This window comes from Protomyctophum parallelum (assembly GCF_964188405.1).
Source record: "Protomyctophum parallelum genome assembly, chromosome: 10".
Taxonomy (NCBI): Eukaryota; Metazoa; Chordata; class Actinopteri; order Myctophiformes; family Myctophidae; genus Protomyctophum; species Protomyctophum parallelum.
The window spans coordinates 21143239-21283343 of record NC_139704.1 but is presented as its reverse complement, the minus strand read 5'-3'; the positions used below and the strand labels follow the sequence as shown (position 1 = coordinate 21283343).

At 43.0% G+C, this 140105-nt stretch overlaps 5 protein-coding genes across 7 annotated transcripts in view; 3 read left to right on the top strand and 2 right to left on the bottom strand.

The window, feature by feature from the left end:
- mcu (mitochondrial calcium uniporter) overlaps window positions 1-39293 on the bottom strand; it is a 92851-nt gene extending 53558 nt beyond the window's left edge. Inside the window, exon 1 of the mRNA XM_083775356.1 lies at window positions 39083-39293. Within this exon, the coding sequence (XP_083631482.1) occupies window positions 39083-39208 (126 nt within the window). The 5' untranslated portion in view covers window positions 39209-39293. The remainder of the gene's footprint in view (window positions 1-39082) is intronic.
- Window positions 39294-53833: 14540 nt separating this feature from the next.
- Window positions 53834-108625, top strand: micu1 (mitochondrial calcium uptake 1). Its single transcript, XM_083774272.1, has 12 exons — window positions 53834-53966; window positions 57822-57986; window positions 63435-63627; window positions 70094-70256; window positions 75834-75877; window positions 92577-92691; window positions 94206-94288; window positions 95365-95565; window positions 98418-98555; window positions 102099-102207; window positions 106516-106605; window positions 106797-108625. Exons 2-12 carry the CDS (start codon window positions 57823-57825, stop codon window positions 106958-106960), a joined length of 1464 nt encoding a protein of 487 aa, XP_083630398.1. The 5' UTR covers window positions 53834-53966; window position 57822; the 3' UTR covers window positions 106961-108625.
- Window positions 108626-110440: 1815 nt separating this feature from the next.
- nolc1 (nucleolar and coiled-body phosphoprotein 1) lies at window positions 110441-119387 on the bottom strand. Of its 3 annotated transcripts, none has more exons than XM_083774269.1 (13): window positions 119263-119387; window positions 118827-118882; window positions 118113-118264; window positions 117878-117993; window positions 117657-117768; window positions 117277-117371; window positions 116229-116340; window positions 115596-115694; window positions 115254-115487; window positions 112633-114489; window positions 112306-112415; window positions 112087-112167; window positions 110441-111958 (listed from the first exon to the last, which is right to left on the bottom strand). In XM_083774269.1, exons 1-13 carry the CDS (start codon window positions 119371-119373, stop codon window positions 111800-111802), a joined length of 3294 nt encoding a protein of 1097 aa, XP_083630395.1. In that variant the 5' UTR covers window positions 119374-119387; the 3' UTR covers window positions 110441-111799. The 3 variants fall into 3 exon arrangements, with proteins under 3 accessions (XP_083630395.1, XP_083630396.1, XP_083630397.1); XM_083774270.1 differs by having other exon boundaries at window positions 117878-117990; XM_083774271.1 differs by having other exon boundaries at window positions 111824-111958; window positions 112087-112147.
- A 535-nt stretch (window positions 119388-119922) lies between these two features.
- On the top strand, window positions 119923-122274 carry mrps6 (mitochondrial ribosomal protein S6). The gene is made up of 2 exons (XM_083774783.1): window positions 119923-120405; window positions 122165-122274. Exon 1 carries the CDS (start codon window positions 120043-120045, stop codon window positions 120397-120399), a length of 357 nt encoding a protein of 118 aa, XP_083630909.1. The 5' UTR covers window positions 119923-120042; the 3' UTR covers window positions 120400-120405; window positions 122165-122274.
- A 3972-nt stretch (window positions 122275-126246) lies between these two features.
- On the top strand, window positions 126247-138090 carry psap (prosaposin). Its single transcript, XM_083774159.1, has 14 exons — window positions 126247-126402; window positions 129855-129988; window positions 130146-130220; window positions 131539-131664; window positions 132660-132869; window positions 133453-133596; window positions 133727-133783; window positions 134683-134850; window positions 134978-135070; window positions 135207-135390; window positions 135476-135639; window positions 136801-136881; window positions 137035-137142; window positions 137275-138090. The coding sequence occupies exons 1-14, from the start codon at window positions 126369-126371 to the stop codon at window positions 137308-137310; spliced, it is 1614 nt and encodes a 537-aa protein (XP_083630285.1). The 5' UTR covers window positions 126247-126368; the 3' UTR covers window positions 137311-138090.
- The last annotated feature ends 2015 nt before the right edge of the window (window positions 138091-140105 follow it).

Here is a 140105-nt window from a genome sequence, read left to right as displayed (position 1 = left end):
GTTAATTCATACAAAAATAAGTTCCAATATGGAGATATTGTACTAGGAGGCAACGCTATAGATAATAAAGTCTTTCCTGCAGAGGGCCCTGAGTGCAAATCCCACACGAGGCTCTTTGCGGCAGGTCTTCCCTTTTCCCTCCTGAATCTCTGTGTCTCATGCACTATGCAAAAAGTGAACGTGGAAAAACGTCACTTTGAGTGGGTTTTTGCATTGGTTTTAAATGCAATGTCCTCTGCATTCATCACACTACTAGACCTGTACGTGCCCGTCGGCCACCGGACTACTTGAGAACGATGGAACTTGGGAACCTAATAATACCCGTTGTCAACTTGTGATAGCACTGTCTGTCTGTGTCCCATTTGTGCTCGTACTATATATTATGGAGATCTCTGTAGTATTGTCATAGCACCCATTTTAACTGTCTGTCAGTGAAGATTTTCAAAAATATCCGGATCAGTGGAGCTTGTGTAGTCATGCGAAACGGAGCTTTTGAGAAACGATGATGTCACCGCTTATTAGCGCATATAATTTTTACTATAATTAGGTGAGAAATGCAGCTTGTGCCTGCATGGAAACTACACGGATATCTATCCAATTGTTCATGTTAATGTTAATTATAAATTTATATTATAATAAAGAACTTTAAAACTTATCATATGTTGCATCAACTGCAGCGAGCAAAGGCTCTGCTCTGCTGCATGCAATAATAAATATATTAGCCTACTAGTCCAGTGCGGACTGGTTATTTAATTTGTATTGGTGCCGAGTGTGAAGCTTGAACAATATGTTAATTGCGGACCGCTACAGATAAACTGTAGTCTGGGTGGAGGGGGTGAGAGAGAGAGAGAGAGAGAGAGAGAGAGAGAGAGAGAGAGAGAGAGAGAGAGAGAGAGAGATAGTGGGTCACCGTGCACTGCTGCACATATGGATCTCTCCTGTTTAGGTAATAAAGGGCGCACCCTTGACTGCATTTGTCACTGTGCCTGCATGCCGACAATGCGCGCGTGTGAACTTTTATTAGCCTACATTATAACGTGACATTTATTATACACCTCGAAAATATAGCCACTCTACTTCTATAGGTCTGTCTGACTCTGCTACTATTTTCTGTGCAGGACTTGCCAAGTCGCCAGAGCAATGGTGAAGTGTCTATCATTTTTAAATGATATGGAGAAAATTCGGGATTCTGAGATTTACGCACATACTGTACATGTGACATGCTGACAGACAATGAAAGAATGTTCCACTTCCACTCACAATTTAGGTGGCTTTTAAAATGCGGTACTTATTCCTTCATTAAAAAATATGATTGGCACCTCATAAGTGTAAATATAAAATCAAATATATAGCCCACAATTGAAACCGGCTACTGCAGTGATTTTATCCTGTGTTCAATGCGTTTCTGCGTTTGTGTGTGTACTCAGATATCTCTGTCGTATGGGCAGGGATTTTTTCTAAAACGGAGGACAGAAATATAAGTCTTGCAGAAGATCCAGAGTAGTGTGGCCTGGGCCCAAGTAATCAATAGGTGTGGGGTTGCCATGGCAATCAATTGGCTGAGGCAGATTCTGGAAATTGCACAGGTGAGAGTACTTGGGCTAATTAGGCCCACTGGCAGAGCCTGACCAGAGCCTTTTGTGGTGTTTGTGGACAACCGTGGGTCCGACCGACTCGATGCCGGGAACTGCACTCCCTGTGGGGGTGTGGAACGTGTCGAATTTGAAGTCGGTGGGGCAAACGGTTCTCGAGTTGCGTGGATTACAACCGTACACACACACGCACACATGCACACACGCACGCATGCAGACAGAGACTGGGCAGTTTGATGCCCAATCAATTGATCAATTGACCTTAGAACATGGAGCGGGAATGCAGGATCATTGCTATTCCTTTTTATCAGAGCAGTCAGAGCTAACACCAAACCTGCCTCGGATATGCACAGGATGCTGCTTAAGTGGGGTTCAAGGTCTGATGAAACAGTGCCTTGCTGCCGTTGCCAACACAGCAAGGGTCTAAAAGTAGGCAATTAACTTTACACATTTGCATGGGCATCATTAGCATCTTGGTTTGGTGAAAAAGCATGACTGAGAATCCTCAGCGTTCCATCCAAACGAAGTGTGTTTTGAAGAGCAGTTGCTCTGAACTACTCTGTGCCAGTGAGAGACACAAGGCAGTCTATTTCTGTTGATTAGTCTCTACGGAGGACATAAACAGATCAACTTGCACAGCAGCACAAATCATTGTATACACAGACACATACGTTGGTATTACTATATTACTACATCAGCATGTTTAATCCTAACCCAAAACCTGAGTTATACTCACTCAGTTGCATTCAGAAAAGTCCAGATTAACAAGCTCACAATAATCAGTGAGTTGTGAGCTTGTAGATCAGACATTTTCAGCCTATCTCTCCAAATCAATCATCACAATCACAATAATTTATCTTGTGAGGACCAGGGATATTGTCCTCAGAATGTCTATTTGTCCAATTCTACTCATGATTCTACTATTTTGGCATTTGGCACAAAGCACACAGAAAGTACACACATGCACATAACCCAATAATAACCAATAATACCCAATAACCAATACCGCAAGGATAGTCTAATAATAATAAACTATTCCATCAATCAAATTATAGTCTACTACTGAGTACTGACTGACAAGCGCTCTTGCTTTGGTTTGGAGGCAAAAGGCAAATAAGGGCCAGCGCGGTTTGTGTTCATAGTGAGACTGCAGTCAATGGTGTCACATTAAAAAGGCACACCCACAAACATGCTCGAAACTCTTTGTCACAGAAAATAAGCCGCCACCGGCTTGCCACATATTGATTTACTGATCGACATAACACGGCACGTAATTGAGCAATGGCTAACTGCTGCGGCAGGCCAGGGCCAATCTCATTTGATCACACGCGCGTTGCTGCTAAAGCACCGGTGACGCCTCGGCCAGTGGGCCCTCTCAGGTTTCCCTCAATCGCGCCAACACTTTAGCCCTCGTCTCTTCACATGTTGTCCACCGATTTGCTGCGCTTGACACCTGCAGGGTATAACGTGATCCGCCGCAATGAGGTTCCAGCGTGTTCTTGAGCCGTGGCCAGGTGCTCTAGCATTCTGCCGTCTCTGCACATGTCACCGTCACGTTATGAACTGACACGGCCTTCACCAGCCACTCGTTATTGGAACACCATCAACAGCAAGCAACCAGAGAACGCACATGACCCCCCCGTGTAAGATCTGTGTCATTCTGTAGCTCGTACTGGCCAGTAGTGGTTGACTACATATTTCATAGGAACCACGTTTAAGGATGAGGCTAGGGTCATATTTTTTCTTATTGTTGACATTAGTATGAAAGGTCCAAGACCGAAAAGTTGCATTTCTACTTGGTAGAAGTAGATCTTTCTTGTCAAAACAAATAGTTTTTATCGGGAAAGTCAATGGTAGGACATTATAAAACAAGTCGTAAAACAAGATAAGCTGTACTGTACTGTGGTTTTGGTACTAGTATGTACTGTCATTCTTTTATTTTGTTTCTCGGACAGCAGTGGTGTTATATAACTTCCAGGATAAAGTTAATTTAATACGTTTATAAGTTGCATGTGATAGTCATTCAATAGCCTGCTGTGAAAAAGGTGCTGTCAGTCACAGACCATTGAGCCTGAAAACCTGAAACAATGTCCAAGGGGTTGCTCTTTTTTTCAGCATCGATGTCTGCAAGGGACAGGTTGTGTCTCCTGTTACTCTGAGAGTGTGCATGTAACCAAATGGACCCTTACAGATCCATTTAACTCTGAGAGTTTTGAGACAATTGTTGTATCATGGACTGGTGTGCATCCCGGCAGCATTCATTAATCCCTCGATAGTGTATTGCCAAGGTTGTATTGCGCGTAACACTTACTTTGAAGAGCCAAATATCCGTAACCGCATGTTACTATGACAAAATGCTGTGTGTTGACCAGTTGTTGTTGTCTCGGTTCGGTGGTGAAAAATCCAGACCGCGAGTATTACAGCGCCTGCTACAGGCCGTTGAAAAACCTTGACTTCCCCAGAAATGGCGCAATGAATGTCGTTTGAGATACAGGGCTTTGAATGCAGCCCATACAATGCAATGCCCATACAAGTGGATGCACGCGCATCTTCAAAATGGCCGCGGCCACTTCGACTGTTGTGCTAACGAACGGTAGCTAACGATTCGAGCGGATAAAAACATGGATTAAAGAATATAAACCCTGGAAAACGTAGGTTCCGGGTCTGGCAGGCTAGGGTACTAATTTAACCCTACGGTTTCTAGGGTTCTGGTGGGTCTCGGATCTTTACAAGTCTCGGGGTTACAAACGAAACGTAACTGCACAGAACTTGCAGAACTTGAAGATGCTGACATGTGATTTTATGTGTACAACAAATGCTCTTCTTCGGCACCTTAGGGCTAAGAAACGGAGATCAAACACATGCCTATAAATAACAAGAGACAGCCACAGCAGATTTGTCACTGCTAAGTAAACCCCAGAGGACTTCCTGGATCCATTATCTTCAGAGAAAGTGAGCATCAGATGAGTGCTGGGTCAGCAGCGTGCTACTGGTGACCCGTGACATCAGAATGACTCCATAATAGGTTCATCTTCCCAGGGCGAGTGTGACAATTAACCAGGACTACAACAGTGCACCACACTGTAGCTTCCCCACACAGTCAACTACACCCAACACAGGGGTATAGAGGGTACGCGCATGCACAAATCGAGTGGCAAAGTGAGTTTAACATTGTTTAACGTCGTTTAATGCAATCGGATAGGACTTTTCTGTTTGTATGCATGGGCTGTCAAAGCCAGAAAGTATTACTTTTCCAAGTAGCATAACTTCCGGGTTTGATGATGATGTCACGCGCATACAGTACCCTCTATTGTTGGCCCTCAACGCAGGCTTATTCCAGTGGCTTTTCAAGTTCACTGGCCCCACCATTGTAACCACAGTCCCAGGGACATTTTGTCAGGAATCGACCCCTATGATGAATAATGTGAATGAATTTGATGCAATAAAACGGTGTTATAATTCAATGGATGAACTCATCCTCCTCGGTTGGTTGGTTTTGACGTCCTCCTGATGCTCAGGCTGTGAATCTTGGCCTTCTGGAGGCGATGGGGTATAAATTACACTTGACATGTCATTATCCTATACTGCTGTGACTTAACCAGAGCGAGTGTACCTTAAACTTTTCTCCACTTCACTTACTTGTCCGCACTGTTCGCATCAAGGTTATTATAGGTTATTTAATTAGTTTTTGATTTTATTTAATTTGGACTTTTTTTTTTCAAATGTAGCGTAGTTTTAATTTGTTGGGTTTGCTAGTTTTATTGTTAGTTTTGAGGTTATTTGTCCCCCATAGGTTAATTGCACCCTCCTGGGGTTAGTTTTGTAAATAAAATACACTATACAGTTTCGGTAGTTATCGTCTTAAAGTCTTTATTTTTATTTCAGATAAGGAAAATGTTTTTTCCAGTTTTAGAGTGAACTATAATAATAACTCTGCATATGTTGGCACTGATCTGAAGATCAAAGACTTCAATTCAAGCAAACTCCAGCTGGTGGCTGAAATTACAACCTGTCACTCTCCCTCTTATCTTGACTTAAACCTCCAGTTACTTTATTTTTTTTGGCCCAGCGTTTGCATGCAGGTTACTGGTGGTTTAAAAACATCTTCAATGAATATGAAAGGAACACTGCCGCTGCGAGACTGCAGTGAATGCGTAAGTGAACTGCAGGTGCACTCTGCTTTGTAGCAGACAGCAGACGGTCGTACGAAATTATGTTGTGGCAGTAATATTTAACGAGACAATTTCACAAAAATATTCACAAAACACCAGTACCAGAGGAAAATATGGAATATGGAATTAAGTGGTAATATTTTTAGGCATGATTTGACAGGGCGAGTCAGGCAAGTGGAAGGTATATAATATGCCGCTGGCCAGGAGTGTTTTAGTTAAATAGTACTTCCAGGAGAGCGGGCCATTTATAATCCTATACCCTCACACTATCCAACTCCATGACAAATTAGGGCAGTAACACTCACTGGTAAACACTCGCTATGAAATACAACCTGACAAAGGGTTGCAGCATATGTCAGAAGAACTGGGCGGTGCTTGGGTGACGCAGGGTTAGAGTTCCTGCCCACCACAGTGCAAACACTAGGGGTTTGAACCCTCTAATGGTGCATTTATATTGCATAGATTGTGCATTACATTCACACACACATTCATACACCGATGGCAGCGGAAACCATGCAAGGCACCAAACAGCACATCAGGGGCAATTAGGGGTTCAGTGTCTTGCTCAAGGACACTTTGACAGTTGACACTATCTCTATCTCACAAGCACATACAAGTACTTAGTAAATGTATACTTAGTTACTGTCCACCAGTGTGTACGACGATGGCACACCACCAACTTGGGAGATGGATGGCGTTACGGCAACCTTTTATTTAGATGAAGCCTACACTGTTTGCCCAGGAACAGTACTATAGTACTGTGCAGTTACTTAGTTTGAAATAGAACCTGTCAGGTTACCCGACAAAAGGTTCCATCATAGAACAACAGGTGTGTGTGTGTGTGTGTGTGTGTGTGTGTGTGTGTGTGTGTGTGTGTGTGTGTGTGTGTGTGTGTGTGTGTGTGTGTGTGCGTGCTCATCTTAGGCTTCGTACAGACATATCAGTCTCATATGCTCTGTGCTGTCAGTGTTTCATGGCCGCCTCAATGCTTTTCCAATGGAAGTCACGTGGTTTGACCAAACAGTTGTGTGTGATGGGGGGAGAGGGGCAATCAAACACAAGTGTGTGGTCAAACCACGTGACTTCCATTGGAAAAGCATTGGGGCGGCCATGAAACACAGGCAGAGCACAGCACAGTTGTTCTTTATGTGTGTACGAAGCCTCACAACTACAGCTGGGAGATGGCTGCAGAGAAATCAAGGAGAGACCATCGTCCATCAGTAGTTCAAGTGAATTAAATGACTCAACCCATGAAGCCTTGAATTCAAAGATTTTTTTCTTGCATTACTGATCCAATACTCCAGTGCTTGATGAATTTATGTAAATAGTAGGCCAAGGCAAAACTATAATAAAATAGTTTATAAACTCCATAACAACTCTCAGTGTAATCCAAGGAGGACTACTACTTTATTGCAGAGGTTATAAACAAATGTTTTAAATATAGTTATACTCTCGTTAAGATTGGCCTCCTATTTACTTCAAGGGGGCAGCATATTACTGATCGCTCCCACTAAATGGAAAGAAAATCTACATAATGTTAATCCTATTGGGTCCTGTGGCCTAATGCATAATATGAAACTGGGGGTCCTTGAAATTAAAATGGTTTAGAATCACGGTTTCAGAGTGCTGTGGGCTTCACCTATGATTTATTTTCTCCGCTCATTCCTTTCAATGCCAGGGCATTAATTGAAAAGAGAGATTTGTGGAGTGGGAAGAGACCCCAGACATGGTGTAATGGAGCCAGGTGAAATGGAGCTTTACCAGCAAGCTAATTTCACTGTCAATGAGCGCCGGCACTGCCCGGCAGGACCTTGTCTTTTAGGAATCATCATTACACATCCCCTCTGCCCCTCCATGCTGGCTGGAGCATTGCTGCTGTGAATACCAGGTATGCTCTCAGTTTCAGCTCAGCTGGCCGTGCTCTAAAAGCATGTTGAAATTGTGGATTCCATTCTATTTCTGCACAGTGCAGCCAAACATTTTCATTTACTCGAGTCGAACCTCTGTGAACGACCAGTTACTGTACTGTACAGTATTAAATCATTGTTATCAGATGGACTGTTTTTCTTCCAGATTAGCCATGAAAAACATGAACCTTGCTAGTTTTCCATTTCCATCAAGAAGCAAGTGTTTTTAGTACAATGTGACTGTGACTGGCCCTATTTGCCTTAGCTATCCGCTGCATCACTATTCACTATTTCACTATGTGTACATTGCAATGGTAAAGCTGAAACAATATATTCAGCAGCCCTAAAGCAGAAGCAGACTTACAGAATGTATGTACATTTACATTATGATGAAATCTGATGGCCCACCCTAATTGTACATCCAACACATCTCCATATTCCTTTGATTTGACCGATAGGGTAAATATGACCTTGATGGCCCCCTTTTATCTCGAACATTTTTTACCCTAAAGTGAATTATCTCCTCATGGCAGCCTATATACTAATTCATGAGTTATTTGGTACACAGTCACACAGATAGGGGTGATAATACCATGCCACACATCTCTGTGGGCAGGTTAACAACTATGGCAGATGGTAAAATGTCAGACAGGATGACTGTGTCCTCCCTCCAATAGCACAACTCTCTCCAGTGCTATTAGCGTACATTGAAATGAGGTAATATGCATACTTTTTCCCAGAATCGTCCCTTTTTTATGCAAATGAGCCTCATTGCAAAAAGGAAAGTCAATTCACAAACACCAGTGCTAATAGCCTCAGGCAGTTAGAGCAAAGGTCATTAAGCATCTTCGGAGATTTGGTGGGTAACTCAAATGCATTTAGAAGCGGCGTCACGGCACACCGAGACATTCCAGCGGGCAGCAGTTATTGTAATCAGGCAAAGGTGTTTTCATGCCAGGTGTGCTAATGACATTTTTGACATACGGGACGGTTTATTTTTTGTCTGTGGCCCAGGCTGTGTGCATTCACGTGTGCAAGGAAAGCTCCCATCACTGAAAAGCACAAATGCTGTCATAGTATTTGGTCACAACACGCTAAACTGGGTACATATTTACTAGGTTATTGATTTCAACATCCTTTAAGTTCAGGAATGATTTCAAGGTCAAGGTTATCTTTATTTGTCTCCCTTGGGAGAAATTTGTCTTGGAGACAGAGTCACAGCTGCATACAAATAACAGACATGTTCACATACGAAAAAGAAAAAACACCATAAAGCACCCACATACACAAAACAGAGATATTGCACACATTCCCTTGATAAAGTGCAACTATAGTCATTAAAGTGCATTCGGCAATCCCTGATTGAGCATTTTAGTTGACAGGGGAACAAAAGAGTGTTTAAATCTATTATATACACATCGTGGAGTTCTATACCTCCTACCGGATGGCATCAGCTCGTACTCTCGGTACAGTACATGCAAGGGGTCAGATACAATATTCCGAGCCTGTCTCACCACTGCTTGTTCAAAGATGGCCTGGGGAGTGATGGGTGCACAAACTTAACCTCATCTCCCACAACTTGCAAGAAATCCCAGTGTTATTACATTTGCTGATTAGAGTGATCTAAACTCTTAATCCATCTATCCCATTCACTTTTGCCATGTCCCTCCCCTCCCTTCATCTCAGTGTATCATTCTCTTTACATTTACCTCACCAGTCAGACAGAGGCAATGAGCCCCAGGGAGATGGATTGGGGGGGTGGTTTGCAATGCAATCACCCTCTCCCAAGAGGCCACAGAGAAGAGAGATGAGAGAGGAGAGAGACCAGGATGGAGACAAGGGGAGGGGAGTTAAACGAAATTTCCACCACATTAAGCAGACCATGTCACCCAGTGCCTGCACGTGTGTGGGTGGAGGAGGAGGAGGAGGAGGAGGAGGTGGTGAGTGACTGAATGACCGCTGGCCAGCCGAGGGCTTTTCCTGCCATGTCGCCAGAGCACAACAAGGGCTCCCTGGATGTCTATCTAAGACGGTGATTCTCAACAGTCTTCATTTCAAGGACCCCCAGTTTGATATGCATTGGTCTTCACGGACCCCCACTGGGTACAAATGTTTCGGTAGCTACGGTCAAATCCTCAGTGTAGTTTAACTCTGACAGCGTACAAATGGAACCAAATGGGACGCTTACACGTGTCCATTTATTTGGTCCCATTTTCTTACAGACCCGTAACACGTCCATTTGGACGCCAGGTGGTCCCCGGACCCGACGTTGAGAAAAGGTAGTCTACACAACAGCATACGGACGGATGGAGAGAGAATGTTGGGAGGTGGACACGGGCACGTGCCACGGTAAAAGCCCAAAGCAAATGTGATGGACGCTGCTGCTGCTACACTCACACAATTCACAGCCATGCATGTTCCCCATTTCCACACCCTTTTTTCTATGGGCTCTCAACTCGCCGTGACCTTCTCCCAAGGACACAAGGGATGTATTGTGCATTTGTGTTGTGTGTCTGAGTGGTGGGCTTTGCGTGCTGCAGGGCTGGCGAGAGACGAGAGAGAGAGAGCCGCGCTGGAGGTTCCTGCCAAGTAACACAGCAGAGAGAAGTGGGTGCAGGCTGGAGGAAGGTGGTGCACTCTTCAATCGCTCGTCTTCTCTGCTCATGGCACACACACACACACACATGCACACACGCACGCACGCACACACACACACACGCACACTGCAAACTGCATGTACGATTCCCTCTGTCACTTAGCATTGTTCCATGTGAGACACACAGACACACATAAAAACGGGGTCATGGAGATGGAGGCATTGTGTGCAGACAGCTTGTGTGTGGCAGAGATGAATGAGTGGGCTGAAAAACTGCCTTCATTCATAATGGTACACAGTACCAGACCAGTTCGCCACTAACAGCGCCTGCATGACAGAAGGTGAGGGCTGACGAATTTGCAGAGCATGGGACAAACGCTGCAAAAGCAACACACACACACACACACACAGACTCACACCTGTTCACTCCAAAAATGACCTGCAGTATTTAAATTAATACCCTCATATTCCTAAATTACTGTCCCAACTTAACAAAATAAAGCTTAGCAGGGCGGAAAGAGCAACCATGCCGTAGCCTCCGAATAAAAGCATGCTGCCTCGGTATCCCGATAAACTTTGCCAGGGTTTTAGCAGCCTTTTATGAGATGAGATGACATAACAGGCAGCAAAGCTGGTTAAAAGGAGGGGCAAACCGGGAAAGTGATCTCTGGGAATTACCGTTTTTACACATAAACACAACATATACTGTATCTGTCTATAGAATAGAGGTACACATTGATGATTAACAGCACAGGGACGTGTGGGCGAGAGGGGGAGGAAGCATGAGGGAAAACAGAGAGAGAGCGCTCCAGCTATTCCACTAGTTTTTCCCTGTATCAGCAGGCCCAGACTCCCAGTACAGTAGCCCCATATAGCACACACAAATTAAATGACACCTACTACGTGCTTGTACCGAATGGCTGAATTGCATTAACAGAATCAGATCATATAATATCACATTTGATTCGATTCACCCCAAGTTAGAGCCTAGGTGTGCATAATTGCACGAGTCCCATGACAGGTCCCGGGGTAGGCTTTAACCAGGTATTTTTTGTTGCAGCAGCCGCATGATAAAATGCCATGCCGTTTAATGCATACTAATTAAACGGTCATTTAAATGCTGTTGTGTGCTGTGTGCAATCAATGGCCACTCAAGTAAACCGGAACATCACTCATGCTCTCCACTGTCTCCAGCCAATACATCCAATTCCATCCTGACTAGTGACTGACCTGACCACACTACCATGCATGGATACTGTATTTAATTGTACCAGCACTCACACACATCTAGGGGTGCAACAGTTAAACAAACTAATCCATTACTTTGTGATTGTCAGTGTAGTGCTATTTCTGCGTGAAGTCGTTGTACGACAAAGTATAAAATACCTAGGCCCCTCTCCTTTCGTGAGAGGGGCCTAGCAGTAAACAGGTCGTGTGTGTCACACGTGTGGTGTTGCGTTACAACTTATGACGATGATCTTGTAGATCTGCTATTTTTGTTAAAAAAATATATTAAAAAAACATCTATTAGAATGTTTCGTGTTGATTCGTAGTTGTATAAAAAAAATACAAAATATGCTTCTCCATTTAGTCCATTATTTGATTAATCGAAAAAGCAATCAATTGAATAATCACTAAGAATATAATCGATACTTGCAGCCATAAAAACATCCCCTAATATTATAAACTGTTTGAGAATGTGGCCATTGGATGTTGTAAAAAAACGGACTGCGTTGCTAGACCCAGGCTGAACATACTGTAGCAACAAGCCAGTACAAATCACACAAAACAGGCGGCATAGGTCCTAGTAGCTCAGCATTATACAGCTATTGTCTGACCTGAAACCAACTAGTCTGAAGAACCATAAAATATCAGCGAAAAGGTCTGAAAGAATGGCTTTTACTTTGAGGGGATGAGGGCACAGGTTTGTGCATCAAGGGTATAGTCTCACAATAGTCCTTTTGCACAGCTCAGTGATCTGATGTTTGTCACTCATGTTCATTCATGCAATAAAACATCCTACAAGCCGTCAAAATGTGCATCCTTTTTACAGGACATAAGCCAATGAAAGTGAGTGCTAAAGAGTGAAAAGTTGACACTGAATGTTTAAATAGTAATGGAATTCCAAGTATTTTTTCTCTCCCTGGTGGAATTTGACTTTGTCTTAGCCCACTCATATATAGGCAGGTAAGCTGGGTATCCACGGTCAAGGGGTGCCAAAATAGTTGGGACGGAGGCACATTTTGTTCCCACACTTTTAGGCGGCATAACATAAATATTGTTGACAGTGTGTGCCTGCTACGTGTACGATCTCTGCTTTGTCCCTGCCAGCCCTGGGCCTGTGGCATATTGGTGTACTTAGATAATAGATGGCAACCACCCACTCACTTTGCATAACAATTACAAGTTTGGCATTTAGCAAATGCTCTGAGTAATACGGAACCTAGTCAACAAACAACAGGGTCATGGAAAAAGTTCAAGAGGTGCTACAAAGTAACAAGAAATAAGAATAGCAGGGAAATCCCTGCATCAGCTGGGATTTGGGATATTTTAAGAGTTGTGTACTATCAACACCATATTCTTGTAACAGTGCAGAATGCTGGAAAACCAGAGAGAGAGCAACATACATTAACTATCCACTTTCCACACATCATGCCAGCCTGCACAAAATCCTGACCTGCATATATTCTGTCCCTCAAACAATAAACTTCTCAGGATCACCCAACAAGATGGCATGCACTGCAATGAATCAATAGACGCAGGTGGACCTGGATTGGCCATGTCCTCAGAATGGACATCAACGGCATCCCATTACACTGGACCTCAGAAGGCAGAAGAAAGAAAACAAGGCCTAAAATGACATGGGTGTAGGACTGTAGTTGTAGGACCATAGAGAAGGTCCTCCAGCAACACCATCAGAGCTGGGGGACCATAGAGAGAAGATGGCCAAAAAGACAGACGGAAGGGGACAGACTTTGGTGCTGCCATACAGGCCAACCAGCATAATGGGCATAAGTAAGTAAGTTCAAGAAGCTGCATGACTGTTGGCTGAATAGATCGTCGTCATACATGTTCCGAGCTACACAAAGTCTTTAGAAGGTAACTGAATGTAGGTACGTAGGTAGTGACTTTGCCATGGCATTTTATTCTTTATTTAACTAGGCAGAAGACATTTGTATAATTTACTATTTACAGTAACAGACTGGCAAGCGGCACCGACCTTTAGGGGTGGGGGATTATGGTTAAGAGCACCATAACAGACCGGACATAAACAGATCAACAAGCAGCAGCCATTGACAGACACACAGTTCAAAGGTTTGGCAGCATCCAGCTTTTCCGGTTTGGAGTTTCTGAAACGTTTCAAAACTCAACCAAGAAGGACAGCAAAAGTAAGACTACGTTTGTAGCTTGTTGGCTGCTGCATACTGGAATGACGACTGTCTTATGAATAATGGGCCGTATACAATGAGCTCTATAACGATAAGATAACTATAACTATTGTTCACCATTGTATTTGTTTTATAGTCGGTGTGAACTCTCAACTCTGCCATACACTTGACTTAATCATCAATAAATGTTGGATATTGTCAATAAATATTGAATTTCATATTATTTAGCAATAGAATGGCTTCCAGATCATTGTAAATAGAGCTGGATTTCAATGCTGGTCACTAGACAGTTACAATGTGCATGTACAAATAGGCAAATATTTTACAGTCAATAAAGTGCAATACTGTACTAGCAATTTTCTCCACTTGTGATTGTCGTGATTATTAAATCAATACCATCGAACTACCTGTACAGCAGCCCTTTCAGAACCTTTCATATTAAGTAATTTCCAATCATCATTATATAAAAAGCAACGTATGTTGTCTACATATATGGACTAGTATGTAAATATCTGAAGTTGTTGCTTACAGTATATTCTGCTGCCCTACCTTTAACAATATACTGTAAATAGAACAGACAGATCAAGTGTTATAGGTAAGTAATGTAGAAAGGCCCACTGTGGAGTCTGGACTAGAGAAAGGTGCTTTTGTGTGCACCCTTTGTGTGTGTGTGTGTGTGTGTGTGTGTGTGTGTGTGTGTGTGTGTGTGTGTGTGTGTGTGTGTGTGTGTGTGTGTGTGTGTGTGTGTGTGTGTGTGTGCGTGCATATGCAGTGCCAGTGCACACGTGCGCGACTGCGCGTGTGTGTGTATGGGCTGCTTAAAACAGCCAGCTGCCCCATGAGGGAGTAGAATGACAGGCGGCACAGTGTGAGCACAGTCTCTCCCTGCAGGTGTTTGCATAACTGGAGCATAGAGAAGCTTTATTCTAATCACGTTGAAAAGGGCCTTTTTCCTGCTCCTGTGACACCAGAGTTTAACACCATCTATGTATAGTATATATATCTACAGTATGTATAGTGTGTGTATGTAAGTATGTATTTTATATATATATATATATATATATATATATATATATATGTATATATGTGTGTGTGTGTGTGTGTGTGTGTGTGTGTGTGTGTGTGTGTGTGTGTGTGTGTGTGTGTGTGTGTATTTAACCCATTCAGACCTGACGTCGAAATGGAAAAAAGGTTTTCTGAAAGAATATATATTCAAAGATTTGTGCCGCATTTTCGCGATTAAAAAAAAATAGCAGACCTACAAGCTCGTAGTGCACCACTCGGTGGCGCGCTATGAGCTTGTAGATCTGCAATAGCTAAAGCATAACATAACCAGTCCAGCCCTGAAGCTATGAGCACTATAGAGCTGGTCAATACATACAATCGTGATATAAGACTAGATGTCGCCTGGAATTTGGGATATCGTAATATCTTGATATGATTTAAGTTGCCTTTTCCTGGTTTCATCACTTAAGCTGTATTTTGTTTGAGCATTATAAAACGCTCAAACATTTAGTGAAAATAGCAGATCTACAAGCTCACAACATAGATCTGCACTTCTTTCGCAATTTGTGAAAGTATTTTAATATACTTTATACTTTAATATACTCTGTCCTGTCCAAATAAACCAATAAAGTTAAGTAAAGTAAATTAAAGTAGACAAACAGACCAAGCTGGGCATAAGGAGGGGCTAGCTCCCCCCCAAAAAAAGGATATCATTGTCATAATACGATAGTATCATCGCAATATCAATATTGCGATATTCTGTGAAATATATTGTGATATTTCATGTAGTCTATATATCCCCGGCCGCCCTAATGAGCACACATCCTTTTCTCCATTAGCACCTCCCAACTTAGCCATCTTCTTGATGGAAGACTCTTGGGCCTGGCATCATAACATGACGGCTCACATTACACTAGCATGTCGAGCCTGCACTGTAAACTTAGTCGAGGCATACCGTCTGGAACTCATGCTTTTATGGAGCGGTCCTTGTAACTGCTGGCGTCAGTTTTCTCTCAGGTGACTCTGATGACCTAGTGTGCCTAGGATAGAGCTGGCTGGGTTCACTCAGGTCAGCAGCCTTCTTTCTATACAACATTACCAGAACCAGAGTCTCAGTCTTCTGATGTGTCTATAGCTAGCAAACACATATGGCGAGTGGGCATGATAGAGACACTGGAAATCTCCATTTAGCCTGAACTTGTCATTTTTAAATAGCGACGTTTGTTTTTATTTTGTTTGAATTTGCACCAATAGAGTGGCACTACTCATGTTGTTTTATGCAGAGCTGACAAAATAAATCACACCTGTGTGAAGTGAGCTGTGCAACTATACATTTATTGTGATAGTTACTGTATTGTACTGTGGTCTGTAACTATAACTAAAAATACATCGCATGGATGCACCTGGGACGTATCCTCAGTGATGTATCCTGAGGTCAACGGGGTTTCGTTGGAACTACTCTGCCAGGGCTGGGAGGTACACTTCTGGTGCATGGAAGGACTAGGCTCTGTGGGTTGTCTCCTGTCCGGGCCCATCCTACGTCTCACTAGGTCCACTCCTGCTCTCACCAGGCCCAGGACCTGTGAGCAGTAGGCTTAGGCTATACAAACTGTTTTTATTACCCCTAAAGAACTGGAGAGCTCATTTGAGTCATTTATTTCATTCTGTCTCCTCTGGTCCCTCTCCTCGCTTCTGTAAACATGGCCTTGCTAGCAGCATCAGCATAGGCTGAATTTGGTAAACAGTAGCCATTGTTCTGAACAATCAATACTGCTCTGTTTGCATAAGGCTATGTGAGCTGTGTCTTGCCTACTGCCACACACACACACACACACACACACACACACACACACACACACACACACACACACACACACGCTTGGCCTAGCTGCAGCAAAGACACACTGATTAAAAAAAAATCCATTAAATCTTACATTGCTCATGTATGACATTATACCACATATACAGCCACAATCGTGGACATAACACATTATGGACACTCATTCCTAAGGTCTCAGAACAACATATTGAATTGGAGAATAGGCCTAAAAATAATAGACCCACTCATGCACATCCAAACTCCAGAGTACAGGTGGTGCTAGTCAAGGCAAGAACGTATGCAAAAATATAAAAGCGTAAAACCATCCTTGACTTAATCCATTTTGGGCGGGAACCCCTTTTGATGATTGAGCATTATGTTGTTAAAAAATGTTGTTGAAAAATAGCAGATCTACAAGCTCATAGGTCTGCTATTTTTGAAAAATCGTGAAAATGTGGCACAAATCTTTGAATATATATTCTTTCAGAGTGAACGTTTTTAACTCAAAACTTTGCGTTTGAAGTGTCCGTGGAACTACATATTTTCAGATGGGGTTCGGCGGCCAAATACATATAATTCTGGCGGTCCTTGATTAAATAGTTTGAGAACCACTGACATAGAAACATGTGGTTTTTCAGAAAACTGTCGTGATTTAGAAGACAAAGGTCAAAATGGGTTAATGTGCAGGAGCCGCACACTCCTTTGTCAGAACGTACACAATGGATGACGTAAGACAAAGGAGCGAGCAGCCCCTTCCTATGAAGTCAAGGAAGGTTTTACTCTTTATATTTTAAACCTCAGAAGACATGCTCATAATGTACGGTACCGTATCACAGTGACATCATTATAGGGAAAGATAACTTCATATATGGAAACTTGAGCTACCATAAAAATCATAGCCAGGGTCCTCTTCTCTAGACTGCAATACAATGCTGGCCTATTAGCCCGGAGGGCTACAAACAAACAAACAATAGATTTTATTTTTCATTATGCTTTATGTACTGATTTTACTGTACTCAGTAAAGTATTTACTGTACTCAGTAAATACTTTGATTCAACTAATTTATACTTTGTACTAAGAAAGAATATGAGGCAAAGTCTGAGGGGTGGGGGTTTATGGTTAACTAACCTGTACTGTATGGTGAGTATGCCATCATATTTTGAGGGGCGCTAGCCCCTCCTATGCCTTCCGGGTTTGTGACGTGTAAACAAAACATTGGCTTGTGATTGGCTGATCACCCCATAGCGATGGTTTGGTGGTTCCAGCCTGATGACTGACCAGTACAAACATGACGTAAGTTATTTTCCACTCCAGAACGGATCAGAAACTCACAAATCACACAAGTGTGAACTGTGAAATGAGGGGCACTCTTGTCATTGTACATCATTATGACGTAAACTATGACATCATCAGACAATATGTAAAATTGTCCATTCATTATCAATGGGAATGTAATGTTTGTGTAGGACAAAGTTTGTGGACATACACCAGAAGCTGGATGTAGGAGGGCCTAGTGCCCGTCAAAAAGCACACTTGTGTAAAGTGTCGTACATCATCACAATCCGGCCAATCATCCGGCGTCCTTACTTTTTATCCTCACATTCCGTGCCCATTGCTATGGGGTACACACTACACACTGGGCATAGGAGGGGCTGGCGCCCCTATAGGTACACCCAGGCTAGACCAAAATAGGAGGATGCCCAATGAGAACGCATTGGGTTATGCAATACCCACTGCAACCGTTGTGAGAGAATTTAGTGCAGTACCTGTTAATCCCTTCTTAAGGTATTTGGAGGCCAGTGTCATACTAATCATCATGGCATTATGGATTTACATATGGGCATAATGCTTAGTACTACCTACCAGTAAAATGCGAGAAGCATATGTGTGTGTATGTGTGTGTGTGTGTGTGTGTGTGTGTGTGTGTGTGTGTGTGTGTGTGTGTGTGTGTAGAGAATGGAATGTGATGATTTGATTGGCTGAACACGGAATGTGATGAATGATGATGTATGATAAGAGCGCCCCTCACTTCACACAATGTGTGATTTTAATTAAAAAGGTCTTCAACTGTGTCAACATACTGTACAGTATATGGATGTAGCCTGCACTTATGGAGCCAGATATGAACAAAAAGTGGTCCCTGTATGTAGGTTGGAGAAAGCTGATGCTATAATATGATAAGAAGATGGATTACTTTCAAGTCTCTATTGAAAGAAAATAATATTTCCCACATGCAGCAGCAGGCTGCGTTACCCGGGCAACACCACGACCCGTTCAGCTCTTGAGAGTACGTGAAAAAGGTCGGGGTAAGTGTCCCTCCATTTTATGCGCCCCTGCTGCCAAACAGCACAACACACAACATCTGTGATTCTTCACATCTAGCTACAGTGATGTGCTGCCAACCACAACTTAAGTCCCACCAGGCAGCGCCATCATATTAACATCAGAAATGTTGCCCGACGGCCAGACAACACCAAAGAGGGCCAGTACAAAGGTCTTTAAAGATTACCGTATGTTTGCCATTTTGTTGTTTACCCATTTCACCGTATGCTCCCACACTTCCGCTGCCAGTCATCTCTCCAGCCATCCCTCTCTTCCCTCCCCAGCATCCAGCAATGCACTCATCATTAGAGCCCGACCGATGCCATATTTTGGGTCCAATGCCGATTTTGGAGAGACCTACACCACCGATGCAGATACAATGCCAAAGTTTTGGACCGATGTTTAGTAATCAATTAAAATAACAGAAAATACAAAACTTCTAAACTTCAAAATACCTTTTTTTTATTCAAGTTAACAATAGAATACATTGAATACATTTAAATAAAATGTTTTGGCACATAAGGCATTTTTTTCAAAATGAAATGCACCCCTATATATGCCCTCCTATATTCAGCTATTAGTGTAGATTTCCATCCTCCAAAAATCTCATTGACAATTTTGTCATAGTGTCTGAGCAGACATGTTACATCATAATCACCATTAAAATGATATCGGCCCAAAATGACTGATACATCGGTGCGACCGACGGACCGGTCGGGCTCTACTCATCATCCCCTTCAGGTCAGGGCCAAGCAGGGATCACCCTGCAGTTACCCCTAGTTTCAGTCTGACAGTTAAAAACATCTGCCCCCCATCACTGACCCCCCTCCCTGATCCTTAACTTTTTACAAATATACTCGCACCCCCCAGCTATGGGACGTTATCTGCCAGCTACGTACATGTTCGTACCCCCTCGGTATACTCCGTGTATGTAATGGTTGAGCCCCACAGCAGCTTTTGGCATTGATCCGGTTGCTGTGGCAACGCCCATCACTTCCAGCTATGGGACGTAAAAATCTGACCAGCGTTTACCTCGGTAAACAGGATTTTCAAACCTCCATAAATCGGAATCTATGAAAGCTGTCCTTGGTGGATCTTCTGACATCCAAAGTTTGGATCTAATTTGTACCGTGTTAAGTGTGTGTGTGTGGGCTGTCCACGTTCAACTTATCTTCATAAATGCTAATGTTAGCTGGCACAGAAAGTCATGTGATTTATTTTCCACACCCTTAGCCTTTTCTCAAGGAACGCCTGCCTGGCTGCCTGTTTACATGGCTGACTGGCTGGCTGGCTGGTTGGCAAGCTAGCTGACTGGCTAGCTGTTTGGTTGGCTGACTGGGTCAGTGGTTTGCTGGCTGGCTGGCTGACATACTGTAAGTGCAAGGACATGCACTTGTATTCCATGCTGGGGGTTGCATCATGGATCTGGTGAACTGCTCTGACAAGTTACAACCAAATAATTACATGGTCCCCTCCTCCTGCTGCATGCAACAGAGACACCATGGAGTCTCACTCCAGACAGGCTATGCAGCAAGCACTGCTGAACAGAGAACTCAAACAGGGGGGCCAGAGAGCAGGGCAGAGTTATTCCATAGGTGGGAGAGGGTCTCTGTAACAGGGGAAAACACAGCACTCTTTCATTCTGATGCGGGACAACCCCACCCCCAGACTCAAATCAATACCCCAGAGATGGAGGGCACACTCAAAGGAGAGCAGTGCATGCCTGAAACTAAAGTCAAGCATTCAAATGACTGTAAAAAATAGCTGTAAAAAGTCCAGACATGTGATCCCAGTTCAGTCCAGAAGAGAGCAACTTCATGGTGGCCGGTTGGTTTACAGTACATGAACTCGACAACACTGCCGGCTGCCAAGGTGTCACAAGCTTCCAGTTTTAGATAATGGCTTCAGAGAGTCATGCATCTCTGGCCCCTTGCCGTCAAGCTTCTCTCATGAAAATAAGAGTCAAATATGTCTCTGTGTTGTTCACAAAGGTTTTTGCATACATGCAGATTGTTTGGCTTGTATACTGCGCATGTATGTCTGTGTGTTTGTGTGGAGGATGGGTGATGTTCTCATCTACAAGAGCAAAGTGGGGTTTGTGTGGTCGACTGTGGTCATGTTTTTTCCACAGTGATTTGAGACGATCCAAGTGCCAACGTTGAATATGGCCGAATCAGATTTCACAGGATTGTAAAATCCTTTGACAGCTTCGCCTGACAATACAAAGCGTGCTCCAATTTTGAATTTCCAGATTGTAGAGATACGTTGCCCAGAAAGCTAAATTTGCATCATAGCACACAGGCAGGTACATCACTAAACCAACCAACGACTTAGCTTTCACCTCCACTGCCCCAGAATCTCTGATCTCTCTCAGTTACAGCCGGAAAGACCTAAACACCAAACAGTCTCTAAGGAGATGCGTGTTCTGTTCTGACGAAGACTCCACTATCAATGCCATACTATTTTTAGCCTTGTCGGAGCGTTAGCTACCGAAGCTGGCGATGGAGGAGCAACACTATATTCAGAGAATGGTACGTCAAACTTCTCAGACATTTCTCTCTACAGACACACTGCCCACCCCCACCCACCCACCCACAAACACTGAAGCACGGACCTGCATATCTGTATCACGCACCCCCAGTGGCTATCCAGGCCTCAGCATGTTAAGTGAGCGAGAATAACGACCTCCACCGCAGTGCCTCTGCTGCCACAACACGCACGGTCTGAATAGACGCCAGAGCTCAGAGGAGCAGTCCTCCTAATCACGCGTCCATGGATGTGATAGCGCTAATTAGCATCAGACCTACATGAATAATACCACAGAGGCATCACATCAGCATCCATAAAGATAAGTTCCTATACAAAACGGTGCATGGCCCCTAGCTCGACTACTCATTGACCGGGAACAACAATTATGGCTGTCAGGTTTCATTAACAAATACACCTCCTCCTAACAACCACTAACGAGACCACAGGTCCTCGTCGTTTTAATTGAACACGTCGGCCATATACAGTATGTGTGCGTGGTCCTCTTGAGAGCTGCCTGCCATATACTCTCCAAGGAACTAAACAAAAAACACAAAGTCCAAAATGTTCTGAGCCTGGCCTTCATGTCTATATCAGGGATATTTACATAAATAATTTGCATAGCCAATAATCTTCCCAGAGGTGCCTTTGAGAATGACACAAGATTGTATCTCTGATAGATTGCATCTATTGCACATCAATCCCCTTCAGCCCTTTTTGACTCTCAAATAGAGTACAGTACAGTACAGTGTAATGTGTGATTTATACTGGATCGTAGTGTCCCACACCAAATATAGCTAATCTACAACTTCATAACGCATTGCGTTGTGAGCGTGTAAATCGGCTATTTTCAGCTAGCTTTAAAAACCAGACCCGTCTGAACTGAGTGGTGCTGTACTGATGATAGGCAGCCAGCTCACTTCTCTGCATTGAAGGAAGCATGAGCTCAGTTCGTGGCTCTCCCCAGGTTGGCAGAGGGAGAGTAGCACCCAGGAGGTTTAGGCAATTGGCACCGGGTAAAAAATGGGTTACAAAATTGTGTCATCACTATCAATTTCACTTGTTTATCCTGTATCCTGTATGAGTTCTCTAGCCTGGTTGGGCAAAATTGGTATCTCTGCCTGAACATTTTCTGTTTATTTATTTAAGAGCTGAAGAGACAGGGAGCCCTATCTTACTGAACAAACACTCTATAGCAATGATTACGATCAGAAGGTATATAAAAAGATATAGTGCGCTTTTTAAATGTTTTCTTTTGTGGCTTTCGCCTTTATTTTATATATTTTATGGAGGGACAGACAGTAGGCTGACAGGAAATGGGGAGAAAAATGGGGGGGAAGACATGCAGTAAAGGCCGTCGGGATCGGGAGTCGAACCCGCGGCACACTGCCAGACTGGATCACCAGCCAAGGTGCCTAGACCACTGAGCCACGGCCCATAGTGCGCTTTCTAATGTTGTGTTCACATGGGCAGATGCAAAGATACAGTCTACCATTCATTGTCAATGGAAGCTAGTGACATGAAGATACAAAGATTCATCCAACGTTTGTAGCTGGCAGCTGCTGCAAAAGCTACAAATTGAAGCTTAGCTGGGTTCAACTTCCAGCTGCAATGACACACGTCACTATGGACGCATGCTTGACGACGTCACGACCGTGTGTGCAACAGATTCTACAAAGCGACAACGCAACAAATAATGCTGTGATCTTTGCATCTACCCATGTGAACGCAGTATACTGTAAGCAGTACAGTGTTTTTATACCCTATGAATAATTGAATATAAAAAACATTCTAAAAATGGACGACAACAGATCACTGAAAGTTGAACAGAAATTTCAATACAATAACCTCCTTATAGGACAGGGGGTTAAATCCATTGAACTGTCCATGCAGGAATTCTGCTAGCATATCATTAAAATGACTTTACACTGTGATGGTTGGATTGGTGCTCAAAAACTGCTGAGGTAAGCTACAGCTGGTTGAGCATTAACCCCCACTTTCCCTCCCCACCTTCCCCATACACACACACGCGCACACACACACACATAAGCCTTATTCCATGTGTGCCACTGCTCATTGATCTGTGCTGCCTGCTGATATATATAAGTTAATTAAAAGACCTCAAAGCAAACCTCAAAGCAAAGCCCCCCCCCCCTTGGCCTTGCTTCATTTAAGACCAGTACTTAAAACCAGTCAGAGAAGAGATTTCTTACACACCAGGGGTATTTTTCTTTCATTTAGTTCCGAAAATATATATATTTTCAAACTGCTGCCGTTTTTCTGAGATTCAGCATTGAAGGCATCAACCTCTACGAATGAGGAATTTTGGATATGAAATATTCACCGGCAAGTATTTCACATGTTGGTATTGTTTATTCATGACACCCTTGGTGTGTAAAGTACAAGTAAGACGCGCAAACGTGGGAAGCGAACGCAGCTCGTGTGTGTGTGTGGTTGTTTGTGTGTGTGTGTGTGTGTGTGTGTGTGTGTGTGTGTGTGTGTGTGTGTGTGTGTGTGTGTGTGCGTGTGTGTGTGTGTGTGTGTGCTACAGCTGCGCCCTGTGTGTGTGTGTGTGTGCTACAGCTGCGCCCTCTGGTGGCGGGCGGGTGGTGTCACAGCGGGACAGACACACACACACACAGACACACAGACACACAGACATGATCAGCAGGGTCTCATAGTTAGTGCTCACTGCGTTCGCAATGAACTGTTTGAACACCTAAATATCCATGTTCGCGCATGTTCGTGCATGTGCACATGCGCACACACGCACGCATGCACACGCGCACACAGGGTTTGTGTTCCACAAGCCCACAAGTAATACAAATCTTGATTGTGTCTATCTGCTGGTCCAAGCAGTCATTACAATAGAGGGTTGAGTAGGTAAGGGTAGAACATTGTCACAAGCTGGGTTCAAGGGTTGTTTCCCTGCTGCATTGGTGAATCCCCTGTGTGAGTGTCTTTAGCATGGCAATCCTTGAGTCTGTGCAATTACGGTGCAAACAGACCAGGTGCTGCGGTGCCAGGCTGAACACAGAGTTGCACTCTGGGATTCCCTCTGGGTCAACCCTGGATGTGCTGCCGTCTGATAAAACTCTGTTTAACCTTAAGACCTGAGGCCGATTCTACAAATGTGCTCTAAATAAGTGGTTCTCAAACTTCTTTGTGCCTGCAAGTCAAGGACGCTCAAAAGAATATGTATTTGGCCCATCGGAAAATGTTTTGTGAAGATTTGTGTTAAAAATTCAAAAATGATTCAACGTTTTACAAAAAACATTCAAGATTTTTCAAAGTAGCAAAATAGCAAAATAGCACATGTACCAAGCTTGCAGCGTGGCACAAAGTGATGCGCTGTGAGCTTGTACATCTGCTGGTCAAACAATTTCCAATAATTGTTGTAAATTGTGACAATGCCAGATCTACAACCTCACCTAATTTCTCATTTTATTCACCCTGCATCACTCAGACAATGCAGATAGCTTATTTGACAGGTTATAAAGGGGGTCGTGAGGAGAGGCTCTCAAGATTTCAAATTATGTCCATTGATCAGTTAAGAAATGAAATTACACTTCCACATTTTCTTCATGACTTCATTGATCCAAGACCCCACCACTAACCCACTTAGAAATTGCACCTCAAGACAAACCTGAGCCAAGAAAACATAATAAAAGGATACTAAAGAAAATTTTCGTCAATGCAGGGAGATCATATCAATCTCAATTTAATAGGCAGTCGTTTATTTAGACTTTTCTACACCCTGCATCGAAGATTAATGTATGGACATTGTGGGTGTCTCTACCTTTAGCTAGGATATTTTTTAGTAGGATGGATGGCAATATTTGTCCAAAGTTCCAAACACTTTGGTTCCAACCACAACATATCTAGAAAACCCTCATGTGAAAACATGACCTTCTCTAGCCTCTACCGCTATCCTTAGGCCAGATTTTCCACTTGCACACAAGATATCTCAATTTTCAACATCGAATGGACGCATTGCCATGAAACCTGGAGACAATGTGTGTGTGTGTGTGTGTGTGTGTGTGTGTGTGTGTGTGTGTGTGTGTGAATACCATTTGGGAGCTCAAGAATGATGCGCACACACACACTGCTGCTATGTTATTATCACAACATAAAGTTATATCATGATGTCGACCTAAATGGCGTTATATATGAACAAGGATAGGATGATAAAAACTAGTCTCGGAGTGTGTAGATGTTTTGAGTGTTCATGCCGTTCAGATGATGGGTTGTTGCTTGCTGCAATGCTGTCCCATTGGCTTAGAGGTAGGCTAGAGCCAGAGTGTATGGTAGCCTAGCGACAAGGCAGCCAATCAGGACTAGGTCGCTAGTACTACGGCAGCCATTCAGGACTAGGTCGTCCAAGCCAACCATATAGAAAATATACCAGCTTCGCAGCTGGTAACAATGTTGCACATTAAGATAATAATCTGGAATCATTGTGGAACCCCAGTTTGGGAACGAACCACTACTTTAGAGGACGATAGAACTGTTTTTGGACTTTTTTTCTCTGTTGTTTCCAAAGTTCTGAGCACCCAAATACTATTTCACAGCATAATTTAACTGCATTTTCAGGGGAGAGCATCTGTCAAAACATATTTTTGTAATTCTAGGTTCTTAAAATACATTATGGAAAAATTACTGCCCGTTACATTTTCTTCCAGCCATCACTGAATGGAACGGCAATTGGACGACATTGGAGTTCTCTCAATCCACAAAAGACACATCACTATTCTAGGTCTTACATCAACAGAATTCCCCTTCCTATAGTTCCCCCAGGCTGTACCGGCTGCATTTCAGTCATGCTGCTCTGTAGAAACCCCATCCCCGGCCTTCTGTTCAGGACCCAATTCCATTGGGAATAAATATGTTTTATGTTGAAGGCTGTAACTAAAGCTAGTCAGCCACGAGGCTAAAAAGGAGTGATTGGAGTGGATGCTTCGAATGTACAACAAACGGCACCAAGAACCTTGGCTTCACACACTAGACTAAGCCACCGTGGAAAGATAAATCCGCCTAAATGCAACACGCTCCCTTTGGCCACCATGACCTCAACGAGAAAGTGATGTCAATACATCCTGTTATAACCGTGACCATCAACAAAGCCCTCATCTCCCTGGAAACCGACGCCGTACACTCATGTCTCTCTTGCACAGCCACACACAGACACACACACACCTGCAGTGTAATCAGTCCTCAAAGATCACAGCCTTCCCGAGGTTTTATCCGAGGTGACAGTGCGCTGGACAAAACTGGTGTAACAAGCTTGAAAATGTCAAGACCTCCTGCCATTAACCCCGGGCCGTGCATCGATCCCACACTGACGGAGATACTACTTATAGGAAGGGCAGGAGGCATCTTGAGTCATTAGGGTTCAACTGTAGCCGCAGTAGATGATGTAGGTCTGTCTAACTTGTGTGCTAGCAAGCAGTGTTACGTCTGGTTAATCATCTGTAGCCCTTTCCATCAGTTTGTGATGATGAAGGCCTTAGTAATAAATTATCTATTCTTTCAACCACCTTTCAAAGTGTATTGTAACAAAGAAAACACTGTTTAATGCTGTTCCAAAGCAATTAGCAGCTAAATTAGTTAACTTGTAAGAGGTCTAAAGTTCCACTATCATGGTGGTGTCCACTGGGTGTCCATTAGCTAGCCTATTATGTTAATTAAAAAAGTATTCCTTAAAAGTTATATTTTCCTCAATAATAATAGCACTCGTAATGCATTGATATTGAAGCACCTGTTCCACAAAAGGAAACATTCATTTTAAATCCCTCTTGGGCAGTTCGCTGCTACCGTAGCTCATTTAAATAACAGCCTCATCACAAGAGTAAAATCCCGCTCTTGAAGCAATAGACGTGCTGTCTAGCAGCCATAGCAATAACTCTCTCCATTCTGCCGTCTGGGGGGGGAGGACAATAACAAGCGGAAAACTCTCCTCTCCTGTTTTCCTTTTCAAAGACAGAGGTTAGGGCCAAGGCCGCGGGAATCCTATCCCCCACCGTTATTTCACAGAATGCCAATATCCCTCAGCCTCAGATTTGACACCATAGCCCTGACCCCTAAAATGGGATTCCTCCAAGGAAGTGATGCATCAATTAAAGCCAGATTTGTGATTAGTTGCACACCGGCGATGTACACCGAAAATGGCCGATCTACAAGCTCACAACGCGTATCTCTGTGCAACAATACACGCAACTAAGTATATCGAGGCCTAGAGAGCAGGCAACCTCCTCGCTGCGCAAAACCAATTTTGTCTTCTCCTTCAGCGTCTATCTTCATACTCTCGTCTGACATGCGCCTCTATTTTGCTAGAAATCTAGTTGTCGAAACAATTGCATATCCAACGCTGCCAGCTTTGATATACTGTGTTGTTTCCAATTAGATATGGCAAAGCAATGACGATAAGCCGGAGCGCAGCGGGAGTAAAGGTAGCGAGGAAGAAGATTGCAATTTATTGCCTTACTATGGAGGACACAGTGGCATGGTTAATAGGTTATATATACATATACTGTATATTCATATCATTATGAGACGATATGCATAGTAATAACAATGAATTTGTCTATATTCAAATTTTCATGCCAAACTGCATACGGTATTTATTTATTGAATACATCTCCTATAATCTGTAAGGGAGATCAGTCATTTCTCACCGTTCACAAACTACCAAATACAGTGTGCAGTCCCATTACTCCCAGTCTTATCCCCTGTGATGTTCTTGCTGCAGTTTATTTATATGGCTTGACTTAAGAGGGATTTATGTAACTAAAGATAGCAGCTATTATATAGGCTATACATGTTGAGCAAGTGTCAAAGGCAACACAAGAAACCTCAATAAAATCCAGTATGCAAATAGACTTGTAAATTATAATCTTGTTAATGATCATATTATCATACGACTGATAAATGAAGCGCAGTATGTTCACCTAATGTGCATCAGCGATTCTCACCTCATTGCCATGCAAACGTTTACAACTGGTTGGGGCCTACAGAGCGACACCGATATCACACTCTTGATAACCACACATTAGGGACAGCATTTACATAATATCACAGAGTGTGTGTCAGATTTGGGCACGGGTGACCTTCATGTAAACTGTAAAGCAAAACCACCTTGCCTAATTTACAGTGCCGATAGTGACCCGTCCCCAGCGCTGCCAGATTCGTTTTGCTGTCACAACAACGAGCTCATTCCCATATGTAATTGCATTAAAGGTGGCATCACTGATGACCTTCAGGGGGGGGGGTCTCACCTGGCCTCCTGGCAGAGCACGCCACCAACCAGCCGTCCTGCAGATGAAGAGGGGGGTATCCAAGCATCACCCCATCCATCATCCCATTAATACACGTTGGACCGGCTCAGCGTCCTTTACAGAGGTGAGTGGAGAGATACACCCGGCCACACGGCATCAACATGGGAAGCAGCTAATTAATCTGTGCTGACGGGAAGAGGATCATATCCATTCGCCGTTTCAAGCGTGAAATCCCCTACACTGTACTACTCACCATGGCTTCAAAGTGGGGACCGTCATGGCCCAGAGTATGGCCACTATTTTGGGCATGTCAAAACTATTCAACATTTTTACAACATTTTCTAAAGTTGCTGACATAGCAGATCTACGAGCTCGCAAGGCAACCTTTTGTGAGCTTGTAGATCGGCTACTTTCATGGTTTTTTATTCTTGATTTTTAAGCACTTTTGCAATATGGTGTCTACAGACAGATGCCATGGGGGGGGGGGTCCTTATAATGGAAAGGTTTGGTAAACCCTGGTCTGGTCCAACTCACCATCCCATCGTGATACAGCATCTATGTCATCTAATTAATGCTAGAAAACAGCATGTGGCCCTGTGCTGACAATGCCTCTGTTTGGCTTGCCTTCCACCAACTTCAGAAGCAGAGAAGCGTTAAGATAACAGCCGTAAGCGGAACACAAGGAAGCAGATGAGATGAGAGAGGGTGTATTGGCAGCAGCCATGCATACTAAATACATAACACTTGCTCCAGTAAAGCCCGAATTTACACGTCGTCAGGCGACTCTATCGCTTGCTGAAGAACAACTGGTTTTCAACCGCTAAAACATGATGTAATATGTCTTCTATGAAGCCTCATTTATACTTGGTTGCACGGCGGAAGTGGAACCTGCAAAAATAGCAAATCTACAAGCTGACAACGCATCACTCTGCGACGTCGTGCTGTCAGCTTGTAAATCAGCTATTTTCGGTGCATGACAGCCGCGTGACTCATAACTGTCCCGAGACTGCAAAAGCCTTTAACCTTCCAGGATGTTTTGTTCTACCCATGGAGAAAACAGCTGGTGAGCGTGAGAAGGAAAGTAGGCTTGCGTTGTGCACGAAGCACTATCCCTAACCCTAACCCAATGGTGCGATGGCCTCAGTGGGTACTAAGTGCCAGTGGATGGGGCAGAGAGAGGCACAGGAGGCATATGGCTGGGGGAAATAAGCATAGCAGAGGCTGGAAGAGTTTATTAAAAAAAGGCATAATGAGCTTTTGACACACGCCATGTGAATTAGGTCAAAAACATGTCTAACAAACTGAACACGCTCTAAGGCATATGTAAGAAGAACGCATCTGTGCTCTCAGAGAATTCGCCCTGAATTTTTACTATTGTACAGTATGTTGTCGTAACGCTAACAGTATTACACTGCTTGCAAATTAGGGTTATACAGCAAAGAATTTAACAGTCAACCAGAAAACCATCTGATATTGTCACATGAATATCACGACAGACAGACAGACAGAGACGATAAGTAAAGCAACAACATAACGTTTTGTAAATCCACAACTGGGCTCGGAGAATCGACCCCAGGACACACTGTCAGGCATCAGAGCCTATGTGGTGTGTGCGTTAACTATCAGCGCCCCATTAAAGTGAAGACTTTGATATGGCTCATGGCCTCAGGCCCATCTACATTAGCTAGGCTAGATAGCACAGCTCGCATTGCAAGCTATGGCCACACAATTGATGAAAAGTAAGTGAACCACTGGTCTTCATTATGTTCCCATCTACTGCACAACTGCTAGTTTAAAAAAAAAACGTTTTACTTTTATACAGCAGCCCATTTCTGTCAAGTGGTGTCGACTTGAGTGTGTACACCTAATCCATGCCACCCTGGGCAAGACCTACGCTGTAAATTGTAAAGAGTCAAGACTATCATTTGTTTGGGCGGAAGTTGCGGGATTTTAGCGGAAGTATCGCCCATGGAAATGACGTTGATGCTTTACAAATCAGTTTACATTCACCGCGAATGAAACAATTACGTGTTGTGATTGGTCGGGAAAATATCGTATCCGGGGGAAATGCATCTGACCGATGTTCCGGAGTATACATCCGCCGATAGCTTCTCTGCCTTACGTTGTGACCAGGCTTTTCTTTTCGCAGATAAGTAAGCCTGGGACCGAGGCTAAGTCCATGCACTATTCACAGCACAGTGCGCTTCTGGTTGGCTGCTGCTCTGTCCATCTATGACTGCAGTGGCAAAGTTAAACTTCTCTACATGTCTCAACATTGTGCAAGTCTGTTCTTAAAATATAATGTCTAACTGCAATTTTGGCACAGTCAAACTCTAATATTTACCTGTTAACAAATTAAAAGAACTGAACCAACACTTTTGGTAGTGAGACGTGATAAACCTCTGTCCTTTTGGTAGTGAGACGTGATAAACCTCAATAAAACAACAAATTGAACTCCAAAAATGTCAGCATGTTCCCCTTTTCTGGCTTTAGTCCGAGAATGGGGCGCCGGTGGCTCCGGGGTAGAGTTGCCTGATGGGAACCGCAAGGTTGCCAGTTCGAACCCGGGCTCCCCCAAAGTTGGTGTCGAAGTGTCCTTGAGCAAGACTCTGAACCCCTAATTGATCCGGATGTGCTGGTTGGTGCCTTGCATGGTTTCTGCCGACATCAGTGTATGAATGGGTGAATGTAATGCACAATCTATGTAAAGCGCCTTGGATAAAGGCGCTATATAAATGCACCATTTACAGTACCATTTAATGTGGCCCTCTTGCACTAAACACTCTCTGAAGGAACACCGATACATTTAGTGAGCTAGAGTGCTAGACGGCTAATTAGACTCAATGAATTATCTTGAGTGTTTTAATTGTGATTAAAACACTCCCCTCTCTAGTCCAGACCTTTAAAATCAGCATCCACTCTAATGAATTGACTGATTCTGGTCTGAAACTGCGGTTTCTCGGTTGAAAACTATCCAACCGAGATTATCCTATTATCCAATTATTGCCAATGGGGTATAGTAACTAACTATTAGCCAATCAGCACCATGGGTTGCTGTGAAGCATTGTCATTGTCAAGCTGTGCACCGGAACCAATAATAACAACAGTGGCAACCACTACAGGCAAGATAGATAATGCTATATCAAGGCTGTTCTAAAATCGATGAAAAGTACCACTTTCCAAACAGCATTCATTATGTTCAATGGCATTTAGCATCAACTAAAATAACTGATATCCCCATCCCCACGTAAATCTGTAACAATGTCAGAATGGAGATGGAAGTGACAATTTTGTCATCAGGCAAGGACATCGTACAACCAATTTCCCCATCTATCAGACTAGTACAATAATCATGATGATCCTTTTCACCATCATTGTGCAGCCATTGAAAGCACCAGTTTTCCCTCACTTTGTGACTATTCTCTGTGTATGCCAAACTTGCCAAGGTCAAATGTGAAAAGAAAGAATGACATGGAAGACAATGCAACAAATATAACAGTTGCATTGTATTTATTCTAAATGTTCAATGCTTTATGAAGACATTTTACCTGATGTACAGAAATAACAATGATAAATTTGCTCTTGGGCTACTCGGTTTTTCACTGTCATCACTTTAGAGGCACATTTTTCACACTGTGGTTAGATTGAATATTTAGACAGAAATTGTATATTTCTCAGCGTCCACTGTGGATTGACTATTCATATTTACCCACACTACAGGAGACAGATTAAATATGTACACTCTGACTATACTTACACCTGTTAACCACTGTTACTACTCTATTAATATACTGTACACTTTGGACTGCATTTATATTTATACCTGTTAATAGCTCACACACACCCAGGCAGTCCAAGTGCAGAAGGCCAAGCAAGGGTACTACTGTAGGATAGTTAAATCTCTTTATTTGTCTCTGATACTTTATCCATAAGTGCCCAGGTATTATTATTTTCTCTGATGCAAGTTGTCCCTGTTGAGCATCGACAAGCCCTTCTACTGGCTGAAGCGTGCAGGACTTCCCTTTACTTTATCCCTAATCCCTGTGCATACTTCTGTTACTACTACAGTACCCGTATTTACTCTTTTTTTTCTCCTGGCTGTGTCTCTGTATCTCTGCTGTGTTTCCTATCTGCTATGACAATAGAATTTCTCCGGTGGGATCAACAAAAAGGTCTAAGTAGCTATCTAATAGTTTCAGGGGAAACATACTGTTACACTACAGAGAAGAACAATGGACCTCAAACTATCGTAACATGGCGTCACTCTTCTCTAGGCAACCAAATGGAATGCAAACATTTGATAACGAGGCACGCCGTCGCCCTTGACAAATTCCACAGTTCACTAGCCATTGTAGTGCATCAGTGGAGCAAGCGCGTCAATGAAATTGTAGAAATGTACTGTCCAATATAAAAGGAAAACTACTCTGCCCTGCATTGTATTGTACACAATTCCACATCCTACGAAGGTGCTGGCTCCCACACACGTTCTCCATTGCAGATGCTGTGCTTTTGGTAATAGACCTTCTTCAGAGCATGAAAGCTGTGTACTCCCTTTCCCTTTAGGAGAGAGGACAAATAATTCCAAAGAACAGTGTGCACACCTGTGCCATGCTGACTTAACAGACCTTGGTATTAATACCAATACAGGACACAGAAGAAATGTACATGAATTCACATGGGAAATACCACTGCCATTTCCAGGATTGACATTTTAGAGGAGGCAAAATGTGTCCTGTATCACCGCAGACCCCCACCCCCCTGTGGGCAAAAACAACTACACTACAAAACTAAAAAACGTTAATAAAGAGAATATGCAAGTATAATCAATGAATTTTATCAAATTAGTGACCCATTTCAACATTGCGATTACAACAGCAACATCAAACAACAAAATCGTGTTCAAGCATAGTGATGTCTCAAAACATGAGGGGACGGGGCTTGTACTTGAACAGATCTATAAATGAATCTAGTTCAGACCTTCAGGTAGCGCAAATCAGTCACAATTGACTATTGTTCGCTTTCGTATCTCGCGCGCCGCCTTATCCCTACATTTATATATTTTACCATTTTGAAAAACATATTGAAATAGTTCAACTTGCTGATCTACATCAACATGTTGTGAGCTTATTTTAACTATTTTAAAATGTTTTTCAAAATAGTAAAACATGGCAAAAGAGTTTAGGGATACAAGGTAAAGCCGCTCGCAAGATGAATGAAATGAAAGACATAACACAGAGCCATTACAAATACCAGGACAATCCAATGTCAAAATTGATCTGTAGACATTATGTCAACAACATATTTTCTAATATTTAAGTTATCATTAAGATACACTCAGTGTCCAGAAATAGATCTAGGATGATACACTACTGTCGCAGAAGGACATGCTTGCCTGGATATACCCGATTGGTTGATATGACATGGCCTGTCTCCTCATTTAGTGTCTTTCTCCTAACAGTCTGCTGTTAGTGTAAGACATTGCAACTGCAAGGTTATGGCAATGTCTTACACCCCCGCCACCAACTCCTACTACAGTAGCTTGTATATGCGATATTTTCTTCCCCATTCCCTTAAAACGGCAAACAGGCTTGGACTAAAAGTTAAACACAGTACCAGACTGCAAATGAAAGGCAATGAGCCATGCAGCTCAACTACCACCTCAAGGTTGCCTTGTTTGTTAAATGATAGTGTGACATTACTACATGCCATCTGCTTCTCTAAATAGGTGATCATCGGCTGATGTTCTCAATAAAAATGTATAGTGAAATCCTCATCAGAAGAATACAATATTCAGATCAATTTTCTCACACACACTGAATAAATGCCTTCCTAGTACCTAATTCATACCAATTAGTGATTGGTTAGTGCTTCTGTGAAGAATCCTACAGAAATTAAACAAGACTGAACAACCAGGCTGTATTGATCAGATTATCATGCTTCATCAATCAGGTACTACTAAATTTTGTATAATTGGAATGTAGACTACTGTATAGCCTGTCCCTGGCATAAATTGAGCTGATGCCATGAACAAATAAAATGCCAATGAAATTACAATGAAATGCCATAAATCATCTATGTTGTCAACTAATACGAAAGGGAGGTCCACAGCTGTCAATCAGCAGACTCTAAAGTAAACAGCCCTTTGTAGCTTTAATGACCATTAATGTGCCATTCCATACATCATGTAACGTCAAAAACATTTTGTCCTGGATACAATTTTCTCTTCTCAGCCAGATTTGTCAAGCAGGCAAGATTTGTCAATAAATCCAGCAGCTCCCATCAATTGAACGATAGTCACAGTAGTTTAGCACGGTAGCAGTTTAGGCCATCATGATACAAAACTGAATGGAGGAGCTTCTGTGGACATGATTATCCATCACTGTACCATCTTATCACCTATCTAAGGGGTGACATGAGTCACACTGTCTGACAACCTTGCAGACAGTGACTCTTTTATCACACTAATCCGGACTAAACTTCAGCCGATACGATGATGATGGCAGCAGGGGTAAATTAGTTTACACTTTAACACACGCTGACTGGATTAAAAGCAGAGATGGAGTCTCCATCCCTACAATAGACTGTAGAAACTACGTACGCATCTACTGTAGTGTTACATTTCAATGTATATTTCAATGTCACTGGAGATAAAGTATGTCCATACTTTTTCTAAAGTATGGACTAAAACCTTGTCTAAAACCATGCTAGCAGCCCCTAGAGGACATGCTGCTTCTTAATGTAAACGAAGTCCACACCCACAACACCAGAGGGAGTGCAACAAACCATGTACAACCCAGATTCGGCACAAACAAGGGACTAAATTATTTTCGCTCCTATGCCACCAAAATGTGGAACGCCCTACCAACAGTCATTAAGACATGTGAATCCCTTGACTCCTTCAAAACCGCTCTCAAAGGGCACCTACGGATGGCTGCAATTCGAAACTGGCCTCTGTAAATCTGATAAATATTTCAATCAATCAATCAAAAACACCCAGCTGGAGATTTGGCCGAAGGGTGGCGTTAGACTAGAGGAAATGGAGTCGATGGAGTCAACAAAATCAATAGGGGCCATCCTCCGGGTAACATAAATGCACAAGTTTCATGGCAATCGATCCATTTGATGTAGCGCAGATTGGGATTTGGGGTGTTAAGATATTAACAAACCTATCATAATGACATAATTCTATGATCACAAATTGGATAACAAAGTGATCCAAATCCTGTTTTGTTTTGTTTTGAACAAACAATTTGCTTATAGCCCAGCCCAGAGAGAAACTCTCTTCAATCTGTGATTTATAGCTGCTTTCACATGGGCTGTTTATTCGCAATGACTCTTCTCTCCCCTACCACACTTCAAGAGGGGAGCCTTTTATAGGACAGCTGGGTCAATAGTAAGCCAGTGCAGGTTAAGTGTGTGCCCCTCTAGAGTACACAATCCCTGCATCCCTAGAGGGTTGACCCATCATAACCATGCTCAGCCAGTAAGACCTATACAGACCGTGTGCTCCTGTCCTGTCCTCTTCCTCAAATAAAGATTCTATTCATACGATCCAGACATTACACTATGGTATACAATATTCAATAGACATTTATTGCCCAATACTATGTCTAATGAGTCTATTTAGAAAGACCAAGTCAAGCGACATAATTCATTCACATTTCAATTATATTTCTTACCTACTGCTGCACCAAGACCTACCACTGTCTGTGATGCATTTTCAAAAACAGTTATCATCATACGGTTTACATTTGTATGTTATCTGTTGGGGGTGGTTATTCTACAATGTGACCACCCCTCCACGATTATGGGATCTATTCTAGACTATCAACGAGCCAATTGGTGTAACCATCTCGCTATCGGCTCATCATATTGATCATGGATGGCATCTCAGGAAATACAGTACACTTAATATCTGCCCATGCGGAAATTCACTGGGGAAATCCCTAATAACCTCAAACTGCTGCTTACTTGGCCAGTCACATTAACTTACTACTTAACCAATTAAACCGCAGCATCTGAATTGTGGGGAAAGCTTTCGCTGAAAATAGCCGACCGACAAGCTCACAACACGTTGCAAGCTTGTCAGTCACCACAATAACTGAAAATACACTAGTATACAGCCCTGAGGGACTCAACCATGTGGGTTTTACTGTAGTGAAAATTATACTGCCGGGATTTCAAAATACTGGGGTAGGATATATTACCTAATATTAACCACCTATTTTATACTTTGTTGTACAATGGAGTCACCCAGCAACAATAGCCAATCTACAGACTCACAAAGCATCGCATCGTGAAGCATTTTCAGAAAACAATTGCCTATTTAAAAAGTGGTTAAGGAAATACCGGCTAAACCTATTACGCTAGACAGTTCAATAATCACAATACAGGTTAAAAAGCATTTGTCCACTGCAGATTTATAGATATGAGGTTGAAGGAGAACGTGTCCAATGTCCATTGTGCAGTGTGGCACAAATGAACACACACGTGGCAGTCACAGGCCTGTCAGAAAGCTGTCAAACACCGACAGGTTTAATAATGTTGGGCGTTACGGCAGTTGACTTGGAAAAGACACCGTTTATGCCAGTCAAATGAAAAACAGAAAAGAGAAATACAATCTGCAGTCTAAAATAAAAAATGGAAACTTATTAAAGGACACTTATTAAGGGCAGTTCGGCCATAAAAAAGAAAACACTGAGCAGTCACCTCATTAAATCAGTTACCGTTTTTGGATAGGCCTACTTGTTTTAGAAGAGGGGAGAACATTATCTCTCCACGGGAGGTAAAGACACAACTCCGATGGAATGGTACAGGCAGCAGGGGGGCAGAGCCATGGGCACATCCCAGCAAGTCTGTTCTGACAGCCACTTAACCTGCAGGGCCACCCTGGCAGTAAGGGGGTCCTCATTTAATTTCACAAAGCCTAAGGCACTGACACTTGGCAGTTGTGTGTGTGTGTGTGTGTGTGTGTGTGTGTGTGTGTGTGTGTGTGTGTGTGTGTGTGTGTGTGTGTGTGTGTGTGTGTGTGTGTGTGTGTGTGTGTGTGTGTGTGTGTGTGTGTGTATTAAATACAGTAATGTGTCAACAGGACAGTATCACAGACTGTTACAGGCCTGCTTAATTGAGCTGCTTCACTTCCCCATTCTTTCATTCCACTGTGTATAATCTGCCTTCACCACCGTCATCAGGCAGTTTGGTGAAATGGCTCATCATAGTTCTCAGACACGCCGGTCGCTGAGGCGGGGTATAATTATTGTGCTAGCTGTGGAGAAGAACAATACACAGCAAATGATCACAATTACACAGACCAGGTACTAGGTAGCATATGGTCTCTGCATCAGCTTGCAGGAAACCCAGGACCTCCCAACTGTACAGACGGGGAAACACCCGCAGGGAGGGAGGAAGGGAGGGAGAAATAGCAGGCTGGCTGGAGAGTCTGACATCATCAAAGTGCGGGGTTCCATTCCATGTTTATGCGAGTCTGTCTGTCTGTCTGTCTGTCTGTCTGTCTGTCTGTCTGTACAACGCGTCTCCCACGAGTACCACCATCTAACAATTCCACTTTCTATCTTTAGGAAGACATGTAAAATCTGAGCTCATAAACCAGAGTTGCTGCTGCCGCACCAACACTCACAGCACAGACACACACACTGCGGTTTACACACGATCCAAGCGGACAAGAGAACAATCCATCGGAGATAGTCAACAAAAAAACAAGAGCTATACTATACAGTGGAAACAAGAAAGGGGAAAAAGGGAACTGCTGCCTAGGAAACATTAAAAGCAGCGGAAACGTGAATACTGACGTCTGACGACCCGCTCGAGAATACCATTCCTCCCCTCCTACGTCCTACCCATTCCATTCCCGTCCGGGACCAACCCCAACACAACATGTACTGCAGCTGTAGATTCACAGACAACGCTGCTGGAAACTGTTTAACACTGAAGGTGTAAGATCTTCAAGGTGAGACCATTCTTTCACGCACACAAGTCTAAACAACAAGCGGTGACTGAAAAACACGGCTTCGTTCAAAGTTGAAGGACTCATACACAATATAGTCAGAGTATAGACACTTAACATTACGCATAATGTGAAAGAAGAGGGGTGGCACCGTGGCAGACTGGAGGAGTTGTACAGTAAACGGCGGGGCAGCAGTGAGCTGTGGTGGGACTGCCTGGGGCTTCCTTCCAGCAAGGCGCTCCTAAAAAGCTGCATTGCCTCTGTCACATATTTAGCAAATCTCTAGAGACTGTGACGTTAAATAAAGACAAACGTGAATAAATAATACTACGCATATAGCGAGACAGAAAGCGCAACCCCTGCATGACGGGAATTGGAAATCTTCAGGCTAGTTAGCCACACTTCCTTAGCCAGCCAGCCAGCCCAACACCGACGCCTCTTGCTGCCGCCCGTCCTGCTCGCTCCTACAGCCGCGGTGTGGTGGTGGTCCCCCGGCTGAACGACGCGGGACTTACCGGTCTTATGTGCTGACGGTGTCGCTGTGAAGAGACAACAAGTGCGGGGAGGCTACACGCCACCGCCCCGCAACTGCTGCTGCTCCGGGACAACAGGAGCACCGATCTACACACTTTCGCAGCCATCTCTCTCTGTACAGTGAAAGCTCGCAGGGAAGCAGAATGCTGCGGGCGGACCCCGTCCTCCAAGACACACACATACACACACACACACACGAACACACGGAAAACGCACACACGCGCGCGCGCACACACACACACAGGCGGAGAGGAGAGCAGAACGGAGAGGAGAGGGAGGGCGGTAGGCGGGTTGCGGGGTTGGACTACTGGCTTCTCACACGCCCAGTCACTGTTGCACCAATATTCAATATCAAGACGCTCCATACCATACAAGGCGCATTGACTTTACAGTTTACAGTGTAAAATGAAATTACATTTTAAATGTACACTTTACTGTGTGCAAAATTATACACACACACACACACACGTGCATTTCGTTTGTGGCAATTAAGGAGCTTAAGGCTTTTATTTATTTATTTATTTATTTATTCATTCATTCATTCATTCATTCATCCATTCATCCATTCATTATATCAACATATTGTTTAAAACTTAAAAGTATTAACAGGGGTCATCGCCATGTTGGCTTGCGGTGGACATTTTTGTCAACATTCAATTTTTTGAAGTATTTATTAACAGTACACTTCAAGCACAACTCAATACATCCATCCATCTTCAACCACTTATCCGTAGTCGAGTCGAGGGGGCAACAGCTCCTCCAGAGTGTTCCAGACGTCCCTCTCCAGAGAAACATTAGGTCACATTCTCACCTAATACTTCTGTAGACTCGATGCGAATGGGCGGAGAAGTTACGATTCTTGCATATTTCATTTGCTGCGGTTTGCCTTCACATGAAGTCAAACCGCAGCAGGAAACGAAGCAGGGAATTTTATCAATGTGTTCAATTCATAAAATACACAGTGGAAGCTATGGTGTTAAAAAATATACTTCGAGTAATAGGACGTTTGACGTAAAGTGAGACAGACAGACAGAATATTCTGTACACTGCAGTGTTTTTTATGTTTCCTTAAGCAATAGATTAATGTGCTCGTCCTCATATTTCGATGAGGGCTTCGGTCTCCTTATTTGACCATGTCACATGGTAACCTAACGGGACATCTTTTGTACTGCATAAAATTAAACATTGCTTCATTTCCTTTATTTGCTACGGATTGCATTCCCACCTGCACCAAATCGAAATCAAGCGAAAGCGAAACCCCCGTTTTTTGGCGGAGTAGAATGCGGTTCTTTGATGTACATTAGGATTCGAATGAGCCTTCACACCTGCCAAAACGAAGCGCATTTTCTGACAATACGCAGCAGGATTCGTTTTAATCGCAGTAAAGCTTTCTAGTGTGAATGTCACCTTAGTGACTTCATCATAACATTTAGAGATGTACACATATACACTTCTATATAGCCAAAAACAGGAAATCATCATAAAGGAGGTAAAAAAAACATATAGGCCTACAGTGAGGGGAAAAGGTTGAGTGGGGGATTCAGATTTTACAGGGGCCAGTTTAGAATTGCAGCCGTCCGTAGGTGCCCTTTGTAACAGGTCTGGACCATTTGGTTCCATTTGAACACTCTCAGAGTTAATTAAGGGGGTCTTTGCAAATAAGTTCAGTGAAGAAGTGGTCCGCATACAGGCTTTGCTCCAACAGTGTTTATTTGTGTTAAAACACCATTCAATTAGGCCGTGAACGGCCTTCATCAGGTGATCTTTGCAATTAAAACATTTGAGAACCACTAGTACTAGTTGGACTCCTAATGTGCCATAGAATCGTTGTAAATAATTGTCATACATATTCTGAAGAAAACCTGGAAACTTGACATTCAGTAAGTGGGTGTTATGATCAAAATAAGAACATTATAATGGTGTGTAAAAAATTGTCACAGACAAGAGCAAGTCTTTGCCACAGACACATTTGTCCGTGTACGGACATGTTGGTGACCACTGAAAAAAACACTTAACACAAAAGGATGACACAAGAAAACTCCAAGCATATTGTGGTCCCAATAGAAATAATTATGGTAGGCCTATATGTTTGAATTTTAAACATGTCAATGAAAAATATTAGCATGACAATTAACGGAATTAGTCCATGACACCATGCATTATTGTGGTGAAAGAACTATAGAGACACTGACACGACTCAATTGATAACGATGCCCGTGGATCGAGTCATGCTTCTCTGGTTATGCACCACCCATTGTAACTATCAGAGTACCTGTCTGTCTGTGTGCCATGGCCCATGTCTGTGTGCCCTTATGCGTTTCGGCACTCAGCCTTCTTCAAAGCACACAAAACACAAAATAAAGTGGTATATTTGGTGGGTGGCTGCAAATTTAACTGCATCTTCAATCCAGAGATTCTTCTGAAAGAATGTTGAGCCCAGGGTGAAAGGCAGTTAGTGTTGCATCATAGTGGGAGATCAGATCGTATCGTCCTCTTTGGAGGATACAAAAACCTAACCTTTTCCAGTGGATGACCTGTACATTTTAGACTTATAAATCCTAGTCTGAAGACGTTATGCAAGCTAGCAGTTACTCAGTAGTTCAATTTGGATCCCCACACATCGGGTGGGAAATGTCTGCAATGAGCCCACAAAGCCCACCTAAAAAACAATATAGGATCTAATAACGGCATAGATCTTGACCTTCATGTTGCCAGTCTGTGATGTCAGTCATCTATGACGCATCTACAGTATATGTATGACTCCAGATTTTGGCAAGGTTTACATAACATATTATGAGAAAACAATGTGTGGAGTGGACTGGAGGTATTTCTTTGGCAAATGTTTGTGGGATTAGCTCCACACACACAAACACACACGCACGCGTGCAGTACACCACACCACACTACACCACACCACACCACACCACACCACACCACACCACACCACACCACACCACACCACACCACACCACACCACACCACACCACACACACACACACACACACACACACACACACACACACACACACACACACACACACACACACACTCTTTCTCTCTCTCTCTCTCTCTCTCTCTCTCTCTCTCTCTCTCTCTCATAAACAGCTAGCCTATAATATAGAGACACGCTGTAAAAGGAAGAACTAGAAATGCCACATCATGGTTGTGTCTATCACCTTCACAAGAATGGGACAGATATGAGATCACAGTGAACTTAACCTTTGACCTTTGACCACCTTTTACTAGCAATTGCTACCTTTGTAACAATTGCATACAGGAATACAGGAAACCTGATCCTGTACCTTTGTGTTGGTACAAAACTGGTTTACTTCAAGTCTATGCTGCCACGTGACCAACCCAGTGATCATTGGTCACAATGAAAACCATTTCTAATCATTTCTTCCCTGAGTCCAAGTGAGGCTTCCTTAAAGCATTCCTGATCTTGTTCACATCACAATCTTGCGACCGATGGACTGACAACCCGTAAACATACTGTGTAATGCTACGCTGGTATAGGGCATTAAAAAAACTAGAAGTGCTGCATTGCAGTCGTATGCCTCCGCCAACCAGTCGCAATTTACATCTGTATCTGTCCAGTATATCTAGTGCATGAAGACTATAAAAAGGAACTTACTGATCTTGTTTTGTGAGATCACAGTGAGTGACCTTTACCCTTGATCACCTATTTTTGAATCAGTTCAAGCTTCGTCCAAGTGGACGTTTTTATCAAATGTCATGAAATTCCCCCGAAGCGTTCCTGGAATATCACATTCATGATGTTGAGATTGAGACAGACGCGGTGAGGTCACAGTGTCCTTGACCTTTGACCGCATCATTATAATCAGTTCATCTTTGAGTCCATCTGGACGTTTTTTTGCCAAATGTCATGAAATTCCCTCAAGGGATTCCTGAGATGTCACGTTCACAATGTTGGGACGGTCGGGCAGACGGCTGGATGGACCAATGGACAGACGGATGGACAGATGAATGGACAGCCGGACAGAGGGATGGACATCAAGGACAAACAACCTGGAAACATAATGTCTCTGACCATGGCTGTCAACGGGGGGAGCTGCCTCTGAGCCACTGAAAATGTAGGGCATGGCTTTTCACAAAAAGGCAAATAACTCACAAATGCTTCATGTAATAGCACAAAACAGAGGCCAATCATCATTATTATTATCATAGAAATCCCATATTTGATAATGAATAAAAGATGGGGCCTATGAAAACAAAAGTACAGTTAGTTAAGTCACACCAACATTGTTCTGGTGAAATAGTTTTGTTATTTCCATTTAAGTTTAAGTCTTTACTATAGACTGCCCACTTCCTTCACACATCACAACATGACACAGTAAGCTTGCATATTTGCTATTTTCTCTGTGCAACACCTTTGTACGACAAAGTAGCTATGAAATAGTACTTATGTGGTAACCACTATGGCACCACAGAATGTAGGCTAGGGCAAACTTTTACATTGAAGATTTATGCTAGATTAAAAACTCAGGGGCATATTAATCTCATCTGAATGTTGCTGTACTATGGTGCATCTTGGCAGTGCTGCTGTTGAATGCATACCATTATGTTATTATTAGTTTGTCCTCCACTCACCAGGCTATGTCACAGAGGAATACAGGTTCATGGGCATGGGCAATACAGGTTCAAATCTAATTCCACTGATCTACCATGACCATGACTTTGAAAAAGGTGCTGGCCAGGCTACTTCTTGACAAATGCCAGCATTTTCAAGGATAATAATAGGAGTGGTAACATGATAACCATAACTCACCTTTAGTCATGGAGTGTTGAGGAGCCGTCACCATCTTTATGATAGGCCAAGCCCTTTATTTGACTGTTGTTGCCACACCTGCAGTGGTCGAGGCGTTAAAGATATGTGATTGTGATTGTGATTGTGAATGTGAATGTGTTACAATGCCATGAAATTGGTGACTTCTCTCTGCCTTAGCCTTAGGGAAAAAGATACACACCATTCTAAATCCAACACCACAGATTCAGACCGTGTACATACTGCACTCATATATGTCATTAACAGTGCAGGATAGCATTACATATTATACAACAACAATGTGCAGTGCATATAGGTGTGTCAGCTGTTTGTGGTAAGAAAGTTGTTGAGACTGGTGGTGTGAGATTTGATGCTCCACTCCGGTATTGGGTTTTAGATGGATTCCCAGTCATGGACGAGGATGTGTTCAAGGCCTTGTGTACATTGATTTACACAGTGAAAACTGATGTGTCGTCTGATTCATATTTTGTCGTACAGCGGCATCGCGTACAGAAAGCTCACAACTCTTCATGAAGCAATGCGTTGTGAGCTTGTAGATTGACTTAAATGTAAATACATACAAATATATTTACATTTAATATATGTAAATATATTTGACTAGTCTGCTAACTGAGATAACTGATCATATTAAGTTTGTAAATACTGTTAGACTGTAAATTCTGTCGACTTTTTGGCTTTTAGCCTTTATTTTTATTTAGCTACACCTAAATTATACAAGAGAGAGAACATTGCATAAATGCAGTCAAGTATTTGTACTTGAGGTGTGTATCCATGTGTGCGCATGTCTGAGACTGATAACAAAGCCCTACACACTGAAGTGTCTGTCAGCACCTAATGGATTATCCTCTCCCAGAGAACATGTCACACCCAAAGTGCATACACTGTACAGTTCAGTAAGAGATGGCTGAATAGTCCATTTTATATTTAAGTTTTATTGAAAATAAAGTATCTATATAAATATTAATTCCTACAATAGAACACAGAGAATCAGACAGACCAGCTAACCTCTCACTCTGTCTCAAACGTGTGTGCATGATGACACCCACACCCATACACTGAAACGTGAACCTGGGTGGTTTGTCTATAAAGTAAACACACTTTCTCACTCACCAATTCAATGAGGGTCCACCTGAGCCATCTGTTATCATCAGGCATATACCACAGGTCACATTTCACAATACTGTAGTTTTTATTCAGATGTGTATACTTGTCACACTCCACGTGCTGTAAAACCAGCAGTGCAGCACATCCTTCATACATTTCCAATTGTATTCTTAAGGGCTTTTCTAGGTAATGGTGGAAATAGAGGCCCTGTAATGAATCACTCAGAAGGGAAACACCCTCTTGAATCTAACACAAGCTAGATAATCCCCATCGTCACAGCACAGTGGTTACTTCAATGTCGAGCTGAGTTAAGAGGTCCTTCCACAGACCCGTCTTATCTCTTGTTCCACCTTTGCACTCTCTCTCACAAAAGCTGGAAGGTAGCAAAGCGTGCTGTGCCATACTGTAGACAGCACAGCCCTAGCCTAGCCAATGGTAGAAAAATCCTCATTTGAGTCTGACTAATGACCAGTGCATGAGCCATGAGCAGTTGAAACCTGACAAGATCAAACCAAGGTCTGTCCCTTCCTTGGCTCCCTTCCTATGAATGACACCCTGGCCAGCGCTCCGTGTCCTAGACTCTTCTCCAGAACCTGGCACCCAAGCTATGGAATGATCTCTCAGTCAGGAGTCTCAGGACTGAGCAGATTCACTCACCATTTTCTGAAAGCTCAACTTTTCAGACTCTACCTCACCACCCGCCTAGTTAGCGCTCCTCATTTCTTGTATCAACTTGTCATAGTGTTTGCCAATAGCTAAGTATAGGTTATTTAGATGCTAGGTTTTATGTTTACCTGGTATCCTAGTTTGCACTCCATTTATGGTCTATTCCTGACATGTATTCCTATATTGCATTTTGCAACTCTAAATGCTCAACTAAACCACTAGCAGATATATATATATTTTTTTTTTTCCCCATATAAAAACATTCCTAATTCATCACAGTTTTTCATAGTCTGGAAGAAAAAGTTATAGAGTCAAACTGAAGCCTAAGCTTATTATGTCTATCCCCTAGATGTTGTGTTTACTACATTGCTTTGTCATTAGATGCCATTTCACTGGATGTTTGATACGACCCATTTCTGTACTCTCAAAGCCTCAGCCATGTATAAATCAGGCTCAGCTTGTCTGTACATGTTAACTGATACTTGGAGTTCCGAGGTCTCATGAGGACAGAGTAGACTGTACAGTGCAGTATACACCATAACTTTCAGGGAGATGGTGACAGTGCTAACATATATTCTTTAGCAGCTTCCTTTCCACTGATTTACAACACAATACTAACACACAAACTTTGCAATATATCCACAAAGAAAACTATTACTATACAGATAGTGCTCAGAATTGTCCTTTCAGTAGGATACAAGTGGTGCGATTAATCTAAAAATAAAACTGAAATATGGGTCTAATTAATAATATGAAATAGTCCTGTGCCACTGCCCAAGCACTTTCCCGATCAGGGTTGGCCATTAAGTCTTTACTCACCAGGCAGATGGCTTCCGGGACAAACGTTACTTTATGCCAGTTAGAGGGGCACCTGGGAGCATAGGCGGTGCCCGGCAGGGAGCTTGATTTGACTCAGGGTATGAGTGACCTGGTCCATATAGGTTCATGTTTGTTACAGGCTTTGACATTGTTGTACTAAGTTAGAGCCTCTTCAACAGTGTGTGAAAAAACATAATAATAAGGATCATGATAGTCATAATGAAGCAAAATAGCAAAAAGCATTTAGCACACTAAATGACCTGACCGATATGTCCATACACGGAGATCCCTGATGTCATCAATATATGCCTATATATGGGCACATATTGGCAATATTATTGCCCCCTTTTGTTCCCAGCTGACTGATTTGTGTGTGCGTGCGTGTGTGTGTGCGTGTGTGTGTGTGTGTGTGAGTCAGTGAAATAACACATTACAGTTATGTAGTAGTATCAGTTAAATGAAGTACAGTACAATGCAAACTGGTGGTGTGTCAGTATAGTAGAGCATAAGGAGTCAAATATAATCCATGTCACTTGAGATCAGGACTCAGGAGTCGTATGGCCTGTGAATAGAAATTATCCCAGAGTCTGCTACTCTACATTGATTCTACATTTTGCCAGATGGTAACAGAATGATACTGTGCTGACACTCCTTTGGTGCAGATAAGAGGTCTAGCATGGCTGGCAGCTCAGTTCTGGTGATGTGACTTGTGTTCATATAATGTGTTTATTGGGTCAGGTGCATTTTGTGTTAATATTTTAGAATGTATTGCGAATATAGTATACTACATTGTATGTTTTTGTGTGTGCATGGAATCATAACAGATCTGGACATGGGGGAACTCCCTTTTGTGAATTATAGTAGGCTACTATGTGTTGTAGTACTGTATAACAGTGCTTAGTTTATTGTATATTTAAACTGGATAACCTTTCAAACGGACTTCAATTTCCTAATTGCTTGGCATCTGGTCCAGGCAATAATGCATTCCATTATAGTATATGGCTATGTGAGAGCGACAGAGTTTAGTGAATTAGATAAATGGCTTTCACTTGGAGCAATATGCACACAGTATACCATTGTGGACAGCTACTGTAGCTTGTGGGAAGCGTGCTATTTTAGGGAAGCTATTCAAGTGGTACGTTTTCCAAAGAGTGGACAGTAACATACGTACTAACAGAGTTCTTGTGACAAATTGTTCACATTAATGAGCCATTCACTGGAGGACTTCAGGCACTGTTAAGTAGCCTCCCTCATTAAAATGAACAGAGACACAAAGAGAGAGAGAGAGTGAGTGAAAGAGAGAAAGTAAATTGGTTTGAAAATAGGATTGCTTGAGATAGATACTGTTTTTGTGATTTAAAGTACACGGAGACAATATTATGCTCTTATGTCCAGGTAATTGCAATACCTGGACATAAAGAGACTTTATCGAAAACAATACACTGTGACTTGCATCAGCATTGCAATAACAACATCAGAGGGCATGAAGTAGATCAAATTAAGCCCATAGAAAATAACAACAATAAACCGTTAATGTAATTTGAGTATTTGACCTTAGTGTCCAAGCGATTCATTTGTTATTGTAATAGTCCAATTGATTAGGATCGGCATTTTGTTTTGATTGCTCAAGTTCTGGCCATATACAGTACCTTCCTTTTAGGTCAATAAAGGCTTGGCAAATGCATTACATAATACATACTGTACACTCCTTATCTAGCTGAGTGGGTAGAGAGTACAGACTAGATTAGGCTGTCTGGAAGAAGGTTAGAAGGTTCCAAGTTCGCACCTCGGTCTACAGTACAGTATGTGTGTCCTTGAGAAAGACAATTAAGTGTCTTATTAATGGCACTCAATGCTCCTAATTAGTTAGAATGGGTAAATGTAGAAGAAACATTTCATGTACATATACTGTGACAAAAAATACCTCAACGGAGTACCATGATTGTATTATCTACTATATGAATCCCCAGGGAAGAAACAAGGAAAACAATGTCCATTAGTCTATGAATCAATCTAAGACCATTAACCATATGAACCTTAGCATCCCTATTCTGAGCATGTCAGAAGCATGAGCAGAAAGTAGTTCACAACGCGAGCTTGTAGATCGGCTATTTCCAGCAGTGTAGATTTAGACTAGAGAGGGAAAAAAGGAGGGCACCAATTGTAAAACCAAAGCTTGATGCTACTTTCATAGCCACCAAACATTGCTTCACTAGTAGTAATATATTGATGCCTTCTTTGAGCATTGAGTATTCTGGTGTTAAATAGACAGGCTTTACATACAATAACACTTTCCATAACCTAAGGGCTGTTAATAAACAATGCAAATTGCATGTCTATATGTACTGTATATTCAAACTGGCAAAAAGGAGGACTGGCCGGAGGATGGACAGACCATGGCCTGCCCCGAGCTCACAGTTGTGAGTTAGGGTCGTACAGCACAAACTGAACTCAGATGTGAGGGTCACGTAGCGGCCCAAACCTCTATAGTATATGACTATACTGTAAGTGCTATAAGTGTGCTATTTTCGACACTTCTCATGCCGTATAGCAGGGTTCCCCAATTAATTTTCCTCAAGGGCCATATTTTGACTAGCGGGCCGAGTCTGCACGCGCGAGGTCGAGGTCTTGCCCTGAAAATTCATTTTCAGGGCAAGACCCCATTTGAAAAGGATGCCCAGTTTGACATGCATAGGCTACTGAACCCCATTTAATGCCATTTATATCTGGGACCCTTTTTTTTGGGAAATTCTTTCATGGGCCACAAGGGGGCGCTCTGTGGGCCGCAAATGGCCCGCGGGCCGCCTATTGGGGAACCCTGCGCCGTATAGACTCCAGAAATGTGAAAGCACTGATCCACTTGTATTTTGTCACCTTATGTAGCTCTGCTATTGAATGTGCCACCAATATTTTATTAACCAGTAATTGTATGACCAGTCCACACATGAGGAAATGTACTACACTGGCGATTATTGTCTCTCTTGTTAGCATAATCAGAATGGAGAAGCTGAAAGATCCCACGCGTAGGCCCTACTTCTGTTAAAATAAACATATTAACAAGACCTTCCCTTTTCCCCCCACCCATTGTAGCATTGTATTCTGTCTCTGCTATGTCCATAACCTCATTAACATTGATATACTGATCAAACGGAAATTTGATCTGTATGTTCATGACACACCACCTCACCTCAGGAGCTCAGTAGTTCTGTTCATTGCCTGTCACATCATTTATTCAGCCTGGGAAATCATGTGTGTTAGGCATTACTGGCATACTGCACAGAATACATTTGGATTAAAGGTCAAAGCTTTGTCAAGCCCGAACAAGACATGTTGGCCAGTATAAAGGCAGGCACCTTTTATGTGTTTGTGCCTGTATTGATTGATTGATTGCTAGAAATATTTATTAACAGTTTGCAGAATTACAGTACATTTCAAGCACAAACTCAATACAAAGACTGTTAACTGTGAGTGGACAACCCAATTAAGCATTACACTTGTTTACAAGAGGGTCCACCTTGTTCAATTCATCAAAACATTTAGAGATGTACAAATAGACACTTATATATAGTCAAAGAACAGAACAGGAATTCATCATAAAGGAGGTAAAAAGGGAAAAGAAACATATACAGTGAGGGGAAAAGGGGGTGGGCGGTGGGGGGGGAATTCAGGGGGCCAGTTTTGAATTGCAGCTATCTGTATGTAGGTGCCCTTTGAGAGCGGTTTTGAAGGAGTCAAGGGATTCCCATGTCTTAATGACTGTTCTACATTTTGGTGGCATAGGAGCGAAAATAATTTAGTCCCTTGTTTGTGCCGAATCTGGGTTGTACATCGTTGCACTCCCTCTGGTGTTGTGGGTGTGGACTTCGTTAACATTAAGGAAGTATCTAGACAGGTACATGGGTATCTTGGTGGTGTATCGAATCTTGTGGACCAGACCCATTGCAAGATGCTGTACTCTTCGACCCTAAGCCATTCCAGCCTGTCAAAGTGGGCAGGGGTGAGGTGGGTTCGGGGTTTCAAGTAGGAGCCTGACCAGTTTGTTTTGGGAAGTCTGGAGCCTAGTTTTAAGGGCCTTTGAGGTGCCATGGCCATGGCCTATATATACCAGCTAGCCCTGAGCTCGGCCAATCACAGCAGAAGTTAGGTAGGTTACTCCGGAAGAAGAACAACAAAAAAGTGTGACAATAACTTTAGTCTGGGCAACCACACTAATAAATAATAATAATAATTTACTAGAAAGGTGCAATTCTGGGAAATGTTCGTGGTTGCACCGACCACACATGGTATGATGTATGATCAGGGACAGATTAACCCACACGAGGGCCCCTCATTTAGTTTTTTAGGCTACTGTATATGTAACACAATCAACGTATAGGAGCCCTTGTCAGGGCCTGTGCGGTACAGGTTCTCCGAAGGGCCCCTGAGAGCTGAGGGCCCCTGAGGCCTGGTCCCACTGGCTAATTTGGCTTGTAGTGGAGGATATTAATGACACGATCGTTCACTTTATGGTACAAGCACCAAATTTGGTACACAAGTGCTTCAGAACCTACTCTCTCAGAGAAGTACGTTGTCCACTTGAAAAAACTAAATGGCCACCATTTTTCAAGATGGCCGCCAAATGAAAAGGGCCTTTTGTGGCGGTTCTGGACAACCGTGGGTCCGACCGACTCGAGACCGGGCACTGCACTCCCTGTGGGTGTGTGGAACGTGTGTGTCGAATTTGAAGTCGGTGGGGCGAACGGTTCTCGGGTTATGTGGATTACAGATGTACAGACACACACACAGACTTGAATATATGTCAATGGGCAATGCCCATTGGGGTTTCTTTTAGATGATGGGTAAGAAGAGAGAGATGTGATGTCAGGTGGTGTGGGCTAAGAAGTGGTCAGGGCTATTTGAGATGTACAGTAAGTGCAAAGAGAGATGGTGAGGGAGGGAGAAAATTATTTGTACCAATTGACCTGCAGACAGTAGACAGTAGTGTAACAGGTTAAGGTGAGTATAGAGATGGAAATGTTCTAGCAAGAGAAGCCAATGTATTGAGAATATGGGACATAGTATGGGTCAGGAAATATTTGTGACAGAAGGCTACCAGTGAGAGGGAAGATGGAAAGTTGGAAACGGTGGCACTGATGAAAAGGAGGCACAGCTGGAGGTGGCAGAATTAAGGACGCTATGGTTCTCATTAGGAGTGAAAAGGAAGGACATTATCAGAAATTACTGAATTAGAGGATCAGCCCAGGTTAGAAGGTTTGGGGATAAAGCAAGAGAGGTGAGGTTGAGATGGTTTAGACATGTGAAAAGGAGGGTACATTGGGAGAAGGATGCTGAAGATGTAGCTGCCAGGTAAGAGGATGGCCAAAGACAAGGTTTAAGGATGCTGTGAGAGATGACATGAAGGTGGCAGGTCACAGAGGAAGATGCAGAAAACAAAACCAAATGGGGTCCATGTGTGGTCCAGCCCTATGGAATGTAAAATTCAAGCATGTGCTAATGAAAAGTATTTAAAATATATAGTTTTGATGCTCATCCTAGATCCTACTACTATAGGGGATGCAAAGCAATATGTCCGTTTATCCGTCCGACTTCTCCTACCAAATCACTCCGTTAGCACACATCTCTCTATGCACAAAAAATGATGCATGCCACAGAGATCCATCTGCACTACATTGCATCCATGTCATATTTACTGTGCAAATATTGCTTTTGTATGACATACTGTTATTGCACAACATTTCACTGTGACACAAATTACATTACAATTTCCACATTAACCGACCCCTCCCCTTTTCCCTGCACGTGCACACACACACACACACACACACACACACACACACACACACACGGTACTGTACAGTACACTATAGTATGTTACAGTACAGTATGGTAAAGTACAGTACGGTACAGTAACGTGCGGTACGGCATGGTACAGTATGATACCATAAAGTATGGTACAGTACAGTACAGTACAGTACGGTACGGTACAGTAAAGTACAGTACGGTACAGTATGGTACCATGCAGTACGGTACAGTACGGTACAGTATGGTACAGTATGATACCATACAGTAAGGTACAGTATGGTACCATGCAGTATGGTACAGTACGGTACAGTATGGTACAGTATGATACCATACAGTAAGGTACGGTACAGTATGGTACAGTACGGTACGGTACGGTATGGTACTGTACAGTACAGTATGGTACAGTATGGTACAGTATGATGCCCTACAGTGCCGTACAGTATTATACAGTAGTATGGTACAGTACATCACAAAGGTATAGCCAAATATATGCTGAAATGCAAAACCAGTCTAATTTTGGTGGCCATCTTGAAATATCACCGCCATATTGGATTTTTGGATGGCTCGGTTTAAAAAGTTAAAGAGTTGACCAAAGGAATGTTCACGGCAAATGTCACGCTTGTATCACCAAGCGAACAACCGTTCCAATGATCTGCTAATTGCACAAATTCTGTGTGTGTGTACGTCTGTAATCCACGTAACTCGAGAACCGTTCGCCCCACCGACTTCAAATTCGACACACACGTTCCGCACACCCACAGGGAGTGCAGTGCCCGGTCTCGAGTCGGTCGGACCCACGGTTGTCCAGAGACGCCACAAAAGGCCTTTTTCATTTGGCGGCCATCTTGAAAAATGGTGTCCATTTTGTTTTTTCAAGTGGACAACGTACTTTTCTGAGAGAGTAGGTTCCGAAGCACTCGTGTGCCAATTTTGGTGCTTGTACCATAAAGTGAACGATTCTCATGAAATATTGACTTAATATCCTCCACTATTGTAAGATTATTGTGTATGATTATGTCATGAATGTATTGACCCACATGACGTCACTAAAAAGTTTATACGGATAATAAGTGACGTCAATTAGTGTTGACACACCAATTAACTTGCAAGTAAAGCTGTCAAATACTTGTCCCAAACCACACCAATGATTCAAGGTTCAAGGTCAGGTCAAGGTTTCTTTATTTTGTCTCCCAAGGAAGTACTGAGTACTGAGTACGGTTGCATGCAACCATTATCCCCAATGGCAGTTGCAAGGGGTAATACACATTGGTTGACATCATGTCAACTGTTTTGTTGCAAGGAGTTGCAAAAGGAGTTGCGACTAGTTGCATTGGTTTGGGCCTAGTGGTGGAATAAAAAGTACAATTTGCCTCTTTGATGTAGTGGAGTAGATTTTTTTTTTTAATACTCAAATAAAGTAATGATTAAATGTACATACCCTACTTAGTTACTTTGTTTCCTCCACATAACAGGCACAGAGACATCTATGTGCACAGATGCTGATGCGCACGGTCGGGGGCGTGGCCAAAGGCGGGGTTATTGTTTTGGACACGGAACTCACTGCTGTTTTGGTCTCCTCCTCATAAGAGAAAAACGCACCTCGAAACGTCGAAGAAGCCGTCATTTTGGACTGAAAACAGTAGGACGCCTTTGCGGTGAAACTCAACGTGAGTAACAAACGCATTCCACAGTCGCAAGTCAAGTCGGCTTTGAAACGAAGCGCTACTTTGACGAGCGAAATACGAGAGAGTAAACAGTAAACAGGCTCAGTAGCTAGCGTTAGCTGTCCTGACTCCTACTGTAGCAGATCTGATGTCATCTTATCTTCTATACCTGCTGTATTGATGATGACAGCTTATGAAAGCAGGCAATGGCAATAGTTTATGTTTTGAATGCGCTTAGAGATACATTATAGAGAGTAGTAGCTTCGTTTCCGTGTGGTGTTTTGAGCAGCGAATCTTTGTAATAACAACAAGGTTAACTTGATGCTGCATCATCTGCATTGATTCTACTGTATGATTCTACTGTATATTTGAAGCAGAAGGACTGGGCATGAATTATGTCATGCCCATGCCCATATGGACAGAAACTTAGAGGTATATATATGCCCATGTGCATATGGACAGAAACTTGGAGGTTTTCATGTTCACCTAACCCTGAAACATGACTGTCTGTGATTACATTATATATTATATATAATGTAATTATATATATTATATAATGTTCACCGGGCGTGCATTGACTACTACACTACCAAGACAGTATTGGGTAATTCAGCATCAATCATCATTCAATGTGTTTAGTTGTGCTGCTGTCTGCTGAGTTAGCTTATAAGTGTTCTGATGTCTGAACTAGCTGCTCAACTTACTGTACTACAGGACCATGTTGGCTTATTCTTTATATCATGAGTGGTGTATTGCACTTATGACAGTTGCCCACGAATGTGCAGCCTTCGTTTAGTTTTCCATCTTCAAATCTATAGTTAGTAAACGCCCTCTTCCAAAAGTAATGAAGGCTGTACTGTGGGATTTTTCGTTCCTGATTTTCTGTTCTTTTAGAACAGAAAATCTTAGAAAGACCAAAGTGCATGATGATGATGCTGATAGTGAATGATAACTGACATAAGATAACCTATGAAATATAACATCTACACCAGACCTCTTTGCCAAAACTAGCTGATCTACAAGCTTACCACGCCTCTAGCTGCGAGGTGTTGTGAGCTTGCCTTGTAGATCAGCTATTTTCGACTAGTGTTCCCCTCAGAATATGATGCAAGGGTTGAAGTGGTTAGTGTAAAGAAACTAGTTTCATTATGCAAAAATGTGGTAGCCCCTTTTGTAATAACTGTGAGGACCGCCTAGGGGTCCCTGTTGGTAGATGGTTTTAAGTGGCTAACAACCTGTATTATAGTTTATGTATATGAGCTCTTTGAACTTGTAAGATGTGTCTGTCATTGATTGATTCCTAAAAATAAGGAAACAAAGTGTGTCCCATATCAGTTCAATACGGGACACGTCTTTTAGTTTCCAAATATGGGATGTTTCCGTATTTAAAGGGATTTGGCAACCCTACTCATTACTCAAAACCTGTCCCAACAGTAATGTGTCCCATTACTGTTGCTAATTTGAAAACAATGTGTTTGGTTTGCACTACTGAATTGGCCAGATTGAAAGAAATTTAAATACTTGCTCCACTGAGATATAATAATGAGAAAACGTAGTGTTGTTTACTGAGACGCATTAATAAAACCAGTCATTATGTTATCTTGTCGGGATCAAATTATGTGAGACAAGAGAAGAAACTGGCTACTAATGAAGTATCTAATTTTTTTGGCTCAGGCTTGATAAGAAAGGATTAGGCAAATCTTTATTCATCTCTGGAGGGAAATTCTGTCAAAAGTAAAAACAAACAAAAACAAACCAAGACAAATAAGATAGTTAAGCTTAAATTAGACACAAAATATCTGCAATGGGTCTCTGAATGAATCTGTCAAGAAATCTGTAGAGTTTAATAGTTTATCAAACGATAGTCATGACTATGTTATCACCAATTAACGTACAGTATGAGTCAACACAACAGTGAATATATTAATTCATATTAGCAAATTAATATCAACAATGAATACGGTACATTAACCACTTAAACCCACCATCCATATTCTGCGGCTAACATTGAGTGAAAATGGCCGATCTACAAATCTATGTTGTTTTCCCCAATTTCGTTGGCTATTTTTGGCGACGATACATAAGTATAGGGTTTAAGGGTTAATATAAGTTAACAAGTGGTACAGCTTACCATTAAACAAGTGGTACAGTATGTCGATGTTTGGCTGGCAAATTGGCAATGTAAACCTAATGTGCCCATTGTCATGGGTTACTGATCACTCCAATTATCACCTTCCTTGTCTTCATTGTCTTGTTTTATTAATTCAGCTAAATCAGTTGGTGCTTGAATGGTGCCTGAACTGTGTTCTGTTGACAGGTAGTGTTGTAGGTCCCAGTGGGGTGAGCTCCACCATGCCTGTCACCGCCAGTACACACTACCACATTAGTACACACTAATGCAATTGTTATTCATCTTTCCGTGACAATGATGAATTAAAACTGCTGTGCTGTCGGAAGTTTTCATAGCTTAGCTGCACTGTTGGCAATTTGTTTTATCCTTTGATGATTGGGCTCTCCTTTTCATTAATCACGTAAGCTGCATTTTATACTGTCGTATGATATTGTTGCACGCTGATCTACAAGCTCACACAATACAGTGCATAAGGATGTGCTTTGAGCTTGTGTAGATCTGCTATTTTTGAATGTCTTGAATGTTTTATTTAACCTTTAATGACATGTTCAATGCCAGGTTGAAAGTGGAGGTGTGAGGATGACAGGACATTTTGCACTGATTTGCCATAGGTGACAGGTTTGTCTGCAGTCAGTACAGAGAGAGAGAGCTCTGCAGTTACAGTATTCTCTGTAGATTGAAGGACTAATATTGTTTTAAGCTTTGCTTCTTTAGGTGGGTGTTAATTAGTTTTCTGAAGAAATTAAATTCTTCTATATCTTTACCCTAGACTATTAATGCTTAAGCTTCTAAAAGTAATTTGGACAATGATGGGATAATAGTATTAGGCAATTTGAATCATGTTTAGGGACAGGGTTTGTCCCTGTACTCGGGGACAGGGCTCAGTAAAATGTCTTCAACCTGTGCAAAATTCAGCTGCTAGACTGTTAAGTGTTAACCAAGTCTTAAACATAATTACACCCAACCTTCGCTGGTTGCCTGTGAGTTTCAGAATTGATTTAAGGCCCTCTTGGTTGTTGGCAGGTGCCTCGTTGCCTGTGAGTTGCCTGTGAGTTTCAGAATTGATTAAGACTTACGTACATTCGTACAAGGCCAAGCTACTAGTTTCATTTTATACACGCTGGTCCCGGATGAGCCTGAACTCGGCGTTAGATCCTCAGGTAGGTGGTTGTTCCTAAAACTGGCCTCATTAAACTCACCTCATTACCTGGGGCGGTTGGACTTATGCAGCGCAGGCACCAAAGCTTTGGAGCGCCCTGCCTGTCAGTGCCTGAGAATCTAAGGCTGTTAAAGTCAGCTTGCCATCTTTTAAATCACTTCTGAAAACGCTGTCAAGGACAGGCCTTTTGTTCATCTCCATTTATGGCTTTTTAATACCTTCTATTCGCCTTTAATCTTTTGTGTTAAAGGTGGTGTAGTTAGATTTTAGTTTTTAAGTTAAAGCTCTATATAGCTCATGACTTCTCTCTCCTGATAGTATAAAATTGGTTATTTTAACAAAAGAAAATGACTTATTGCATCTTTAAGTTGTTACAAATTAAGTTAATTATTCAGTCATTAGTCATTCATAATAATGATTGATTATCATTTATCATTCATCTTGCTTACATTATTAGACATTCTGAAGTCTGAAGTAATCTTTCGATTACTAGTGTTAAACACAGGACAAAAACTTAAGATGTCTCTTTCTTTCTTTCTTTCCTTCCTTCCCATGCACCTCTCTGCAGGATGTTCCGCTTGCGGGCATTGACGGCAGCTTCGGTGGGCCTGGCACAGATGTCCCGGCGCTACCACAGCGGGGCAGTGCGGGGGACGGGCCGCCGGAGGCTGATGCTTGCAGCTCTAGCCGGGGTGACGGGGGTGTCTGCTGGGGCTGGACTGCTCTGGACCAGGTAGGTCTCTGCACCCACCACCAGTGCACTCGGTTGACTCTTCCCTTTGACTCCAATTCATAACCACTCCTGCGCTATTTCATACTTCACTGTATGACGGTGTCGTGCAAAAATAAGGATTTTCATCTATAATGACAGGCCCAAAATAGGGATGCGCAAATAGGGAGCACTTTTCCCAATCCCAACCATATGTTCATATAACTGGTACTCACAGTTCAGAAACCCACCTATCAGTGACATCATTGGATTCCAAGCTAATGGAATCGACAGCCTTTCTCTTCCTGGAAAGTTAGCTTGCCTTTCTCTTCCTGGAAAGTTAGCTTGTCACTGTGGTCACATCTATGAAATCAATATAAAAGTTTGAAATCTTTGTTTGAAACTACCACACTGAGTAGGCAGGTTTCTGAACTCATCACAGGTCACCTCCAGTGGCGGTGAGTCCATAGGGGGCGCTGGTGCGCCGCACCACCATGCACAACCCCTGAATAAAACGTGAATAAGAATGACTGAGAAACGAAATCTGCAGCCTGTAATTTATTTAAAATTAGCAATCCAGAAACGTAAATATTATATAATATAAGTAGCCACTAACCAAAGGCAGTGATTAAAAGTTGTTTTATGCTGCCACGTTGTATTATGCTGCCATGAAATCATGTGAAATGTTGTTTACGTTATGTAACGTTTCTGATTGGTTACCGAGTGTCACGTGTTGGTGCGCGTTCATCTGTAGCCCTTGATTCTCAGCACTGAAGAGTAATGCATTGCGGTCCACATGTCTTCAATACAAACTATAGCAAGCCACTGGGTCGCGAAATATGTGCGATCCATGACATGTTATTCACACCACTAAGCACTTGGGGGCAGCATACACATTACAGCACAGTTTGACATAGGGTTTAACACACAGCCACAACAACATACGCTAGAAAAACACGAGGGATGAGACAGATGAATGGAGCCAGGTAAAGTCAAGATAATGATAGTTTAATTCACTTGCATAATGGAACAAGAGAACTCTGTAAAGTCACTGCAGAAAACACCATTTGGAAACTGCAAGATAAATTAAGAATTAAAGAGCTGGGTCCAGACAAACCTGATGTAATCATCACACAGCAAACCAAGGACAGAGGAAGAGAGTACATCTAAAATAATAGATTGTATCAAGTTCTGTGGTGCCTTTGAGTTAGGAATTAGGGCCAATGTTATGGAATTTAAGGGCAATGCTATGGAATTAGGGCCAATGCTATGGAATTTAAGGCCAATGCTATGGAATTATGGCCAATGCTATGGAATTTAAGGCCAATGCTATGGAATTAGGGCCAATGCTATGGAATTTAAGGCTAATGATATGGAATTATGGCCAATGCTATGGAATTTAAGGCCAATGCTATGGAATTAGGGCCAATGCTATGGAATTTAAGGCCAATGCTATGGAATTATGGCCAATGCTATGGAATTTAAGGCCAATGCTATGGAATTAGGGCCAATGCTATGGAATTTAAGGCCAATGCTATGGAATTATGGCCAATGCTATGGATTTTAAGGCCAATGCTATGGAATTAGGGCCAATGCTATGGAATTAGGGCCAATGCTATGGAATTTAAGGCCAATGCTATGGAATTATTATGGCCAATGCTATGGAATTTAAGGCCAATGCTATGGAATTAGGGCCAATGCTATGGAATTATGGCCAATGCTATGGAATTTAAGGCCAATGCTATGGAATTAGGGCCAATGCTATGGAATTTAAGGCCAATGCTATGGAATCATGTCCAATGCTATGGAATTTAAGGCCAATGCTATGGAATTAGGGCCAATGCTATGGAATTTAAGGCTAATGATATGGAATTAGGGCCAATGCTATGGAATTAGGGCCAATGCTATGGAATTTAAGGCCAATGCTATGGAATTATGGCCAATGCTATGGAATTTAAGGCCAATGCTATGGAATTAGGGCCAATGCTATGGAATGTAAGGCTAATGATATGGAATTAGGGCCAATGCTATGGAACTTAAGGCCAATGCTATGGAATTATGGCCAATGCTATGGAATTAGGGCCAATTAAGGCCAATGCTATGGAATTATGGCCAATGCTATGGAATTAGGGCCAATGCTATGGAATTTAAGGCCAATGCTATGGAATTATGGCCAATGCTATGGAATTTAAGGCCAATGCTATGGAATTAGGGCCAATGCTATGGAATGTAAGGCTAATGATATGGAATTAGGGCCAATGCTATGGAATTTAAGGCCAATGCTATGGAATTATGGCCAATGCTATGGAATTAGGGCCAATGCTATGGAATTTAAGGCCAATGCTATGGAATAATGGCCAATGTTATGGAATTTATTATGTCTTTGAGCCATTTAAAGAGTACTGTGCATGTATTTTTATTTAAAAAAATTAATGCCTTTCATTGAATGTGATGATACCTAGTGCATGTTTTCTTGATTTTGTTATAGCGCCCCCCCTAGGACAAATGTCACCGGCCGCCACTGGTCACCTCTGAGATGGTATATAAAAATGCAATCCCCACAAAAGGCAGTCCAGAGTGTGCTTGTGGACAGAATGGGGCCATCCTAATGAGCATTAAAGTGAGGAGGACCACTACTAATATGAACATAAAGAGCTCTGTGAAAGTGCTGCTTCATGCTGTGATATTTATAGTTTTAACTAAGCCATGCACTCTAAAAACAGAGGATGCTAAATATCACTAAAATGGTTCCAGAAGAGAACCTCTAAATTACAGTACAGGGGCTTAGCAGGTTCTTTGATGAAGTTTGATCAGCAGTAGTACTATTCAGTGCCCCACCAATATTTCTTGTGGGTGTTGGTTGGGTGGAGCAAATCCTGTTAGCACACCCTGGCCTGCACCTCACTATTACCCTTTTAACATAGTTCCTGGTGTGCTCCACCAAAATCATTTGGGATTCAGCTGAAAACATATCTGGAGTTGTATGCACTGTTGGAAAGAGGATATTCTCCACTTTACAATCATGCTAATATTGTTTGTAGTCATAGGCCTGCAGAGTGCCCTTTTGTCATGGTTTCAGCACAGTATGACTGCCATTGATTCCATTGTCAAATTAATGTTTGACAATGAAATAAAAATACTAAACATTATGTGAAAATGTTTTGGGGGTACACTTTGGCATACTGGAAGTATGCACAACACATCTGGTGCTGATCAGTACAGCGGTTTGCAAGATTAGCCTCGCACAAACACACACACTCACAGACCCATTTCTAGACATCACTGCATCGTATAGAGCCACACATACGTAAGTATACGATTGTTTTTCTTACAATCGCTCAGGAAGTGAGACAAGAAGACAACCCGGGCGGGAACAGTTTTGTGTTTTTCAAAATGCTGATTATCTTTTGTTCATCATTAAATAACTAGGTAAAGAAACACGTACGGTATATCACATTCTTCATATCACAGTTTATTTAAAATGTGCTGTTTATAATAATAATCTTCTGAAACTGACATTTTACTGTCAAACCAATGCATGGATCAGATTAGAGTTGCGTCCAAACAAAGAAACTAAACTGAGTTCTGTTGTCAAACTGCTTCTAGATTTCTCATCCAAATTGGGCAGTTATTTCCAAAGTGATTAAAGACTTTGTTTTATTGCATTCCAAAGAAAAGTAAACAAAATATAGAAATCTCCAAATTATTTTAAGATCTGATTGATTTGAGCAGAGCACACACTAACATGATTATTCTTTTAAAGGCCTATCAATAATTAATCACAGAGGGAGGAAATATAATAAAATTGAATGTTAGCAGTTTACATAATCCGGTTGAAATTCATATACATTTTTTTAAACTCTTGAAGATCCAAACATCATCATCATCATCATCATCATTAAAGCATCATTAGAGAGCCAATATGGGTCAGGAGGTAGAGTGTCCGTCTTGGAATCGGTATGTTTCTGGTTTGATTCCCGGCTCCTCCTGCCTTTGTGTCGGAGTGCCCTTGAACAAGAACTGCTCTCAATGAGTGGCCCTGTGTGTGCCCTCGGACTCGGTGAGTGAATGCGTCTGGGTGCATGTAATGCACTTTCTAAAGCGCTTTGGATAAAGCAATATAAATGCATCATTTATTATGAGAAAATGAATGAGACGAACAAAGTTTTACATTTAAGGTGTGTTGATAAATGTGTGGCATCAACTCACGCATCATGCATTCATGCAACAGACAATACGGTTTCTCCTGTATAGCTGAAAAGGCAGCAAACCTTTCATTATTTGGAACAGAGGGAGCTTAAAACGGCTCTCTCCATGCACTGAGAGGCATGAGGGAGAGCCCACAGTTAAAGCACCCCAGATAACACTCACACTGAGTAAACCAAGCAACCAGTGCCGAGTCTGAGAACAATACACACAGTCACACACATCTGCAGATGTTTTATGTTTTATTTCAAATCAAAAATCTCACGATATGACTGGAAGATATTGCTCTAGCAACTACATTTATAATCTTCATCCTATTTCACTTGTCATGTCATGTAACTGTTTTTTCTTTATTGGGATCTATATGAGGCAATACTATATGTTGGAGATATGTATCTGTCAAAATCCAATAAACAAACGTAAACGGAAGAAGAAAACATAGCTTAACCATTTTATCAACAAAATAATATTACTGGGCCCGCTACAGAAAATTGCAGATGAACAAAATGTGAATAATGGGATTTTCATATTATAGACATTTTCCCTGACTATTCCTCTAACAAATTGCCCACAATTTAGGCTACCTCCTGCAGAGCCATTCCCGAAAAGAAATTGAATAGCTCTTCAGTGCTTGTTCAGCCTCATGCAATTGCTGCTCACTCTGTTGAAGTACATATTTCCTTCCTGTCACGTTCCGAAAAGCCACCATCCCTGGGTGTGAGATGGCCTTTATGATGGCACTCCCATGACTAACAATACTAGTGTAGTTAAGATGCAGCGCTAGGTCTGCCACTGACCTGAGAGAGCTCTTTGGGGACACAATGATAAATAAAAAAGCAGTGAGCAATGAGCATGATGGATTGCACCATAGGGTGCTTGAAAGTGATAGGATGAGACCAATTCCAGGCCCCAACCTGAGGCCTAATGCTGGCCATGTCTCATTAAACTGAATTATTCAGCACCCCTGCGTGGGACTCTGCTATTTGTTATTATTACTATTCCGATTTTCAATTTAGTCTCAAAATGTCCAAGTGGGTACTTGTCCATGGCAAACGACACATGCACAAACAAGAATGCCCAGAGCAACAGAGCATCCCTCTCTCACTCTCTACCCCTCTCTCTCTCTCTCTCTCACTCACTCTCACTCTCACTCTCTCTCATTCCATTTATTTGTGCAGCTATGTTTGCATTAATCTCCGATTCTCCGTACCAACCATACCTCCCCACAGGTCCTAACTTGAACCCTGTTTGCTTGTTGAAACGCAGAGCACATGCCGATGCCGGGCCATCCGTCCGTCACGCAGAGCAAGCAGAGGCAAAGGCAGCAGACTTTGCAAAAGATGCAGAGTCTGTCGTGGAGTCTGAGAAGTCTGTGGAATCCAGCAGTGAAGGAGAGGAAGGAGAGGAGGGCGGCGTTGAAAAAAAGATGAAACCACGCTCTGGATTTCGTGACCGCAAGGTAATCAATAAACGACAAACATCCAGCCATATGCAGCCATTCAATCAGTCCACCATTTGCTGTAATTGGCCCGTAAGATGGCGTTTTTAGAGCACACCCCGCCCAATGTCCCATAAGACATTTTTGTATTTTGACAGTATATTTTATGGCGCTGCGCAAAAGCCAATCAGTGTACATATCCATTGTCATAAATGTACCACCCACTAAATGTCATTGCTGTTAATTAGGTTGTGGATGAAAAAGTACTATAGCAATACAGCAAGAAGGCATTTGACATGAAGCCAGCTAAACCCATTTTCTGGCAAAAGTACTTAATTATTTTCAGACGACGTGGCAGAAGAGAATGAAGCTGTAACAATAGGCAGAACTTTGCCTTACAAAACATGTTGCAGTGGGACATCTTTCATGTATGTGTATAGATGTGGAATGGAAGCATAAATCTCCTTGCTGCAGTCTGCTGGAAATGTTTTGATATCTGGAATGTCTGCCTACACCCTACAGTATATTGTCAATGAAAGGTGTGCTTTGTGAGCATAGTATGTCGGATAATGAGATAATGAGGCTAGTTTTTATAAAGCATGTTGTCTTTGAAATGTAAAGTGTGTGTGTGTGTGTGTGTGTGTGTGTGTACAGTATAGTGTTTGTCTTGGCTCAGAAAATGGGGCGGGTGACTGCACAACAGTAAGCATGAATGATTGGTCCAAATTATCATGACTACTAAACACATTGTGTTACCTTTTTGGCAGCATTTTCCTGTTATTTAAATTCTGATCATTTCATCAAAAACTAAAAGCTTGTACATGGAAAACCACTGATCATTGAATATCAAATGATCTCCTGTACTGCTATTTTGAATCTGACATAAGGAACCGATATAGACCATAAAGCTTTTCATTTGGAAGGCTTTGGTAAGCTGCCTGGCTGTAGCATTACGTTATTTTCAGAAGGTGTCTAGTAATTCATTTTCAATGAGAGGCGAGCGAGCAGGTAGGGAGGCTTAGGTGATCTGAGACGACAATCCAGTGAAACTGTCACTCTTGGGCTCGTTTCACACATGTGCCCAGTTGCCCACCCGTGCCAGAGTTGACGTGCTGGGCAAAGGGGTTGAATGGGCTGCACTTGAAACAAGCTATTAAATTAAACACACTTGCAGAGAATTGCTATTTTTACTCTCAATCATTTTGGTGCTGGTGATTTTCCTTTGGCGCTGACTAAAACGTCTTTGGGGAGGAGGGCCACAAATGTCTCTATGCAGGAAAAAACTGTGATACAGTATGCGTGCATGTTTACTTGTGTATGTGTGCTGTAGACTGTGACAGCTCTAGAGTCTGTCAAAGTGTTGACGGATTTATTTTGTATGGTGTCTATACTGCTATCTTAGCAGACCTTATGATATTACACTTTTCTGTTTCTGTTATCATAGAGTAGCTTGTATCGACAGTGAACTTTTGTTCTCATTGAAGACAAGTCATTATTTATTTTGTGTACAACTTAATTACAACATGAATGCAACATTACTGTGTAATTGGAGTATCTTGGGCTTCAGTCTTCCTATAATCGTTTGTGTATGTGCATGTGTGAGAGTGTCAGGCGGAAAAAAATGGGATAAGCCAGAGATGCTGAATACTTTTTAAGAAAAAACAGCTTGAGCCTCCATCAATGAATGTGGGTGATGATCCTCAGATCAATATCCTGTAAGTGTAAATGAGATGAGAGCTACAGAGAGATGACATGGCTGACTCGCTGTCACTTTGGATATTCCCTGGCTGGCACCACCACTTCTTCGTCTATATGCTAATATCTGTGGGTGATTCCCCCAAAGTCCTGTAGTCACTGCAGAATCGTGCGACGTGTTGTAAGGTGACTATTTTTGGTAAGCAGATTTAAGTATGAGAGCTCGGCTTTAACCACATGAACAATAGCGCACCTATTGTCGGCCGAACATTTGGGGAAAATTGCAGATCTATAAGCTCACAATGTGTTGCAACTCGCAACGTTACATGTCGTGAGCCTGTAGATCTGACACTTTTGCAGATGAGATTTGGTGTCCAGGGGAAAAAAGGAGTGGACCAGGCGGGGACTCGGTCAGCTAAGTCTATTGAGTATTGATTGAATACTTTATTATCTGTTTGCTAAAGGTACAGATGTTCGTTATACAATAATGCTAAAAGCATAATAAAAATACCTGAGACCTTGAGATCCTGTGTATTCAATACATATAAAGACATACAACACTGGCATTTCTCACACCATTGCTGGTGTGGGTGGAGACAGCGAGGGAATGTGTCCTTATTAACTGACTAACACTATTTTAAAATGGATTTCTATAGTATAAAGTATTAAATATGGCGTATTTTGGCCATAATACGAGGCATTATTAATTTATTTTGATACATTATTTATTTGGATTTTTGGTATCGGCCGTTGGCAGTTATTTGTGTATTGTGTGTTACTTTTGTATTTAAGTTTTTTGTCATATCTGCCCGTGCTTTTGTTTACATTGTCCGGCAAGGCCATTCAGAATGTGTTGATAGGGGGAATGGAAAACACAGTCACACCACAGGAAGTGGAGGGCTGAGCCTGGCCAAACGGGCCAACATCCTGTTATACACATTCTACTGGGCCCTAAATTGAAAGGAAACAAACAGAAGAGGGTGCTGTTTTTTCATTTTTTGCCGATGGGTTCCAGGATTGACATGGCCTAAAAGCCACACAATGAAATCATTATTTTGATGACAATCGTCAATAAAATGTCACAATCTTGACATGATGGCGTCATTTCATCGGAATGAGATGATGTATGATGATAAGAGCGCCCCTCACGTCACACAGGTGTGATTTGTATATCTGTGGTTCCCCTGTGTCACCTAGGGTAGGTACCCTCACAAAAAACATGCAGCAATCCGGCCTGCTCACTTATGTATTGAAGGAAGCATGAGCTCAGTTCGGGGCTTTCCCCAAGTTGGGAAAGTAGAGCCCACGATTACACCTTAGGGCAATTGGCACCAGGTGAAAAATGAGTATAAAAAACAAAACAAAACAAACAGCTTCCTAGTGTGTGCCGTGTGATGTTACCCATTATTCATGCATGCTGCTGTGATTGAGGTGACCCTCACTTGGGGCAGTGCTGTTGGGGAAAGGATTGGGGGAACACTGTCTGTACTCTGTCCCAAACAATGACCCCTGAGTCCCTTCAGCTCACTCCCTAAAACCACGCTTTTCATTTTTTGACTTTTCGATTATTATGCTGTAATGGAGTCAGGGAGCTGGAGGCTGGAGTCATTGACAGCTCCATTTTCTGCAGCCGCCTACACACTTGTATTCGTGTCACCCCCCTCCCTCCCTCCCACCCCTCCACTCGGCTCCTTTCACTATGTCTGGAGTGATAGCTAGGTTTTTTTATTTGACGTTTACAGTGTCACACTGATTTTCAGCATTACGGTTTTGTTATCGGGTTAATATTGCATTAGAGTCAGCCATACCGCTGAGTGAGCAGTGTGTTTGTTGTGTTCCTGAAACATTGCCAGGGTTGTGCTGAGAAGTTTTATTTCAGTGTTCTCACTGGGATACAATCTGTGAATGTGAAACCTTCACCACATGAACACTTCCCTGGCTGGGGCGATGTTTCTGTAAAAATAGCAGATGTTTGTCTATTTTCGGGCAAGAGATTTGTTGCAGAGGGAAGAAGTAGACCCCTGGGGGACTCTGGTCAACTAAGTCCAGGAAGTAAGTATTACTCGTACTTCCTGGTTAGTTAGGATCCAAATGGACACTTAAAGAAGAAATCCGGACCAAAATACATGTACCCATGTTGAACCATTATAATCCTGTCCCAACATACTGTACATGTTGGGTGCTGGCCTTGAATTGTTTTAAACGGGTGACAAACAGTTCATCTATGAGTAACAGGACACTATTAATAGACGATCCCCCCCCCCCCCTATAACATTACTAAACTCCTGGTTAGAACACACTGACCCAGTCTCACACACACGCACACATACCGCATTCATGCACACACCCACACGTGCACGCACGCACACACACGCACCGCGTTCATGCACGCGCGCAGCATTCATGTGTGTTGCTACGTGCTAGGCTAACGTTACTTTTTTGCTACTACAGTAGGCTGCACGCATGCACACACGCGCCACGTTCATGTGTGTTGCTACATATGCCACTCACCCCTGGGGTGTTAACATCTCCAGTTCCCTGTGCTTTGCTGTAGTTTAGTAACTTTTGTAGCTGTTCCGAGCACAGCATACAGCCCATTCAACTCTGTGCGTGGCTGTGTTGCTGCCGCTGTTTGAAAACCGAGTGAGCACTATGCGCATCACATGATCACAGGAAGAAAATTGTCTCTCTCTCAAAATTGTACAATAAAAGACATACCGTAATTTCCGGACTATAAGCCGCTACTTTTTTCCCATGATTTCAACCCTGCGGCCTATACAACGGTGCTGCTAATCTATGGATTTTTACAGCTAACGGCCACTAGGGGACCTAATAAATCTATCTCTATGGCCGGCTATGGCCTCTATGCGGCTTATAGTCCAGTCCAGTGCGGCTTGTATATGTACACATTTGTTTTTTTCCCTAAATTTAGCTGGTACGGCTTATATTCAGGTGCGGCTTATAGTCTGGAAATTACGGTATATTTCGTCTATGCCTCTCTCTCTCTCTCTGTCATTAACAGGCAACAGTGCAACACTATCTCTCTGTCTCTGTTTCTGGCACAACAGCCAGGGCTCGAGATTAACGGCGTCCCGACGTCCCGGGGACTGTAAAATATCTATTTGGGACGTAAATGTATCTCATTCGGAACGGTTTCGGGACGAGAGGAGTTTTTACACTGAAAATGCGCATTTCGTGTGCAGCGATGAGCAGCATGAGAATTTGCCGTGCCGTCAGTCAGACAGTTGACAACAGCAACAACAACGCACACACTACATTCACCCAACGGAATCATAGGAATTATATTGCTTTTGCCCCGTGGATGGGACATTTAGATTGAAAAACTATCGGTTGGAAGCTTGGATAAAACCATGGTTGTGTGCCACAGAAAGGTTCCATATGGACATGGGGCTACACTACATCACCAACGTTTAATGTTAGCTTCCATGCTAGGCTTGCTAGCTGGCATCGACATTAAATAATATGTTGATATATATCCTCTGAAGCAACAGATGTTTTCTAATGCTCATTGTTCTGGAATTGCTGCCCCAACACTGTGGAATGCACACCCCAAAACGCTCTCATTCCACAGTTTTTATTGATTGTATTTATTATTATTATTATTATATTGATCCTTCATCTTAGTATTCCCCCTAATAAAGTTGTTTTTATTTGTTTTCTCATGCCAACCATGTAATAGACATTTGAGTATTCATATACCTGCATTGCTGCACGTTATCTGTTGGTCTTGATCAAGTAGCCTACACCAAAGTTTTATAAGCTACTGTAGTCACTATTCATTGATTCACTGGTAGGCTACACCAAAATAACAAAATCCATTTGAAAATAAATATCACTGTTCTCAGGTCGAATATTGATATGCGATTAAAATATGATTAATTTAGATTAATTAATTACAAAGCCTAAGATTAATTCGATTAACATTTTTAACCAAGCCCTATTTTTCATCTGGGAGCATTTTTACTAAATCAGTGTATCTACAGAAGAAACATGAAGCCAAACAAATGTACTACTGTCTGCATGTATTCAATACAGTACATTATTTGTTTTGCTTAATTGTATTTCTATTACAATAGGAATACAGTTATTCATTTCACAATTTGAGTGGTGCTTTTTTGTACATTTTTTTCCCGGGACGGTATACATTTACTTCGGGACGGTTCAAATTGTATTTTGGGACGGTTCCGGGACGGTGGTGAAAAAAGTTAGTCTGGAGCCCTGACAACAGCGCCACTTTTGCTATAGTCACATAGTCACATACCGTAGTTTAACACAGACTGTTCCTTGGAGTGGTTGCACCACTCAAAAAGTTTAGACCTACTAAAATTCCCGCATTAAAATGAAGGCAACTAGCTCCATTCTAACTGCATTTTACTGTGGGAGGGGTAGGGAAAATGGAGAATAGGGAAATAATGCAAGCCAGGCCAACATGTATGTTGGGACAGCATTATAGGCTGATTCATGGGAACATATTTCGTGTTACGTGTTTTGGTCTGGATTTCTCCTTTAAGTGTCTGTAACTCCAAATGGAAGTGTACTGTAGCTTGGGGTCCCAGAGATAATCCTTCTTATCAAATGGTGCTCCATGGCCTAATGCATATCAAACTGGGGAGAACCACAGATATAGACCATAATGAGTCTTAACTCATCAGGCAATTAACTGAAATGCACATTAAAAGTGTGATAGCGTCCCTTTAAGTGCAAGTACATTACATTAGACACACCCGGCCGTCATGTCATAACTGGCCCCTCTCTCTCTCTGCTTTACCAGGTGATGGAGTATGAGAACAGGATAAGGGCCTACTCCACCCCGGACAAGATTTTCCGCTACTTTGCCACGCTGAAGGTCATCAGCGAGCACGGAGACGCCGAGGTTTATATGACGCCCCAGGACTTCATACGCTCCATCACACCCAACGAGAAGCAGCCAGAGAGTGAGTTATACCCACCGCCTCGGTCACTCCCGAGTCCTACCACAATTTTATGTTTTCTTTCTTTCGTTTCAGCGTATCGATTGTTTTTTGTTTCCCCCCCTCGTGTCTTATCTGTGTGGACGTGAGGCTCAGTCCGCGCCTCGACCAAGGCACTCGTCGGGGCCCAATGATGAATCCTAAATGTATCCCAGAGACCTGAACAGCCTGGTCTAGAGTCTGTGTGCATTGTGTGTGCGCCAGTGGTGGAAGAAGTACTCAGATATTTCACTTAAGTAAAAGTAGCAATACCACAATATAAAAATACTCTGTTAAGAGTAGAAGGCCTGTGTTCAAAATGTTACTTGAGTAAAAGTACAGATGTATTGGTATCAAAATATACTTAAAAGACCACTTCACCACTTTTCAACCTATCGTCATATAATTGGTCCTAAAATACCACTACCACTAGGCTGTGGGAAGTTCAGAAACCCGTCCACCAGTGACATCATCGTTAAGGATATTTTCTTTTTAAACAAGATTTATTTTATTAGATTTTTATTATCGTGAGCACCACCGTGAAAATATAAAGGTTGGGAACCCCTGCTTTAAAGTACCTAAAGTAAAAGTACTAAAATGCTTGAAAATTGCAGATCTACAAGCTCACAAGTTGTGAGCTTGCATAAAATGGGGCTCAAGTGGTTAATGTAGCCTATGTTTTATATTATAATTTATATCTGCAAAGTAACTAAAGTTTCCATATAATTGTAGTGTAAGTAAAAGTACAATATTTGCCTCTGAGATGTAGTGGAAATAGAAGTACTTGGTTACTTTACACCACTGGTGTGTGTGTGTGTGCACACTGCAGATAGAGACGAGATGGTCGTCGCTGAGGGCGATGCATCGCCACTCTGGTATGGCCATTTAGATCACCCTTGCCTTACCCACCATGTCCAGAGTAGCTAAAGGCTATGGGCCCTATTTTCGCCAGTGCCTCACCCCTTCTCCTTAAACGTCTTTGCCTTTTTGCCCATCCTATATACAGCTTTTGTCCCCACACGTCTCAATATTTGCGTAAATGTAACCAACCAATCACATAAATTCAGTTGTTCATGAGATGATGTATGATGATGATATGATAAGAGCGCCCCTCGCTTCACACAGGTGTGATTCTTTTTCTAAACCATTTTGAAAAACACGGCAAAGAAGTTTAGGGATAAGGAAATTGGAGGAAAGAATAGAGTCTGCAACACTGAACACTGGTGAGGAGGATGCACAGCTCCACTGGTTTAGAGCGGAGGAAATAAGACCCCCACCCCCTCATTCCATTGACGGGGGCATTCAGCCAACGCGCTTGGCATTCGAGGACCTGTGCCAGTTGCTGTGTTTAAAACCCCACCAACCCTGATCTGAAATATGAACAGAGGCAGGAAGGTGGAGCAGAGACAGAGTTGTCCAATTGGCTGTGAGGATGATGGGTGTATGGGGGGGTGGGGAGCAGGGGGGGGGGGGGGGGGGGGTGGCGGTGCAAGGGTGACAGCACAGCAGTTGGTGTGTTAATCTGAGGCATAGCACGCAGGGCTAGTGAGATATATTTGATCAGGGGCCACAGGTGGGTTGGGAAGGCAGGGAGCTTAATTTAGCATTGGTGTGTTTCAGCACTACACTTCACTTGACTTCACCAGTGTGGAATAGAGAATGCAGACTTCTCTGTGATGTTTTTGAGTGGTGCAACCACTCCAAGGAACAGCAATGTCCGTGTTCACCTATGTGTTCACCTATGTGGCCATGAGCACCAGTATATGACTATGAGTACCAGTAGGGGCGCTGTTGTGCTAGAAACGGAGAGAGAGAGAGATAGTATTAGTGCTGCACTGTTGCCTGCTAATGAGAGAGAGAGCGAGGAGAGAAGGGGGGGGGGGGAGAGAGGGGAGTTGCACCACTCAGTTCACACGGGTGTGATTTTTTTGCAACATAGTACTAGGAGTCTGTTGCCTCCATGGCGGGTCTATGGTTGAATCATGTGATGAACACCAACTGCACGCCTCAGGGCAGCACGTCCATGCTGCAGGGCAGCACAACTCAGCACTTCCAGATATTTATTGGTGTCAAGAACTTGGCCTAAATTGGCTCTGCTCCAGCGCCTTCCATCTCCTGGCGCAGCGCTGTCGTCCAACCTTGGTTTTCTCTGTCCCTTCCTACCTCTTACCAAACTTAAATTCAAGTAATAATGCGGAAGGCACTAAAGAGATTCTGCAGGGTGTTTTATTAAGTCATAGACAGTCATCTCCGCATCCTCTCCTAGCCAGCTCAGTTGCTGTGGGATTACCAAGCAGAATACTCCTGGGTGAGCCTTTCTGTTATAATAATGATGATAATAATAATGATAATAATAATAATAATAATAATAAGTCTCTAGACGCTCAGAGGCTGACAGCCCACTGATGATTCTTTTTATTTTTTTGGCTCAGTAGGTTTTTATAGCCCATAGTGGTATGAAATGAAATTACTAAATGATGAATGAGGTTTTAACCCCTCTTTTCCCCCTATTTCCATTTTATCAATTTGGAGAGGGTCTTCAGATTGTCACCGTAGAGGCTTGCCATTGGCTTCCTGTCAGTGTTGACTGCTGACCTGAAGGTCAAGAGGTTATTGATCCAGTCAGAATGCAGTAATCCCTGTTTGCTTCAGGTTTGATCTGAATCTGAAGTGGAAGGGATTTACTCAAATTTATAATGTGTCAGCATTCCAGCAGATGTGTTTTCACCCCCATGGCAGGGTTTGGAGAGAATTGTTGACAGACGTGAAAAAATAGCCCAAATGACTGAAATTCTGTATGGTGAGCCTCTAAATCCTCCCTATCCCTCAAAGGCAATGCATTTGTACCCACTTCAGGCAGCTTAATTATTCTAGCCCTCTTACAAAATAAAGACTTTTCCTCCCCAAGCAATTAGTAATTTAGAGTGCCATGTCATTTGGCTATTTCACTTGTATGCCTTGGCAACGCTCTGCACCAAAAACCGAGGAACCAATCATGGCTCCTATTGCATGATGGAACAAGGGCCATCACCTGGTACGCCATCGACCCACACACCCCTGCCACCCCATAGCCCCTTTCCTGTAAAGCACTTGTTCTTTATTCTTGTTCTGTAAAGCATTTTGAGCTACATTTCATGTCATGAAAGGTGCTATACAAATAAAGTTTTATTATGGGGCGGCGCCGCGGCGGTGGCTCAGGGGTAGAGTGGCAGGATCGTAACCGCAAGGTTGCCAGTTCGAACCCGGGCTCCCCAAGAGTTACTGTCGAAGTGTCCTTAAGTAAGACGCTGAACCCCTAATTGCTCCCTATGTGCTGGTTGGTGCCTTGCATGGTTTCCGCTGCCATCGGTGTATGAATGTGTGTGTGAATGGGTGAATGTAATGCACAATCTCTGTAAAGCGCCTTGGATAAAGGTGCTATATAAATGCAGTTAATGCACCATTTACCATTTATTTTATCCATCCATCCATCTTCAACCGCTTATCCGGTATCGAGTCACACGGTTAACGGTTCCAACAGATTTCTAGTCTTCCCTATACAGAGCAATGTTAGCGACTTCCTCCTGGAGGATCCCGGGGCATTCCCAGGCCAGTGTGGCCTGGGAATGCCCCCCCCCCCCCCCATCTGGTCCTTGGTCTGCCACAGGGTCTCTTCCCAGTGGGACGTGCAGTGAGGACCTCTCTAGGGAGACGCTTGGAAGGCATGCCCGAAGTCAAGGAGCATCAGTTCTACCTCTCACGCATGATCAAACTTCTCACCCTATCTCTAAGGGAGAGGTCGGCCACCAGTCTGAGAAAACTAATTTTGTCCACTTGTATTCGCAATCTCATTCTTTCGGTCATGACCCACACTTCATGACCATTTGGTTAGAGTAGGAACGAAGATTGCTCTGTAAATCGAGAGCTTTGCCTTCTAGCTCAGCTCCATTTTCGTCACATCAGTGCGGTACAGTGACTGCAATACCGCTCCTGCTGCTCTGATTCTCAGGCTGATCTTCTGCTCCGTTCTCCCCTCACTCGTGAACAAGACCCAGAGATATTTATTAACTTTAAACTCCTATTATTATTGTTGTTATTATTATTTTGTGATTGGTTAAAAAAGACATTTCCCACTTGACCTGTCATTGCAATGGGATTTGTTTAACTCATTTGGCGCCTAGATCGCCTTTTGACGCCTCCCATCCGATCGCTTTCGGACGCCTATTTTAATATCAATTATTACACAACTGTGTCCTGTACGTGCTCATAACACCCCGGTTCCGGTGCGGTGGGAAAAACGAGTTTTTAGGATCGTAATATTTCTGATTCTTCTTTTTGGGTCAAAACAAGCTTGATTTGTGGCTCATTTCTCTAAATGATATGATCCGCTGTTACATAATTCAGTCCAGTTCAGAGTCTATATTTAATCTCGAAAATCACTGAGTTTACACTCGGTTTCAGCAAAGTCAAGTGCATAATGAAAATCATTGCATTAAATAGAGAAACAGAGTTCTAAAATTCACATAAAAACAAAACAAAAAAAACAAACAACAAATTATCAAAACTAAAACACAGGCAAGATGCAATTATGTATATGAAATGTGGCTTCCTGTTAGCACTTGCGATGTCATGGAGAGAGCTGCACTTTGATGCCTGTCAGCGTGATGTCATGAGGTCACAACAGGCCAAGCGAGGGTCATCAATCTGAGGAGATGAGATGGAGGTGACGATGACACGGAAGTGAAAGGGGAGGGGAAAGGAATGGGGAAGGGCGACTGTAAAGATGTATTATTAATGCTCCCGAGTGTCGTTCAGTTTCATCATTCACTGTCTCGCTGTGACATAATGACATTGATTGACCCCACGGCGCTGGGTTCAGGCCACCATGTGTGTTAAGTCATGGTATAGAAAGCCTACGTTCTCCATCATGTAAGCTCTCCTGCTGAAGAGTGGCTCCTTCTAGCAGCTGTCACCATGTATTCCGCTTTTTCTTTATTTGCTTATTCAAAATGTATATTATGTTGTTTTATGCCGAAAATACCAGCTCTACAAGCTATGAGATTGTACATTTTATTGTTGGCGCTCTACCCCTATGTATAAATAAGGCTTTTATCTTTATACTCCCCCCCCCCACACACACACACACACACAGTGCATCTAGCTAGGTGAGGTCTAGCAAACAAGCCCCCCCTTTAGAATGTTACTATGATAAATGATCAGGGGAATTGATGCAGAACACTGTCAAGAGTTTATTTGAAACATCCTCAGTTGTGGAAATGGTTTATTAATGGCCATTATTAATCCGCGGTACATGTCGGTGATTGCCCAGCATTACCGTAATGACAGCATGTAGTTGTTTGCACTCCCTGTGCTGCAGATAAATGTAAAAAACACACATGTAATGTAACTACTCTGGCCCCTGTTTCTTCCTGGGTGCTTTACGGTCTGTAAACACATTCTCTCCCCCTCTCATTCTGCCTCTTTGTGTCTCGCTCAATACCTGTCTCCTAATTGGTCTTTCTCTTCTCATGCTATCCCTCCCTCTCTCTCTTTTTATCTCCCTTCTGACTCCTTCTCTTTTAGACTTGGGTCTGGATCAGTTTCAGGTGAAGCGCTACGATGGCAAGGTAAGACGTTTGTGTGTGTGTGTGTGTGTGTGTGTGTGTGGGTGTGTGTGGGTGTGTGTGGGGGGGGGGGGGTCAGTGTGGGTTGGTGTGTGGGCTGTCAAGGGAACAAGAGCGGTTACCAGTTGAATAATGGCAACAAGCACTTTCATTATCACCTTTCATATCAGCCCCATTCCTCTGCTCTGAAATTAATTTAAAGTTAACCACTGGACCTTTCTCCCCCAAATGTCAATGTGAACTGAATTATAACCATCTCATCTGTGCTATGTATTTCGTACAGTATGTTTAGTTTTCCTCTCCCTGCTGTGTTTCTTATGAGCCTATCTAAAGGTTTTATTTCTCAGTTTACTTGGAGATCAAGCTGTGAACATAATGAAAGTACAAAACAGATTATTGTGGCTTTACAAACATATTTTAAATTAATACCCTACTTGATCATTCTACAGTGAAACATAAAAGTATCTTATGTGATCTGATCATTCTACAGTGAAACATAAACGTATCTTATGTGATCTTATATAGATTACCAACCGGGTATTGGCCGTCGCCTGCAAACCAACCAAGAGTAGTTTTATCAATTCATGATGCCCACCCGAGGTTGGATACGGAGAGCAACACTATATGCTGGTTGATAATTTGTACTTCACATAACCTTATTTTATCACAAAAGACAAACAAGAAAATGACATTTATCATCACTTGAGTAGATTATTAATGTCATTCCTGTACCCTGATGAATGAAACGGTATAGTCCAGCTGGGGCTTCCTGGGTCCAGCTGGGGTTTCCTGGCAGTATGGGGAGAGAGTTGGCTCAGAACAAGGCAGGTGTTGCTTAATCTGTACCGTGTTGGTGTCGCTCACCAAAAATAGCCGATCTACATGCTCACAACGCATCACATTGCTATGCGTGGTGTTTGTGTGTAGCCATTCTGTAACCTGCTGTTTGACACTCTGAGAGTTGACACGGTGTCTGTGAGTGATTCAGCGTGCACAGCTTTAGCTCGCCATGTAACCCATAGGGAAGATATACGGCTGCTGACCAATCACTCCCTCTCCCAGGACAAATAAATCTTGAGACTGCGAAATCTTAACGTGACAAATATGGTATAGGCCTACATAATAATAAATAATGTGTTAAAATGGTAAATGGTGCATTTATATAGCGCCTTTATCCAAGACGCTTTACATAGATGCATTACATTCACCCATTCATACACTGATGGCGGCGGAAACAATGCAAGGCACCAACCAGCACATCAGGACCAATTAGGGGTTCAGTGTCTTGCTCAAGGACACTTCGACACTAACTCTGGGGGAGCCCGGGTTCGAGGTGGCAACCTTGCGGTTACCATCCAGCCACTCTACCCCTGAGCCACCGCAGCCCCATGGACGGTATAGTCACCGGTAAGAGAACAACCTGGCTCTCAACGTCGACAAAACAAAAGAGCTGATCTTTGACTACAGGAGACCTCCTAGTGACCACTCTCCCATCCAGATTGGGGGTGCTGCAGTGGAAAGGGTCAGAGAGTTCAAATTCCTGAGAGTGCACATCACTGAGGATCTCACCTGGGCAGTACAGACTGGGAGTGGGTGGTGATGAAAGTACAACGCCGCCTCTACTTCCTGAGAACGCTGACATGCCACATTGCCAGCTACAAAGTCCTAAACGCTTTCTACAGAGGCACCACAGAGAGCATTCTGACTGGCTGCTTCACTGCCTGGTATGGCAGCTGCATCGACCTCAACCGCAAAACAATGCAAGCCATCCCAGACTGTTTGAGATGCTGCCGCATGGAAAACGTTTTTGCAGTCTCTCAAAGGCGAAAGTCACTGGAAATAGACTGCAAAAAAGCTTCTTTCCCAATCAGATACATGAAGGAACTGATAAGAACCAGAGCGACACAGGGCAAAGGAAAACGCTAGCCCCACCCCTCGCCCTCTTCTCGCACTATTATGTCTTTCTAAACTAAATTGAATATAGCTTCGAATCGCACCTTTTTAAACTACATTTTGTTGTATATGGAACGTAACCTGCTGTGAAGCTGTTCACACATTATTTTTACCTAACTTTGCTACTACAGGGAAAACATGCACATGTCATACACATTACTATTTTTTTTACTCTTTGATTGCTCTTTCTTGCACTCTTCATTCTATTATTTGTTTGCTGTGTTTTTGTTGTTTTGAATTTTATGTAATCTATTCTGCTGCATTAAGCAAGCCAAACAAAAATAATATTTGCTCTTATGTACCTGTACCACAAGATGTAATGATACAGTACAACATTTAATTTATTTGACTATACAAATATTAATTATTAAGTTATACATTTATGTTAAATAAAGTTCAAGTGTGGTTCTCTGGGTGTCAGTACAACTTATTATGAACCATTGTTCTTGTTGTTCATGCATACTGCTAACTATAAATGTGACTGATTTTAAAAACAAAAAAACAACAAGGCAAGAGGCTAGTAATGGCATGGCCTCCCTGTCCAATCCCCTGTGATCTTGATAATTAGGTAAGTAAATGGGTGTATAGATTAACCAGGAAAGCATCTGAGTCATTTTAATATACAAGCATACAGCGTGTCTACATCTGCGCACACACACACACACACACACACACACACACACACACACACACACACACGTCACACGTCACACACACACACACACACACACACACACACACACACACGTCATGTCACACACACACACACACACACACACACACACATGTCCACAGCGTATCAGAGAACCTTAAGCCATCGATACATAATGTTATGAGGGGCTGGATAATCGATACAGCATTGTGATGATTAATATGGTGATACGCGGCTGTGTCTAATTGTTTTGCACAGTGCTTCCCTGCACTGACAAACTGTCAGCTTGTGGGCATGTTGACTAGTGTGGTGAGGTGACACTAGTCACCACACTATTTCCACAAATGGAAATGGCCATCTTCAAACATACTTACTAACTTCAACACATAACATTGTTTTTTACAGTTTCAAATGCAACCCAACATTCATGGCTTTCGTGGATGCTTCCGTTTCATGACGTCATGCAGAGCAGATTATGCTGCTAGCTAGGTACATCATTACATAGGGTACATGCATATATGCTTGCACAGAAATGATTACGCCATTTTGCAGATTCATTCATATGCCCACTGGACTGTTAAAACCCAGTTTGTGACCAGATTGGGATTTTAGTCATTTAATCTGTTACAATAAGCTTCAATAAGCACTCACAATTAAGCTTTTGACATTGCATGCAATGAAGGTCCATAGTCGCAATAACAAATGTCGATTTCTCTGCCAAAGCGTGAGAGCAAATGGAATAGAAACACACAAGTAATTATTTTGGTGACTTGACAATTTGTCAATGCAGCATTAGTAACCTTCACAATGTAATTTGTGCTTGCCCATTTAAAATATGTGACATAGCCAAGATATTAGTGCTATAACAATGGGCACAGAACAAACCAAACATGTTTCTATTTTTCTTATTCTAACTTGCCATGCACAACATTGAATAAGCTGTAATGATCCAGTCATTACCAAAGTGAGAAGCAGCTGTATTGAACAGTACAGTGGTTAGTGACATACATTTTACTTTCATAAAATATATGATTGTGACTTTTAATGTCAGTCAGCCCTCTGGTGCCTGAACAGAATAGATTTGACTTTGAGAGATAAGACTCAAGGGGCTGTATTTCGCGTGTCTTAACCGTCTTCCTGCCATTGCCGAAGCCCTTCGGCAATCAAAGCCTCAATTTGATAATACACCTTGCTGCCATTGCCGTAGCCCTTCGGCAATTATACTTTTATAGTGCATATGATCGATCACGCCATAATGCTACTCACGTTAGCCGGTTAGCTAGCAGTGTTGTTAGCACTGCACTGGCTCGTTCAGATTAGATCGCGGTCGCCATAAGAATCCATTCTATCCGTTTCTTTCAATCGCCTGTATCTCCTATTCCTTGTCCCAGATGGCATTTTTGGTCAAAACAGCGTTTCTTTGACGGCACAGAGCCGACGTTGTGGAGTGCTATATGTACCGGCATTGATTCGATTATGTAAACAAAGGTTGTCTTGGCAACGTAAAGCTGGCAGGGATAAGCTCACTTCCGGTTGAGGCAAAATGTGGCTTTTCAAAATAAGAGCTCAAATTAAAAAAATGCTGGCATGAATTAGGTCCTAATTTCTCAATAAATGGCAGCAGTAAAAGGGTTAAGTACCAGGTCTTATTCCCTAACTTGAGTAAATGCTCAAGAGCCATTTGGCTCTTTGACCACTCAGAATAGCCAAATGGCATTGATCACGCCTCCAGGTCTTTAGTTTACTCAAGTTAGGGAATAAGACCTGGTACTTAAGACATGCAAAATACAGCCCAAGAGGTTCTTCCCTTTATTTCAGGCACCATGGAAATGTCTATTTTTGTGTTTTTGTTTTTCTTGTTTGATTTCCTTTCACCCCTTGCTTCCACCCTCTTCCTTTTCTTCTATGGAAACTAACGATACGAAAAACAAATTTCAGCCACTTCTTCACTTGTGACAATAAAGCTAATTCAGATACAGTACGTACCCAACAGCATTCAGTACATTGTGCCGTATGTACAAAATATATTCAGCTGGTTTTTTTCACAGTCTGTTCAATATCAATGAAAATAACTTGAAATCCAAACTTTGGCTGGCTTGTTCTCATGCTTCAAAAATAGCCTTTAAATCTGCAGAATGGTCCTCATCATCATTTCCAAGGGATTTACATAGCAAATTGACTTGCTGTCATCTAAAAGCAAGAAGAAATCATCAAAATATCACTCGGCAATGCTCTGAAATCCTCTGCTTAGATGGAAAATGCCTCTCATGCCCATCCATAGCTAATAGGATGCCAGCATTGCCATAGATAGATTCATTCCCATAACTCTTGATGACAAAAAATAAAAATAAAAACCCTCTTCTGTTCCGTCAATGATCAGTTCTTAATTTCGGCAGATTTTCGGTTTTCTCAGCAATGCATTTGACATTCATGTTTCACTGCATCAGCGTTCCCTTAAGAGAGTGATTTGCAATCACATCACTTTCTCAGCTAAATAAAGTATACCTCAGTATAAAGGTTGTTAACCACAGAGGTCATGATGACAAATAAGCACTATAGAAACAAGTATTTTGCATAAAAACTTTTATTCATACAGGTTGATGTCTTTATTCACGGTGCAAAATCAACCTTGTTCAGAATCAATATTATGTTTATGTCTGCATAATATTCACCTTCTAGATGTACGTGACGCAAACAACAGTTTGGGGGAAATTAAATCTGACAAATGTATTGCTCGACTGCAAAAAACGGCTCCAGTGTGGAGGGACATTTTAATTTAACACTCAGGTTTTTAACAGTGTACTGGATGTCTATAGTGACACAGTTGCTTGTAAGAGAGTACCTCTAAAATAATGCACAAATAAGTGATATGATGTAGTGTCTGTTCATTTAAATCTAGAAGGTATACTATATAAGTATACCTTTGATACTTGATAAAAATATGAGCTTCTATATCTTGTTATTTTTGAGTAGCCAAAGTTGTATAAAATTTAAGTTTTTAAACTGATATTTTCCTGGTTTTATTGGGTTAAAACAAATGGCATGAACTGTGATGTAGCGATATCATTTACACTTTATGATCATTTCAGTTTTGAGTTATCAATTTCCTGAAATATCCCAGAAATCTGATGTGAACAATCTGAAACAACGTTTTTTAACTTTTTTCTCATTTATATACAGTCACAATTGTTTACACCAAGGCAGGCCCACTTAATCCCTATTCAAAGGTTTTCAAAAATAGCTCAACTACAAGCTACAACATGCAATGGGTTGTGAGCTGGTAGATCGGCTATTTTTTATATTTATATAATTATATACTATTTTCTAAGTTTTAGGCAAAAAAGATTAACATATTTTGTGCTTAAACCTTTGATGAGAATGCTACACACATCCGCCAACAACTGAAAAGCATACATGCTTCAAGTTCAACTTCAAACTAGTTAGGAGGTGCCTGACTTGCCTTAATCATTAAGAGAAACATGAACAAAGTAGCCCTGCCTAGTGCCTAATGATATGTTTAAGGGCAATAACAGCAGGTGGACTTTGGACAGGATGGGTCCCCTATGGCAACAGTTTGATTCACAAGTCACCGCACTCTGCAATAACGCTTCTCCACTCAACTGTAAAAGGCAGATGGACAGCAATTTGAATATGATTATGATTCATTATGATAAGTCACCTAGGCACCACTCCTCCTGTCCTGCCCCCTAGTTGGGTTTAATCACTCTGAGCACAGATTCCTATGAATCTCAACTAAACTCCCAGCATTCAGCCACGCACTCGTTGGGCATTACATTATCCAGTCATTAGTGTGTTGATTAAAGTAATGCTTCTAACCTCCTCATTGGTCCCCTCAGCCCCCAGGCTGGTGTGATGACAGATCACCATGCCTCCGCTGTCCATGTGCTAGTCAACCAAAAAACGCAACCAAATACCGCAGTGACGATCAACTGAGAACGTGACCCTCCTTCCTCCACTGTTTATCTCTCTCTCTAGTCCATACAGTCTCTACAACTGTGATTGTACAAATCGTTTTGCGATAAGCAAATATCGTGGCTATTATCCATTTAATAAAAGAATAATATTGAAAATATGTGCTGGCCATTCCTCCCCCTCATAAAATCTAAATGGAATGCTCCAGATTTATGGCCCTTGCTCTGCCCACATGAAGGTCAACCATATCTCGGGGACTTATGTTGCTTTACTTGCCAGTCAAATGATGTATAGCTTAGGTTTTCTCCTGAGACTTTCCTGCCCGGGTCCACTTAACCCCTTTCACCTTGCCCTTCTCTTCTCTCTCTCTGGGCCTGCCCTCCCCCTCCTGCCAGCCCTGTGCCAATATTGGTTCGATAGTCACCCCTCACTGACTAAAGGAGTGGAAAAATTCCTCCACTCTCTCCCTCTCTCCAACAAAAAGCCAGGAAACAGTCTGCATTAAGTAACACAGTAGAGAATTATGATACTGCTGCCCCCGTGAATATTCATATGCTCTTAAGATGCTCTTACGTCCTACCCCGAGTATGATGTAAGAGCAAAATGTCTGCCTTGTGAGTGTGGTCAGTTTCAGCGTGTTTTTATTTATTTAGACATCGTGTTTCCACCTGCAGATCATTGAGCCACAGCTCACTGGTGGGATGAGTGTGAGTGGGTGCATGTATGTGTGCTCTCAACTTCCCGCTCTGTTAACCCCTCCTTTTCCCATCTCACAGCATACTTCTTGACGACACCAAGTTTGGCGAGGTAGTAATTTAACTGCGGGGATAACAAACAAACAAACAAACAAACGTTTGCCGATGTTCGATTCAGCATTTCATCGGTGCACGTTGGTGCACAGATCTGTGCACGTTGGTGCACAGATGAAATGCAAAATTCTAAAACAGATTTTTTTTTTTTTATATCATATGGTTCCAATATCGAAACACGATATATTTGTGTGGCAATTAATTGTCAAGTAAAACGTCATAATCGTGACAGCTCTAGGTCTATCATTCAGAATCAGTGCTCAAAGTGGAACCACGTATAAAACAATGTCAACAATATCTTTTACGTCTTTTTTGAAGTATGCTGCCAGCTTTACAAGCCAAGTTCTTTCAGGTTCAATGTACGTACATACACAGTATGTGTGACAACATTATGCACCTCATTTTCATGTCTAACAATCCTGTCTCTTGATTGTAATTTATCCATGTTTTAATGTGGTGCTGTCTTGGGAAATAGGCCAACTCTCTCGTGTCAAATTTTAACAAGGTCTCTTGTGTTCGTTCTACCTGCCGTTTCATCATCATACCCCCTCTTGTTACTTCACAAAGTTTTTCTGCCCCTGCCCTCATGTGTTGTAATACATTGTTGTTGCAACTTGCTGTATATATTGTCGTAACTTGCCATCATTATGTTAGCTGTTGTTTAATTGCTTGTGCTCTCTCTCTCTCTTGCAATCATCCTCTTCTCTTTCACATAACAAGTAATGCCTCCATTTTCTCTCTCTCTCTCCCCCTTCCCTGTGAATAATTATCCTCAACTTCCTGTCTGCCCAAAAATCCTACCCGCTCCACCCCCACTTTTCCCCTCTTGTCTCCTCCCCCAACTCCTCCTCCTCCTCAATAAACCTCTGTCCGTCTCTCCATTCCCGTTCCGCCCCTCCCTCTCTGCAGGACTTCTGGCAGGTATGGGGCGTGTGCCGTGCAGCATGCGAGTGTGCCTGAATGACAAAAAATTGCACTATGTACACTCACTATCTACTGTAGTACTCCCTCTAATGTGCATATCTCTCTCTCCCTCCTTTTTGGTAATTTGGAGGGTATTTCCATTCACAACCGCTAGTTCTGGGGGAATATAAGTATATAAGTAACACGTTCCTGGTTTTATTGCATCTCAGCTTCAGCAAGTGTTTAACCGGAGTCCCAGCCTCAATTATTACATCCACAAGTACGGCGGACAGGACAGAGGCCAAGATGTGCATTAAAAGAAACCCTTAGATTGGTAATAAAACTGTCCTTTACATCAAGCTGAGCTCTCTTGTAGCAGAATATTTCTAGAACTCAGCAGAAAGGGGTGAATTTAAGTATTATAATTATGAGGATGGAATGATGCTCATCAAATGTCCATACAGTCTGTGTGTGCATTAAAATAAATGTAGTTTCCACCGACGGAACATCGTGTTTTTAAAGCATGACTTTGGTGGTTTGAAAAGTTGTGCCGAACTACAACGCGTGTCCCGTCACAACGCGTTAAGCATGTATTCTAGATATTCTATTTTCAGCGTGCCACACCTTATATATATATGTATATATATATCTATGTATTAAATGAGTTGAACTTTAAGCAGGTGTGTGCATGACCCTTCGCTTTGCCAGGGGAACTAAGAGACAAACGGAACAACAAAGAGCCAGTTACAGCCTGTGTACATTACAGCAGCAACACCCCATTGTGTGTGCCTGTCGACTCATAAAGCCCAGTTGCATTTGTTTGAAGACCTGCCTGGCGTCCAGTGTAAGGCCTTATGGAAGCGGTATGGCTGCCTTTACCTTCTCTGGTGAATTATTGAAAGAGTTCTTTCTCTTTGTGCCCCGACTGCCCCCACACAGAGATAATTAAACACTCCTGCTGCACTATTGAATTATTTAACATGCGGTAGGCGGACTAGCCAGTGCTGTGTAGAATCAAAATCCTACACAAACCGCTCAAGGAATATGTAAATGTTAAGTCTTGCAAAGCTGAGATGTAATGAGCAGGTATAATAAGATATTTGTATAGAACTTATTTCAGTCACTGCCAAGTGACCGGACACCCCCCCCCCCCCCCCCCATCTTATTATTCTTCTCTTGCTATTGCTATTCTTTTTCCTCCTCTCTGCTGACAATTGTTAAATGAGCTCTAGCTATTTGCCTTGCTTTGGCACCGCTGTAGCTCGTTCCCAGCATGCACTGCTCCACTTGCCTGTGTCTGAACTAAAGTGGGAGAATGTAGTTGTGCCGTGGCGCCCCCTCTCTGCGCATGGTGGTATCACAGAGTGGTCTCGGCCCAGGAAATGGCTCTGCCTGTCAGCCAATGATCAAGCTATACTGATGTGCTTGATAGACCCCCCCCCCCCCACCTCACAAATCCGTTGACTGGACTATCCAGACGGCAATGATGCATGATTTCTATAGAGCATGGTCTAGAATGGTTACGAACATGTAACTTTGTTACACTGTGTTTCTGAACCGAACCGAACCGAAGCCTCTTTGCACTCGCACTGGCCTTCTCGCTCTGCAATACCAGGGCCTCTACTCTCCCACGAGGCCTCTAATGTGACTGAGAGGGGACGTCTGTCACTCGGAAGGAATGCTGAGTGTTGGAAACAAATCTCTTGTTGCACCAACTGTTCTCATGATAACTCTTTCTGTTTCAGCAGGGAAGTCCCACAGGCAGCTGTAGGGACTGCCATGGCTGCACCTCTCGCTTTTTTACACCGTCACTTTCTGTAAAACCACCTACAGTATCTTCTCAATAGTGCACACACACACACACACACACACACACACACACACACACACACACACACACACACCGCTCTATTTCTCTCTCTCTCTCTCTAGTATACTCAACTTTGAAACGTGTGGGAGTGCACACCTGGTTAATTTGCTCTCTCTCTCGACTCGCCAGGACAGCTGCCACTCCTTAGCAGCCATAATTGTTTATCGAGCGTTCCATGCCGGTGTCCATTAATCTGTATGTCTTCTCCGCTTCTATGAATAATTATGAGTTTTTTGAAGCACACCTGCTCATTAATTACCCCTGGGACTGGAGGGGGAGACCTAGTGCATTAGTCTTCCCCGCCCACTTAGCAGCTATTCTGTCCCGGTCATCATCACAATACTTACATGCACTGAATATTAATGCTTTGTTACACCGGTGATGCTACAGTGCAGAGTTTAGTTTTCGGCACCTCATCGGATTTAGCTTTTGTTAGTGATAGTGAGAGAAAAACACTCCTTGGGAGGAAAACAGCCATAGCCGTCATCACAAAAGTGATGAGGTCAGCACATTTGGTGGATATGGCCGAATTTAGCCCAATGAGTGTTTTTGTGCAAAACTAATGTTTGGAATGTTTTCAGAATCATGAAAACCCCCTAGTTTCATAATGTCACATGCTACTTAAAGAATAATGACATTTTGACTTTTGCCTTATATAGGATGTCAATGGTATGATCACATATTATGCTAATAACTCTCCCCCCCCCCCCCCCCCCAATCTTCCTCCGGCAGCCCACCTGAGAACACTGCCAAATTGTGCCAATAATGTGTTGGTTGGAGCGCCTGACCTTGCATGCACCGCAAGAAAGTAAATGAAAAGAACCATGCCTTAGTTGTAGTGAAGCACAGTCCAGCTGTGCTGGGTGACTGGGGGCCTTTGGTCCCACTTCAGACATTCAAGTCGCTCTGCTCCAAATGGCCTTTTCCTGGGGCCACTCCCTTTTCTTCTGAAACACTGGTCTTTCATAGTATACCCCCTTCTAACTCACTGCCCGCTGTGTCTGCCTGTCACATTATGCTCCTCCCGTCGTCCTGTTCCAGTCCACGGTTGTGTGTCGGTCACACAGCCATCAGAAGGGGCTCACCTGTACAGAAGATGAGAGCAGTCAGCCACTGTCCCCTCCCGGAGACTCACGGATGAAAAGCATCCTTCCTTCCTTTTGTCTCTCTGCATAGCCTTGGGTTTTCATCTTCAGAAGCTGTTCACATCGTTTTATGTATTGGCGCCCAGAGTACAGTGAACTGGACAGAAGCATACAGCACTTGGGACATAACCTTAGAAAGCTTCGCCTTTCTTTTACTGACAGTGGAAAAAAACAATATAAGGCCAAATTCTGGATCAGAGTTTGTACAGTAAGAGCCACAGCATTTGATTCCCTCGTCCCTCGCTGTGCAGCCTCTCCCTCTCCCTTGCCTGTTATCAGTGTTTCTGCAGCTGCAGCAGCGTTGGAGGCCGGGGGAGCAGATCTAATCATTCACAAAACACTGTACAGTGGCATTAATGTGGGCCATGAGGACCAAGATGCCACTGGCTCCCAGGCCAACCGCCAGGCCACACACTCGTGCACACACACACACACACACACACACACACACACACACACACACACACACACACACACACACACACACACACACACACACACACACACACGTGGTAGGGTTTTCACAATTCATACATAAAGAGCAGGAGTGTGTTTGACAGTTGGCTTGCGTGTTTAATATGGTTATTTTGGCAGTTCTTTTGACGCCCGCATTGAAAAGGATTGGTCTATTACGTGTTGAATGAAACAAGATTTAATTCAAAGTGGCTTGAACAGATGTCTGTTTTCCGTTGTAATGCCACAGAGACAATGCTGGATCATCATTGACATTTATGTCTCTTTGCCATCATCTGCGGAATGATTGAACCCATTAAAGCAACAATTCAGATAGACTATAAAATCATTCAGCTCAAATTATTTTCCAAACACAATTTCTAATGTTATCCTGAACCTAGTGATGCAATATTTTCACCCTAGATGCAATCGTGCATACTAAATAGCATTTTTATGTAGCCCGACTTTATAACTTTAAAATGGAGTGAGTGAAAACTGTTTACTGAACTATAACCATAATATGAGCAGAGAGTTGACATGCAAGCCGCTAGTTATGCTTAGCGTCCATCATGAGTCCACTCCTAAACTTCTGGGCACGATGAACTTGATTGTGGGACTGCTATAGGGCTGATCTCTAGGCTAATACATTAGGAAGCTGACCATACACTTAACTGAGCAAGTGTGAATGTGTGTGTGTATGAGACAGCTAAATCTGACTGGCTGCCCAGCCCCCAGCCCTGTCACAGCTCTGCATTTCTGCATCAGCTCCCAGAGGACTCATGGCTGGGCAGTGTGTCATTCGGAGTCAAGCTTGCAGAACTGGCCGTGGCGTGACTGACCCATCCAGACACAGCCTACATACAAAGCAGACCGGTCGACTGAAGTTTAGAGTACGTTGAATGTTTGGTACAACCGAGAGCGGAGAAGTTGGGGATCCTTTTGGATAATTGTGTTTTAGAAGTACCGCCGTTGACGAATCAAATGCAGGAGCCCAAGAAATGAGCACTAAGGCTTGATTTATACTTAATTGAGTGCGGTGTTGAAGTATGAATCTGCTTTATCTGTTTACCAAGCCTGTGTGCTAACCCTGAGACAGAAACGGTCCATGCATCAGAATTATAATTGTGTTTCGGAGCTTGAGTTTGTGTTGCGTTTGTTTATTGGCACATGAAAGAGCCTCTATTCTTCCTGGGGTCCTGAACAAAGCAAATACAACACAAATGTACAACTAAAAATACTAAAGTTCTCCCATGGGGTCCTCGTCCAAGAGAGAACAGATTTGATGGGGGGTTGGGGGTGCCTCCAAGCTATCACCAGTCATGTAGAACTATGGAGGATAATGCCCCTGAGCTGCACACACTCCCAGTCGAACGGGCTACGGAGCCTAAAGGAAACCTAAAGGGGGGTGGGTGTGTGTGTGTGTGTGTGTGTGTCATCATGCATGTGTTAATGTGTCAGAGACGCATGGCAGCACAGGGGATTGTGTGTATGTTTGAGAGAGAGATGTTAGCTTTAGCTATTAACCGCCAATGCCATCCAAAGATGGAATGACTCCGGTGTAGGATGTTGGACATGCATGTGCTACAAGAGAAGCTGATTATAAAAGGACTATTTGTTTGTGCATTAGCTCCGTTTGTGGGGTTTTTTCGGCCACCCACACACACTCGCAGTGATGTAAAGAAAAAAAAAAGAATTTGCTCAGTTGATTAGCCTTTTAGCACCTGTATGTAATCCTTAAACACTTATGCCATATTCAAAAAAACAAAGGGAAAATATATCCAACCTACAAGCTCAAAATGTGTCGTGGAAGGTTGTACATTTCTTTAAAAAGATTTACACCATTTATTTGTGTGCCTAGAATGACATCCCCAACATAAGGACACCAGGGTGAAAGGGGTTGAGGTTGTAGTACTGTATTTGGTTGTGCTTGAATGTCACTGAAACTATACCATGGGGCTATATTTGTCCTTGTCCTTGACTATTACACTATGAGTTATTATATTCAGTGTGCCTCCATTCCGATCGTACTAATGAGGCCCTGTGTGGTTCCATGTCCATGTCCCAGAGTTCAACAGGGCGTGAAACCGTTAAGAGGTAAACTGGTGGGGTCCGCGCAGTCCGCCCGGAGGACTCAACCCGGCAGCGGGTCGGCCGCCCGGGGCATGGGGATTTGGTTTGCCGAACCCCGCCCCGGCGCGCTGCCCTGTGCCCCCGCCGGGCGCACTTTCTCCGCGGCGGTGCGTCGCGACCGGCTCTGGGTCGGCCTGGAAGGGAGGCGCGAAGGTGGCACGGCCGGCTTGCCCCTCCGACCTCGCCGTTTCCCGGGGCCATGGAATCGTGTATCTCTGCGCCCTGCGGCGGCCCCCCGGGGCCGGCGCACGGGGCCCCTGTGGACGGGCGGGCAGTCAGGTCTTTTTTAGTGAGTGGAGATTCTCCTGGTTGTCTCTCACTTAAGGCCCAGAAAGCTTTGTGTGTGTGTGTGTGTGTGTGTGAGTGGCATCATCACGACAGGGCAACACCACTTACTGTACGTGTCTCTCTTTAGCCTGAGTCATACTTGGTGGTGTCGTGCACCGACAATAGCCGGTCCACAATGTTTGTAGATCGGCTAATTTAGGCTCTTTTCGACAAAGCCATTTGCCTTTTCTTTCCCTCTCTCTTGCTCAGCCTCCTTCCAATACAAACACACATACACGTGAAAACATGTGCACACCAACTCCTGCAGCAGCTGGCTTCATCTTTCATCTTTCATCTTCTCTTTCTCGCTCTCTCTCATATATATATATATATACAGTATATCTCTGCAGTACTACTTTTCCAGTAATAGCCCTCTCTCTACAGTACCTTTCTCTTCCTACCCTGCTCTTTCTCTGACCCACTCACTCCTCTCCTCATTACGCATAGGGGCCATTAATTATAAATGTTGCTGTAAAACCACATTTTTCTATATTCGCGCCAGTAACATTAATGAAGATCTATGGCAATTGGGGATAGCGATATAGTTCATAAAAGCTATATCACTTGCTTTTAGCAGTCATTTTATCTCATGCGGAAGGAGTGGGTTCATGGGAGGGGAAGTAATTTTTACATCTGGTCATAACTTTCTCTTGCGGAGACCACCACTCAATTTCAGTATTCAGCTATGTTTGTCATGCAATGTATATAAATAGATCCAAGCGCAGATGTCACATTGCGAACTCGCTTTCTAAATTGTCCCCCTCACCCTCCCCATTGCTGGAAAATAAAATACAGTTTTACTGTCTACTTGTCCAAATTGTAACTTAACACCAGTGTATGTACGGTTCCATTGACATTATCACTTGATTGTGATTGTAGTTTTACACACCCGGTTAGAATGCAGTAGCTCATTTTAAAAGCTCATTCTGTGAGTCATTGTCAATGGAGCAGATTCAGGTGGTAGCTTGCATCTCAGGAACATCACAGTGTTGTGATGGTCTCTGTCCTGTCGTCTATAGCATAACCAGCGAGTTACCCATGTACACAAATGTACAAATGATGAATTACACACTGAAATTGAGCAGTGCTCTCCTGAAATCTTATGTTGGGGGGGAAAAAAAATAACGTTTTTCTCTATGTGCATGCATGTGTGTTAATCCAGCTTTTGAGAGCGTACGAAAAGAGTACGTGGGTTCATTTGGTTACATTCGTCACTCTCAGAGTTGGTATTAACAGGAGGATGTTATAGTGTATAGGTGACGTGAAAGCACATATGGTGCCTTTTTGTTGCCCATGGCCTCTCTGCTAGAGAAAGCAGAGCACCGGCTGCTCTTTAACGTCTGTCTTTGCTCCTCCTTCCTCCTCCTGAACCGGACCTCTTACAGACGGAGGTAACTCCACGTGGGCCCGTACAGCCCCCTCCAGCCCCATACCCCTCAGGCATGCTCTGTCAACGTCTGTCCTCTTCTCTTCTCTTGTGTGTGTGTGTGTGTGTGTGTGTTCTGGTAGAACCACCTCCCCAGTATAGCGGGGGATCTGCGTTTACCACCTGTGTCTGTGTGTGTGTGTGTGTGTGTGTGTGTGTGTGTGTCTGTGTGTGTGTGTGTGTGTGTGTGTGTGTGTGCGTGTGTGTGCGTGCGTGTCACTGTCGTGGGCATGTGGATTAAAACAAACCTTTCATGCAATGCTGTAACTATACACATGTTAACAAGGAGTGTGTGTGTGTGTGTGTGTGTGTGTGTCTGTGAGTGTGAGAGAAAGCGGGAGAGTGTGTGGCAGCGAAAGAAAGGTCACTTTCGTTGTTTTAAGGATTAATACATTTCCGGGTTGTGTTTCCACATATAGTTAATCAATAGTCTCTGTGTTTGTGCCACAGTGTTTCTTTCTTGGTGTTGTCTCCCTCTCTCTGTGTCGATTTCCACACTGTGAGTACAGCCACTGTTGATAATGTTCCGGGCCACACTATACTAATAGACTAGCATCCCGCATCGCTGCCCTCTCTGCCTGTTCGGCTTCATGTGTATGCACAGCACTTGCATGACAGTTGTTGGTATGATCCGACTTCCCCTGGCCTGTTGTTACCTTCCTTAACCATATATTTTCAACGGTCGTGTTTTTGTCTTTGTGTCTGTGCACTTTTGTGTGTCTGAGCTCAGCCACGTGGGTCTCCTCTAAAACCACTTCAGCACCGATCCCGTACGGCGTATGCTTTGTCTTACGTATGACGGACAGCGAACATAGCAGATCTACGAGCTCACAACTTGTTATGACGCGTTGTCAGCTTGTTTTATGAAACGTTTTTGACAATTGACAATTTTTGACATCTCCAAAATAGGGATGACAGATTGTAAGTGGTTTCAATGAGCCTCAGACACACACGGAGACACACAGACACACACACAGGAACCTGTCATCCTTCCATGGGTCCATTTTAGACGCTGTAGGGAGCCCTGCATCGTCCCACGCTGTGGGTTCTAACACAACTCTCTCTCTCTTCTTGTCGGGTCCCCTCCTGGCACCCGAGCAGAAGATCGCCCAGGAGAGGGAGAAGTTTGCCGATGAGGACAGTATCTTCTTTACGCTGGGAGAATGCGGCCTCATCTCCTTCTCCGATTACATCTTCCTTACCACCGTGCTCTCCAGTATGTATTCTGATTGAACCCTATGCAACCTCAACCTTCTAAAATAGCCGATCTACAAGCTTTTGGATCAGCTTGATTGTTGTAGATGTTTAAATAGTATAAAAGTATAAAATAGGGCTCCGTCAGAGCTTTGACTATATGTCGCAAATAGACTATTTTATTTTATATTATTAATTATTTTATAGTTTAGGTTTGTTATTTATTTATTTTGCATTCGTTTACATTTTCTCCAAAGAACATTGCCGAACTTACCTGAATAAGTGAGTCAATTATAAATCATGGCCGTTTTTAAATTTGTTCACAAATCAATCTTTTCTCCGGGGATTTATTGTTGGCTCCCCTGGTACTCAATCCACCCACACTTAAGAAAATCATTCAAATGCATGACCTAACTTTGACCCAAATTTTCCTTGCAATTTAGCGTGTTGGATTATCTAGCTCGAGCAAGTTTTCGGTCTCTGCAAATTGATTTTCATTCTGAAATGAATGGAATCCACTGAAAATCAACCAAACCACAGCATGCGTTGGGAATCGGTTTGCAGTAATCAATGGGCTAAACACGTCAGACCTCTGCTGGTAGGGTCAATTAAATACTGTCAGGATTGCTTGTTTGTCCTGTATGCTTTGTGTCTTTGTTTCCCTGCTTTGCCAGCTAAAAAAAACAAAACAAAAGAAACAAGCACAGCCTTTCACTGTTCATTCTGCTTTACAAATGTCTGATATAATAATGCTAGCTAGGCCAGAATGATCCTCCTGCTCAGTGGAGTGTAAATCACTGTCAGGTGTTACAACTGATAACTGTTTGTCTGGCAAGTTATCTATACTAGTTATCTTGTTTCACTGAAAGAGTGTTACTGTTTTGTCTTTGTTTTATCCATGACTGAACTACGGCTATATTGATTGATGTATTTGCCTTGAGACTGGCATTCTATTATTAATGTGTCGACAGTCCAGACTAATAGCAGTGGTGCTCTAGGTCCCCTCTTTTCTAAAAGGCCAGTAAACTTTTATTCCCAGCTTGACTTAACCATTCAACATTATAAAATAAAATAAACGGTTATCGCGTTGGTATGAGATTTTCACTGAGAGATTCTCAAGGACAAGTTGTTCATTAGCACACAGGCAGGGCACCTTATGCTTGGTCTCAGTCCATTTAACACTCCATCCAAAAAATATCTCATTTTTCTTGCCGTGATACACGCACGCACTCACTCACACACACACACACACACACACACACACACACACACACACACACACACACACACACACACACACACACACACACACACACACACACACACACACTCTCACACACAGCCTGTTCCCACCTCCCATTCATCTTTATCGGCCATACACAGTCTCCAATGCATCCCATATCTGATCGAGTCTGTATTGAACCTTTTCTGGTGATACAGTGAGCCAAATTGTGTGGTCCTATGTTGTCCTGTGTCGATCTCAGAATATGAGCTGTGTCCCTGACTTCCTGTATGTGTGTCTCCTGTGGTGTCTAGCTCCCCAGAGGAACTTTGAGATTGCCTTCAAGATGTTTGATTTGAACGGCGATGGAGAGGTGGATCTGGAGGAGTTTGAGCAGGTTAGGCTTCAGCAGCACACCCTTGAAAAATACAATTCAGATATACCACATCGGCAACAACAAAAAAGAGCACGCCTGATCATTACAATGGAATATAACACTATATCCACATCCAGATTGTATTGGCCGTGCACCCCCTGTCACCTCCTGACACCCCCCAACGCCAAGTCTCGTTGTATTTGGCTGAAAATTATACATTTTTAATATGATTATGGCAAATAATCACAGAATGTCACTGCACTGAGAGACTACAGCTCCTGTATACTCCCGCGGCTGCTCTATACATCTCCTTACAAAAGTGTTTTACCAGATTTAGCTGTTTGTGCTGCTAAATAACAGCGTGAGACCGCCATTACCCTTTTCATGTCACGCACCCCGTAGAAGGCGTTCGCGCACCACAAGGGGTGCACGCACCACTGTTTGGGAACACCTGTGAAAATTACAATAAGCCATATTACACAAAGAGGCAATAAGGATAAGCACTGTCCTGATGTACTCTACTATCACAAGACCAGAGTAAGAAAAAGAGCAACGCTATTCTATTACAGACTAGTAACTCTCTGCCATTAGGTCTGATGGGCTTTTCAGTATCACTACAGCATTACCACTGCTCCCATTATCGCTTTTGTAGGGGTGTTTTTTCAAATGTCACTCAGACCTCGTCAAAGAGGCTTTTATGTGAGCGTCTTCTTTCACTAATAGACTTGTTTAAAATGGCGGAGGCAACTGAATAAATTGTACTAGCTCATCACCTTTACTTGGGACATCCTCTTTTCTTTTTCTTTCTTTTTCTGTTTCTAAGGGACTTCAATTCACTATACATACAATTGTTAACACAGGCGCTCAGATGACTGAGACTGGATTTGAATCCTCCACAGTGCCTCCAGCTTGGCTGGGCATTCCAACTGAACTGCTAGCATTGACTTATCACTGCTAGGAGTTAGTAGTGACTCAAATACACAAGGAATCGAGTATTAGCATAATTACTAAATGGAAAGAATGGAAATAGAAGAAATGTGTTAATATAAAGGTATTTTTTTCTTTGCTGAATATCATCATGTCTTCACGCTGTCCAGGTACAGAGCATCATCCGCTCTCAGACCAGTATGGGCATGCGACACAGAGACCGTTCCACCACGGGGAACACCCTGAGGACGGCTGGTTGTAGCTCCGCACTCACCACCTATTTCTTTGGAGCCGACCTTAAGGGCAAGCTCACTATCGGCAGCTTCCTGGAGTTCCAGAGGAAACTGCAGCATGACGTGCTCAAACTAGAGGTTTGATTTCATTCCTCCTGTCAACCTATTCTCATGTTGTTCTCGTACAACAGTTTTGCCAGGTGTGCTAAGAGTTGTGTCGTCAAAAAAGAACCGTGGGTAGTCATGACCAAGGCTAACGAAAGGAGAGAAAGGAATGCTGCGTTCACATTGGATATGGATGCGCTGCAAACTGCTGCTATAATCATACACTAGATGCCCACAATATCACCGAAAATCAGGGGCAGGATGTGGAGCTGTGCAATGCTACTTGGGCACAATGGGCAGTATGAACGGTCCAATCGATTAACATGCGTTGCTGAAAGGAAATTGACTGGGGCACCCGTCCCCTTGCAGCAATTCATGCCACTTCTATGTCCAGTGAGTGAACCCAGCGTAACAGGTGAAGAAAGCTGAATAACTAGTAAGGTGTATGTGCAGAAGAGCTTGTGAGGGGTATATTACTGTATGTCTGGGCTTTGAAAGTTGAGTTATACTCCCTTTTCCTTCCCCCTCCCACCTGAGCACCCCTTGCATGTCTGCCTCCACCGTAACAAGTGCTGATTGCTGTGTGTGGAGCATACCATATGGTTCCTCTATTAATTAGCGTGGACACTAGTTCTGCCGACATGACATCCGAAGCGACTTCTTCTGCCAGAGACCTGTCGTGTCGTTAATGAACTCCCTGTCTGCTGCTTCAAGGAGTCAAATGATAAAACAGCAGTTAACACTGGACCATCCTCATCTTTAAGACTCTGTGTCAATGCCTCTATCTCTATACCACTCCTCCCTCCCTCCCTCCCTCCCTCTCTCTCTCCCCCTCCCTCCCTCTCTATCTATCTCCCCCTCCCTCCCTCTCTATCTATCTCCCCCTCCCTCCCTCTCTATCTATCTCCCCCTCCCTCTATCTCCCCCTCCCTCCCTCCCTCCCTCCCTCTCTATCTCCCCCTCCCTACCTCTCTCTCTATCTCCCCCTCCCTCCCTCCCTCTATCTCCCCCTCCCTCTCTATCTCCCCCTCCCTCCCTCTATCTCCCCCTCCCTCCCTCCCTCCCTCCCTCCCTCCCTCCCTCCCTCCCTCCCTCCCTCCCTCCCTCCCTCCCTCCCTCCCTCTATCTCCCCCTCCCTCTCTCCCTCTCTATCTCCCCCTCCCTCCCTCCCTCTCTATCTCCCCCTCCCTCCCTCTCTATCTCCCCCTCCCTCCCTCCCTCTCTATCTCCCCCTCCCTCCCTCCCTCTCTATCTCCCCCTCCCTACCTCCCTCTCTATCTCCCCCTCCCTCCCTCCCTCTCTATCTCCCCCTCCCTCCCTCTCTATCTCCCCCTCCCTCCCTCCCTCTCTATCTCCCCCTCCCTACCTCCCTCTCTATCTCCCCCTCCCTCCCTCTCTATCTCCCCCTACCTCCCTCCCTCCCTCTCTATCTCCCCCTACCTCCCTCCCTCCCTCCCTCCCTCTCTATCTCCCCCTCCCTCCCTCTCTATCTCCCCCTCCCTCCCTCTCTATCTCCCCCTCCCTGCCTCCCTCACTCCTCCTTCTACTCTCTCCCTCTAATTGCTGATGCTGCATGCATCACTGCTTGGGCTTTAATTCAGCACCTAAAATAAATCTTTTTCATGGCCGGATGTCTCGTTTTCTCTCTGGTGCTTAATTTACACTCTGTTGAACACGGGCCAGAAATACCTGATCTACAAGCTAGTTTCCGTTAACTATCATAATCTTGGATGCAACGTGTATTTTATTTAAAAAAATTTCGGCACGCGATACCGTCGTACAACAAAGTATAAATCTGGCCTCACTGTCTGACTCACTTCTGTATTTCCTATATATTCCATGTGTGCAGTCACACATTGAGTGTAAAATCGTGATTCAAATTCACATGCGTAAAAAGGGCAGATCTTTTCGATGGAGAGGGCGTGAAATGGGAGAATCGGGCAACCAGAGGGTATGTTCGTGGTTCTTTCTTTATGAGCCTACCCGAGCGTGTCCATGCACAGTGAAGTGAAAAAGCCGTCCTGCAGTCGTTTAATCAGCCCTTTGACTCACCAAGACGGACTTCCATGTGTGCAGGAACGCGTCAGGGGGGGGCAGCCCCGCAATACTCTCCAAGTCATTCCCTTGCAGGCTTTATTTTGGCCTTGTCATGCCTCGTGAAACGGCTGCTGTCAGAAGTGTGTTGGAATTAGCATTTTGAAAGCTCGCCGCGGGGAGGGGAGGGGAGGGGGAGGGGAGGGGAGGGGAAGCCTGAGCAGGAGCCGTGGCTGTCAAGCGGCCACAATTGTAAATCAGCCGTATTGACCTGACACGGCCAGGCCCACTGCTGCTATACGCATGCTCCATTGGAACGCTATAAAAATGCACATGCAGAATTAATGTCGCCGCGCCAACCCCCAGGCGTGATTCAACTTGAAGGCTGACACCAGTATTTACTGTTTCATCTCTCTCTCTATTCCATCCACTCCTCCCTTCATCCTGTGCCCGGCACGCAATCTTTAATAGAGCCCCACCGATATATGTGATAAGTCCATAATTCAATCTGACCCCTCCCCGAATAGGCCCATCTGCCCTTATCCATAATTTATGTACATTATGGATCATTATTAATATGGACTTGGATGGTTCTGTTCTTCGTCTCAACTGCTCGCAGCCGATGTGTCCAGTTTTAACCACTTACAACCTATTATCGGGATGTCATTTTAGGCAAAAATATGTTTAGAAAGTTTTAAAACATTTTCAGAAATAGCCGGCAAAACGTTCATAAAACGTTGTTTTTCTTGTTATGTTTTACAAATTATTGGTAATAATCAGTGGTCTAGGATTCTCCAAAACCAGGAATGGACCCATTCGGCTCTAATTTCTCTCTCTCCACTCCTCCGTAGTTTGAGAGGAACGACCCTGTGGATGGTCGAATCACAGAGCGGCAGTTTGGAGGCATGCTGCTGGTGTACAGCGGAGTCCAGTCCCGCAAACTCAAACTGATGCAGAAGGGCCTGAAGAAGATGTTCAAGGATGCACAGGTGTGTGTGTGTGTGTGTGTGTGTGTGTGTGTGTGTGTGTGTGTGTGTGTGTGATTCAGTACTAATGCGTGAAATATAGCACTGGTCCAGGGGGTTCACAGCTAGATGATTTATAGTTAGGAACCGGTAACGGGTCTGAGAGTGTACAAATAGAGACACTCACAGTTGAATGAATACAGGATTTTTTTAACAGGATGTAGATTGTAGAGAAAAGGGAAAAAAAGGTTCACCAAATGAGGGCCACCGGTTTAATGCATATCAAACAGGGTGATTGAGAATCACTGAAATATTGAGTTCACAATACGTCAAGCAGGCTTCTTCCACCTGGCGGAGTCAGGTCACTGAAATATAGCATTGTGAATGTGGAAGTAGACAAGGGAGTGCAGTGCATGTGCCTGAGGGATGAGCAATCAGTCATGTGTGTGCGTGCGCACACCTGTGTGTAGATTGTGTGTAGACGACCTGCCCGACGCTCACACTCTCTCTCAGCTCCATCATACAAAGCACCCTGATCCTCCCCACTCCTCTCTGAATAGTCTGAACCACTCGGCTCAGCTCTGATCCCAGTGGAATATTGGCAACTGGTAGCGCAAGGCAGTCACAAGGAAACATTTCTACTTTTCCTTCGCTCGTGCCTCTGGTGTAGTGTTCCCCCCCCCCACCTGTCAGAGACATTGCCACAATGCAGTGAGCAAGAGAAATGGCCTGCTGGGATGCATATGGAAGGCAGGAAGAAAAGCACACACAGCAACACCGGCTCCATTTCGACTCAAGTAACATTTACCACGTGAACACAACACTACCGTCCCTATTCAGGGCGCAAAACAGGGAAAAATACATGTTTCATTGGGATCTTGTAAACTGGCTATTTTCCGGTGAAGACATTTGATGAAGAGGGGAAAAAAGGAGAGAGATGGTATAGACACCCTGGGGAACCCAGTTAACAAAGTGTATAGGGTTTATATATGCACATTTTACTATGAAGTATTCAAGTATGCAGAGAGAGTGTATAAGCAATCCCTCTTACTCAAGCGGTTGTTGTGACAGGTGGTCTCGGACCGCCGGTGCCCACGTCACAGTAAATGAGCCCTGTCACTTAATTAGCTCTATTCATGTTACACCTCCAGTATGCACATGCCCAAAGGCACTGCAGTATTCTCTTTCTCTCTCTCTCACCTCCCCAGGATAGCAAGCATGTAATGTGGGGGCTCTGTGATTTGCATACATGTATCACAGATGTCAAACTTGGCTAAGGCTATCACTGGTTAAATTTCTCAATTAGCAAAAAGAGAAGAAGATGGAGGGGTGGAAACGTGTGTGTGTGTGTGTATATGTATGTATGTGTATATATATACACACACACACACACACACACACACATCACACACACGTTCTATATATATATATATATACCTATATTCCTCTCGGGCTACTAGGCAGAGCTGCTGAAGCTCAGCCTCCCCGGGGAATAAAGACTTGCAGTCAGCATCTCTCTTTCTCATCCTCCCTTTCTCTGCTTGTCATTTCTTCTTATACGTTTCCCTGTATGGTCTTTCTCCCATACCTATGAGGTAAATTAAAAGTGGCACTCACTGTACCACCAGCTGCTTTTGAAGCATATGCCACCATCAGTATTGTGACAGTTGGGGGGGGGGGTGTGTGTGTGTGTGTGTGTGTGTGTGTGTGTGTGTGTGTGTGTGGTAACTTCAGTGGTATTCAGTACTATGCACTTATTCTGAGAAAAATGTAAATGGTTAAGTGTGTGTGTGCTAGAGCAACTGTCTACCTCCGTTCGCCAGTGTCTCATTATTTATCTGTGTGTCAGATGGTTCCTCCCAGCTGTTTCCTAAAGCCTAATTTATTTTTGGCAAATGTATTATCCTGACCCTTTACTTCAGTCGAAAATATGTAAATTTAGTTCACACTTAATTGGGCTCACTATAGAATAAGCTAGGTGATTTTGGGTGGTCGGGATTCTTCCCTGTTCTAGTCTGATGGAGGGTTCTGTTCTAGTCTGATGGAGGCTTCTGTTCTAGTCTAATGGAGGGTTCTGTTCTAGTCTAATGGAGGGTTCTGTTCTAGTCTGATGGAGGGTTCTGTTCTAGTCTGATGGAGGGTTCTGTTCTAGTCTGATGGAGGCTTCTGTTCTAGTCTGATGGAGGGTTCTGTTCTAGTCTGATGGAGGCTTCTGTTCTAGTCTAATGGAGGGTTCTGTTCTAGTCTGATGGAGGCTTCTGTTCTAGTCTAATGGAGGGTTCTGTTCTAGTCTGATGGAGGCTTCTGTTCTAGTCTAATGGAGGGTTCTGTTCTAGTCTGATGGAGGGTTCTGTTCTAGTCTGATGGAGGGTTCTGTTCTAGTCTGATGGAGGCTTCTGTTCTAGTCTGATGGAGGGTTCTGTTCTAGTCTGATGGAGGGTTCTGTTATAGTCTAATGGAGGCTTCTGTTCTAGTCTGATGGAGGGTTCTGTTCTAGTCTGATGGAGGGTTCTGTTCTAGTCTGATGGAGGGTTCTGTTCTAGTCTGATGGAGGGTTCTGTTCTAGTCTAATGGAGGCTTCTGTTCTAGTCTGATGGAGGCTTCTGTTCTAGTCTGATGGAGGGTTCTGTTCTAGTCTAATGGAGGCTTCTGTTCTAGTCTAATGGAGGCTTCTGTTCTAGTCTGATGGAGGCTTCTGTTCTAGTCTAATGGAGGGTTCTGTTCTAGTCTGATGGAGGGTTCTGTTCTAGTCTGATGGAGGGTTCTGTTCTAGTCTGATGGAGGGTTCTGTTCTAGTCTAATGGAGGCTTCTGTTCTAGTCTGATGGAGGGTTCTGTTCTAGTCTGATGGAGGGTTCTGTTCTAGTCTGATGGAGGGTTCTGTTCTAGTCTGATGGAGGGTTCTGTTCTAGTCTGATGGAGGCTTCTGTTCTAGTCTGATGGAGGGTTCTGTTCTAGTCTGATGGAGGGTTCTGTTCTAGTCTGATGGAGGCTTCTGTTCTAGTCTGATGGAGGCTTCTGTTCTAGTCTAATGGAGGGTTCTGTTCTAGTCTGATGGAGGCTTCTGTTCTAGTCTAATGGAGGGTTCTGTTCTAGTCTAATGGAGGGTTCTGTTCTAGTCTGATGGAGGCTTCTGTTCTAGTCTAATGGAGGGTTCTGTTCTAGTCTAATGGAGGGTTCTGTTCTAGTCTAATGGAGGGTTCTGTTCTAGTCTGATGGAGGCTTCTGTTCTAGTCTGATGGAGGGTTCTGTTCTAGTCTGATGGAGGCTTCTGTTCTAGTCTGATGGGGAGTGATTATCGGGCTAGATTATCCTTGTATTGTGAGCAGTTCAAACATCCAATCTTAAACCTCATGATTTCCTCACAGGCGAGCAGGGCTGTCCTGACAAATTTAAATTGCGTTTGATATTTTTATGGATGATTACATCACTACTGTGAGCCTTTCCAAGTGCAAGGGTGAGAGTGGCGTGCGACAGAGATAACAACAATACTACGAATACTCAAACACTACCAGTTTTCACCACAAAAAAACAAACAATAACCCCCCCTTCCCTCTCTCCTTTCTAGGGTATCTCTTTTGAGGAAGTGGAGAACTTCTTCACGTTTCTTAAGAATGTGAACGACGTGGACACGGCCCTGAGCTTCTACCACATGGCCGGGGCGTCCATAGATAAAGGTACACCACCTCGTTAGCCCTGCTCCCTCACCTGGTCTCTCTGTGTCTGCCTCTACACTTTTATTTTTAATGTTCTCACACCCAAACGTTGCTACTTTAAATTCATCCTCTGCCCAGGCACTCTAGCTGGGTCCCACTGTAAACCAGTGGTTCCCAAAGTGGGGTCTGGGGACCCCCAGGGATACTTCAGGGAGTTCCAGGGGGTCCCCAGCTAAATGATAGTTAGGAACCAAATGGACAAATGGAACTTGTACACTCTCAGAGTTAAATTAACTTTGATTTTACAATGTAAATTTGGGTCAATTTGGGTCAATGGGGGTCTGTAGACTAATTGAAACTGGGGGTCCTTGAATTTAAACAGGTTGAGAATCACTGGTCTCTGGAATATAATTTTCTAATGGGGATCCGCGGGCTAATAAATGTCGATTTGGGGGTCCTTGACATGAAAAGGTTTGGGAACAACTGGTGTAAACGACAGATGCTCTCTCTGCATCTCCTGGCCTTACTCCCACTACTAGTTCTGCTCTTCTTCTCACATTGTTGTTGAACCACTTACGCCCCAAACTACCGGTGTATATGTTTGTTTTTAAAGCAAACATTTTAAACTAAAATCTTTGCTTCTGGGGTCCCTGGAACAAAATATTTTGAGATGGGCGTCCACGGCCAAATACATATAATTTTGGGGGTCCTTGACATGAAAACGTTTGAGGACAACTGGTATAGTAACATCGTTTTTTCAGAAAACTGTTTTTGAATTTAGAAGACATTTTTATAATCGTCTGCTGTCTTATAATGGATTGATTTATTTGAAAAATAAGGGACACCAGGGTTAATAACTTGCGATCTAAATCATCCTACCTAATTATAAGAAAAGGTTATGTGTTTGACGGGCCCCCGCTGTCCAGTCGCTAGTCTCTTTACCTCTATTGTTAGCTGCTACACAGACATTCACAACAACATCCGATAAACGATGGGCACATTTTATTAATGGATTAAATAACCCCGGGCCCATAGACATCAATGGCGGTGAAACGTTGGATTTGAAATTACGTCTGTAGATCTCAGTGGCAGACTAAACCTAACCTTAACCAATGTCTAACCAATGACTAGTCTAAACTAAGTATGCACCCCAAATAAATGCCCTTCCTGCATCCCATTTTCCTGGCCTTACACCCAGTCCACACTATTCTGAAAATGTTCCATTTCCACTCATCCTCCTCCAACTTGAAAAACATGTTTTTGACCAAACTGAAAGACCACTAGTCTGGGCCAAGTACACCTGCAACACAATATACGCCAAAATGGTCGGGAGGCATGCTGTTGCACATAAGTGCATGAGACCTCTTATCGCCACCAGCAGCATCATTATAATTCCACACACACACACACACACACACACACACACACACACACACACACACACACACACACACAGGTTCCGGCAGAAGGTGATAAACAATCGGCAGGTAACGGCCTCACTCTGTCTGTCCCCCTGACCATGTTATTACATCAGGTGTGTGTGTGTGTGTGTGTGTGTGTGTGTGTGTCACATACCTGTGTTCTTCAGAACGCCTGATTGTCTTTGACCAAGGTGAAGTTTCGTCACATTGATTGCAGTGACTCAGCCCCTGGATTAGAGTCCAGATCTGGCCTGTCAGCAGAGCTGTTAGTTCTTACGCGCTGATGGCACGGCTGCCCTGAAGCATGTCTGCACCTGCACAGTAACAAGCACTAGTCTGTGTGTGTGCGCGCCTGCCTGCCCGTGCACGTCCGTTAACCTGTGTCTGTAGGTGAGATTTGTGTGCTGGCTGACGGGGGGAATGTTGACAGCGGCAGTCTGGTCTTAGGCTGGCTCTGTAGAGATCCACCAGGCGTGCGTCTGCAAAACTAGGAACCGAAATCGTCATACCGAAAAATACACTCTTCTCCCCACCATTCATCCGCACCTTGTTTGTAAACCCTTGTACAGTATCTCAGTGTAGAGTGACATTTTAAGATTCACTTGTTTGTGTTCGAAGCCTGTAACGGTCTTGCACATCCCTATATTGTGGAACTTTTAGACCAATCCCCCCAGCTCTGAGGTCACTCAGATCTGGCAGTCAGTTGTATATGAACACTCCATGGTCTTGCACAGTGGTGCGGGTGACCGTGCCTTTGCTGTGTTGGCACCAAGGTTGTGACACGAACTCCCTTTAAGGATAAAAGCTGCCCCCACCCTAGGGACTTTTAAAACATGCTACTTGATTGAGATAAACTATGAAATTTGTTGTAGGCCTATTAATTATGACCCCACAATGTATAGCACATACTCTTTATACTTTGATACAATGGGTTGTATTTTATATTGTTGTCCTGTTATCTTACTTTTTCCTTTTGTTTCTTCTCTATTCTCTGAACTCATATTTTGTAACTGCAAATCGCTTGCCATGTTTTGTTCCATCTTCATTTACAAACATTGCACATCGCGGTGGGTCTTTGGTGGTTAGCACTGGCAAGTAAACATTCAAACACAGCAAAGCTACAGTATGTGATCTCGCACCAGTTGTCAGAAGAAAGGTCTCAGTCTCTCCCCAAGTTCCATTTATAGGGGATGTGAAATACTATGCCCTCTGTTCAATCATCTGCCCCATTGTTCCTCTTTGGCTTTGAATGCAGCCACTCTTTGATCCGCCAATTTAATTCTGTTTTCCATTCTCAAGTGACAGATTTAGTTAATTGAGCAGGCTGAAAGTGTCGCACAGGTAAGCAAGTTTCGGTACACATTCCTCATCGCCGTCAGTGAAATGAGCTACCAGCTGGGAATTTTTGAATGAATATGAATATTTATAGCTCCAATTGTGCTCAGTGAAGACTTGGAAATTAATCTGAATCTCACTTTTCGAGCCATTACATTAGGTCTTGTTCTATTGTGCCTACTGAAAAGAAGCAGGAATGTTTTCGTAGTATTCTGTTACAGGTTTGTTGTGGCCATGAATGTTGTTGTTAAAATATTAACATTTAGCACGTCGTTGAGGTGCTGAACTGATTGGGGGTCTTAACGAGTCACGCACAATGATTTTTAATGTCAAGTAGGCCAGCTACCCAAAACAATAGTGAGAGATGGCAGCGTGGACTGAGGGCAGTGTTCTACAGATACATAAATGGTCATAAACATTGCCATTCGGAGCTACAGTGTGCCGTCCTTTCTTGCTTTTTGATCTCCGTTCATTTTAGATCCAGCACCTGCCTTCAAAGGATTTGTGGATATGCGTGACTTCGTTTGATCTTGTTTGACATCAGAAATAAAACACTGGTGGTGTGGACTACTAGTGAATTGGCTCACGGACCCCTGACCCTGATCCCAGGTACCACCTGGCATGGCAGGTGAACCGGGAGCATTTTGGTTATGCGAGTGTTATGCGATTCTGTATGGAGTGACGCACTGCTTTCCACGTGTCGCCTTATCTACTGGGACTATTTTCTCAGCACCCAGCCCTTTCCATCAGGCAGCCCAGTGTCGTTTTTCATGCTCACCGTATTTCACCCTGCCTCCTCCTCTCCTCTCCCCTTTATTTTGTAGTTCAATAATCATTGCTTATGATGGAGCTTTTTTCATCTCTCTGTTTTTGACTTTCTTCTGTTATATGACCCTGGTGGTCCGTCTCTCTTCCTCTCTTTCTCCATTTCACTCGACTTCCCTATTTAATCCTCTCAGGTGGTTTGGCTCCTGCCCCAGTGCTGTCTCCTCCTGCAGGAGAGGAGAGGTCCTTTCTCACATTCATCAGATAGGCTCCCTGGCCGGGGGAAGCTCTGTCTGCTATTTATTCCAAGCAGCTTGACTTGTACACAATGTCCTCTGAACAGGTCATTTTTGAGCCAGCTCCTGTTCGTGCATGTCCTGCATTAACCCATTAAGACCTGAGACGGGATTCTACAAATATCTTCTAAATCACGTTTCTATGTTGGTGGTTCTCAAACCTTTTCATGTCAAGGACTCCCACAAAATGTATTTTGTATCTCGAAATATTTTGGTTCTAGGGAAGTAAAGATTTAAGTTAAAAACGTTATTATAATATAACATAATTATATTCAAAGATGCACACATTTTCACATAATTTTTTTAACAGATCTACAAGCTTGTCACTATGAGCTTGTATATCTGCTATATTTCAATAGTTAAAGTTGAATGCGTTCCAGGTCTTAATGGTGTATTACTCAGTGCAAATGGTAAATATCTCTGTCTGTCTCTCTCTGTTTGTCTCTCTCTCTCTGTCTCTCTGTCTCTCTCTCTCTCTCTCTCTCTCTCTCTCTCTCTCTCTCTCTCTCCAGCCACTATGAAGCAGGTAGCTCGCACCGTGGCTAAGGTGGAGCTGTCGGACCACGTGTGCGACGTGGTCTTCGCTCTCTTCGACTGTGACGGTAAGTGGCCAACGGGGCAGTCATACTAACACAAGGTTGTCGCGACAGCCAATCGGCGCACGGCAGCTGACATTCCTCTTCATCTGATCCTCTTTACTTAACGTCCTTTCTCATCATTTCATCATAATTTCCCCCCCTCCCCTCTCCTTCGCACTACCCACCCCACCCTGGCATCCCGCCATCGTCCTCAGGGAACGGAGAGCTGAGTAATAAGGAGTTCATCGCCATTATGAAGCAGCGGTTGATGCGTGGGCTGGAGAAACCCAAGGACATGGGCTTCACTCGGCTGGTGCGCGCCATGTGGAAGTGTGCCCAGGACACGGCTTGGGACTTTGCCACGCCCAAGACTCAGTAGAGGCGTGTGTGCGTGTGAGTGTGTGTGTGTTCTGTGAATGGCTGAATGTGGGATAAATCAGAATTCACAACTACTGCCAAAGGCATCCTCCTATCTCCTGCACTTGGAGTGAATGCAAGGAAGTCATCAAGACTGCAATTCTGATAATAAGCATAATCAATATGCACGCATGTCATTGTGGTTTAGAGCTTTGCAAACACAGCGATTCAAACACGTTTTTGCTGGGGGAGCACATCCTGAGAAGAATGTAAAATCCTGAGTTCCTCACAAGTCACTAGTAATTAATGTGTGTAAAAATGGTTTACATGCTCAGATTTAAAGCTGCAATCCCTAAAATGTAAGTCCTTCCCGGGTTTCAAACCTTAGCCAGGGGAGATGCCAGTGTTCCTACGTGAGTACTGAATTTCTACATTTCTCAATAAGACCCGGGAGTCCACCTCCAACCGCTGAAGCACATTTAGTTATATTGTAACTAGCCTGAGCTAGCACTAGACATTTCTGGCCTAGATGGGAGGGCCGCGGCTCAGAAAAACGAGCACCCTGATTGGTTCACCGATCTGTCCGTCAGCCCCGGTCTCTCCCCCCCTCCCCCCAGTGCAGCACTGGTATTGTGTCGACCAGAAGAAACCACTGGTTGCTGGAGTATACCATTCTAACGGACTGTCAAAGTTATTTCCACAGAGTCGGCACACGTTGGTTTTTATCTTAGACGGTGTGGTGGGTTATTCAGCCATTCTCCTCATTTTCCTCGCATAGCCTCGTTTGAAGTTCCACTGGTAATGATTTCCTCACGGTGTTATTTTGAGGTGTGCACACCGCTCAGAGCCCTGACGTCACGTAATTTGGAGCGACGCCTACGCGGAAGGGTTGACTCCCACTTTTAGACCAGTGCAGCCCATGCGTAAATCCAGGCTTTCATTTTTCGCGCAGACGAAATGAAAGCCTGGGTATCAAGGCTATATTGTAACATACTCTACCATACAGATTAGTCAAAATACCTGTGAATCATTTTATTCACAAAATAGAAATTCCTGATTGCAGTTTTAAATTGACACTAAAAAAATTGTAGTGCAGGTGTGTGTTGCCTGTCAAAGGCACTGTGAGTACTTTCTGGTATATTTATTTTTGACATTCTGTGAGGGAATTTTGTTCGCTAAGCAGGCCAGCAAACACCCATGCTAAAAGCAGCACTTTTTTTTAAATAACCGCAGTTAATGTGATTTAGCTAATTCAATATTGCGTGACCTTCAACTGTATATGTACCACAGCATGTTCCATTCTATATTACTTAAGGCCCGGTTAGGATAGGACCTTCTCTAAATTGTGTGTTGGAGCAGAGTGAGACGGCAGCTGCTAATCTTGTTAAGCACGATTCGTACTTAAAATAGCCAACCTATAGGACGGATTCTGCTCTGTGGATACTGCTCTGCTATTTTCTCTGAGCTACACTGTCATGCCAAGGAGCATAAATTAGGCATTAGTGAGTCTTTCTTCCTGACCTTTGGTTCAGCGCTGTCTTCAGGTCTAGTGTCTCTTTCATTTGGTCACAAACGGATCCACTGCGCCTTGCTCTACACAGTGTGTATTATGAGTGTTACTTATTGAATGACTTTATATAAGATGGATATATAATAAAACAATTGCAATATTAAATGTTTTTAATAAAACTGTTACATAATGTGGTTGAATTGATTTGTGCCAATTCAGTTCCTTTATCATCATGGCAGGTGCAATAAAATAAAGAAATCAGTCGATACACTAAAGAAATATACAAAATTATTTCCACGGGAATAATTTGAGAGAAATAAAGACATTTCAACCTAAAGCAAAGAGAGGGCTGTACAAATAAAATAATATAATAATAATAATATACACATTTCATTTATATAAAACCAATGTTTGGCTGCCAGGATGCACAATGTGAGATTATGGAGACTAATCTGAGGCTGTAAGAAGTAATTTGTCATTGTGTGGCATGAAAAGAGCAGGAACCGTTTTGAGTAAGATTCCATGTGTGTGCGCGCACGCGCACACACGCTGTGTGTGAGCAGCAATAGTCAGCGGTTTTCTGTAATTGAAATGGACAGCGTGGGCAGGCTCTGTTGCCATTAATGAATTGTCCTGCTGCTCTTCGTGCACACAGACTACTGCAGTGACCTGAGAACAAACACCCCCCCCCCCCCACACACACACACAGTGACTGATGGATGGTAATGGTGCTGAGGAAAGGAGGGATGGGGATGAGATTAGGTTGAAATGTCTTTCATCAGAGTTCCCAGAGTTTGTGCCAGGACAGACACGTAACATTCAAATACTTTACTGGCCAATAGAATTGGAACGTAAGCTCTATTTTATACTTGAAATCCCACAATTTTGCAACCCATTTCTTTTTCACCCAGTGTCAATTATCTAATGTACTCGTGGGACTCCCCAGATTGTTAAATCCGTGTGATATACTGTAGGGTGCAGTGTGTACTGTGTAGGGATATCCTGATCATGTTTTTTTTTGCTCCCGATTCGATTTCCGATCATTTGATTTTGAACATCAGATTTTTCCCGATCCGATATTTATATTTTATATAACACGTTTATGCACAAACGTTTTTTGGCTCCAGATCCAATTCCGATCATTTGAAAAATGACGTGATCGGCTCCAATTTCCAATCACCCGATCTGATCGGGACAACCCTAGTGCAGTGCTAGCGTGTTTGTCTGAGTCTACTGGGCCATGCAGGCTGCATACCAAACCACATCCCATTACAGATATCTGCCTCCTAAGCTACATTTGCCTCTCAATCAGGACAGCTTGTCATTTTGTATCTGGTCACATGAAACCACAATGACTTTTGCACATTACAGTCTTGGCCGATTATTTATAGACACCGAATGACCTTAAGTCTGTCCTGTGACATCAGGTGAAATGGCAAGTGAGAGCTCAAGAGATGTGCTGTGGCCATGCAGCTTCAGCAGAGTGGTCTGACTGCCATCAAGTGGCTCTTAACAGTATTGTGGCGGTTTCTCCAGATAGAACACTGGTTGTTAATGTGGTCTCTGAGGGTTCCAGGGGGTCCTCGGCTAAATGAGAAACACCCAGTCCTACATATGCCTAATTAAATCAGTAGCTCCCAAACTTGTCAAGGACCCACCAAAATGATGGCCACAGAACCTCCCACGCTTAAGATAGTTTCAAAACTCGATACAAGCTCACAGTGCAGTGGCACAAAGTGACTGAGCTGTACATCTGCTTTTTATTAAACGTTATAAATGCTACATTTTCTGAGAAGACATGTTGCTATATACATGATCTAAAATGACACCGATGCTTTCCCGGTTTTAATGGGTCAACGCTTGAGCAAAACTGACAAATCTGCTCGTCATAGTGAGTCCACAGCCAACTGCATATAGAATACATGTGGGGGTCCTTCACATAAAAATATAACCACTGACCTAGAACTGGCTAATCAGAAAAAGGAACTATGGTACCCTTTTAAAGCTTTATTTAAGTAGATCAAAAGTACTTGATAAGAAAAAGAAAAAAGGGGGTACATTACAGTAGAATTCAACTGAAATTGATACAATTAAAACAACTTTGAGGTGTGTGTGGAGGAGAGGTAGTCTCGGCTGTCAACTCTACACTGGTGATAAAGCAAACCGTAACTAATGGTCTCACAAAACAAGATGGCTTGAAGAGATAGGCCTCATTCACACTGTTGCAACATTTGTCTTGTCCGTGTTTAATGGCCAATGGAAGTCACATGGTTTGACAAAACATGTTTGATGGCTGTGTGGGGCCCCTCCCCCGCATCAAACCATGTGACTTCCATTGGAAATGCATTGGGAGCGGCCATTAAACACGGACAAGACAAATGTTGTATGCATGTTGCAACAGTGTGAGTGAGGCCTTACATGGAAAAGATATGGATGTTGAGATGGACTAAAACTGTTCAATAAATACTTATAAAACCCAAAGTGTTCACATGTACTTTCAGAGACAATGCCTACGGTCTCCTCCTCACAATTAAAAGGAAAACAAACGAATGACACCCCAATTACCCAAACTCGACAAGAAAACAAGCATCTTCAATTTTTTTAACTAAGACCTTTCACAATACTGTAGATCAAAATTCGTATACAAATAAAAAAACTAACCAATTCATTATGTCACAATGCATAATGAAAGAAACTCAACAGAACTGGAAACTACAGTTTTTTCAATATCCGAACAAGCAACAGAGGGACCCAAAACATAACTGCCAGGTTAACGGTAATTGGTGGTTTACAGCCACCTAGTGGCTAACATGAGTGCAGCGAATGGACCATTTCAACTTGTGATGCTATCTGGAGGAAGGCATGGTAGAAGACAACTCTTCTAGGCAGCCTTATCCTACACTACACTGTTGGCTTAAAATGAGAACTCAATGGACTAATCTCCATTATCAACTAGAAGCAACTGATGACATCATCCCTGCTCGGCTCTGGGAACACATTCCTCAGTCAGGGTGGTGATGATATTTAAAGGAGTAGTTCACCCAAAATAAAAAGACACAATTTATATAAATTCCATACCCCATGAAGCCTTGAATTTATGGAGATGTCCTAAGCCAATGTGTGACAATCCGCCAGTCACACATTATTGGTAGGATTATTTGCTTAAGAATGCAACAAATACACAAAACTATCTCCATGAATTGAAGGCTTCATTGGGGTGTGGAATTGATAGAAAATAAGTACATTATTTTTTGGTGAACTACTCTTTTAAGGGAAATAGTCTGTGGGGACTAAAAAGAGGAGTAACACTCCAACAGTCCTATTCCAGTTAGGAAGTTGTAAAAAGGGCTCTCAGTCACTGTCAAACTTAATTGAATTGATTGTAGTAGAGATTGCGCCTCCCCGGTAGCTTCCTCGCTTCTTCTTCGTCTTTTCGTGGCGGAACGACTTGCCCTTGGTGAACTTGAGTGAGTCGTTGGCTTTCGAACCCCAATCACCAGTGGCTCCACGCTGGAAGGACAAGCACAGCATTGCTATGGATGGAAATGTCCATACTAAACATTCACTTCTACTTCTTTTGATAGTGAACTACTAGAACAGGGATTTGGGGCTCTCTAGGGGACTGGAAAAGGGCTCACCTTGGCTTCAAATGAGTTGTCTGCGAGACGCTGGTTCACGTCGACCTCCTCCTCCCTTACTCTACGGAATGGTACATTATACTGTGTGGCAAATAGATAGAAAAGGTTGCATGCAAGTCTGCTGGTTCAGAAGGCCAGCAATTACTGAAGCAATTTTGGGTTCCCAGAGCCGATTAAAACATTGATTTAATATGTTTTAATGGTCCGAGAAGGGCTTACCTTCGGATTGGCTTTCGGAAACGTTTGTGGCGTGGCGAGCTTGTTTTTATTCCCCTTTGGTGTCTTCACTTCAACTTCATCCTCAGGCGAGTCTTCGTTGCCATTTGTACCTGTGCAAATCAAGAGGGTAAAGACCTGCAGTGTCAGACGTGCAGTGAAATGTATTTACTGGGCTTGAAAAGGGCAATACAAACAGGGGAGAAACAAACAGCATGGCCTTTTAAATAATGGTCATTTTTTAGAGACTCCATATACCGTCTCGCTATAACCACATTGTATTTCCTTTGTAAATACCCAACAACAGATTCAATGTGTTTAATAGTTTACCATTTGTTGTGGGGGTGGTGGGTGCTGTGGGAGCTTTAGGTTTCTCTTCCTCATCCGAGCTACTGTCACTAGACGAGGACTCAGCCTTTTTAGCTGGGGTGGTCTTGGGTATTGTGGCTGGGGCAGCAGGTTTCACAGACTTCTTACTGGCCGCTGCCTCTTCCTCGTCGGAGCTACTGTCGCTAGATGAGGACTCTGCCTTCTTGGCTGGGACGGTCTTGGGTGTCGTGGCTGGAGTAGTCTTAGGAGTTGTGGCCGGGGTAGCGGGTTTCACAGGCTTCTTAGTGGCCTCCTCTTCCTCGTCAGAACTACTGTCACTAGATGAGGACTCAGCCTTCTTGGCTGGGGTGGTCTTGGGTGTCGTGGTCTTGGGTGTTGCGGCCGCTGTTGTGGGTTTCACAGACTTTTTACTTGCCTCCTCTTCCTCGTCTGAGCTACTGTCACTAGATGACGACTCTGCCTTCTTGGCTGGGGTGGTCTTGGGTGTTGCGGCTGGAGTAGTCTTAGAAGTGGTAGCCGACTTTGCAGGTTTCTTACTGGCCTCCTCTTCCTCGTCTGAGCTACTGTCACTAGATGACGACTCTGCCTTCTTGGCTGGGGTGGTCTTGGGTGTTGCGGCTGGAGTAGTCTTAGGAGTGGTAGCCGGTTTTCCAGGTTTCTTACTGGCCTCCTCTTCCTCGTCTGAGCTACTGTCACTAGATGAGGACTCAGCCTTCTTGGCTGGGGTGGTCTTGGGTGTTGTGGCTGGAGTAGTCTTAGGAGTTGTAGACGGTTTTGCAGGTTTCTTACTGGCCTCCTCTTCCTCGTCTGAGCTACTGTCACTAGATGAGGACTCAGCCTTCTTGGCTGGGGTGGTCTTGGGTGTTGCGGCCGCTGTCGTGGGTTTCACAGGCTTCTTAGTGGCCTCCTCTTCCTCGTCAGAACTACTGTCACTAGATGACGACTCTGCCTTCTTGGCTGGGGTGGTCTTGGGTGTTGCGGCTGCTGTCGTGGGTTTCACAGACTTTTTACTTGCCTCCTCTTCCTCGTCAGAGCTACTGTCACTAGATGAGGACTCAGCCTTCTTGGCCAGGGCCTTGGCTGCTGGGGTGGCAGCTTTAGGTGTGGCAGCCTTACCATTGTTGACTGCTGGCTTAGCAGGGGTGGTCTTAGCCTCTGTGTCAGAATCAGAGCTGTCTGAGGAGTCAGAACTGCTCTTTTCTGTCTCCTTTGCTGGGGCAAAAATTACCTGGACAGATGCGGTCGTGCCAACACATATATCTTTTTCGTCACTGTCAGAGGTGCTCTCTGCCGCAGGTTTAGCTGCAGGCTTGGAGGCCTGGGGAGCTGGTTTAGCTGCGGTCGGCTTGGCTGGTTCCTCCTCTTCATCCGAGGAAGAATCAGAGCTGCTCTCTGCTGCACTAGCAGGCTTAGCCACAGGGGTAGCAGGAGTGGGAGCCTGTGCGGCTGGTTTAGATGCTGCTGGCTTGGCCTTGGCCGGCTCGTCGTCCTCTTCAGAGGACGAGTCAGAGCTGCTCTCTGCAGCAACAGCAGGTGTAGCAGGCTTGGAGGCTGGCTTAGCAGCGGCCGGCTCTTCTTCATCTTCAGAGGAGGACTCAGAGCTGCTCTCTGCCGTCTTGGCTGGAGGTTTAGGGGTGGAGGCAGGTGTAGCAGGCTTGGAGGCAGGTGTAGGTGTGGCCGCAGGCTTGGTCTTGGGTGGGGCTTCATCTTCAGAGGAGTCGTCTGATTCAGAGCTGCTCTGTGGGGGTTTGGGGGTAGAAGCAGCCGCTGGCGTTGACGTGGCAACAGGTTGAACTACAGTAACAGGCTTAACTACAGATTTCGCAGGGGCCTCGTCTTCAGAACTGCTATCAGAGTCTGGAATAGATTTATGAAGAATAGAGAATACAAACAAGGTAAAGAGAAGTCCTGTGTGGAGTTTGCATATTCTCCCCGTGTCCCCTAGGGTAGGTACCCTCACAAATAACATGCAGTAATCCTGGTCTCTAAACTTCCTTCAGCTTGGACTCCTCATGCAGAGAAGGAAGCATGAGGTCAGTCCGCTGCGCCCCCCGGTTGGCAGAGGAAGTGTAGCGCCCAGGATTACATTAGATAATTGACAATGGGTGAAAAAAAATGGATTGCAAAATCGTGGGATAAAAATTATAGAAGAAAAAGAGAGAGAAGTCCTGCACGAAGGTAGAAGGGCTCATAGGTGCTCAACAGGGACAACCCAAATAAAATGAACTGGGTGACTAAATTACTCCCTCCCAGTCAAACTCGTCAGTTTGGAATAAAGGGAGTCTACCAACGCGCCTCAAGCCTTTCCTCCTTCGTCCTCAGTGTTTTTGTTTTGAATGCAGGGTGGACATGAATAGTTGCAGTGGTGTGATATCCGATCGCTACATTGTTACTCCCTCCCAGTCAAACTCCTCATTGTTTTTTTTGCATGCATTACTCCCTCTCCGTGATGTCAGAGATGTGCTCCTCCTCAATGTCAGGTGAAAAGAGACTCGCAACCCTATTGGAGGAGACATGTGGTTGTCTATACCCTTCCCAAGGCCAACCATAGGGGTTGGCAGCAACTAATATAACTAATGATGATATTATAACTGTTAAGTCCTCATATTTTGCTCTCTCACCTGAACTTGAGGAATCATCTTTTTTGGCTGGGGGTGTCTTGACTGGTGCAGCTTTGACTGCAGGCTTCTCAGGCACCTTTTCCTCATCCTCAGAGCTAGAGTCTTCCGATGAGGAGTCATCAGCAGCTGCAGCCTTGGATGGGATTACTGCAGCTGGAGTGACCTTAGCTGGGGTTGCTGCAGCTGGAGTGACCTTAGCTGCAGGATTATTTTCCTCCTCATCAGAGCTTGAATCTGAAGAGAGGCACACACAGCATTAGCTTGTTAACCTACCTCAGCTCGTGTTGGAGAATGCATAATACATAAGGTGCCAATGACTGCAGCTGAAACATTCATCTTTACCCGAGCTGTCAGAACTGGACTCTTGCTTCTTTGCAGCGGCTGGGGTGGTCGTCACAGGGGCAGGTGCTGGAGCAGGAGGTGGAACGGCACTATAAGCTCCTGTCATGAAAGCAGGGAAGCTTATCAGCACAGTGGTTCATATATCATACAAACATGTGAAGGAACACATGTAGTGTAGGCTGTGACCATCAATTATTTTCTCAGAGAATACTCTATCGATTACTTTTTCAAGTAATAGAATAATTTAGTTTTTTTCTTTTTTGACTATGAGTATACATCTACAAATCACAATATGGAAAGAAATCTGGACTACGATTAGTCTGATAAACCAAGTTAAGCCCCATTTTACAGCATCAAGCAATATCTTAAATATATGTGTTGGTTGGAAACTTCATATACCCACAACTGTTACTTTTCAGTATTCAAATTCAAAAACAGAAATCAGATCTACAAGCTGAAACGCCACGCTTAGAGCTTGTGGATCCGATACTTTTTTGTGACGCTGTAGTAGTATGTAGTTTCTATTTTTTTTATGTAGTAGTATTCATTTACAAAATAAAATCCACAAAAGGTTTGAATACGATACATTTTTTAAATGATAATCAATTTACTGTTGCACCCACTTAAACACACCTTTGGGTTTTTTGCTGGGAGGAGCATCTTCCTCATCTGAAGACGAGTCCTCACTGCTAGATTTGGCGACGGCCGTGGTCTTAGCGGGAGCAGTGGGGGGTTTCACTGGAGCCTACCGGGAAGACATCAGGTTATCAAGCAAAAGTTCTACATAATATGGTCTGGTAGGCAACGGGTAGCCATGGGGAGTGATAATGGCTATATTGGCAATTATTTTTATAATTAATGTACAATAGCCAACAGTCCAGGCTATAACGTCCAAATAGAGATTTTAACCCAACCTTAAGAATGGTCATTATACTTTTATACATGTTGAGCGAGAATGACAGGCAGCGAGGTCCCCATCAGCCATCATAGTAGAATAAATAGGATGTGAAGAGATAAGACAACAGCTTTGCATTGATGACATCAGGTAGTATTGTCTGGAAACTGATGACAGCGTGACGTCACAGCATGACATCGCCTTATATAAAGCGACGTATAACGAAGAGCATTGGTATAAGCATAATATTGGAAGTAGGAAGGGAGTATCTGACTAGACTTCAGACTCAAGTGACTCCCTCCTATCTACCAGCTACAGGTTTCCCTAATGGAGAACCTCGTCCACTGAAGGCCCTCTCCAATAACGGTCTCAGCAACAGGTAGGATGAACATATAGTTAGTTCTCTTTCCATTAGTCTTTGAATGCTATGTTTCACTAGAATTTTAGTGGTTCTCTTGCATTTATAAAATAAAACAACTATTAGTTTATTTATTAGTTTCACATGCCTTAACAATACACTTGTTGCAGCAGCAGGTTCTGTTCTCCATTTCTAAGAAGAGACCATGAACAATCAAATATTTCAGTTTGACTGTCTCCAGATAAGTGTTTTTTTTTTTTAAATGACAAGTAGTATGCAGTGTAGGAATTCAGACAGGGCCTGATCTGTAGTCTAATTTATAATTAGCTATATGCCAAAACTCATTTGTCAGGTTTTTCAGCTGGGGATCAGTACAGCGGCGAGAGAGACAATCGTGCAAAAACATATAATTGAGGTTTTAGATGTACCTTTGCTGCATCTTCATCATCAGAACTGTCCTCACTGCTGCTGCTCTCTTTCTTCTGAGCTGCAGCTTTGGTGGAGACAGCAGGTGCCTTAGGTTCTAGAGATCAGAGCATTAGCATGTAAGATACACAAGGATGTGACATCAATATGACTGACACCACGTCGTCCATCCATGTCCACACAACGTGTTCACTTTAAAACTTAAAAACTTTTTTTAAATGAACATACCCCTCCCTGTCCATATACTGTAGGTGTTTTAGGACCAGAAACTATCTCCATCCATACCAACTCACACCTGAGCCTTGTGTTGAGCTCTTATTTAAATCATTAATGATATTGTCATTTACATTTTATGCAAATAGTTTGTCCATAATAAACTCACTAGGTGCAGCAACTTTGGCTGCTGTCTTTTCATCCTCTGAATCCGATTCTTCACTGCTAGAGCTGGCATCCTTTTTCCTCGTCGGTGCTGCAGCTGCAGGTTTCACTGGAACCTGCGTTCAGAAAATACTTTTTTTAACAGTGGAACAGACACAAAGTGACAATGTGATAACTCTGCATTGTCAGAATGTTTTATTATTTGATTACCCCCCTCCCCCCAACCTTTGCTGGAGCCTTGACAGTCACTGCTTCATCTTCACTGGAGTCCTCGCTGCTGCTAGATGCTTTAGCAGCTGCTGCCTTAGCCGGTGCTACCTTAGCAGGTGCAACCGTGGCTGCTGGAAGGTCAATCATTGACATGAAAGCATCCGATACTAAAGTTACAAATGTTTGCAGTGGATTTAACATCACATCTTGTTCTAATTCAAGGTGTCGATTAGATGAACCATAGACATACCTGCAGGCGCAGTATCTTCTGCCTCGCTGCTTGACTCCTCACTGCCAGAGCTATCTGCGTTGGTCTTTGCCTTTTTGGCAGAAGTTGGACCACTGGGATCTTCAGATGGACCATTGGTATCTTCAGCTTTTCGTTTCTTATTTTCGGGCGACCTGGGAAGAAATGTTCCTAATGTCAGAAGCACTACCAGTACCAATTAAACGTAGGGCGTGTAGAGCTGGGCGATAAAACGATCTTGATAGTGATGCAGCACAGTTAGATGGTTGGTGCTAACCCAACCAGGAGGAAATGAATATTTTCCAAACAGACACATTGTCTTTTGCCCCTTATGGAAAGTGATCAAAATGAGCAAGGATATATTATATATATATCGTCATAAACAGATGGAAAAATGTATCATGATAATCGTATTTTTTGCCATATTGCCCTGTTGGGTGTACATGTTAGTGTGTGTGTGTGTGTGTGTGTGTGTGTGTGTGTGTGTGTGTGTGTGTGTGCGGGGGGGGGTTACTTTGGACATTTAAACTTACTGTATACTGATGTACAGTAAATTGTTGTCATGTGTATCAATACATCACACCCTAAAAGAAAATAGCTGCAGGGGTCAGTGTTAACATTACGTAACCCCCCCCCCAAAAAAAGAAAAAGAAAAGAGGGGGGTCCAGTGGTCGCCCCACTGGACAAAATGTGCCAAGCAGTTAACAAGTCACTCACTTCACCCAGAAGTTGTACATGTCGACAAGGCTCTCTTCATTTTGATCTTGTGGATTCTGGGGAAACACATATTGCAATAAATCATGAACCCTGAAAATCAAATAATTGTACTTTTGTCTTGATGTCGATTACGACATCTGGCTGGCACATATCCGGGGTTCAAGGCATCAATATGATCCGAGCTGATAAGTGTGTAGAGACATCATTAATTCAAACTGGACAACTAGCGGCTGCAATACAAATGACCTAAAGACAAGCCAACAATTAAATACAACACATATAAGCTAGATCTGGCATTGTGAGCAAGCGACACCGTTGTACGACACACGAATCCCTCCTCGTGTGAGTCAGAGGCAGATCAGTATAGTTAAACAACCTAAACTTAGCGACAGAGCAGCTGTAGATTAGAGACACACGCGCACAACGATCCTCTCACCACTTTAGCCTGCTTGATGAACTGCTGGGCAGCCTTGGCGAACTTGTTCTCCAGTAAAAAGGAATAAACGTGCTTGAACAGATCACTGGGCACTGCATTTTGCTCCGCCATTTTCACACCACGCTCGAAACGCGACGGTTCGTGTTCGGTCACATGTGGGCGCGGTGGGCGTGTTGCTGAACAGCGAAACAGGCGGCGCACAATAACCACATCATCATCATACTGTAAATGTGTTTTTTTTTTGTTTCATGACATATTTCTGCTTTTAGAGATGTCCCCCCCCCCCACACACACACACACACACACACACACACACACACACACACACATTATGTCTTATAAGTCTGGGTTGCGTTGTCAACGCTTTACATATTGTTCTATAATGCTTTATTTCGGTCGTATATATGTCTATGGTCGTTCCGCTAGACTGAGCCGATCAACTCACTCTGCCGTTTGCGTATCCTGTCGGATACGGAAACCGCGCGTGTGTGCACGTGCATTATATGTGTGGAAATGGACGGATGCTGTAGACGCTAGGCGGGCTCTAGACCAGATGCGAGCTTCAACAGTAAACAGCTTGGGCCTTGGTGGCGTTTGCTTCCTTCCACGGTCCCATACATTATACGTAAACAAACTCCTCCTCTTCCTTAGAATCATTAAACAAAACATGGACGTCTTTCATTCTATTTCTAACCCAAAGCTTTAGAAATGACATTTGTCTTCGTAGTTGCATTAGTTTGATAAGCATTGTTTTGTGTGTGTTCTGTTCACCTTGAAGACATGCCCCGGTACGAGCTTGCCCTCATCGTGAAGGCCATGCAGCGGCCCGAGACCGCAGCGGCGCTCCGGAGGACGGTGGAGACCTTGATGGAGCGGGGCGCAGTGGTCAGAGAGCTGGAGAACCTGGGAGAGAGACTGCTGCCCTACAGGATCTCCAAACACAACGAGCGGCACACACGCGGCTCGTACTTTTTGATTGATTTCTACGCAGCGCCCAACGTCCTCACGGGCATTCTGGATCACATGCAACGCGACGTGGACTTGGTGAGGCAGACTATATTGAAGAAAGACCCCGTGGTCTCCAAAAGACCTTGCTGTGGTGGCCCTCCTAAAGCCCAGGACGACGCCCAAAAGTGAACGAATGTAAGCAATAACAATGTAAAATGTGATAGCCTTAAGGCCTTACGGATCAAGGCTATTGAGGGACTGAGGGAACGTATTGGAGCTAGGCTATTATAGATGTGTGATACAAGTGTTCTGTAGTGTAAAGGTCCGTCCAACGGTCCAAGCTTCTCCTCGGTGGTCAGTAGGAATACAGTACACTGAGGACACTAGCAGCACTGACTGTACTCGTCCAATGTAATTTCGATTATGCAAGCATTAAAAGGCAAAGGTATCCAAAACAAACCTACTAGACCTTACACCCAGAACTCAGGGTAGAGGACAGTAAAGCAACTTGTAATGGGCCTGGTCTTCAAGTGAGGGGGCGCTAATATATTAAAGTCTAACTCATTTTGATTAGTAGCCCTACAAGCAGAACCCAATGCTACTGAAGTTTCTGACATTTTTTAGACCCAGAGCATTGGGTCCTATTCCACCTCCACCCTGCCACCTGGTACGCACACATATAAACGTAAACAACTTCGGATAAGTCCTTCTGCGCTCTTTCAGGACTTTTTTTTCGTGTGAGGGCTTCTGAATGTGTGAACTTTAAGTACCTAAAAAAAAAGTAAATACCGCTGCGAATATCTCCTGTGGCGCGGAAGCCGTTAAGTATTTTTTATTTGACCGATTTGGTCGCTTTGATTCTTCTCTTCCTTCCTTGTTTATTGACACCTCATTGTACCGCCTATCTGGCTAGCTAGTGGCGCTATAGCTATGACAGAGCAGATCAGAGGCAGGGACGTAGCCGCACAAGCCAACCGCACACCGGGAGGCGGTACAATTCACGGTAAACAAACAAGAAGAAATAAAGCGACCAAATCGGTCAAACAAAGATTAAAAATACTTAACGGCTTCCGTGCCACAGGAGATATTCGCAGCAGAATGTATAGGTACTTATAGTTCACGAATTCAGAAGCCCTCAAAGGAAAACAGGCCGTCAAACAGCGCAGATACGATGTTACGGAGCATATTTATGTCCGCGTTCCAAAATTCCCATACGAAAATATAGTTATGAACAGGGACCCTACATAAAAGTCATCCAAATTTCAGAAAAGCTTTATGGAGGGTTCCGAGAGGGGCTAGTTGATTAGGTGATGTAATGGTTTTGTAAAACAAACGGTGCCAACACAAACAATAAACACAATTAACAATAAAGAGACAATATGACGTAAACGACACATTATGACGTAAATTTTCCCTTCATTGTCAATGCGTTAAACCTGTGTATAGGAAAGGCTAGCGCCCCTCAAAAACACAAACCAGAAGGAGCCCCACTGATCTCACTGAACCCATTTTCGGCACAAAAAAAGTGGTAAAAATTGTTCTAGTGCTATTCTGCCGGAATGTGGAATGTCATAAAAGTGTGTGACTCCTTACCCCCACCAAACGGAAATGTTTGTACATTCACTCAGATACTCATTGTTGATAATTAATCTATCAAAGCCACGCATTATGTCAATGTTAGCCAATGTACAGTATATTCTGCAAAAGACAACCAGATTAGTGTAACCGTGTTCGAAGGCTGAGATAATACATAGAGCAAAAGAAACAAGACATGTCTACCTGAGTGATCACAACACTTCCACATCCAACACAGATATTGTGTGTGTGTGTGTGTGTGTGTGTGTGTGTGTGTGTGTGTGTGTGTGTGTGTGTGTGTGTGTGTGTGTGTGTGTGTGTGTGTGTGTGTGGTAATTTTTGTTTCATGTCTGTAATAACGGCTGTCTTTGTTTTACAGGGCTTTGACATCACAGCTAGAAGACATGCAATATGAAGTTTCCCTCTTTCATTTCTCACGTTGGCCTGCAGTTGGTGTTATATTGTCATAAAACACTTTTTTGTACCTTACATTTATGAGTTCTGCTTTTTTTTCTCCATTTGAAATGGACTTTAGATTACCGGTATGTTTGTGCCAGTGAAGACAGTTTCAGTGCTCGTTCTCACCAAATCCCCTTTCTAGTTTTTTCTACTGCTAAATCTTTTTCAGTCTTACTCTTAACATGGGTTTCTTTGAATTCTTTCCCTGGATGTGCTAGTTGACCATTAACCTCTTAAGCCCTGTATCATTGTATGACAAATTGCATAAATAACTGATCTAGACAGTTGCGATGCACCGCGTTGTGAGCTTGTAGATCTACTATTTTAGAATAAAAAGAATAAAGAACTGCTCAAAATAGGAATGCCGGGGTTAAGAACATATGAAATTGTCTATAATCTATTGCAGCATACCACTACAGGACATATTTATCAGAGACAGAGGTATCTTCAGTGATTTCACTTAATTCAAATATCACTTTTCTTTTTAAATTTTTTGTGATAATCCTCCCTACTTCCCAGCAGGGCGGCTGGCAAGTCGAAACCCGAGAGGGTGGCCCGTCGGCGGGCTGCCGGGCGAGGCGAGCGCCCCTGGTTCCCCCGGAGGTGCTGGGCTTCTCTCCCCTGTCCCCGCAGAGGGGGGAGAGTGTGCTGACCATATAAGGAGTTCCTCCCTGTCCCCAGTTAACCCCTGGGGTAAAAAAAAGCTTTGTTTTTGGCTAGAGGGCCCATCCTTCATCCAAGGATAGAGAGGGGGCCTTCCTCCAATTATGATCGAGCAGAGGCGGGCCTTGTTGTGCGTCCCCCCACTGTAGAGCGTGTGCATGTGCACATCTGTTACCGGGGCAGACCAGGGGCTTTTCCAAATCACTGAATGCTCATCTACTAGAAGTGGAAGTACTGTAGAACATTTCAGTTCTCTATCAGATGTTCCTCTTTATGGTTTTATATCCTCACAAGGACAACATACCTAATTGTATTTAACTCATTTTGGGCGGGAACCCCTTTTGGTGTTTTAAGCATATGTTATGCTTTAGCTGTTGAAAAATATCAGATCTACAAGCTCATAGTGCGGCACCATGTGCCGCACTACGAGCTTGTAGGTCTGCCATTTTTGAGAAATCGTGAAAATGTGTCTCAAATCATTGAATTCTTTCAGAGCAAACGTTGTTAACTCAAATCTTTGCTTCTGGGGAGTCCCTGGAACAACATATTTTCAGATGGGGGTCGGAGGCCAAATACATATAATTTTGGGGGTCTTTGACATGAAATAGTTTGAGAACCACTCAGAAAACTCATGATTTAGAAGACATTTGTAGAATCTAATGTGCTCTCGGTCGAAATGGGTTAACTTGTGTGACATTTGCTATTTGTTTGCAAACTGAACTTGTAACCGTATTAAAGGGATAGTTCTGTTTTTCATTTTTGGTTTTATATTACACTTCCCAAGGAACTGGTCAAACGTCAAAACTCTTTTTAAATCTGCCCTTCTGTTACTGATATTATACAGTATGTCCACTGTAGGTTTGTTGGCATGTTTTAGCAATGCTAATGGGAATGAATTGTGTTAGCTAATAGCTAGCCAGTATTCTTCTTTTAATCTACTAACCTAAACCAGATACAGACTACTATTTGATAGGAGTGCTACAGTAGCCTACAACTTGCTAACAAGCTTCATGTGGACATTTCTCATTAACCGTAGTGCTGTTTTTTAAAGGGTTTTACCGTGGGAAGTATGAGATCAAATCAAACCCAAATATTAAAAACTGAATTATAATGCAAGCCATCACAAGCATATTTGTATGCTCATGCAGATGAGAGTGAATCAGACAATACACATACTTTTCAGAGACGAAGACAGGTCAAACTTGTTTTCCTTGCAAGAGTAAAAAGCCACAAACAGGAAGAATGATTGTGTTTTGGAACCAGATAAAAGTTGTTTCACTCAAAGTCAAAAAGTATTTTCACGAAAGGAATAAGACTCAGCAGGTGAAATAATAAAGATTCATTCAATCCAGAGAGAAAAGATGGCCCTGAACATACGATTTGTCACGTTGCTGCAGTGAATTCTTTTGCATTTGACCCATCTCTTGGAGCGGTGAGCCGCAGCCAAGGGTTGGATTGATACCCATTGATGCTGAGTGCCAAGCAGGGAGGCATTGGGTTCAGTGTTATTTTTTTCACAATATTTAGATTTAGTCTTAGTCTTTTGAATAACACCATTTGGTCTTAGTCCTATTTTAGCTCTAGTCCATAGCCTAATGCACTTTACTGCCGTTGCATTTAGGCTATGGGACTGTTCTCTTTCCTGGCTCGCATGAAATGCAGACCAACCTCTCCTCTGTAGTGGTTTGTGTAATTAGAAAGCTTACTTTCCTTAGTGGACTGAGACCCCCACCACACATATACACATATAAAAGGTACTTTTTGGCCAGAAAGGGATTTGTTTTTACCGGAGGAAAAATCTTCCTTTAAGAGGGTTTTCTCTTGGCAATATTGGTAGAGGGCGCAGTGTAGTAACGAAGCATTTTTGTCCCTTTCTGGCCAAAAAGTGCATTTTATACGTGTGGTGGAGGGGAGGGAGGCTCAGAGTGCGTCCACTAAGGAAAGTAGGCTTTCTAATTACACAAGCCGCCTTTGTATTGGTGAATAGGTAAAACGTTCTTAATATTTTTGCTACAGAGGAGAGGCTGGTTTGCGTTTCATGCGAGCCAGGACTGGAGAATAGTCCCATAGCCTAAATTCAACGGCAGTAGTCTTATTTAGTAAACCTTAGTCGACTTAGTCTTAGTCTTTTGAATAACACACCATTTAGTGATAACATTTTAGTCTTAGTCCTATTTAGTCTTCTGAAAAATCTTAGTCGACTTAGTCTTAGTGAAGAAATTGATTACTGCCCTGCCAGGGATCAAACCCCAACCTCCCAGTTTCAGGGCCAACACTCTAACCACTAGGCCACTGTGTGCTAGAATAACTCTCCAAAGGTCCATTCAGTCTTGTTGGTGTTTTTTATCAGCTTTAGATCAAACAACATTCTGGCCAGAACACTGTTTGATATCCTTCTATGTCAAAGTTTTATATTTTACATGCATAATGACATTCCATCAACATCTTGAGGCTACTGCAATGTTGATTCAACACTATACAAAATGATACACAATCAGAATCTAACGTACTATTGATTATAAAACAGCACTGTTCGTAATAGTTGCGATGGGTTAAATGCAGATTACACATTTCACGTGAAAAAAATACCACAAAATCAACTCAAGGGGACTAATTATTATGATTATGAAGATGTGTAGATGTATACAATCTGTCAGGATCAACAGCCTTAATAAATCTCTCAAAAACACATGCAAACTAGATAAAGTGCCCCTCGGGACACAGGTCTCCTCCAGGGCGCCGGTCAGGTTGTGGCCTCCTGGTGGCGCTATAATAGGACAATGTGAAAAGGGTGCCATTTCTTCTTACGCCTTGGATGGCAATTGGATGATTTGAGGCATTTTGTTCCAAAAATGTGGTTTGCAAAAATCCACCTGTTGGTGGCTCTATAACAGGCCAATGTGAAAAGGGTGAGGCATTTTGTTCCAAAAATGTGTTTAGTAAAAATCCACCTGTTGGTGGCGCTATAACAGGAACAAAAGCAAGGGCGCAGGAACAAAAGCAAGGGCTCGCAACTCACTTTGTAATGCTAATTAGTATCCAAGTTTGTTGTTGACTCTGATATTTGTTGTTGACTCTCATTATTGTTGTTATTATTACGTGATCAAATGAGATATTTGTTTAATGAAGATGTATTGATTTATTGAATACAACAGTTTGCAAATACAGTGTGGTACGACCATATGACGCTTAAAGGATAACACAAAAAGCTATAAGGTCTTGTTTTCATTGTGATCCCATGTATTCAATTAATCAAGACAGACTTTACAGACAGGACAGAAGGCTGTGAGTGACGGCACAGGTCATGTGACATGAGTCATCATGTGACAGTGTGGTCATCGTCATAAAAGCATAAAAACAAGGCCTCACGCTGCGCATTGCAGACAGAAGAACACGACGTCCTCCTTCAGCCAACAACAAACCGAACAACAGCGAATAAAGACGCCAACAAAACAGCAGTCATGCTGCTTCTAGCTCTGCTTTTCGTCTCGTCAGGTAACGACGGCCAGAGAAGAAACGTAACGTAATGTTCGCTGTTCACTGTTTATTACTTTGTCACTGGTGTTTTGCTTTGTAATGGTGCCTCTCATTGAAGTGCGGAAGCGTTTGAAACCTTTTTCGTATTGCGGTGCTGTGCAGCAAAAACGGCAGATCTACAAGCTCACAACGGGTTCCACCGGACGCGTTGGGAGCATACAGATCTGCGGTTTTCGTAAACGTTTTGATAAACGACATCAACAATGAGGCCACATCATTGCTAACTTTGACTAGTAGTCGTAGATGACAACATGCCACTTGTTTCACGTTTGTTATTTGTACTGGCGAGTGGCGACAGACCTGTTTGTGTTGGTCACTTTGCACTGATGATAACCATTTAGCCTACTAACGTAAGATTGCGTGTTATCGATAGCAACACGGCTAGGCTAATTAACTGGCTGTGCTAACGTACGTAACGCCCTAGCCCCTCTCGGAACCTTCAGTACCATTGGGTTCTGCTTGGAGGGCAAGTAACGCCCCAGGGCCAGGCCCCCAACACAAAAAGCGGAGTCTGTGGAGATATGATGTCCTCGGCAATTAAGAGACTTATTTAAGTAACTATTAACTAGGTGAGAGATTATACATCCCAATGCTTTGTCTCGTCTCTCGTACCTGGCTGTTTTCCCGAATCAGTTCCTGGAACAAAAATCATTCGGATGTTTCTTTATTGGGGGTTAAAGTAGCCTTGGACCAAGACTATCATAGATTAGCCCAAACAAATGTTTGGGCTAATCATAGATGTGTTTTTCGATTTTGACATTACGAAAGTAAGGCAGACTATTAAATCTATGATCATCTTGATCCAAGGCTAGGGTTTAAGCCTAAACTAGGTACATTATTAACTAGGTACAACATTAAAGGTAGTGTAAGTGATACTTTTTGGTTAAACCAAAAGTATTTTTTGTATTTACCCTGGATAAATGAGTAAATAAATAGTAATAATTATTATAATGATGCTGGGGAGAAAAGTAAAGCTCGCCTCTATTCTATAGTATATTGACTATATTCTAATCATTGAGTGTTTGTTCAGTAACGGTCTCCCTGTCTCAAACTCAATTTCAGTGTTCCAAGTTGTGTGCTCATTTCTGTCAGCACCATACTGGGAGTAATAGTTGAACAGTAACTAAAAAATGTGTAAAAGTGTAAAATGTGATCTAGTTTCAATTAATCTTTTCACTGAAGGTCACAGCACAGGTGTCTTATCTTTGTCACATTCTTCTGTGGAAAGGAGTTTTGTTCGATGTTGTGAATTTATCTCCTAAAACATACTGGTATGAAGATGTACGTGACTGGGAGCAACTATGCTGTTTACAATGTAACTGTGGGTTTGACTTTGACATGTTTGAACATGAAACTGCAATTCGTTTCATTCATTGTCAGCAAACCGTAGCACTTTAATGCAGGGCATTAGCACTATCGGTTCCTGAAATTCATGGCATTTGCTCTTTGTGTGTCTGTATATAGCACTTATTTGACTGACCTGGCGAAATAATCTTTAGACACTAAAGTCCTGTCCTTTGCTCCCCAACTCAGCAGACCCAACCTGTATTTACATGGCTGCAACATTGAATCTCAGAAAAAGTAGGCCAGATACTTTTGTTGAGCAATGTGTTTCCACAGTTCTAATCTTTTGTGCTGCACAGTGGCATGTGATGAGTTGAGTTCCTCTTCCTCATAAAGTTTAGGCTCATGTTTGGCTTTGCATTAGTCTCATAAATAGATGTTTGTTGCCGAGTTTCCTTTGTGTGAACTTTGTTGACCTAGTTGCCAGGACAAGATGAATTAAACAGTCTTAATGGGGTTTCTTTCTAAATCACTTAGGAAAGCAGCTTATGCAACTTTTGATGTCATCTGTTTTGTCCCCTACTACACTAGGCACGTACTCTTAAAGCCGTCAACAACAAGCTTGTAGATCAGCTATGTTTTGGCCTTAATGTTCACCCCAGAATAGGGACACTAAGGTTCAAGTGGTTATTTAATGCTGTTAACTTTGGTTGGCAGGGGTTGACACTAAGGTCTCAGAGGCACCCGAAAAGTAAGGTACAATTTTAACTCCACTCCACTCGCACGCAAACGAGCACTTGCCCGGTTGGGCAACCTGATGGCAAACTCCACCTGCCCGGAAGTTTTTTTTTTTTTTTTTTTTTACCTGGCAGGGGCAGGTGGGCAAGTTGACCCTTAGTGTCAACGCCTGTTTGTCCTGGAAAGTGAGCGAGTGGTAAACCTTTTGCTGTATCCCTTAAGTTGGTGGTTGTACGATTTTTTTTTTTTTTTTTTTTTTTTTTTTTTGCGGCTTACGCCTTTTATTGATTTTTGAAGGGACAGACAGTAGGCTGACAGGAAACGGGAGAGAGATGGGGGGATGACATGCAGTAAAGGCCGTGTCGGGTCCGGGAGTCGAACCCGCGGCACACTGCGACTGGATTACCAGTCCGGTGCCCAGACCGTTACGCTACGGCCTGGGCCGTTGTACGATTTATTTGTGAGAGGATTTAACTTGGCTTTGTCATGAGGACAAAAGGCCTGTTTGGGAATGGGAACAGCTTGCTTGTCGTTTTGTCTGACTGTACAAAACATGTGACTCACAAGAAGAAAGCGAGTTGTGGGAGGGACCTGCACTGTATCTGTGTGGAAGTGAATATAATTACAGAATGGGAAGTAACTCCGGACTTTCAGTGAACCCTCCTCAGTATTTTGCTGGGAGGAGGGAGGACTTTGATGCCTGGAGTCTGATTGTTCCTTGTTACTTACACCTGTTACAAGTTGTCAGTCAGTACTAATGACAATTCTAGGAGTCTGAATCCAGGCATTTTTAGCTCATGTTTGTCCTTGCACAGTTATAAGTATCTTTTGACATTACATGATAGTATACATACGTTATGCTGTCTTCTGTTGACATCGATTTGAAGACAATTATTATTATTTGCATAACCCTCTTATATAACCTTTTCCTCTAATTATGATGGCCTCATTCCTTAATGACCTGGATGTCTAGAGTAGCAGACATAATACTATTATAGGTAGGTTTAGAATTATAACAACTTGTTTGGAATCAATTTAACTCTTGGATATGTGAACTACCATGTTTTTGTTCATTTTCCTTTTTATTTATTTATTTCCAGACATCTTAATTTATAGAAGAGAAAACGAAAGCATATTAATGATGAGAATCTGATGTTTACTTTGGTAGATTAGGCCTTTATCGGCTTTGGGGAAGTTGTGCAAGAATGAAACCAGTTTTATAACTTAATTAGAGAAACTCAAACAACTCGCTGCAGATTTAGCTGGAGAAAAGCTTTGTCCCATGTTTTGTAGTAAAAATTGTGATTGCGCTCTAGTGTTAATTTTTGTTCCATTTGAACTCATGAAAAGATGATACAATACATGATTACTTTTATTTTAACTTTCAGCTGTAGCAACTCCTCTGCTCGGCACTGAGCAGTGTGCTCGTGGTCCCCCCTATTGGTGTCAGAATGTGAAGTCTGCATCTATTTGTGGAGCCGTGGCACACTGCACACAGAACGTATGGAACAAACCCCAAATGGTGAGCTCACTGCTTGGTGCTTGCATTGATGCATTTTGACAACTCACTCCTGGATTTTCTGCTTGCCGTGTTTGTATTTTTTTATGGATCTGGCATACGCTTGAATCGGTGATGCACAAGTGATTGGTTACATGCATAAATGTTTTCCTCCTTACAGAACTCGGTGCCATGTGAACTTTGTAAGGAGGTTTTGACTGTGGTAGAACAGCTGTTGAAAGATAATGCCACTGAGGTGAGTGAGACCGGACGATCCTTCTCTCTGTACTGTTTGTTGCTGCTTTTGCCTATTGAACCGGTACCTTTAACACTTCCTAGTGTCCATATTCTCCATAAGGAGAAAAGTGTCATATGTACTACCAAAAACCTCATCACGCCACAGCAATGATTTGATTGTCTTGAGCAAAGTACATATTGAGGATAAAATGTGAGCAGAAAACTGAAGACACAAATTGTAATTGGCTGGCATGAGAAGATGTATGATCAAATCAACGTTATTTATAGACCGATTCCGTACCGGTTTCATGGTCGCAGCCTACGTATTTCCTGTAGGCGGACTCGACATAGCTGCGGGGGTAAAACCCTCACCAGGCGCACATCTTCCACTACAGTGAACGGCAGAGTGACTGATGTTAGTTTGCCTCAAACTTTACTCCTTTACCTGCTTTTTTACTAACACTAACATTACAAAGATGCCCAGAACATCGTGATGAACCTGTGTAGTTTATGGCTGCTCCAACAGTAGTGGCAACATAAAAAAAAAAAAACGGAATGTCAAAATATCCACCGTTGTTGCTGAGACCAGAGCCATTGAGTAATGGTTGAGACAAAGCAGTGAAGGGTCCTGAAAGATACATAATTTCAATCTTACCCAATACCCAATCTTTCTGTTTTATGAACACAAGGCTGCTGTATTTTATACCTCATACTAAGCATTTAAAGTATGAGGTATAAAGTACAGCAGCCTTGTGTTAATAAAACAGAAATATTTGGTATTGGGCAAGACTGGCGTTATGTATCTTTCACTGCTTTGTCTCAACCATTACTCAATGGCTCTGGTCTCCGCCATCGCGGTGGATATTAGACATTCCGTTTTTTTTTTTTTTTATGTTGCCACTACTGTTGGAGCAGCCATAAACTACACAGGTTCATCTCGATGTTCTGGGCATCTTTGTAATGTTAGTGTTAGTAAAAAATCAGGTAAAGGAGTAAAGTTTGAGGCAAACTAACATCAGTCACTCTGCCGTTCACTGTAGTGGAAGAGGTCCGCCTGGTGAGGGTTTTACCCCCGCAGCTACGTCGAGTCCGCCTACAGGAAATACGTAGGCTGCGACCATGAAACCGGTACGGAATCGGTCTATATAGCACATTTAACCGAAATTGACAATTTCTTTTTTAAACAAATTACATGAGACCTGGACAACCGGAATACATAAACAAATTATATCGTATAACATTAACCCATTTTGGACTGGGGTCGATTCTAAAAATGCTTTCTAAATCCTGACCTAAGTTGTGTTGTCGGAAACTTTTCTCCAATGTATGTTTTGCAGTCTGAGCTCCTTGGATACCTGGAGAAGGCATGTCAGCTGATCCCGGATGAGGGCTTGACTGCAGAGTGCAAGGAGATGGTGGACAGCTACTACCCCATTCTCATTGGAATAATCACTGGAGAACTGGTGGGCACTAGCAACTTGGATTTGAACTCTTGTCTTGTATTCAGCTTCTTTAAATGGACTTGTAAAAATACCGTGGAAAGTGTTGACTAATGAAATTGCTTCAACTTAACAGAGGTGACATTTTTGGTCTTTAGTGCATGGCAGAAGTTTGATGGCTGCTAATGGGCAGAGGATTACATTTGTTAAAGATAACCTTGACTGATTCTTCCTGCTATTTATTTGGTGAGTTAAACAGTTTATCCTCCTGAATTGGGCCTCATCTCAGACTCTTTAAGAGGAGCTTTGTGAGTCAGGGGAAGGCAGAAGAGGCTGAGAGGAAGTGTAGGCTGAATAAGGTCCATTGACGGGGAAGTGAGTCCAACACTAAAGGGGAACAGAGTAACCATTGTGTCATATAGGGCCTCTCGTGACTGATCACATCTGATATCTAGTAAGCTTTTTTTGTATAACCTTTAACAATAATTCTGAAATCACAAGTTGAACACAAGCTATTGACCAATGTGCCCATAAAGTATCTTATACATAGACATGTGATTGTGACATTCAGCAAAAACTGCTACATGTTGCTGTCATCTCGGCTATTTAAAGACAAGAATGACTCGTCATAACTGCCAGGTGCAGCAAAGAGACTCACATTGGCTTAGAGGATATGGCTTCATATTGCGGCTATGGGTTTTTATCTCATATTGGCTTAGAGGATACGGCTTCATGTTGCAGTTATGGGTTTTATCTCACATTTGCTTCGAGGATACGGCTTCATGTTGCAGCTATGGGTTTTATCTCTCATTGGCTTCAAGGTGCTAGGAGCATCCAATCATGAAAACGTGTCCACTAGGTCCTCACTAGTCTCAACATCGACAGTATAGCCAGGTTGCACCTGGCTTAAAAAAAAGCTTCACCTATGACATGCTCAAAAGTTGTTGACTTACTTGGCTTTCCTGTTTCATGAGCTCTCGGTGTCAGTTATTGATATGACCAAATGGTTTGTATTTTAGGATGATCCTGCTGTGGTGTGTAGCGCCATGGGTCTGTGTCGCGCTCAGCAGGCAGCCCTTACCCAGGAAAAGGAGCAGCTTCAGTCCAATGACATTCCCCTGGTGGACCTGGCCCAGCGGGTGTCTCCCTTCATCCTCAACGTGCCCCAGCTCATCTACCCTCAGGACAAACCCAAACCAGAGACACCCAAACAAGAAGCTCCACAACATGTACTGTACACTACTATATTAAACCACTCTTTAACTCTATTACCTTTAGACCTATGCATGCTTAAAATTGAATCGTTTTTGGGACAAGGCCACTTGTCCGGTGTTTGAAAGCCAAATCAACGGCTTCAATTCTATGGAGTAACTGAACTTATGGATTTAGGAAGATTTACATTTTTAATACAGTATGAAATAATTACATTATAGACTAATCACACACATGGGACAGTGGCCATGAAATTCCATGCCTACATTTTTCACACATTGTAACAATGCACAAAACTGTCTTCACAAACCACTAGGCAGTTTGTTATTTTTCTGCACTGCCATATTGGCGCTTGTAGTGTTCATAGCTTCCATTTAGGAAGAAGGCTGAGCTCTGCATCAATACAAATACTTCAGTACATTCACAATGTGACTGTTTGCTTTTAAGAAGTGCTGGATAGAAATGGTCGGTCTATCAGCATATATGGCCATCTACTGGAGATTATTCTATTTTGTCTTTTTTTTGGTGTGTATCGACTAGATGTTGTCCTAAATGAACCTTATGGACATATGGTTAATTTACTTCTCATGCTGTCTGTAGGAGAGTGGTGACGTGTGCCAGGACTGTGTCAAGTTCTTGACTGATGCTCAGCAACAAGCGAAGGAAAACGAAACGTTTGTCACCTCTCTCATTGAGCGTCTTCAGAAGCAGTGTGATGTCCTGGGACCTGGCATGTCTGATCTGGTGAGTCCTGGCTCTCTGGGTTCTAGATGGAGTCAAAGATGCTTTCAATGTAATATTGCCGTTTTAAATAGAATGTATAATTGTGGTAGCTGCCTGCACTGTATACTGACCGTCCCTTCCTCCTTTGCAGTGCAAGCAGTACATCAGCCAGTATGCTCCCATTATTGTTCAGCAGCTCATGTCTATGGTGAGTTGTCTCCTCAAACTGTTGCAATAAATGTTTAATTGAGCCACATGTGTTAATGTTCAAGTCTAATGCCCAGTGGGTGAGCATCATGCAGCACCTCATGGAAGCGGATCTGTCTTATGGCACCACCTTGTCTGCTGTTTTCAATTCATTCTCATCTTTAATAATTTAATTTTTCTTTCCCTTTTTTTTTTTTGCTTGTTCCCTATTTTTCTTCTATTCTCCACACCATTCTTCCATCTGACTTTCTGCACTGTTTCTCCTCCCTCTGCTCTGGGTTTTGTGTGCTGATCCCCAGGAACAGGTAGGACTCTGTGTTCAGCCAGCAGCCGCTTAACCCGTAGCTCTTGCTTCCTGTGCTGTCCACTATTAGTACTACTCACCCAACATTCTAGAACTGCATGGAACTTCTTATTTTTTACTTATCTGACCACTGTAGGAACTTGTTTCTGTTGAGCACCGGATCCAAAACTACTGAAAGGGACCATTTCTTGTTTGCTTTACTGTTTGTATTGTTTTGCATAACAAGAAGGTTTGCATAGCAGAGGGATGGATGCATGCGTTTTAAATTAGTCTTGACTCTTTCCGTCAAAGTATGTGTTAAATTCATACTTCATATAATCGGATCTTAAGAGGCCAATCCTGAAGAAGCTGAACTGTTGTGTGTGCATGTTTAAATACTGCTGGCAAGGCACTAATTGCTGTGTTGGATATTTCTCATTAATAATAATGGTTGGAAACACTGCATGAATGCCTCGGTTAGTTTAACAATATTAACTGTTAAGTTGCATACATATGGATTGTTTATTCTCACTTCATGTTGTGTGGCATGTCTAGTGGGCTTGGGTTTAGGCAGCAATAACTTGTCGTGTCTAATATACTGTCTGTTGTTCCCTCAGCCACCTAAAGAACTATGTGTCCGTGCTGGTTTCTGTACTTCTGAGAAGAAGTCTGTTCCCATGTTGAACCTGCAGCCTGCTAAAACTGTACCTGCTGTCAAGACTTTTCCAGCTCTGAAGATGACCCCTGCAATCAAAGTGGAGTCTGTTCCTCCCAAGCCTGCTACGGTAAGCCAGGGCTTTGAAGAAACTGTTTTAATGCCTGTTGTTCATCCATACTTGTCATGACACTGATTGAGAGATGAGGCTTGTGTTATTTCCCAGACTTGTGATGTTTCTTTGGTCTGTGTTGTAGCCCATGGTTCGTGCCCGAGACTCCCCCCAGTGTGCCGTCTGTGAGTTTGTGATGAAGCAGCTGGAGGAAAGGCTGTCTGACCAGACAACGGAGGTGTGTTGTATGCAGCTCCATGCAATCTGGCATAGCCTGCAAGTCCCTTGCAAATGTTTACTGTTGAAATAGTTCTACAATGTTGTAGCTATTGCACTTTGCTTTCAAACTGATTCCCTCTTGTCTGTCTTCACAGGAGGAGGTGATCCATGCTGTGGAGAAGGTGTGCAAGCTGTTGCCTTCCTCTCTGACTGCACAGTGTCAAGATCTGATTGAGGCCTACGGCCAAGCCATCATTGAGCTACTGGTACAGCAGGCTGATCCTAAGACTGTCTGCACCGTGTTGGGGCTGTGCAAGGAGGCCAGCCGTGCCTACATCCGTAAGGACTCGACCTGATTTCATGACGCCTAATGCATGGACATGTTACAATTGGAGTAATTTGACTATTTGCTTTGCTCCTCTAGCTGAAATGGACCAGGCTCGCTTCAAGGTCGGTGGCTTCTGTGATGTGTGCAAGATGGCCATCCGCTACGTTGATGGCATCCTGGAGCAGAATGCTACCGAGGCACAGATTGAGGATGCTGTGAGAAAAGTATGCAACTTCTTGCCCGAATCTGTCCGGACTGAGGTAATGATTGAGCGATGTGCTTGTATTGTACTTGTGATTTTTTTTATTTATATATAAATATATAGCTCCATTTCACTGAATTAGAATATTTAGTAAAAGTTCATTTTCTTCAATATAATTCAAAAAGTGAAACTTTAATATATTCTCAATTAATTGAGTGCATAAAGTGTTTAAGTATTTAAAACATTTTTTTTCTTGATTGTGGCGTACAGCTCATGAAAATCAAAAAATCCTATCTCAATGAATTAGAATATTTTACGAGACTACTAAAATGTTTTTTTTAAACAAATGTCAACCATCTGAAAAGTATATTAATGTATGCAGTTAATACTTGGTCTGGGCTACTTTTGAATAAATTATTTCATCAATGGTGCTGCTGGAAAATCGGCATCAACATAAATCTTGTCAATGTACGGAGGCACACAGTGCTGTAAAATATAATAAATGGTTGTGTTGAGACTCTGGACAAACACAGTGATTTAGGCCATGTTATCTGCATGGTGTTGGTCCACTGACAGTGAAAACTTAAGAATGGTTTCAACACTGCAATCTTTTTAGAGTACATTGTGCTTCATGGATATGCTAATTTTCCTTTCCAGCTAGATTTGGCACCTGCCCACAGCCAAAACTGGTAACTGGTGTACTGACCATGGTATTACTGTGCTTAACTGACCAGCCAGCTTGCCTGACCTGAACCCCACAGAGAATCTAGGTTGTATTGTCAAGAGGAAGGTGTGAGACATGAGACTTAATTTACGGCTTTTATCAAAGCAAACCTGGGCGTAGGCTGATCACCTCCATGCCACGCCCCATTGATGAAATAATTTCTTCAATAATAGCCCAGACCAAGTATTGACTGCATACATTAATATACTTTTCAGATGGTCGACATTTCTCGTTTAAAAAAATAGTTTTAGTGGTCTTGTAAAATATACAAAATATTCTAGTTCAGTGAGATGGAGCTGTATTTTAACCCATTCTGACCTGAGATCAGATTCTAAAAATGTCTATTTGAAATTGACAGTTTTCTGAAAAAGCTATGTTTCTATGTCAACCGTTCTTCGATTTTTCAAAAATAGCGGACCTACAAGCTCTTAGCGCACCACTCGGTAAAATACACATGCATATTATCTCCAGTATAATCATATCCTGTGTCCACAGTGTGACCAGCTAGTTCAGCAGTATGAGCCAGTCCTTGTGCAGCTGCTGCTCCAGATGCTGGACCCTGACTTCGTGTGCATGGTGAGGGCTGCATTCTGAAGAAATACTGAATTATATGCAATTCCCAAATTATGTTTTAACCAATATTGAAACCCTGCCTTTCTGGTCTAGAAATTGACCCTGTGGTGTGTGTGTGTGTGTGTGTGTGTGTGTGTTGATTCTGGTATCCAACAGAAAGTAGGAGCATGCCCTGAAGCTGTGCAAAGGCTTCTTGGAACAGAGCAGTGCAGCTGGGGTCCAGCGTTTTGGTGCAAGAACATGGTGACGGCATCACGATGCAATGTGAGAACTAAAAGCACACCAGACGGTTAATTTTATACAGTGTGTGTATATATGTATTTGCATTCCTGGATTGAATCATAAAATCTGAGAAACATTTGCATCCAGTCTAACCAGTTTGGTTTTGCATTGCAGGCGGTGGCTCACTGCAAACGTCACGTGTGGGTATAGAAGAAGACGAGCTCCAGCACAAACTGACAACTTAGGGAATTAAAAGAGAAAATAAATGGCGCTGCTCTCCAGTTTTAATACATTTGTCTTTTCTTTTTTAAATGAAATGGACTTACTGCAATTTGTTTGAATGGAGATATGGGGAAAGGAAGTGGATCTGGAGTTTTTTCTTTTTTTTCATGGTGGAAGGAGGGGGCATATAAATGTTTAGAGGCCTAAAGGCTCAGTCTATTTTACTTGCTGCTTCACTCCTTGCAAGTGAGACGAGCCTTCCCATTAGGTTGAGTTGCATCAGTTTGGCTGGAATGATTTATATTGTTTCTTGGTTGTGTGTGACACTGACTGTGTGACTGTGTGACTGTGACTGTGTCACTGTTTTCACACATTGCACGAAACGGATGAGATAATTGTTTGCTCTGCGTCTTTTAGACTCTCTTTCCTGACTTAACTGATTGCCAACGGACCTTAACTTCTCATTGTTTATTAACAATGCCTGGTATTGGTTTTAGCAGTGCGTTTGATTCTAGAGCAAGTTAAATTTATGTTTTGTGTGAGATATCTGAAATCTTGTATGCGTGTGTAAGGAGCTAGTTTAGTGGGGTGAAAATGAAGCTATGTACCCTCTAGCTCGCCTCCTTGTTTGCACTCTTCCACTCATTTTGTAAATCAAATGTATTTCTAATGTACTGAAAGCATTTTGTTCAATCATTGCTTCATGTCCTGAACCTGCTGTCTGATCTGTACGATTTTTAACAATTTAATTAAAGTGATCAAAATCCACTCTGGCTTCATTTATTTGTTAATGGATAAAGATATTTGTAAAGACTGTACAAATATCCATTTGGGTTTTGTTTTTCCTTCACTTGTGCAGTTAATATCCTGACCGGGTCAGCCAATGCGCTGCTTACTGCTTTAAGAAGCAAGTAAATAAGTCTGAATCCTTCAGGCTGTAAATTGGTTTATGAATTATCTAAAATGTCGACTTCCCCAATATGTTTTAAAGAATCACCACAACGTCGGGCATAGCTGAATGATGTTGTAACCATAGACTTGTATCTATGGTGGTAACCAGCACTTTACTGGTAAAACACTGTCCGTATCAGTTTGTTTACCCATGGTTTGAAGTAACCCCTGTGGTTTCCGAGGCTGCCAATGGTGCTGCCATGGGCTCTGGGGCCCATTGCCGTCATCACAAGTGGGCAGGGCCGTTTTTAGCCCAATGCCAATGATTTTGTTTGTTTTTCAAATGTTTGGAATGGATTCAGCATCACCCCCTAGTTTGACATGGCAGATGCTACATATAATAAAGCATGACATTTTTAATATTTTGCCTTCAATAGGTTGTTAATGATATGGTCACATGTGGCAATTATGAAAATTGCTGGGGACCCATACAAAACATTTCTAACATAAAACGTTGGCGTACTCAACATGCCTGGGTTCACATCATGGGGTTCACATTCTGGCAAGTGGAGGAAACTAGAAATCTAGAAACCATTACATCAATCTGACGCTAGATGGCAGACTAAACACATAGAAAAACAGGCTGATCCTGTTTGGGTTCTCTCGTATCCCAACAAAAGTGGCGCTGTTGTGCCAGAAACAGAGAGAGAGAGATAGTGTTGCACTGTTGCCTGCTAATTACAGAGAGAAAGGGATATTGTATAACTATCTCTGACAGAAAATGCCCAATCTTTTTATAGTTTCACGAGATAGTATCACCCAAAGTGCTGATATAACACAGCTCTGTTTACACCTTTATTCGATTCCTATTAATATCCAATATTTATTATACATTGTTCTATTTTCAGTCTTGTTCCACTTCTGCTTTGGCAATGCAAACGTACGTTTTCTCATGCCAATAAAGCTCCTTTGAATTGAATTGAGAGAGAGAGAGAGAGAGAGAGAGGAGGGGGGGGGGGGGGGGCAGGGGAGAGGAGAGTTGCACCACTCAGTTCACACGGGTGTGATTTTTTGTTGAGCGCTGCACTGTCTGTCTCGGCTGGCTAACATGTTATGCATCCACGTCAGTGCACATTTGCTTGATAGTTGATATATTGATTGTTTGATAGAAACTGTTTTTATGGAACAATTAAGTAGGCCTATGAACTGAGCAGCGGCGGTGGTTCAGGGGTAGAGTGGCTGGATGGCAACAGTTCGAACCAGGGCTCCCCCAGAGAGCCAGAGTTAATGGGCGCGTTCGGCTATGCGCACCGGGAATGTGGTCAGTTTGTTGAGTGTGGTGGGCGGTGACGTCACAGAGTGCGTTCAGTGTGCCTTATTTACGAACGACCACAACACGCCATTCACACTGAGCAACCCTACCCTGAGGGTAGGGTTGGCTGGGTTGCTCAGTGCGTGCACTCGGCACACCCGGTGCGCAGCGCACTGGATTTTCGAACGGCAACGCACTGAGTGCACTGAATAAACGAACGACAAGAGAGCACACCAGTGCGTTCAGGGCGCATTTCCGAACGCGCCCATAGTGTCGAAGTGTCCTTGAGCAAGACACTGAACCCCTAATTGCTCCTGATGTGCATGGTTGGGGCTCCGTCTTTTGAGCTAATTTAGAACTTCCTGTCTGAGAGCTAGCTAATTTAAGACATCCGGTTGCCTTCAGAATAAAATAAGGTTATTTAATTAATAATTATTACATTACATTATTAGTATTATTATTACATTACAGTTATTGTAAAGACACACATTATGTTTCTGTGTAAAAATAAGTAATTAAATAACATAAAAAAGTTATCTAAATGGATAAATGCTATTCACTGGAGTGAATATTCTATTAT

Coding starts and splice junctions, on each gene's coding strand:
- micu1 (XM_083774272.1), top strand. CDS start 57,823: ATGTTCCGCTTGCGGGCATTGACGGCAGCTTCGGTGGGCCTGGCACAG. Junction 57,987..63,434: donor GCTGGACTGCTCTGGACCAG/GTAGGTCTCTGC, acceptor GTTGAAACGCAG/AGCACATGCCGATGCCGGGC. Junction 75,878..92,576: donor TGAAGCGCTACGATGGCAAG/GTAAGACGTTTG, acceptor GCACCCGAGCAG/AAGATCGCCCAGGAGAGGGA.
- nolc1 (XM_083774269.1), bottom strand. CDS start 119,373: ATGGCGGAGCAAAATGCAGTGCCCAGTGATCTGTTCAAGCACGTTTAT. Junction 118,265..118,826: donor ATGTACAACTTCTGGGTGAA/GTGAGTGACTTG, acceptor ATTTCTTCCCAG/GTCGCCCGAAAATAAGAAAC. Junction 112,168..112,305: donor TTCCGAAAGCCAATCCGAAG/GTAAGCCCTTCT, acceptor TTTGCCACACAG/TATAATGTACCATTCCGTAG.
- mrps6 (XM_083774783.1), top strand. CDS start 120,043: ATGCCCCGGTACGAGCTTGCCCTCATCGTGAAGGCCATGCAGCGGCCC.
- psap (XM_083774159.1), top strand. CDS start 126,369: ATGCTGCTTCTAGCTCTGCTTTTCGTCTCGTCAG. Junction 135,071..135,206: donor TGTCTGACCAGACAACGGAG/GTGTGTTGTATG, acceptor CTGTCTTCACAG/GAGGAGGTGATCCATGCTGT. Junction 135,640..136,800: donor CCGAATCTGTCCGGACTGAG/GTAATGATTGAG, acceptor CTGTGTCCACAG/TGTGACCAGCTAGTTCAGCA.